The 144,179-nt window shown below is 35.6% G+C and overlaps 8 protein-coding genes, 2 long non-coding RNA genes, 1 other non-coding gene and 1 pseudogene across 14 annotated transcripts; 6 read left to right on the plus strand and 6 right to left on the minus strand.

The window, feature by feature from the left end:
• Window positions 1–15,326: 15,326 nt before the first annotated feature.
• Window positions 15,327–17,642, plus strand: LOC145580296 (magnesium-chelatase subunit ChlI, chloroplastic-like). The gene is made up of 3 exons (XM_081637721.1): window positions 15,327–15,541; window positions 15,646–15,770; window positions 16,387–17,642. Exons 1-3 carry the CDS (start codon window positions 15,439–15,441, stop codon window positions 17,434–17,436), a joined length of 1,278 nt encoding a protein of 425 aa, XP_081493847.1. The 5' UTR covers window positions 15,327–15,438; the 3' UTR covers window positions 17,437–17,642.
• A 2,020-nt stretch (window positions 17,643–19,662) lies between these two features.
• Window positions 19,663–21,117, plus strand: LOC145579347 (protein PELOTA 1 pseudogene; annotated as a pseudogene).
• Window positions 21,118–28,456: 7,339 nt separating this feature from the next.
• Window positions 28,457–31,315, plus strand: LOC145580297 (uncharacterized). Its single transcript, XR_014099372.1, has 3 exons — window positions 28,457–28,911; window positions 30,264–30,365; window positions 30,455–31,315. It is a non-coding gene; the product is annotated as an uncharacterized LOC145580297 (long non-coding RNA).
• A 9,019-nt stretch (window positions 31,316–40,334) lies between these two features.
• LOC145579348 (nudix hydrolase 15, mitochondrial-like) lies at window positions 40,335–45,617 on the plus strand. 2 transcript variants are annotated; one of them, XR_014099135.1, is made up of 5 exons: window positions 40,335–40,994; window positions 41,635–41,777; window positions 43,570–43,689; window positions 43,783–44,301; window positions 44,812–45,617. XR_014099135.1 is itself a non-coding variant. In XM_081636582.1 (4 exons), the coding sequence occupies exons 1-4, from the start codon at window positions 40,556–40,558 to the stop codon at window positions 44,005–44,007; spliced, it is 927 nt and encodes a 308-aa protein (XP_081492708.1). In that variant the 5' UTR covers window positions 40,335–40,555; the 3' UTR covers window positions 44,008–44,484. The 2 variants fall into 2 exon arrangements, 1 of the variants encoding a protein (XP_081492708.1); XM_081636582.1 differs by lacking the exon at window positions 44,812–45,617 and having other exon boundaries at window positions 43,783–44,484.
• A 261-nt stretch (window positions 45,618–45,878) lies between these two features.
• LOC145579349 (nudix hydrolase 11-like) lies at window positions 45,879–47,529 on the plus strand. Of its 2 annotated transcripts, XM_081636584.1 has the most exons (4): window positions 45,879–46,235; window positions 46,489–46,631; window positions 46,870–47,007; window positions 47,103–47,529. In XM_081636584.1, exons 1-4 carry the CDS (start codon window positions 45,992–45,994, stop codon window positions 47,313–47,315), a joined length of 738 nt encoding a protein of 245 aa, XP_081492710.1. In that variant the 5' UTR covers window positions 45,879–45,991; the 3' UTR covers window positions 47,316–47,529. The 2 variants fall into 2 exon arrangements, with proteins under 2 accessions (XP_081492710.1, XP_081492709.1); XM_081636583.1 differs by lacking the exon at window positions 46,870–47,007.
• A 2,710-nt stretch (window positions 47,530–50,239) lies between these two features.
• On the minus strand, window positions 50,240–54,496 carry LOC145579350 (protein IQ-DOMAIN 9-like). The gene is made up of 6 exons (XM_081636586.1): window positions 54,327–54,496; window positions 52,482–52,593; window positions 51,720–51,854; window positions 51,402–51,629; window positions 51,014–51,127; window positions 50,240–50,895 (listed from the first exon to the last, which is right to left on the minus strand). The coding sequence occupies exons 2-6, from the start codon at window positions 52,554–52,556 to the stop codon at window positions 50,533–50,535; spliced, it is 915 nt and encodes a 304-aa protein (XP_081492712.1). The 5' UTR covers window positions 52,557–52,593; window positions 54,327–54,496; the 3' UTR covers window positions 50,240–50,532.
• A 5,088-nt stretch (window positions 54,497–59,584) lies between these two features.
• Window positions 59,585–59,658, minus strand: TRNAI-UAU (transfer RNA isoleucine (anticodon UAU)). The gene has a single exon. It is a non-coding gene; the product is annotated as a tRNA-Ile (tRNA).
• A 2,619-nt stretch (window positions 59,659–62,277) lies between these two features.
• LOC145579351 (uncharacterized) lies at window positions 62,278–64,592 on the minus strand. The gene is made up of 3 exons (XR_014099136.1): window positions 64,181–64,592; window positions 62,903–62,949; window positions 62,278–62,553 (listed from the first exon to the last, which is right to left on the minus strand). It is a non-coding gene; the product is annotated as an uncharacterized LOC145579351 (long non-coding RNA).
• A 932-nt stretch (window positions 64,593–65,524) lies between these two features.
• LOC145579352 (uncharacterized) lies at window positions 65,525–71,404 on the minus strand. 2 transcript variants are annotated; one of them, XM_081636587.1, is made up of 7 exons: window positions 71,177–71,404; window positions 70,551–70,757; window positions 70,387–70,426; window positions 70,204–70,284; window positions 67,593–67,779; window positions 66,250–66,517; window positions 65,525–65,907 (listed from the first exon to the last, which is right to left on the minus strand). In XM_081636587.1, exons 2-7 carry the CDS (start codon window positions 70,623–70,625, stop codon window positions 65,701–65,703), a joined length of 858 nt encoding a protein of 285 aa, XP_081492713.1. In that variant the 5' UTR covers window positions 70,626–70,757; window positions 71,177–71,404; the 3' UTR covers window positions 65,525–65,700. The 2 variants fall into 2 exon arrangements, with proteins under 2 accessions (XP_081492713.1, XP_081492714.1); XM_081636588.1 differs by having other exon boundaries at window positions 70,551–70,760.
• Window positions 71,405–75,650: 4,246 nt separating this feature from the next.
• Window positions 75,651–120,280, minus strand: LOC145580298 (putative pre-mRNA-splicing factor ATP-dependent RNA helicase DEAH9). Its single transcript, XM_081637722.1, has 22 exons — window positions 119,972–120,280; window positions 119,803–119,877; window positions 118,815–118,904; window positions 118,595–118,674; window positions 117,104–117,173; window positions 116,921–117,006; window positions 113,390–113,459; window positions 113,202–113,297; window positions 110,991–111,096; window positions 109,082–109,128; window positions 108,905–108,988; window positions 108,775–108,828; window positions 108,444–108,544; window positions 107,077–107,167; window positions 82,700–82,864; window positions 80,935–81,024; window positions 79,891–79,962; window positions 79,219–79,317; window positions 78,610–78,696; window positions 77,119–77,172; window positions 76,920–76,999; window positions 75,651–75,994 (listed from the first exon to the last, which is right to left on the minus strand). Exons 1-22 carry the CDS (start codon window positions 120,221–120,223, stop codon window positions 75,838–75,840), a joined length of 2,106 nt encoding a protein of 701 aa, XP_081493848.1. The 5' UTR covers window positions 120,224–120,280; the 3' UTR covers window positions 75,651–75,837.
• A 4,439-nt stretch (window positions 120,281–124,719) lies between these two features.
• Window positions 124,720–127,505, plus strand: LOC145579353 (coniferyl alcohol acyltransferase-like). Its single transcript, XM_081636589.1, has 2 exons — window positions 124,720–125,214; window positions 126,366–127,505. Exons 1-2 carry the CDS (start codon window positions 124,756–124,758, stop codon window positions 127,311–127,313), a joined length of 1,407 nt encoding a protein of 468 aa, XP_081492715.1. The 5' UTR covers window positions 124,720–124,755; the 3' UTR covers window positions 127,314–127,505.
• Window positions 127,506–130,437: 2,932 nt separating this feature from the next.
• LOC145579354 (uncharacterized) lies at window positions 130,438–134,024 on the minus strand. Its single transcript, XM_081636590.1, has 3 exons — window positions 132,436–134,024; window positions 130,908–131,935; window positions 130,438–130,815 (listed from the first exon to the last, which is right to left on the minus strand). The coding sequence occupies exons 1-2, from the start codon at window positions 133,721–133,723 to the stop codon at window positions 130,926–130,928; spliced, it is 2,298 nt and encodes a 765-aa protein (XP_081492716.1). The 5' UTR covers window positions 133,724–134,024; the 3' UTR covers window positions 130,438–130,815; window positions 130,908–130,925.
• Between the last annotated feature and the right edge of the window lie 10,155 nt (window positions 134,025–144,179).

Genomic DNA, 144,179 nt, shown 5'->3' on the forward strand with positions numbered 1-144,179 from the left:
AAATATTTGGGATTGTCGACTATAATTGGGAGGTCAAAGAAAATAATTTTTACTTTTTTGAAAGAGCGAATCTGGAAAAAACTCCAAGGGTGGAAGGAGAGGCTCCTATCAAGGCCAGGGAAAGAGATTCTCATTAAAGCGGTGGCACAAGCAATACCCACCTATATGATGAGCATTTTTAAAATTCCCGATGGTTTAATTGACGAAATTCACTCGTTATTGGCAAAATTCTTGTGGGGCTCAAATGGCGCGGAGAGGAAAATGCATTGGCATAAGTGGGAGGACCTTTGTATCTGAAATCAAAAGGAGGACCGGGGTTTCATGATTTGAGGGTGTTTAATCAAGCAATGTTGGCAAAACAAGGGTGGAGATTGATGACTGATCATGGCTCTTTGTTGCATCAGAATCTGAAAGTGAGATATTTCAAGAATGTTGAGTTCTTGGAGACAAAAATGGGGTATAATCCAAGCTATAGCTGGCGTAACTTATGGGGGGCCAAGAGTTTACTTCTCAAAGGCTTGAAGTGGAGAGTGGGGAATGGTACCCGCATTAAAGTTTGGGATGATTCCTGGCTTCCGGGTAGAGGAGCTCATTTTGTTCCTACTCCTCTTGCTAATAGTGATCCTGATCTCAGAGTATGTGATATTATTGACAATACAAGGCAATGCTGGAATGATGCTTTGCTTGGTACAACTTTTTCTGCTGCTGACAGACTCACTATATTAGAGCTACCTTTTCCTCTCTCTGGGCAATGTGATTGTAGACACCCAAAAATGTCTCCCCAAAACCAAACCCGATGATAAACAACCTTTCACCGCCATTATTGGTCAGGTTGAGTATTTAACCTTTGTAATGCTTAAATCCATATTCATTCCCAATACATTTCATAAACCAATCCAATTCCTAGCTCATTTCCCTAAACCATAACTTACTTTCCACTTTTCGTGTTCACATCACAAAACCGAGAGAAACTGATTTTGTGGCCTTACAATTTTGATCCAATTATTATTTTTTTAGATAGTCCTTGAAATAACCCTTCCAACAGTATATCATAAGCCCAATTCCGATTTAAAACGAAGAAGATATGAGCAAAATACTAAACTCGGCCCAAAACCGACACCCTTTCACTAAAACGGCCATATCTTAAAATATAAAAATGATTTTGACATGATTCTAATTGGATTGGAAATTATACTTGATACTCTTTTCAATGATATATTATATGCCTTATTCCGAGTTACGGATCAAAAGTTATCATAGTTTTAAAAACAAGTAAAAAACTGGAATTACCGCGCAACAACTAAATTGCCGCGTCACGGCAGTTGCTGACGTGTCACGGTACCTGGTACCGTGACACGATATTCTGAACCGTGTTGCGGTACACATATCGTGACACGGTGCTTTCCCGTTGACAGGCTAAAGTCGTATCACCTAATCAAAAGTAATTACCTAAGTCCTCCAACTAAAGTAGATAGGGAAGTAGGGTCGAATCCACAGGAAAACTGGTGTTTCTATTCCTAATTAATTATTATAATCCAAATTATTAAAGTAACCAATATTTGATGTGATTATAAACTATACTACGAAGATTATGAGTAAAGAGAATAATTAAGGAAGAAATCAATAATAATAAAGCCTAGGGCATAGGTTCACTAATAAACAATATTCCAGGGTAAAACACAATAATCAATCATCAATGCATTAATTAATCAGATCATAAAGGGCTTTCGCTACGTGTTACAATCACATAATTAATTTACCGGTATTAAATCTCATCTCTCGAATCTCGACCTAACCATTTATAAATTAATCTGCCTATTGAAACTAAGCCTAAACATCAATTCTCATCTCTCGAATCTCGAATCAATATTGCTAAACTCATACAATTAAACCTGGCCAAATCTAATTGCATAGCATATAAACAATCAATAGGAAATCAATTAAGCATTAATGATCAACAATCATAAAATTACCCTTTCATATTATTTATTAGATCCCCGAAAACCCTAGAAGGAAAACTACTCAGACATAATTAAAATTAAGCAAAACATAATAATTAAACAAGACATGAAAGAAAAATAGAATGAATAAAATACTGAGATTAATTAAGAGAGAAATCGTACCAAGTTGGCGGAATTACAATAGAGTTGAGGAACAAGAAAGAGAATAAAAGTCTAGAGAGAGAAAGTTGAGTAGAGAGAAGGAAGAGAATAAAAACTAGAGTAAGAGAATTATGAAGAAGTCTCCAATTTTGTCTCCTAAAATTGCATTAATACTAAGCAAGAAGATTTCCGCTAAAACAAAAGTAAAACGGAAAACTAAACTCCCTAAAGAAAACACGCGCCCGGTCGGGCAGTGGCTCGCCCGACCGGGCCCGCCTTTTCCTCTTCAAATGTCTTCTCGCGCCCGGCCGGGCAGTGGCTCGCCCGACCGGGCCCGCCTCCCTTGCCTTAGATATCTTCTCGCGCCCGGTCGGGCGCGTGATCCGGGCGCGGGTCCCTTCAAGGTATTGCTCCGCCCCGCCCGGCCGGGCGCGCCTTCGGGCGGAGCTCTAGTGGTCCGGGCGAGGCTTCTTGGGCCTCGAGGCTCTTCCTTGGGCTCACCAACTTGGCCCAAACGCCTCATATCTCCAAAACTGAGCCCTTAGTCACCGATTTGCTACCTCCAATCGGTCTTGGGCTATCGAACGTGGTCGCGGTCTTTCAATACTTGTAGATGCTCCTCGAAAAACCCGGGAAAATGCTCCAAGTACGCAAATTCCTACAAAACTCAAGCAAAACTACCAAAGCACTGGAAAACACAAATTAGTAATAAAAGTGGCTCGTAGGAGCCAAAAACACTACTAATTACGACCAAGGGACGGGGATAAATATATATATAAAATGTCACATCAAACTCCCCCAAGCCAAACCTTTGCTTGTCCCTAAGCAAAGAGCTCCTCAATGAACAATAAAACATGCCTCACCCCAATATAAAAATCAAGCACAAACGATTCAAGGCAAATCAAGTGAGCATGCTTCAAAACCAACCAATCCTATCCATCTAATCGCCCTTCCTCCCCAACAATTGTCAAATAGAGCAAACCACAAGAGCATATAGAATTCAAGACTAGTGCTCACACACTCAACTCTCATTTATGTGGCAAGTAAAAGATGTACTCGATCGCTCTCCATCCCAACCCCTTTAATGTGAACAGTGCCCTCCCAAACTCACAACACTCGTGTGTTTGAAAAGACATACACTCAACCTATTAGTCGACTCGGAATATGTCAAATCATAACTTGCATTGATAAACAACACTTTCACATTTACACAACTCTATGCACAAGGTCGGAAGGTCTTTAAAGCTTGTAATGTAAGGCTAGGGTGAAGGGTAAGATAAATTTGGGAATATGTGAGAGAAAAGCCTTGCTAAAAGGGAGCCATATCCTAATAAACCCATGACCAAATATAATGATCATACACATCTCCAACAAAACTAACTCCAACACAAATCCACCAAATATACTCCAATCATAAAAACCAAACTCAATACTTACAAAATTCACTCATAAAAATATGATAATATAAACTAGAGCGAATAAACAAAATCAAACTCAAATATTTACAATGATACTCAATTTTTTCTCTTTCTTTTCTTTTGATCAACCTTCACTTAGATAATTTGAACATCAAGCACTTTTTTTTCTTTTTGCTCTTTTTTTTTTCATTTTTTTTTCTCCCTTTTTTTTCATTAGAAGTTCACTTCCTTTTTTTTTTACTTTTTTTCCTTTCTTGAACTTCTTTTTTTTTCTTTTTCCTTTTCATCACACTTTTATTTTTCAAATATATACACAATAAAACTCATCAAAATAAAAATATGATCAAGAACAAATAACTTCTTAAACCCACCCAAATTGTGCAAATAATGTGCACACTACAAACTCCCTCACCTCACTCACTAATAGCTCCCCCAAGCCAAGCTTGGGACTAGTAACCAATGGGGCAAACATGGCTTGTAATGTGGCTAAAAACAATAAAAAGTCAAGGCAACAACATGGGTAGCAAGAAGGGAACAAATGTATCTAAATAAATCTGAAGGCTACCTAAAAGAACAAATGCCTTCGTCCTCCACATGTGCATAATAATGAGTTATGAAACACTACTCATCGTTGCAAATCAATACTCAAATTCATTGACATACCAGGAACTAAACACACATTCCTAACCAAATCAACTAGTCAAGCACTATATTCACAAGTAGTTGGACAAAATTGACGCATGTTTAGGAATCCAAGTAACTAAACTTCAAATCATGATCAACTAATCCACAACGCTCAAAATCAAATACCAAGAATCAAAACAATTTTTCTCAAGTATGGGGCACAGGGAAGCATGATTTACAGTTCATTGGTTCGTATTTTTTTATTTTTTTATTTTTTATTTTTTCAATTTTTTTGTATTTTTCATATAAGGAAAGCAATAAACTAATCTAAAAAGCAATAAATCTAAACTAACAAAACACACCAAAAATAAACAAAAATAAAGAAAAAGGAAGAAGAAAAAATATATACCAAATCCAAAAATCTCCCCCAAGCCAAGATCGGACAATGTCCTCATTGGCTCGAAAGTAGCCCAGCTGGCTACTCATCCTCATCTTGGTCCATCCGAGAGGACCCACCTGCTCCACCACTGGAACCTGCACCATCTGCACCAAAAGAGCTACCACCGAAATAGTTAGCATGAAAAGTCCCCCCCGGCGGTCCCCCAAAAGGAATGTCCTGGCCGTACCCATGGAACGAGGAATAGTCTGTGTAAATACCATGGGCAGTGGGATCCCTATCGTATCCCTGAGGTGGGGGCTGGAACCAGTCTGGGTAAACAGCATCGTCGGGAATGTTTCCCCGACGAGCATAATCATCATAAATGGGGTAGAGTCCCCTACCCTGGTTCCTCTCTAGGTAGCCTAGCCTCTGGTCGACAGAACCAATCATCTGTCTGAACTCGGTCTGGGTCTGCTCTATGCGACCTATGGCCTGGCCAATACTCTGCAAGTCCCAAACTTGGTCAGAGTCACCGTGAGGGACGGAATGGGACTGTCGGGGTGGTGATGGTGGCTGTGGAATGGGTGCATAGGTTAGTTTGGGCCCGGTCGGGCGCCAATACCGCCCAGTCGGGCGATCAATTCTTCTCCAAAATTTCTTCTCGCGCCCGGTCGGGCGCTCCTTCGCCCGGTCGGGCGATTATTAAACAAATTCTAAGCCAACTCTCGCGCCCGGTCGGGCGCCAATACCGCCCGGTCGGGCCCGAGAGTAAGGTTTGACGATTCTACTTTCTTCAAATTTGGCTAACTCTTTTCTTGTAAACTGTACCAAAAACTCATAAAACTCATTAAATTCCCTCCTCTCTCCTCTCATAAGAAAAAGAAGAAAAATAAAAATAAAAACAAGTAAAATACGGGTTGCCTCCCGCAAAGCGCTGGTTTATCTAGGTCCCGCACGACCTACTTACCATAGTTTTCTCAAGGTGAACTGGAACTAGTTAGGTGTAGTAGTTCAACTGCACCAATTGTAGCCCCTTCGTGATATATCTTAAGCCTCTGACCATTTACCTTGAACTCATTACCATGCTCGTCAAACAACTCTACAGAACCGAACTTGTTGGCCCTTTTCACTGTGAAAGGACCCGACCACCTTGACTTCAACTTTCCTGGGAAAAGTTTAAGCCTAGAGTTGAATAACAACACCTTGTCACCCTCTTTGAATTCTCTCGGAAAGATCATCTTGTCGTGCCATCTCCTAGTCTTCTCCTTGTAGACTCGCGCACTATCATAGGCCATCAACCTAAACTCATCAAGCTGGTTAAGTTGTAGAAGCCTCTTTTCTCCCGCTAGCTTAGCGTCCAAATTGAGCTCTTTAATAGCCCAATATGCCTTGTACTCTAACTCCACCGGAAGATGACATGCTTTACCATACACAAGTCTATAGGGAGTGGTACCTATAGGGGTCTTAAATGCGGTTCTATATGCCCAAAGGGTGTCATCCAACTTATCGCTCCAATCTTTCCTAGATTTTGCTACCACCTTCTCTAAGATGACCTTAATCTCGCGATTAGACACTTCGACTTGGCCACTAGTTTGGGGATGGTAGGCTAGCCCTGTCCTATGGTAAACACCATACTTCTTTAGGAGGGTATCTAACTTCCGCTCATGAAAGTGGGATCCTCCGTCACTGATTATGGCTCTAGGCACTCCAAATCTAGGAAAAATAGTTTTCTTGAAAAGCCTATGGACCACCTTGGCATCATTGGTAGGAGTGGCAATGGCTTCTACCCACTTGGATACATAATCTACGGCGACTAGTATATAACGGTTCCCTCTAGAGGAAGGGAACGGTCCCATGTAATCAACACCCCAAACATCAAAAATTTCTACTTCCAAAATCCCAGTTTGAGGCATCTCGTGCCGCCGCGAAATGTTGCCGGTCCTCTGGCAAGAGTCACAAGCCTACACAAAAATGTTAGCATCCTTGAACATGGTGGGCCAATAGAATCCTGACTCGTTTATCTTGGCCACTGTTTTAGAGGGACCATGATGTCCTCCATAAGGTGAAGTGTGGCTGCTAGTGAGAATACCATGTACCTCCCATTCTGGGACACACCTGCGAAATAATCCATCTGCACACTCACGAAACAAAAAGGGATCATCCCAAAAATAATGTTTGACATCATACAGGAATTTCTTTTTTTGTTGGTAGGACAAGTCAAGAGGTAGAGTACCACCCACTAAATAATTTGCAAAATCGGCGTACCAGGGGTGTTGCTCTACAACTGCATACAGGTTGTCATCAGGGAATGAATCATCTATGGGGAGAAAATCCTTACCCTCATCATACCTGATTCGTGACAAGTGATCTGCCACAACGTTCTCTGCACCCTTTTTATCCCTTATTTCAATGTTGAAGTCCTGGAGCAAGAGAACCCACCGGAGTAGCCTAGGCTTTGATTCAGCTTTGGCTATCAAGTACTTTAAAGCTGCATGGTCAGTAAAAACAATAACTTTAGAACCAACTAGATATGATCTAAATTTTTCTAAAGCATAAATGACAGCTAAAAACTCCTTCTCCGTAGTGGCATAGTTGACTTGAGCCTCATCCAAAGTTTTACTAGCATAGTAGATAGCATGTAAAACTTTGTCCTTCCTCTGTCCAAGCACGACTCCTAGAGCAAAATCGCTTGCATCACACATGATCTCGAAAGGAAGATTCCAATCGGGAGCACATATGATGGGTGCCGATATCAAAGCCTGCTTAATCCTGTTGAAAGACTCAAGACACTCATCAGTAAATATAAAAGGGGCATCCTTAAGTAAAAGCTGAGTCAGTGGTTTGGCAATTTTAGAAAAATCTTTGATAAAACGGCGATAAAACCCCGCATGACCCAAGAAACTCCTAACTCCCTTAACATTAACTGGGGGAGGTAATTGCTCAATCACTGAAATTTTAGCTTTATCTACCTGTATGCCCTTATCAGATACAATATGACCTAGGACTACTCCCTCCGTCACCATAAAGTGACACTTCTCCCAATTTAAGACCAAGTTGCATTCTTCACATCTTTTAAGGATTTTAGCTAAATTTATTATACATAAATCAAATGAAGAACCATAGACACTAAAATCATCCATAAAGACTTCCATGATAGACTCTATGAAATCAGAAAAAATGTTCATCATGCAACGTTGAAAAGTAGCAGGTGCATTACACAAACCAAAAGGCATTCTACGATATGCAAAAGTGCCATAAGGGCATGTAAATGTTGTCTTTTCCTGATCTTCAGGGTGGATCGGAATTTGGAAAAATCCTGAATACCCATCCAGATAGCAAAAGAACTTATGGTTAGCTAACCTCTCAAGCATTTGATCAATAAAGGGGAGAGGGAAATGGTCCTTTTTAGTGGCGACATTTAATCTACGATAATCAATGCACATACGCCACCTTGTAACAGTTCTAGTGGGAATTAATTCATTTTTATCATTTTTAATAACGGTCATCCCACCCTTCTTAGGAACCACTTGTACAGGACTTACCCATTTGGAGTCAGAAATAGGATAGATAATACCTGCATCAAGTAATTTCATAACCTCTTTCTTGACCACCTCTTGCATATTGGGATTCAACCTCCTCTAGGGTTGAATGCAGGGCTTGTAGTTGTCCTCTAGGTGTATCCTGTGCATACAAAAATCTGGGCTTATACCCTTGAGATCATCAATACTGTACCCTATTGCCCTTTTGTGGGTTCGGAGAACCTCTAGAAGTTGGGAAGTTTGTGGGTCATCAAGTGCAGTACTAATGATCACAGGGTGCATTTCCTGCTTATCAAGAAAAACATATTTTAAATGAGAAGGGAGAGGTTTTAGTTCAGGTTTCTTTACCTCTGCAGGTTTCGATTCCTGAACTAATTTTACTACCTTCTTATTTTCTTTGTCATCAAGTTCTTCCATGGCAAGTGCTTTCTCAATAATATCCACCTCCTTGCTCCAGATACTCGCATCATCTGCAGACAAATTACCACAAAGTATTTCTTCCAAGGGATCCCTTGCAAGAATCTGTGTCAAGCTATCATCACAAATATCATCCATTATATCAATAACATCAATCAAACAACAGTTTTCCTCAAGCATAGGACCTTTTAAAACCTTCCCTAAATTAAAAGTAATATTATCATCACCAACAGATAGGGTTAGTTTACCATTTTTAACATCTATAATGGCTCCTGCAGTATGGAGAAAAGGCCTACCTAATATAATGGGTATTTGTGTGTCCTCAGCCATGTCCAATACAACAAAATCAACAGGGATGAAAAATTTACCAACTCTAACAGGGACGTCCTCTAAAATACCTAGGGGATATTTAACAAAACGGTCTGCCATTTGCAAAGTGATATTTGTAATTTTTAAATCACCCATATTTAATTTAGCACAAACAGACGATGGCATTACACTGACAGAAGCACCCAAATCACATAATGCTTTATCTATGAAGACATTACCAATATGACAAGGGATAGAAAAACTACCAGGATCCTTTAATTTAGGAGGAGATTTATTTTGTAACAATGGACTACACTCCTCAGTAAAAGCTACAGTTTCTACCTCATTAAAGGCCCTCTTCCTAGTCAAAATATCTTTCATAAATTTAGCATATGCAGGAACCTGTGTAATAAGTTCAGTAAAAGGAACCGTTACCTGCAAATTTTTAACAACCTCCAGAAACTTACCAAACTGCTTGTCCAACTTAGTCTTTAGTTGGCGATTAGGGAATGGTAATTTGATAACTGGTGGTGCTTCCTACTCTTCCCCTGGGGTACATCCTTCCCTGGGGTTGTACCCTGCAATGAATCATCAAAAATATTAGCATCAGGAATTTTACCCTGCAGACCTGCAGGGGAAATTGGTACAACGGAATCAGGATTAGCAATATTAGATAATTCAGGTTCATCCTCCTTGGGCATCTGGGGCCCATCGTAGTGTGAACCACTCCTTAGGGTGATTGCATTTGCATGATCCATAGGTTGAATTCCCTGCGCTGGCAGAGCTCCCTGCTGACGAGATTGAAGGGTAGAGGACAATTGTGCTATTTGGGTGTCCATGACTTTATTATGGGCTATAATAGAGTCAATCTGTTGGTCTCTACTCTCCATATGTTTTTGCATGTTAGTCAGCATTGCCCTAATTTCTGATAAAGCAAGGTCAGAAGATGTAGTAGGGGGCTGTGATGGGGGTTTCTGATTAGCATGAGGATGGTAATATTTCTGCTGTGGAGGGGGTGCTTTTTGTGGTTGTTGTGGAGGTGGAGGATTTTGAACATGGGTGCTACGGTAAGATAGGTAGGGATGGTTCCGGTAGCCAGGATTGTAGGAATTGGAGTATGGGTTATTTTGCTTGTAAGTTTGGAAAGCATTAACTTGCTCCATTGAACTCCTGCAATCTTGTTCAAAATGACCTACACTTCCACAATTTTCACAGAAAGCATCATTAGCATTATTAGAAACAGCAGAAACATTAGCAACAGAATTAGGATTGTTAGTAGTAAGATTATCTAGTTTCTGACAAATAGAAGTAAGCTGGGCTTGCAATAAAGTGACTGAATCAACATGATGCTTGCCCTTGTTAGCAAAACCTCTAGCATTCCCATATTGGGAATTATGGATTGCCATATCTTCAATAACCTGACCTGCATCATCAACATTTAAATTCATAAATCTACCGCTAGTTGCGGAATCTAAAATTGTCCTAGATGCATTTCCTAAACCATTGTAAAAAGCTTGAATCAACTGCCACTTCGCCAAATTGTGGTGGGGACACTCCCTCTGCAGATCCTTGAATCTTTCCCAAGCTTCATATAATGCTTCATCTGCCTCTTGGGCAAAATTCTGGATAGCGCTTCTCAATAAAGTTGTTTTCTCTGCAGGGTAATATTTATTATAAAAATTCAACGCAAGAGTCTCCCAGTTAGTAATACCAAGTGCAGCTCTATTCAAACTATTAAACCATAATTTAGCTTTTCCACATAAAGAAAAGGGAAAAAGAATCTCCCTGATTTGATCCTGCGTTACCCCATTTTGCCTAATAGTATTGCAGTATTGACAGAAATCTGCAATGTGAAGATTAGGATCTTCACCCCTTGCTCCACTGAATTGCTTTCTTTCTATCATCGTTATGAACTGGGGCTTGATCTCGAACTGGACTCCCTCGAGGTCGGGCGTAGGAGAAAGATGTGGAAAATCCGTCAGCGATGGTTGCGAATAATCGCTAAGCTTGCGAGGTGGAGGTGGTGGTGGTGTACCCATCTCTAGTTCTGAATCAGAAGAATGCTCTGAATCACTAGAAGTAGGTAATGGATTTCTAGGAATATTATTACTCCCAGAGTCTGCTGAGATCTGCCTGTAGAAATTCTTCTGTCTATGAAACGAGCGTTCGATCTCAGGATCGAATGGAATGTAACCTGATCTGGAACACCTGGGCATAAACAAAGAACTAAAAAGACAGATATTAGAACTACCTCAAAGAACTAATGTCCTTTGAGGCAAAAGGGAAAAATAATCTAAACTACAAAAACAATTAGAAATAAAAATAAAACCGTTTCCCCGGCAACGGCGCCAAATTTTGACAGGCTAAAGTCGTATCACCTAATCAAAAGTAATTACCTAAGTCCTCTAACTAAAGTAGATAGGGAAGTAGGGTCGAATCCACAGGGAAACTGGTCTTTCTATTCCTAATTAATTATTATAATCCAAATTATTAAAGTAACCAATATTTGTTGTGATTATAAACTATACTACGAAGATTATGAGTAAAGAGAATAATTAAGGAAGAAATCAATAATAATAAAGCCTAGGGCATAGGTTCACTAATAAACAATATTCCAGGGTAAAACACAATAATCAATCATCAATGCATTAATTAATCAGATCATAAAGGGCTTTCGCTACGTATTACAATCACATAATTAATTTACCGGTATTAAATCTCATCTCTCGAATCTCGACCTAACCATTTATAAATTAATCTGCCTATTGAAACTAAGCCTAAACATCAATTCTCATCTCTCGAATCTCGAATCAATATTGCTAAACTCATACAATTAAACCTGGCCAAATCTAATTGCATAGCATATAAACAATCAATAGGAAATCAATTAAGCATTAATGATCAACAATCATAAAATTACCCTTTCATATTATTTATTAGATCCCCGAAAACCCTAGAAGGAAAACTACTCAGACATAATTAAAATTAAGCAAAACATAATAATTAAACAAGACATGAAAGAAAAATAGAATGAATAAAATACTGAGATTAATTAAGAGAGAAATCGTACCAAGTTGGCGGAATTACAATAGAGTTGAGGAACAAGAAAGAGAATAAAAGTCTAGAGAGAGAAAGTTGAGTAGAGAGAAGGAAGAGAATAAAAACTAGAGTAAGAGAATTATGAAGAAGTCTCCAATTTTGTCTCCTAAAATTGCATTAATACTAAGCAAGAAGATTTCCGCTAAAACAAAAGTAAAACGGAAAACTAAACTCCCTAAAGAAAACACGCGCCCGGTCGGGCAGTGGCTCGCCCGACCGGGCCCGCCTTTTCCTCTTCAAATGTCTTCTCGCGCCCGGCCGGGCAGTGGCTCGCCCGACCGGGCCCGCCTCCCTTGCCTTAGATATCTTCTCGCGCCCGGTCGGGCGCGTGATCCGGGCGCGGGTCCCTTCAAGGTATTGCTCCGCCCCGCCCGGCCGGGCGCGCCTTCGGGCGGAGCTCTATTGGTCCGGGCGAGGCTTCTTGGGCCTCGAGGCTCTTCCTTGGGCTCACCAACTTGGCCCAAACGCCTCATATCTCCAAAACTAAGCCCTTAGTCACCGATTTGCTACCTCCAATCGGTCTTGGGCTATCGAACGTGGTCGCGGTCTTTCAATACTTGTAGATGCTCCTCGAAAAACCCGGTAAAATGCTCCAAGTACGCAAATTCCTACAAAACTCAAGCAAAACTACCAAAGCACTGGAAAACACAAATTAGTAATAAAAGTGGCTCGTAGGAGCCAAAAACACTACTAATTACGACCAAGGGACGGGGATATATATAAAATGAACACATCACCCGTGTCTATTCCATGTTTTTCTCATGCGTTTATGAACTTGGACGCATTTTTAGGCAAATTGTACACCGCAACACGGTGGGCTATACCTTGCCACGGTGGACTAGTGCCGTGTCACGGTACACATACCGTGACACGGTTCTTTCACGTGTCTTCTCCGTGTTTTCTTTACGGAATGGACGTTTTTTGGGCCGAATTGTGCATCGCGACACGGCGCTCTGTGCCGCGCCACGGTGGATAATGTCGTGACACGGTTCCTCGTACCGTTTCATGGTGCCCAACACCGTGTCACGGTGCCCAATTAGATTTTTTTCTGCAGCTCTTATCTATTCTAGGGTTCCGTGCATCCCTCTGCTCGTCTCCTCTATAAATACAAACCTGATTTCTGCAGTTTCGGGGCACCAAAAATCATTTTCTCTCTCCTTACACCAAAAACCTTCTATCTTCTCTCTCTTGCTTAAACCTTATTTCTAGCCTCCCTATTCCTCCACCATACATCCCTTAAGCACTCTAAGGAGTCTATACTTGACCCGAGGTTCCGTCCCTTAAATCAAGGCGTGAAAGGTAGAATTAACTGAGGGTTTGGACCAAATCAACTCTACTTTTTATTTAATTTAATTGTTTCAATTTTATTCATATTTTTATTGAAGTTATTAACAGTTTATTCATGATGTAGCAATTCAAGAAAACACGAAAAGTGAGTAATTAATCATTAAATTACTTATTTTTATTTTAATATTGCTAGTATCATGATTAGGTTTATTATTATTTGATTTGACTAACAATTTATTGTTGAATTGCTTCCAATATTAATGTTGGTTCTATTATATTTTATTATCACTATATTGCATGTTTAAAAGGAATACATAATTGAAAATCACGCCTAATAAGATAATTTGGACAACCGATTTAGGTTCCTTTTTAATCTTGTTGTTTAATTAAGTGATCACAAATATTTTAGAATTATATGTTGCATTAATATTCAACCCCAATTTAGTCTAATGTTAGTTTGGAGCAAATTGAATATTTTGTTTGTATGCCTTTGAGATCGCAAGAATCACTTTTTATAATAAGAATCGAGTAGAGGCCAATACGGGTGAATGTGACTCCATGACTCACTTCGTACCATCATCCCCGATCCTCCTTTCGTGGTTCCGAACCATATGGAGTTAGTAATATCGTGGATTATGAATGGGATGTAACTTTCATGGGTCAATCGTTGTTGTCTATTGTTGTCCCTTATCGTGGTTGCCTTTTATGATCCGTGAACGGTTTACAAGTTCCTTAAAAACTTGTTGGCGGCTCCCTACTTTCCTTGTCCCTAATCGTATATGTCAATTCCCACTTCCTATGAGTGCCAAATATATTCACAACATGCTTAACGTAGGCGCACTTCAAACAACGCCTACAGTGATACACGGTTTTGGTGGTCTACGAAGGATGGGATTTATTATGTAAAATGTGGGTATTGGCTTGGTCGAATGGGGAATCTTAGAACTTGGGATTTATTTCATGGGGATGACTCAACTTCTATGTGGAAGCTGATCTGGAATGTTGGTGGGCCGCACAAGATTTGTCACTTCTTATTGGCGAGCTTGCAAAGGGAGCTTGGCTGTTATGGCAGAACTTCACAGACGCCACTTAAGAGACACCAAGCAATGTCCTTTTTGTGAGGGAGAGGATGAGTCTATTATGCATACCCTATTCAGATGCAAATATGCTAGAGCAATCTGGAATCACAGTGATATGAAGGATCTACTTGTTGTTGCCCCATCTCTTTCTTTTGCTGACAGATTGTGCTGGATATCAGGTAAAATAAATAAGGATCGTCTTCGAGTCTTTGCTTCTCTTTGTTGGGAGCTTGACACTGTAGGAATTCGCATTTATTCAACAACGAGACTAATATTGATGCTGTGTGAGTGGGAATTGGGTTTGTAAAATTGTCCTATGATTATGAGGTGTATAATGCTAAGGTGGGAGGTGCAAGAAGTAGTGTTAATTCCTCTCTGAATGCATCCTGGACTCCCCCTCCTTTTGGCAAAATTAAGGTGAATGTTGATGCTCACATTATGAGTGATTGCGGAAGTTTGGGGTTGTTTTCAGAGGATCTAATGGACAATTAATTGCGGCTGCTGTGAAACATATGGAAGTGAGATGGAATTCGGAGATGGCAGAGGCTGGTGCCGCACGATTTGGGGTGGAATTAGCTCGCAGATTGGGGTTTCAGGAGGTTTTGTTGGAGTGCGATTCATTGTCAGTGGTTCGTGCGATTCAGACAAAACAGCAGGGGCATGCTCCCATCTTCCTCCTGTACGAGGATATCTTTAAGGAAAATGGTGCTTTTATTTCTTTCCAATTTAAGCATATTAAAAGAGCTGGTAACTCGATTGCTCATTATGTTGCTAGATGGGCAACGGATGTAAACTCGGAACGTATTTGTACTAACTCTTTCCCCAAAACCTTCAAACTTTGGCAGAAATTGATCTTTATTAATTGATTGCTCCGTTGGTTTCAAAAAAAAAAAAAAAAAAAAAAAAAAAAAAAAATCTATCTCCTCAACCAATCGAGTAACTCTTTACCGATCGAGTAAATCAATTATGAAAATCGGCCCATAACATATGATTAGTTTTTAACCCCTTACATGATGAAAATAAGAAAGAGGCCAAAAGCAAAAGCTATCTCCTTATCTGGCCTTATCCTATGCTAAACCCAGCCAATGACCAGTCACTTCCCAATTTTCATTTCATGATTTTCGTGGTTTAGCCTTCAACACCCACACACTCTACTCCTCCACTCCAGTCTTCCTTCCCACTGCCATGGCTGGATTGCTTGGATCTTCTTCAACTGCACTCTTTGCTTCTCGCCCTCTTTCTTCTTCCTCCCCTAAACTCTCTTCTTCCACCATTTCTTCTACCCCTGGTATTTTCTCTCTCCTAATATGAAGTTTTGTGTCTTAATTTTCTTGATTTGGTAAGAATTTAAATGGGGTTTCTTTGTTAATGCTGGAATCTTTGTTTTTGCAGTTGTTTCTGGGAAATTTAATTGGAGAAAATTTTATGGTGGAATTGGGATTCCTGTGAAAAAGAATAGGTCTCAGCTTCAATTTTCAGTTTCAAATGTTGCCACTGAAATTAATTCTACTGTGCAGGTTTGATTCTTTTGTTGCGCCATTACATGTGATTTCAATTTTCAATATTGGTGTTATTGAATGTGACTTTAGTGCTATGGAAAATTTGAAGGAATTAATCATTATTATTGGGTGTAAATTAGCTTGAAATTTTGATTTTTGTGGTTTATGGGAAACTAAAAATGTAGTTGAGACTTGAGAGATCCGACCCCAGGTCTTGGTTACCACCCCTAAATTTAAATTTGAATTTGATTGTTTGATTTTATATTATTGCATAAATATATTAGGGTATTGTTTTTCATAAGCTATATGAGTTATGTATTCAAGGTACTTCGTATTAAGTTGGGAATTTACGAAATAATCACGGGTCATTTGGTGATAATATATGTTAGTGTTGCACATTTCTGTTGGAAGTGTGATTGAATGCTTGGATCATGTTCATAGACCATAAATATTCCTTTAATGTTGAATTGAATGGGTTTTTGTTGAATTAATTGATAGAGAATTAGAGATTGTTGATGTTGGTTAATATATTTTGGATAGGCAGTTTGATTAATTATAAGCTAGAAATTGAAATTTCTTGTTTGTTGTGATAAGAAAATTTTCAGTCAAATTTCTATAATTGTTTATTATTTAGGCTCCAAGGGTTGCAACAGAAAGCCAAAGGCCAGTCTATCCGTTTGCGGCTATAGTTGGGCAAGATGAGATGAAACTCTGTCTTTTGTTAAATGTTATAGACCCTAAGATTGGTGGGGTGATGATCATGGGTGACAGGGGTACAGGTAAATCCACTACTGTTAGGTCGTTGGTGGATTTGCTCCCAGAAATTAAGGTTGTTTCTGGAGATCCGTTTAATTCTGACCCTGAAGATCCCGAGTTGATGGGTGTAGAAGTAAGAGAAAAGGCCATAAAAGGAGAAGAACTTGCTGTTATGTTGACTAAAATTAATATGGTTGATTTACCTCTAGGTGCTACCGAGGACAGGGTTTGTGGGACCATCGACATTGAGAAGGCTTTAACTGAGGGAATTAAAGCGTTTGAGCCCGGACTTCTTGCTAAGGCTAATAGAGGAATACTGTATGTTGACGAGGTTAATCTTTTGGATGACCACTTGGTGGATGTTCTGTTGGATTCTGCTGCTTCAGGGTGGAACACTGTGGAAAGAGAGGGAATTTCCATTTCTCATCCTGCTCGGTTTATCTTGATTGGTTCAGGAAATCCCGAGGAAGGAGAGCTTAGACCTCAATTACTCGATCGTTTTGGGATGCATGCTCAAGTTGGAACTGTAAGAGATGCTGAGCTTAGGGTTAAGATTGTTGAGGAGAGGGCCCGCTTCGATAAGAATCCTAAAGAGTTCCGAGAGTCTTACAAGGAAGATCAAGATAAGCTAACAGACCAGATTACATCTGCAAGAAGCAACCTCTCTGCTGTTCAAATTGATCATGATCTCCGTGTAAAAATCTCTAAAGTCTGTGCTGAATTGAATGTTGATGGTTTGAGAGGTGACATTGTGACAAATAGAGCAGCAAAGGCTTTGGCTTCTCTTAAGGGTAGAGATAAGGTGACTCCTGAGGATATCGCTACTGTTATTCCCAATTGCCTAAGACATCGGCTAAGGAAGGATCCTTTGGAGTCTATTGATTCTGGTTTACTTGTTATTGAGAAGTTCTATGAAGTATTTAGCTGAACAATGCATATCCTCTTTCTGCCATTATCCTATGTCCTTAAATTTTGTCTACGGCTAGTAAACTATGCTTCTTTCTTAGTGCATGCGATTTCTGACCTGAGTGAAATATCCAATACTGTAATATTGTTGATTGAAACACATTCGGAAATCTAGGATTCTAAGTTACTTTATGAATATACTTCGTATGAGAGATTCTAAGGGATCAATCTATTGTTCTGCCTTGTAAATGATTACTGTCATACTGCTTGAAGATAACTCATATCTTAATCTTTGCTTCTTGAATTGTTCCTTAAGTGCAAACTATCGTAGTGCATTGAAACATACTCATGCCAAGGAATTCAGAGAACTCATGCCTTAGTTTTAGGTGCTGTTCACTTTTTCTTTCTAGCAATGATCTTTCTTTCTTCTCTAAAACATTTCCTTTTTTTCTTCTCTTTCCATGCATATGCTGTATAAACCAGTGTTTTTCGGTTTTGATAATAAGAATTTTACTCTTGTTAATCTGTTCTATAATTCCATGAGCCAATCATTTAATTTGGAAATATGTTGCTAAGAAAATTCAGATTTAGGCCAAATTATTTAGGAATATGTATATGACCCAACCGCAGTAGCAAAGATCAATCCCAATGTCCTCGGATCCTCGCATAATCCAACCCTTCCTTTTTCTTACACTTCTAATTTCCTGTTATTAAAGCTGATCACATTCCAAAATTGAAAGATGAAGCTCAATCAGCCATGATGGTTGTTGTCTACCTAGTGAATGCAGTAGTTTTCAGAACTGGGGAAACATTTGGACAACTGATAAACATCTCAAACAACGGCCGATTGGGTGAGTTGCAAATACATTTACGGTATGAATACACTGTTGTTTTTCTCAATATGATGGTCTTTTTAATATGTTAGTCGTAAATTAATCAAACTTTTTTCGGGTTACCTTATCCTTTTGTCACTATTTCTAAAATTAGAGTAGATTACCAAAAAAAAAAAAAGTCAGCAATTGATTGAAATCCAAATGCTTCCAAAAATAATACTTCCTTATTTAAAGTGGTGTATTTGTTGGAACAATGTTGCAAATCATAATGGAAGTAGAGCCGTCAATTTAGGTATTCAAGTCGGGTTCGGGTCGGGTCAAATCAAGTTTCGGGTTGAATTAGGATCAGGTTATGTCGGGTCAATCTAGCCTCATATCAGGTTCAGGTTCCGGTCGGGTCAATTTCGGTTTAGATTATTCCGGGTTGTTTACCTTTTTGGGTATAGGTCGGGTTCGATTCGAGTCAAATTCAGATGGGGTTCAATTTTTTTGGGTTGTGTTGAGTCGGGTTTGGGCAGGTTAATAGATGGTACATTCGGGTTCGGGTTAGGGTTGGGTTAGATAATTATTTGGTCGGATAATTTTAAAGTTAGATCATTCTTGGTTTTAATTTGGTTCAAGTTCAATTCGAATAAATATCGATGTGGTGAAGCTGAACTTATATAATTACGCCTTTTATAATTTGATCAAACATTATCAAGATTTTAGTAAGCCTATATGCGAAGTAATAGAGAACAAAAGGTATATAACCTGAACAAATTGTACCAATATTTTGTTAAGGATTGAGGGTTTACAGAACTGTACCACCTGAACGAAAGGTGTGTAAAATTTTATTAAACATTTCATGACTCGGGTCAATAACAGGTTGTGTTGGGATAAAATCGTTTTTAGGCTCTAATCTGGTCGGGTACTAATTTGAGTTCGGATTGTTGTCGGGGTCGAATTAAATCGGTTGACGGTTACTATCAAATCAGGTGTAGGTCGGGTTTAGGTCATAAAGTATTGGATCAAATCGGTTGTCGGTTAATATCAGGTCGGGTTACAGGTCACTAGTTTCACCCCATTGTTCGGGTACAAATCAGGTTCAGATCATTGCCGGTTCAGGTCGGGTTCTTGGGTCGGGTCAGTTTTTGACAGCTCTAAATAGAAGTTAAATATTGAAAAGATAAGAATAATTTTTTTTTTTTTTTTATGAAGGCAAAAGATAAGCATAATTTAAGAGCGTATTAAGTAGAATTTCTATGTATATTTAGGATAATTTATATTAGATATCAACTATAATTAGGAAGGTTTTTTTTTTTTTTTTTTTCTGAAAATAAATTTGGAAAGTAAAATTTGTAAGGGTTATCTGCTTTCCTTGTGGTCCAAGATATTGTAGCCTACAAATACTTATGTTATGTTCAAAAGAACCCTGATTCGTCAACAAGTGTAAGAATTTTTTTTTCCTTCAAAATATCACGATGAAGATCGTCCATAAGGATCTGGTTCGTGGCGGCCCTGGCAGTGTAAAGATGATTCCGGAAGAAGCAGAAGATCTGTGGGTTGCATACAATTTGATTGCTGAAGGTGATCATGTTGTAGGCGTTACTGTTAGGAAAGTAATGCGAGAGACGGCTTCTAGAGGGATGGATGCGGAGCGAGTGAAACTCAGGTTAGAAATTAAAGTGGAGGCTGTGGAATATGATAAAGAAGGTTCTGCCTTACGAATTCGAGGCAAAACCACTTTGGAAAACGGGTATGTAAAGATAGGTGCGTTCCATACGATGGAACTCGAGCTGCAACGACCTTTTGTCCTGAGGAAGAATGATTGGGACTCCTTGGTGTTGGATATGCTTAACCAAGCAGTTGATCCTGCTGCGAAAGCTGATCTGGCTGTGGTGTTACTGCAGGAGGGACTGGCACATGTGCTTTTGGTTGGTAAAAGTGTGACCCTTACTTGTGCTCGAGTAGAGGCCTCGATTCCTCGTAAACATGGACCTGGTATTGCAGGATATGAATCTGCCTTGAATATGTTTTTTGAGAATGTTTTACAGGCTTTCTTGAAGCATGTTGATTTTAAGGTTGTACGATGTGCTGTTATTGCAAGCCCTGGATTCACTAAAGACCAGTTTTACCGTCATTTGTTGCTGGAAGCGGAAAGAAAACAGATGAGATCTATACTAGAGAACAAGTCACGCATAGTTCTCGTGCATACGACTTCAGGATACAAGCATAGCCTAAAGGAGGTTTTGGATGCACCAAACATAATGAATATGATCAAGGATACAAAAGCTGCCCAAGAGGTTTGCGCCCTAGAGGACTTTTTTAATATGCTATCAAATGATCCAGATCGTGCTTGCTATGGTCCTAAGCATGTAGAAGTTGCTCATGATCGGATGGCAATTCAAACACTTCTTATTACAGACGAGCAGTTCAAGAATGCTGACATTGCAACACGAAAAAAGTACATTAACTTGGTCGGTTCAATTAAAGACTCTGGAGGAAGTGTTCATATATTCTCGTCCATGCATGTCTCAGGGGAGCAATTGGCACAGCTGACTGGCATTGCCGCAATTCTTCGCTTCCCTCTCCCTGATCTTGATGATATTGAAATGTGAAAGATGTTGAACCATTCGAAAATCATCTATGCATTGTTAAACTTGTTGCTGAAAAACGTGTACTCTAGTTCTGTTACCGATCCCTTTGCTATCAAAGACCCAGTGTCTCTGTAGTTGTAACTATTGTCAAGTTGATTTAAGTTTCCAGAATATGATTCATTAATTCATGTATCATCCCTTTATTACTGATGATTTTGACTATTTGTGTTTGTACCCTTTATTTATTTATTTTTTTTTATTTATTTATTTTTTTTTTTGGACGAAAAGAATGTGTTGCAATGTTAAGTAATATATAAATCTGTTAAATTAAACTTAAACAAAAAGTTTATCAGAGCAGAAAAAAGAGCAGTATTCATAAATTTGATTGGCTTTTGGCTAAATGCATAACTCAGGTTGCAATATCCGTTTCAGTTAACTACTACAACTATTCATTAGAAAATAGACCACTGTTCAGAATCACTGAAGGTTGATGTGCAGTAGCCAGGAAGACAAAGATTGAGTTCCGGATCACTTATAGGTGTGTGAAACGACGAAGATGATTCGTTGTTTGGAGCTTGAAAAAATAATGGCTCAGAGTTTGATATAATTGGATGCTCACCATATTTTGAAGAAAATTTGGAGTTGAACATGACCATTCTTGGATTCTGGCCTTTTTTCTCCATCTGCTGAAAAGAAGGCAGACTGCTATGCTGCAGGCCTAGAGGGCTCGAGATAGTTGAATGAGCAAAGCATTGATCTTCTGAGCTGTTTTCCATTTGAATGCAAGGCAAGATCATGGAGCTGTCCATTGTACAATTGTACATTGATATGTTGTCGTACGAGTTGTGGAGATTAGGCGCTCCATAGTCTTCTCGGCTTGACATACTTTCTGGTAGAGAATCAACCTGGACACCGGAATCTTCTCTACCTGACATACTTTTGGTAAGATAATAATCACTCTGGTAAAAACTGTTTTGAGCACCTAAGTGAGTGAGATGCTTAGACTGTTGTCGGAAAGAGTTGTCAAATAGCTTATCAATTGAACCTTTTGCCTTACTGATGAGCCAATCAACTGCTTCAGTAGCACGATCATAGCCTAGTCGATCTTGGACATCATAGAATTGAATAGCAATATCTGCTGACAACCGAATCCTCCTATCTCTCGGACCTCTGGCTGTGTAGATTTTGTTGCTGCGACCCCTTCTTGCTGATGTTGTTCTCATTGTACGTTTATCTTGCATTTCAATAATTTTTCCTGCTGAATCATTAATGCAATGTAGATAATTAGCAGTTTAGCACTCTTCTATTCATAGAAAAGATGACTAATCACTCATCAGCTTCAATCTCATATACATACATTTATATGTTCCCGATTCTCTAAAATAAATGTTACTGGTACTTCACATAACTCTCCATCATTTCTATTTTACTGTTTTCTCAATCTAGCTTCTACCCTTAAAGCTTTTAAATATAGACGATACCTAGACTCTTCTACCATGCTGAAGTAGTACTCGAGTCAATGTGTGAATGCTTTAACAAAATACTCAGCATTCCTATTAATCTTAACCAAAACAAAATTTAGGAAAGAACTTGAACACAATTTTTTAGATATCTTGGCTTGTGTAGGCTGTGACAAGATATAATCAGTAGGGATAAGTGATATTTTTGTCGGAGAAAAATAAAACAAAAGAAAACGAAGAGAGTTGAAAAAAATAAATAAATAAATAAATAAATAAATCTCTTAGCGCATAATGGTTGAACTAAGGGGAACTTGTGGTTAGTTGACAAGACAGTTTCATCTAAAATATCTGACAGAAAACAGTTTAAGTCAACAGTATTAAAAGGCAAAGTTCAGTAACTAGTACCTTGTACCCTTCTTCTAGGAGTAGTCAATTTTTTAGCAATCTTCAATTTGAAGCATTGTTCATGTGACATGGGCTTGGCATATTGAAGATTTTAATTTACTGATGATAAACTTTATGTTGTGGAGGTTGATTGCCAGAATTCTTTTTTGGGTCTGACTGAAATGACAGTTCTGATTCTGATTAGTGATTACTGCATTCTATTATTTTTACTGTTAGTACTTTTTTCCCTCTTGTATTCCCTCAACAACTAAGGATGGGCATATGGGTAGTCAGAATATGACTCATTTTGGGCCAATTCAGTTCTTATCATATTTGAGTGTTGAGTCATTCAGCTCGGTTTTAGGCCAGGTGGGGTCTGTTTGAGTCGGGTCATATTTTCGTCAGTTTTCAATTTTTTTTTTTAATGTGGTAAATTAATCAATGTTATTCAGGTCAATTTTGGGTATAGCTAGGGTAGTTCATATAAGATAATCGAATGTGAGTCAATTTTGTCGGGTCCATCACCAACACACAACCAACAACAAGAAAAAAAAGGGGAAAAGTTCACTGCTATGCTTTAACTTTCAGTTATAAGCAGTGGAGCAAATTTGATGTCATTAAAGGGAGATTCCTAGGTACATATGAGAGTGACATCCACAATAGCACCATGTGAATGTCCTTTGTTGCTTGGCTTAGGACGAAGGGCGTTTGGTACAGCACGCTTGTCGGTTGCAGGGAATGAATAGAGGAGAAAGATGCACTTTCTACAGCTGGAAAACCATATTGCTGTACTTCCAATACTTAGGGGAATTGATAGTGTTGCCGGTGTTGCAGTGTATGAGTGCATGCCCTTCTTTTTATACAGACAATTTTTCGTCGCTCACTTTAATTTACTGTAGCAGATTATCAGGCCTGTTTCAATTTCAAATGTGTGCAACTGTGCATAATGTATGTCACAAAACTCACAAGGTTTACTAATTCATGTCATGCATATTGCACATACATACACTGATAGCAGCAACAGCAATGCTTATGTTTGACCGCGGTTGGGTCCAGAAGCATCGATCAAGCTAACAAGCTTCACTCGAGCCATCGGTCAGCAAGGTCTCGTACATGGTTATCAATAATTGTGGTATTGTAGGGAGGACCAAAGTTACAATTTTAGCTTGAATGATTAAGTTGTACGTTTTCTGTGGGGTTATGATCCTCCCGCATGTTACCTTCGTCCAATGTCCAATTACTAATGTTGCTGTTTGCTCTAGTTTTGTTTGCTTTTTAATGCATGATGATGACCAATTTCCAAGCTTCATCATCAGTCAATACCCTCTTTTCTTACTTGTAATTTAAAAGTGATTAAAGGTCCATCAGAAACTTCATTGCTATGCACACTTGCCACACAATATATGGAAAATTTGTTGGGAATTCCATGTGACAAAATTAAAAGCATATCTAATAATTCTGAGCCTATCAGACTCTGGCTAATACAGATTTAGGCCAATCACACTCTATAATTGATGTGTTATCAAATTTTAAATATTCTAAATTTCTAATTAAGGTGAAACAACTTCCTTACCGGCTAATCCAAATACTTTGTTATTAACTTTTGATATACAACTTGTTTTATATTACATGTTGCCTATTTTGGCTACTTGCATCTACTCATATTTAATTTGGCCCAATAATTGATGTTGCATGCCACAGAGAAGTAAACAAAGTGACTAGTATAGTAGTATACTAGCTTAAAGCCCGTGCCATGCACAATAAGTCTAATTTTTTTAAGAAAATTAATTATATCGAACAAATTAAATTTGATAAAGCATACAAATCAAATACTACCTCCGTTAACGGTTATTTGCAACATTTACTAAAAAAGGGTGCTAACTATTATTTACAACAAAATTATTTCTTTCCAAATGTAGTAACTTTTTTCTAATAAAATGACCAAAATACCCTCATTTAAAAATTATTAACCCATAATACTACACATAATTACAAATTATTATAACTCTAATCTAATGTAATTATCTAAACTTTTCCCCCAAATAACATCTGATTCATCCATCTCCCACCATCTCTCTCCTCCATTTTCATCTCTCTCCTCCATCATCTTCTTCCTTCTCATCTATCATCTCCTTCTTCATTTCTCATCCATCATTTCTACTTTCTCATCTCTCATTTGGTTTGTGGGTGGTTATTGGTGGTTTGTGGGGGTGGTTTGTCAGCGGGTTCGGTAGATCTGGAATTTTTTCGTGGGTGTTGGTGGTTTGTGTGTGTTGGTGGTTCGTTTGTGGGTGTTAGTGGTTCGTGGGTGGTTATTTCGTGGGTGTTGGTGGTTATTTTGTGGGGTGTTGGTGGTTCGTGGGTGGCTATTTCGTGGGTGTTATTGTTTTTCCGGTGGCTATTTCGCGAGTGGGTTTGGTTTTTGGGTGGTTTTCGTGGTTTAAAGGTGGATTTCGATGGTTTGTGGGTGGTTTCGGTGATTTGTGGGTGGCATGGGTGGTGGTTCGTGGGTTCTGGGTGGCATACGTGGTGGTTCTAGGTGGCTTGTGGTGGTGGTTCTCGGCAGCCATAGTTTAATTGTAATTGGTTTTTTTTTTAATTTTTTTTTTAATTTTTAATTTAATTAGTAGTTAAATACATGTCCGTAACTTTCAATAATCATGTTTAAGAAGTTTTGCCTAGGAGTCCGTGGATACCCCCTTTGTCGCAAATAACTGTTAACGGAAGTAGTATATAGAAATTATAGTGTCATAATAATCTATATTAATAGGCAAAGCAACAAATTATCTAAAAATTGATTTTTTTTTTGTCTGTCCGAACTCGAGAATTTTTCAAGCGGGGCTTGATCAGGTCTAGTGGCCATATTAGTGAATATTTAATTATAAATGCATTTTTAATAAACATAAAAAATTAATCAAACAACAAACTAAAATCTCCAAAAAAATTATTAGCAAAAGTGCAAACATACACAAAATTACAAATAATATGTCACCTTTATTTATATCTAAAAAATCATTTGTTAAACACAACATTTATTATATAGCTATATTATACTCTATAAATCAATTTGTGATAATATGTATGTATAGTAGTAGAATTTCGTAAACAAAATTGTAATTAAGTTGAATATATAGTTATATTGAATTGAAATTGAAAAAATATTAGCTAGAGGTATTTGAAAAAAAAAATTAAGTAATATTTTAAAGTAATTTCTTTAACATCTATTATATGAATCAATTTATTATAACTTTTTTGGCAAAATCTAATAATACTCCATTTAAAAGATAGTTAAAAAGGAGTTGAATTTTTTTTTTTTTTTTAAAGAAGTTGAAATAATTATTTAGGTAAATGTATATAGAATAATTATGGACACCAAATAAGAAGGAATATATATTTGTCATAAAGATAATATAAAAGATTCGGAATGATATTATTATAGAATCAAATATTAGCAAAAGAAAAAAAAAAGTCAAAAGAAGAAGGGAAGTTTAGGAGGGAAAAAACAGCACCAGGATGTGACATGTGTCACTCCCGGTGTCTGTTTTAGTATTAAGTAATTGATGATCTAATCTAACAAAGGCTGATCGTACGGTTGGTAATCTTACTTGGCTTGATGCTTTTCCTCACACTAAGGTACATCATCTTCCTCATGCTTATTCGGATCATTGCCCTATTTTTGTAGATGTTTGCAATGCTAAAGCCCTAGGTCCTTTCCCTCTTCGTTGCAAGGAAGTTCGGTTAGAGCACCCTAATTTTAAAGATTTTTTTCTTGCAAATTGGAAGGAACTGAATAATGCTTTACTTGATGGCATCGACAATTTTGGTGAAAATATTAATATTTGGAATCATAATGTTTTCGACAGTCTTAAATAGGAAAAAAAAAAAAGGATTTTGTCTTGTATTAATGGTATTCAAATTTCCCTTGCTAAAAATTATTCTAATTTCCTTATTAAGCTGGAGAAAAATCTGTTACGGGATTTAAATTCAATTTATAGAAAAGAAAGAATAATTTGGGCTCAAAAAGCCAGTATTAATTGGCGGAAATTTGAGGATCATAATATAAAATATTTTCATATTTTGGCAAAAATAAAAAAAAAAAAAAAATAAAAAATAAAAAAAAAAAGGAAAAATATTCGCTTTAAAAGATAATTCAGGGATTTGGATTTCTGATGAGAATAATCTGAAGGATATGGCCTCTGATTATTTTAGAGATTTATTTTCTTCAAAATTAGGGGATAACACTGATAATATCTCTTTTAATCCTTTTATTCGAATCTCTGATACTGATAAGTCTCGGATGTGCAAAAATCCTTCTTTTGATGAGATTAAGAGTGTTTATTTCGTATGGTTCCTATGAAGTGTCCTGGTCCGGATGGGATTAAAGCAAAAAAATTTCAACACTTTTGGGATAGTATTGGTATTTCTATCTTTGATTTTGTGAATAAATGCTTTAATGATAGTTGCATTCCTTCTGTCATTAATCGTTCTTTTATCTTCCTTATTCCAAAAATTGAAGCTCCTTCCCATATCTCTGAGTTTAGGCCAATTGGGCTTTGCAATACCATATATAACTTAATTACTAAGCTCATTTCGGATAAATTCAAGCCTTTTCTCAACAAGCTTATCAATCCTCTTCAATCTAGTTTCATTAGGGGGAGGGAAATTAAGGATAATGTGATTGTAATTAAGGAAGTTGCGCATTTGTTTAATAAGGCTAAAAAAGGGAAAAATATTGCTGCTTTGAAACTTGATCTGTCCAAGGCTTATGATAGCCTTGAATGGAATTTATTGAGGGAACCTTAACTGCTTTTAATTTCCCTTTTTTCCTTATCAAACTTATCATGTCCTGTATCACTACTCCTAAAATTTCTGTGCTTTGGAATGGTGAGATTACTAAAGAGTTTAAATCGTCTCGTGGAATTAGGCAGGGAGACCCTATGTCTTCTTAAATCTTTGTTTTATGCCTTGAAAGACTTTCCAGTATGATTGAGACTAGTGTTAATAAAAAATATTGGAAGTCGATTAAGATCTCTAGGTCTATTAGTATATCTCACATTTTTTATGTGGATGATGATGTCTTCTTGTTTGGTCATGCCTCTATTGATAATATTAAGGTGATGATGGATATTTTAAACAGGTTTGGGGGTATGTCTGGTCTTAGAATCAATCTTGCTAAATCTTCCATTATTTTCCCTTCCAAGATGAATCATTCGATTAGGAGCAGCATTAGTGATTGTTTTAATCTCAAGGCTTCTTCCTCTTTTGTTAAATACTTAGGGATTGTGATTAGTCCTAATAGGCTTAAAGGAGCTCATTATCTTTCCCTGCTTGATAAAATTATATATGAATAGAATGAGGGGTTGGCAATCAAAGCTGCTGAATCTTGCTGGCAGGAATACCTTGATTAAAGCTGTCCTAAATTCGTATCCTGTGTATCATATGCAGACACTAGTAGAAAAAATGTCATTTGTAACCCCCTATTTGTAACCAACAATACTTTTTTAGTTACAATTAGTATATTTGTAAATAACATTTAAAAAATCCGTTACAAATAATTAGTAATAATTTGTAAGACTCATGTAATCGCAACTGACTAAGATTTGTTGGTTACAAATAATTGTTATTGTAACTTACAATTAAATTGACTGTTACAACTACTATACTTATATTTTCTGTAAATATATATTTGTAACTGTTAACACATAGTCCGTTACAAATACTAATTTTATTTTATTTTTTTCAATAAAGTAATAAAAAAAAAAAGCTAGTCAACAGTAAAACCCTTGACTTCCTATTACCCCCAACCTTAGTCTAAAATATTTCCCCCAAAACAAAAAAACTCCCATGAGAAATTCCCACAAAACCCAGAAAAATTCCCAGAAAACTAGAAAAATTCCCCACAAAACCCACGAAAATTCCCCACATTCCCCACAAAACCCACGAAAATTCCCCAGAAAACCCACGAAAATTCCCCCAAAACAAAAAGCTCGCTGGAGTTGATCGAAGATGGCGACCTGCGAGGCTACGATGGGTTGAAGCCGCCGGAGTTTCGCCATCCACCTGCAACTTGAAGACCGCTGGAGTTCCGCCGGAGTTCAAGCAATTACCGACCACTACGCCTTCCACAATTACTGACCTACGCCGGAGTTCAAGCAGGTTCTTTCTCATCGGTGTTGTTCACCGTTGTTTCACCGTCAGGCCGCTGGTTTGACCGTCAGCCACCGTCAGGACGCTTCAACAGTAGGTATTTGTCGAGAATTTTTCGGGTTTTTTTTTACATGCAAATTGGGCTCTTTCACTTCTTCGGCTGTTGTACTCTAGAAATCCTGAGGCTATGCTTATTTTTTTTTGCAAGTTCTGATTATTATGTTTATGAATTTCTGAATTCCGAGGGCTATGCTTAAAATTCGAGAGTCTTGCTATGCTTGTATGATTTTGTGATGATGAGAGTTTGGGGGTAAATGCTAGAAATCAGATTGAAATCTGCTTTCAATTTTTTGTTTCAATTTTATTTGATTTGGGAGTTTGATTTTATTATATTGAATTTAAATTTATACTTATTTATATTGAATTCAAATTTCTGTTTCAGTTTTTTGTCTCAATTTTCTGTTTATATTGCATTTAAATACCTATTTCAATTTTGTGTCTCAATATTTTGTTGATAGTTTCTGTTTATATTGTATTTATCTATTGTATTTGAATTATATTTTGGGAGTCTCAATTATATTTTGGGTTAAGATCTTTGAGGTGTAGTTGTGTAATTTAATTTAATTTAATTTTATAGGGTTAATCTCTTGATTTAAGCAGCTACATTGCCTATGTCTATATATATATATGTTGTCTTCTGGAGTACTTTTCATTTTGGCTAGATTTCATGATTGAGAATCCCCCTGCTGTAATGCTGCATGTCTATATATGTTGTCTTCTGGAATTTCATTTTATGCTTAAGTCTAGAAAGATAAAGGTGTATATGAGTAGTTCATTATGCTACATTTCATGTTGTTTGTGCTCGTTTTTTAATTTTTTGTTTGAAACTGAGTTTTTTTTTGCACTAGTTTTTCAAATCTCATAAGTAGCCGCTGGCATGCCATTTCTATTTTATGGATTAGGGACTAGAAGGGTTGGCTTTTGATTTGAAAAATCTGCAATGAGTCATGGATCATTCTTTATTCTCTAGTTTTTAACTGATGTAAAGAATATTATTTGAGAGGTGTGTTAAATCCTGCAAAATATTGATATCGTCAGTCTTCTTATGTCTGAAGTAGAAATTTATCCTGCCATCATTTGGTTTTTGCATGGTTAAAGTCTTTCTTATACCTTAGTACATGACTACATTGCTGCCTTCTGCTCTTACAATATATTGCACCGAGGTACTGGTGTGCTGCTTTCTGCCTTCATGTAGACTAAGGTTCATGTAGAGTAAGGTTAATGTTTCATTGCTGCACTGAGGATCTCATATCTTCATAGAAGGAAAAATTTGTTATTTAAGCAAATGGAGGTACATAAGTGATATCCTTTACGTTATACAAGTTTACGTATGCATGCATTAGTATTTTAATGGGTATGTAATTGTGGACTATGATGTTTAAATTATAGTGTGCTCAACAAAAAGGAGGTACTGTGTGTGGATATTACGTCATGAGATACATGTATGAGGTTGTTGTTGATCACAGTGAGTGCGAGGGTAATTTAGAGGAGGTAAGTGACGTTTGATATGTTGTGTGAAATAATTGACATTACTTTGTTGAATGTATTTGAATTTTTAATATTTGATTGTATTTTCCCAGGTATATTCTGCAAGGAAAATGGCTTATGATGAAAAGGAATTGAATGAAACTCGAGAACAGTAGGCAAATTTCTTTAGAAGAAAATATTTGTTGAATGAACCTATTTAGTTTTATTTTCATCAAATGCATAACTAATTTGATTGCATATGTAGTTATGGTGAACTTGTTTGTTGATTAGTGAACGGATTTACTGTGTGTGACATGTAATTTGTTATGTTGATGACTTCATTTATTGGTGAATGGTAATGATGTTAGAGTAGTGTTGTGAATACAGGTTTTTATTAATCATCAATATCAACTTGAAGTTGGGATGTTCGTAAAACAAGGGAGATGCTATCCGTTTTCCTGTAGGAAAATGAGATTGTATATGTGTCTATGTACTCAAACCTGCAGGAACTATCTATGACATCTTCTCCGTATATAAATTATTTGGACGAAAAAAAAAAAATTATTCGTAACCAACATATTAATCGTTAGTTACAAATAGCCTGAAGTATTATCATAAATTGAACGTATAATTGTAACTGACAATAAATGTGGTAGTTACGAATAAACATATAATCGTAACGGACAATTAACATGATAGTTACAAATAATAGCTTAATTGTAACTAACATTTAAAAAGTTAGTCACAATTAACTGTCAAATTAGGCTATAAAATGGGGTATTTGTAACTAACATTTAGAGAGTCCGTTACAATTGCCTAACTTTTTGTAACTAACAGTGTTGGTTACAAAAGCCTAATAGTATTTGTAACCCCTGTATACGTAACGGACAAAGTTGGTTACGAAAAGCCCGTTTTTGTCAGTTACAAATGAAGTTTTTTCTACTAGTGAGACCAACATTCTACCTTGTTTAGTCATCAACAGTGTAGGAAATTTTTATGGTATAAAGTGGATAATATTCATTATTCTCCTAGAATAAGATGGGGGCATGTTACCAAATCGATGGAAATTGGTGATTTAGGTATTAGGAGGCTTAGGGAGTGGAATATTGCTTTTATGGCCAAGTTAGGTTGGACCTTGCTTAACAATCATGATAAATTGTAGGTTCGAATTTTCAATGATAAATATTTGCGAAATTCTGCTTTATTATTATCATCATCATCATCATCATCATCATCATCATCATGATCATGATCATGATCATCATCGTAATCCCAGTAATTCCCAATCTCCTATTTGGAGAGATATTTTAAAAGGTAGACATCTTCTAGCCTCGGGGTTAAGGATTGGTATTGGGGATGGGAAAACCACTTCGCTTTGGTTTCATCATTGGGTGGGGGATAGACCTATTTATCTTCATTTGAACAATGATGTTCCTAACTCTAAGGCTCATTGGTTTGTTTGTGATATTATTAGAAATGGTAGTTGGTTTCTTGATGGCATAAAGCATATTCTTCCTTCATTTATTGTTGAATTAATTCTGGCTACTCCTATCTCTATTTCTGTAAATATGGATGATTTCATAACTTGGACTCTGTCTAGTAATGGAGTTTTCAATATTAAATCTGCTTACCATTTTCTTATCAAGGATAAGTGCATTGTTTCCTCTTTTTGTGACTCTTGGAAGGGTATTCGGAATATCAAGGCTCCAGCAAAGTATAAGATGCTCCCTTGGAATTGCATGCATTCTATTCTCCCGGTTGCTAAAAAAAACTCTCTTTTCCTTCCTATTGTCACCCCTATGTGTGCTAGGTTTGATTTGTTTGAAGAATCTCATATTCACCTTTTTCGAGACTGTTTTTCTTCTCATATACTTTGGAATGATATATTTGCTAAAATTGACTATCCTTGTGGTTTCAATTTTAATAAGTTTATGAATCTTGATTGGATTGAATGGTTGAACTACAATATCAGCTTTGATGCTCATTGGAAAATGGTTTTTGTAATTGCTTTTTGGCATCTGTGGAGACATAGAAACATCACTGTCTTTGAAAAGAAAATGTTTCATGCTCATGCTATTTTTGCTAGATTTTTTAATGATTATCAAAGCACTAACATGCTTATGCATGACAAAGGAAACGGGGTTGCCCCTTCTTCTACTTCTGGTTCTGATCTGCTATTGATGAAGCTGTTGTGGCCATTGATCACCCTTTGGACTCTTCTATTGCTGGTTTCAGCTCTGCTTTTGCTGCTGAGTCCTAGTGTTAGAATCCAACCTCTTTGTTATGTATTCTTCTTTATTTTCCTTGTATTTTCCTTACGTAATGTCTCTTTAGTCTTTCTTTTTATTTTTCTAGACCCTAGGGAGAATTATTGTGTTACTGTCATTTCAACGTTCACTTGTAATTCTCTACTAATGCAATATAAAGCTCTTTAGGGAGCGAATGGTTATTCAATCAAAGCTCTCTACCCCGTTGTTATTGCTTTAAGACTTGTGTGTTGTTTAAGCCTTTATAGATATTGTGCTTGCCTTGTTTTAAAGCATCCCCCACCAAACCAAGAGACCCTAGAGACGTCCTCATTTTCGTCGGTTCCGCTTGTGCCCGCTTCGAAGTATCGGCCGTCACAAGCCCCGACTCCGCACTCGTTGTTCTCGTGTGCCCTCTTGAGACACCGTAGGTCCGTGTTGCTGTGTGCTCACGAACCTCCTTGCTTTAGGCTTGCGCCCTTGTCGCCAAAAGACGAGAGCGCGCCGCACGATCTGGTGTTGAATCACTCGGACCGTGACAGTTTGGTATCAGAGCCAGGTTGCCGTAGAGATGGCAGAAGAAGGAGAGATGCAGGAATACACATTCGAGGAAAGACTTGCTTGGCTTGAAGGCAAGTCCGAACAGTGGGCTATGCTTGAAGAAAGGCTGCCCAAACTCGAGGATATTGTAATAAAACAAGCCGACCAAATAGAGAGGCTTGCCGCTACTGTGGATGGGTTAACGGAGCAACTTAACTTCGTGCAAGGCGTCGCTGATGAAGCACAAGATAAATGTGCAACCTTAATGCGTGCCCAGAGAGGGCTCGGGGGAAGTGGAGGTGCCAAGATAAAACCTCCCAAGCCTCGGACCTTCAACGGCACGAGAGATTCAAAAGAAGTCGATAATTTCATTTTCGACATGGAGCAATACTTTCGAGTCTGTCAGTTGGAGAATGAGTTAAAAGTTGATACCGCCACTATGTACTTGGTGGATGATGCAAAGCTTTGGTGGCGCACCAAGTACGCCGACATCCAAGCTAAGAGGACGTCGGTGGATACTTGGGAGGATCTGAAGAAAGAGCTGATGGCCCAATTTTATCCCGAGAATACCGAGTTTGTTGCTCGCACCAAGCTCGCTGCTTTGCAGCATAAGGGTTCCATCCGGGAGTATGTCAAAGAGTTTTCAGCGTGCATGTTGGAGATCCACAATATGTCCGAGGAAGATCGCCTATTCAACTTTGTTCGTGGTCTTAAGGAATGGGCCCAAAGAGAAATTTGGCGCCAAAAGATTGATACTTTATCGGGAGCCATCGCTGCAGCCGAAAGGTTGATGGACTACTCCTCAGATAAAGGACAAGGTTTGAAGAAAGGGAATAGCGGGCCGACATCGAACCCTCCTAGGAACTCCGGACATGGCTCGCAAGTGAGCTCCAACAACTCGAACAATAGATACAATAGGAGTGGGGGAGAAGACTCTCGGAAGAGTGGAGCTCCTTCCTTCTCTAGTAGAGGAAGCACCCCTAGTTCATCTTCGGCAGCCAGGCCATTGACGTGTATCCTTTGCCGAGGACCGCACAAGTGGTTTGAATGTCGACATAAGGGAGAAATTGACAATCTCCAAAAGAAACTGTCCTCCATGTCCTTAGAAAATCCCGAGGGTGAAGAAGCCGATGAGGTAGAACCTAGTGAAGGAGAACATTCCAGGCTGGGGGCCATCCGCATGATGTGCGCTATGGGAAGAGAAGGCTCTGAGGGCCAACCCAAAAACTCTGGATTGATGTATGTGGATGCGTTGGTAAACGGAAAGGAAACTCGTGCCATGGTGGATACCGGTGCTACCCACAACTTCATTTCAGAAAAGGAGGCAAAAAGACTTGGGTTGAAGCTCCTACCAGAAGGGGGCAGTATGAAAGCGGTGAATTCAGTTGCCAAACCGATCCACGGCGTTGCCAAGAAAGTAACAATGAAGCTGGGAGATTGGAGCGGACAGGTGGACTTTACCGTTGCGCCAATGGACGACTTCAGCTTGGTGCTTGGCATGGACTTCTTACACTTTAGTAAGGCAGTCCCGATGCCGCATCTTAGATCTATTCTGGTGCCCGGGCAGCAACCATGTCTTCTCCGAACCTGCGATCCGGGAAAAGGGCCGAAAGGGCCCCTCCTTTCAGCAATGCAATTGGAAAAGGGGTTGAAGAGGAACGAGCCCACGTTCCTAGCAACACTTTCCACGAAGGAAGATGAAGCAAGTGGAGACTTTCCTCCTGCAGTTGCCGAGCTACTATCAGAGTTCCAGGATCTCCTCCCGAAAGACCTACCAAAAGTTCTCCCACCTAGAAGGACAGTGGACCATGAGATTGAGCTGATTCCAGGGGCGAAACCCCCAGCACGAAGCCCTTATCGCATGGCTCCCCCAGAATTGGCTGAACTCCGGAAACAATTGGAGGACTTGCTTGAGGCAGGCTTCATCCGCCCATCAAAGGCTCCTTATGGGGCTCCTGTGCTTTTTCAGAAGAAACAAGATGGAAGTCTTCGATTATGTATCGACTACCGAGCATTAAATAAGGTTACGGTGCGCAATCACTACCCTATCCCTTTGGTGGCGGATTTGTTCGATCAGTTAGGGGATGCAGTGTACTTTACAAAGCTAGACTTGAAGTCTGGCTATCACCAAGTTCGTATCGCCGAAGGAGATGAACCAAAAACTGCTTGTGTGACGAGATACGGGGCATACGAATGGCTAGTCATGCCCTTCGGCTTGACGAATGCACCCGCTACATTCTGTACTCTGATGAACCAAGTATTTCGAGAGTACTTAGACAAGTTTGTGGTTGTGTACCTCGATGACATCGTTGTCTACAGCAAGACTTTGGAGGAGCACCTCGAGCACCTAAGATTGGTCTTCGAGAAGCTGAGAGAACATCACCTTTTTGTGAAACGAGAAAAGTGTGCCTTTGCGCAGGAAGAAGTCGGATTTCTTGGACACTTTGTGGGGAAGGGTCGATTGAGGATGGACCCAAAGAAGATATGTGCTGTTCGCGATTGGCGAGATCCCAAGAACCCCTCTGAGCTGCGATCCTTTCTAGGACTGGCGAACTATTATAGAAGATTCATTAAGGGATACTCAGAGATCGCAAGTCCCCTCACCGACCTATTGAGGAAAGATTGTCGTTGGGAATGGTCAGGGCCCCAGAAGGAAGCTTTCCAGAAGTTGAAAGAAGCAATGGTGAAGGAGCCGGTCCTTGCCCTCCCAGACATCACCAAACCATTCGTGGTCGAGACGGATGCTTCGGATTTTGCTTTAGGAGGAGTGCTCCTCCAAGAAGGACATCCTATTGCATTCGAAAGTAGGAAGCTGAATAATGCGGAGAGAAGGTATGCGGCACAAGAAAAGGAGCTACTAGCCATTGTGCACTGCCTAAGAGGATGGAGGCACTACTTGTTGGGGTCAAAGTTTACCGTCCGCACAGACAACACCGCGGCGAGTCACTTTCTCACCCAACCCAAGCTGACAGGAAAACAAGCTCGGTGGCAGGAGGACCTAGCTGAGTTCGACGTGGAGTTCACCTATAGAACGGGATCCAGCAATAGAGTTGCCGATGCCCTGAGTAGGCGGGCCGATCTTTCTGCGATGTACAAGTTAGCGCCAATGACTGCAAGCAGCATTGCCACATCCGTTAGAGATCAAGTTCGTGCTTATCTCCCAGATGATCCGATGACAAAAACCATAACAAGGATGATTGAAGAAGGGAAGACTAGACGCTTTTGGTTGGAAGATGGCCTCATCTTCACCAAAGGTACAAAGCTGTTCATCCCCAAAGCAGGGGGATTGAGGAAAATGTTGTTGAAGGAATGCCATGATACGATGTGGGCGGGACATCCAGGCTGGCAGAGAACCCTCAGTCTACTAGCGATGGGGTACTACTGGCCAGGAATGAAGGAAGATGTGATGAGCTACACCAAAACCTGCCTTGTGTGCCAACAAGACAAGGTTGACAGACAGAAGCCCGGGGGCCTCCTTGAACCTCTTCCGGTACCAACTCGACCGTGGGAGAGTGTGTCGATGGACTTCATTAGTGGCCTCCCGAAGGTTGACCAGTTCTCTTCTATCATGGTGGTGATAGACAGGTTCTCAAAATACGCAACGTTTGTACCCTTGCAGAAGGCTTGTGGAGCAGAAGAAACGGCATCGCTCTTCTTTAAGCATATTGTGAAGTACTGGGGATTGCCAAAGAGCATAGTAAGCGACAGGGATACCAGATTCACGAGCATATTCTGGTCTGAGCTATTCCAAATGATGGGGTCTGACCTCAACATGTCGTCAAGCCACCACCCTCAATCTGATGGGCAGACAGAGAGATTCAATGGGCTTCTCGAGGAATACTTACGTCACTTTGTGAGCGCCAACCAGAAAGATTGGGTGAGACTTTTGGACGTCGCACAACTTTGCTTCAACGCTCAAAGGAGTTCTTCTTCCAACAAAAGCCCCTTTGAGTTGGTCATGGGTCAACAACCTCTCCTCCCGCACACAGTGGCTGACTGGGAGGGCGGTAGGAGTGCTCAGGCTCGAGATTTTACAAGAGAGTGGAAGCAAAACACCGACATTGCGAAAGCCTACCTAGAGCGAGCATCGCGCCGGATGAAGAAATGGGCTGATCAAAACAGAAGGCCAGTTGATTTTGCTATTGGGGACATGGTGATGGTGAAGGTCTTACCAGAACAGCTGAAGTTTCTCAGAGGGAGAGATCGTCGCCTCATTCGGAAATATGAAGGCCCCATCCGCATCACTAAACGGATTGGGAAGAACGCATACAAGGTAGAACCGCCTGCATGGATGAGGATTCACCCTGTCTTCCATGTTAGTCGTCTAAAACCCTACCATCCAGATCCCGATGACAGCAACCGCAACGTCAGCTACCGCGCCAACATCAGAACCAGGACAAGAGCCACCCCTACAACAGAAGACTGAAGCTGCTAAGATCTTAGTGTAGATTTTGTAAGTCGACGAGGACGTCGACGACTTAAGTGGGGGAGGATGTTAGAATCCAACCTCTTTGTTATGTATTCTTCTTTATTTTCCTTGTATTTTCCTTACGTAATGTCTCTTTAGTCTTTCTTTTTATTTTTCTAGACCCTAGGGAGAATTATTGTGTTACTGTCATTTCAACGTTCACTTGTAATTCTCTACTAATGCAATATAAAGCTCTTTAGGGAGCGAATGGTTATTCAATCAAAGCTCTCTACCCCGTTGTTATTGCTTTAAGACTTGTGTGTTGTTTAAGCCTTTATAGATATTGTGCTTGCCTTGTTTTAAAGCATCCCCCACCAAACCAAGAGACCCTAGAGACGTCCTCATTTTCGTCGGTTCCGCTTGTGCCCGCTTCGAAGTATCGGCCGTCACAAGCCCCGACTCCGCACTCGTTGTTCTCGTGTGCCCTCTTGAGACACCGTAGGTCCGTGTTGCTGTGTGCTCACGAACCTCCTTGCTTTAGGCTTGCGCCCTTGTCGCCAAAAGACGAGAGCGCGCCGCACGATCTGGTGTTGAATCACTCGGACCGTGACACCTAGGCTGCTTCTTTCCTCACTTTGAGGACTGGTTCTCCTCCCAAGTCTGTTGAGCAGAAATGGTTTCCTCCTCCCCCTAGATTCAAAAGAATTCATGTGGATGGTTCTTGGAGGAGGAGGAGGATAAACATTGCTGCTGGTGGGGGTGTTATCCGTAATGAAGATGGCTTCTGGTTTCTTGGTTTCTCTAGCAAATATATATAACGCTATCACTGCGCTTGCTGCTGAACTCTATGCTATCAGATATGCCCTTTCCATGGCTGAAACTTTTGTAGTAAAGAAGGTTGAACTTTTCACTGATGCTATATCCATAAAGGTTATGTTTGATACCATGAACTTCAATGCTGATCAGCTTGTTGCCACGATTAATGACATTGCTACAAGCATCAAAAAATTTGAAGGGTTTGAGCTATATCATATTCGTAGGGATCTCAACGTCATTGCTCACACTCTTGCTGAAGTTGGGAATGATATGGCTATTGGACATAGAAGTTACTTCACTCCTCTAGATTGTGTGAAGGTTCTATATGGCAAGGATTTGGCTGTCTCTATGGTTAATCTTTCCATCTTTTCTCCTCTAGTTAGATGTCTGATAAGTTATGTTGTTGGGTGGTGTAGTTTGTGTAATATGTTTAATTATCCCTTATTTTTCAGTTTGAACACTAGCCTTAGTTGCTGTGATCGGTGGTGTTTGATTACCTTCATCAGTTTTCTTTGTAATATCTTTGATGTAAGGATAATCTGTTAATCTATATATCTTCCTATTTTGTGTTGAAAAATAGTAGTATATGATCTGACAAGTATTTTTATCCATTAGGTCTAAAGGAGGTAAAGGTTAAAGGTAGAGATGATCAAAGTTAGCCCGATTTGAATTTAGACGGTTTTTGGGTTGCTTTTTCTAAATTTAGGTATGCACTCTTATACTACTATGTTTTTTTTTTTTTTTTTTTTTTTTTTTTTTTTTTTTTTTTTTCCTCTTCCTTTGGCAATATTATCCTCAACATAATATTTGGTAGAGATAAGAGACTAGAATAGTTGGCTATTTCTCAGATTTTCAAGTCTGGGGCCAGGGGTCGAATCTCACCAAGCACATTCTAAAATGGATTTTTCTTACATCCCCCTTTTAGGATGGACCTTCTCCTTACCTTAAAAAAAATACATAATATTTGGTAAACTTTGTATGTTTATGCAAAAAAAAAAAAAAAAAAAAAAAAAAAAAAAAAAAAAAAAAAAAAAAAACTTGTACTAAACTTAATCCTTTTTTACTGAACTTTTGGTTAACTAGACTCATTTTCTTTGCAATACTTTATTTTTGCATAATTTAACTCGTTACTCTCATTTTACTTAATTTGCCAAAGCTTATTTCTAATAAGTTGAGGAAATTAAATTAGTTAGACCATTTTTTATGTTATTTTTGCTAAATTAAAATTATTTTTTTTAATTTTATTATCATTATTTTTTTTAGTGCTTTGAGAGACACAAGGGTTATTGATTGTTTATTAAATTTTTTAAATTTTTACCATTTTAAACTTATTTTTACTGAAAACTCAGTATAATTGTTTTAAGGTGGAGAGAACAGAGCCTTAGTTCACATTATTTTCACTTATTTGTTTAGATAAGGGTTAATAAGATTATACTTCCTTCGTTTTTTAATAGTTGCAACATACTCTTTTTCACGCTATTTAAGAAAAGTGGGTCTCATTTGATTTAAAACAGTTAAAATGGAAGAGAGAGATTGTTGAGAGTATAATTTAGTGGACCATGAGATTATAATATGGGTAATAGTACAACTTTTGACATAAAATATTTTCCAATTATAGTGTATTGCAACTATTATGACATTTCGATTTTAGGGAAGTGTTGCAACTATAAAGAAACGGAGGAAGTAGAAGATATGTTCAATTAAAAATTGATAACAGCAACTCAAAATCAATTTACATTTAAACTAAGGCCTTGTTTGGTTCATATGGGGAAGTAACTTCCCATAGGAATTTACATTTTATGGGAAATTTTTTCTCATATTAGATCATTTTCCTAGAAATTAAGCTAAATTGTTTGGTTGACAATCTTGACACTATAGAAAATTGCATTTTCTGGAAAATTCAACTCACCAAGAAAGCGAATAATATACTTATATACATACATCGTTAACATAAGGTTCTCCTAGACTCCTAGTAGCATGACTAGCATCAAAAATTGGCATGATATTGTACATAGTAGACTAATCAAATTCAAGAAAATTAAACACAGAAAAATGAGAAAACTCAACAAATGTCAAAATTCAACCACTTGAATTTAAAGTCCCAAGCTTTCTTGCTAAAAAAAAAGAGTAGATAAACAAATCAATCAACCATCATTAAAATAAACCATAATCAATTTCTCCATGTTCATCTCTCAACCCAACTCATGCTATCATCAATTCTTCGAAAACTACCCTCACAATTCAACCTACACATACCAATACCATTTATACCATCACCCATTAAACAAAATCCATCATCAACTTTCTCTCTCTTAATGGATTCCCACTCCCCCATTTCATCTTCTCTAAGACTCTCCGCCTTAGCACAGCAGCTCCGCCTCTACAAACCCCCGTCACCAATCGATGACGACGATGCCGCGGACATCGAAGAAGTGAGTGGCAAGGTTGTAGCACAAGTTGGATTTGCTCAATCTACCAACCCAATTGGTCAGGATTTGGAGAAGGTCAGAGAATTTAAAGAGGATGATCAACAACCATTTAAGCCTAAAAGAGCTGCTGTTCTTGTTTGTCTTTTTGAAGGGGTTGATGGGGATCTTCGTGTTATTCTTACTAAACGATCTTCTCGCCTTTCTACTCACTCTGGTTTGTGATCACTTTTATTATGCTGATTGGTTTATGTAGTATCGGGTTTTTTTTGTTGTCGGTTTTCAAAATTATCAATGTTGTTAGGACTAGTTTTAACCTCGTTTATAACGTTTATCATGTTAATTATTATGTTTAAATTCTGGAAACTATAATTTGGTGCTAATGCTGAATGGGTCCTAAATATCTTATGTTATTGTAGGAGAATAGGAGGTTAATGGCCTGTTTTTTACTTGTATGTTCTATGGTTGTATTAGAGGTAGAAGTTTTGGAATTATGATTGTTATTTGTGTCAAATTTGTTTATTTGATTACTTGGTAAATAATTTTTTAGGTTGATTAATGTTCATAATGATATTTAATTGAGTGGTTCTTACATATGGACTGTTGAATGTAGCACAACATAGCAAGTTTGTTGTTTCTGTTTCAGGGAAAAGTTTAAAGCTTTGGGTGTTGAATTTTGAGTATGTGTATGTTGAACTTTGTAAATTAAGTATCTGTTTATTGTGGTGGTTGCAGGCTTGAATCATGTATTGATGAAAAAATGGAGTGTGATTAAAATTAGATTGTTGAATGTGTCATTGTTATTTTTGGTTATGAGGGGTTGAGATTTTAAGTGGGTTTATGGTCTTTGATCTCAGGGGAAGTGGCATTGCCTGGAGGAAAAGCTGAGGAGGGTGACAAGGATGATAGGGATACCGCAACGAGGGAGGCAAAGGAAGAAATTGGTTTAGATCCATCGCTGGTGAATGTTGTGACCACTCTCGAGCCTTTTTTGTCTAAGGTATACAATTTCATTTGCTGGTTTATAACTTAGTAGCAAATTAGCAAAACTTTATCATCAGTTCCAGCAGATAAAGGTATGCAGATCATATATGGAGTGTAGTTAGGCTCCTACTTTCTATCCAGAATCAGTTGCCATATTGCTGGTTCAAAATACCTTTTTAGGGTTGTTTTAAAAAATGCACTCAGTTTGTTCCCTAGAATCCTGCATGGAACCTAAACCTATGAATCAACCTACTAGATGATAGCTTTTCAATGGTGGAATGAACAGAGTACTAAAAAAAAGCTTTAGGTGTTCTCTTCATCTGAATTTCATGTCTTATCTTATTAGTCTTGAACTTTTTAACCCGTATATAATCTTATCTTATTGAGCCTTATTAGATCTTATTGGAACTTATTACCCTATAAACAAACAAATATAGCAACTTATTAAAGAATTCCATTGTAAAAGCAAGTTTCTTCTTGTCAACTAAAAACAAAGTATATGGGAGAAATATGCCCTATATCCAACGGCTTTAAGTGAACTTTTTCAAATAGCATGGAGGGGTATTGTCAACGAGAAGCTGATAACTACCCTCTTGATATGAAACTCAGTTCCTTCATGGTTCTTATACAAGATGCATGGATTTGGGATGTTATCAAATAAATCCTATTAAGAAACTTAAACAGTAAAACTTATGTACGGCCAATATTACAGTCTAAAGCATTGAACCTTTAAAGCCCAAATCCATGCCAATTGTAGAAATCAATCAAGTCATGAATGATCACCATTTTATTTTATTTCTATTCTAATTACATCCTCTAAATGACATCGTCTAGAGCAATAAATTCCTTTCTATAAATTGTATTGACCTATGAAGACTTATTGCAAGATTGATACCTACTGAAAAACCATGCTCTTCTTGCCTTCTAGGAGGTGTCCAAGGATGTATCTGTCTAAACTCTTAACTACCAGAGGATTACAGATTTTATCAAATCTACTTAAACGTCATTAAACCACTTGGACAGCAGTTAAGCATTTCCATTAGAGTATGTGCAGCACCCAAAAATCTTATCTAATTGACAAGCATGCCTCAAGACCCTCTATTTTACCTTTTTGGAGTTTCCTGGAGCAATACTTATCTGCATTGGTCAGGCTTTTTGGTTTAAAATGATGTTGATTTTTCAATTTGCTCTCCTGTTTGAACTTCAACCAAAACTTATTGGTAAATTGAAATTCATATCAACATTTTATATTAAGTTTTTTGTATGTTTTCTTATAAATTCGTAAAGTGAATTTGTTTTTTTTTTTTTAATAAACACATGGTTGCTGCTTCCCTTTGGCATAATCCAGTGGCATTGGCCTATTATGTTCAGCATTAGAAAATCACATCATTGCTGGATGATGGACTTTTCAGTTGGATCATTTGGGGAGTTGGTGTTTTGAGTTTTGTAGCCGATTTTACCTTCTGCTGTGTCTTGTATGCTACATGTCCTAGACAGTTTCTTGCAATTAATCACAATTACAGAAATTTATTTCTTCTTACCCAATACTGGTACCCTGACAGTATCCAGTTTTTCATTGTTTTGCTTTGTAGTTCTCATGCATTATATGCCTTAGCTTTTTAGGTTGGAAAGAATCCCAGAAGATACTAATAATTAGTTGGAAAGAATTAGATACTAAGAAATCATCAACTATAAAAGAAGCTTTAAGTGTTGACATAGAGCTGAGGAAGACGGTGTAATTTCTGAACCAGCTTAAGATTTGAAGCAATCTGACCTTTGTGACATCACCTTCATGTTTACGTCTGCAGCATCTCTTAAAGGTGGTACCAGTTATAGGGATACTGTCCAATAAAGATGCATTCAAGGCAGATCCAAATGCTGCTGAGGTAGAAACAGTATTTGATGCTCCCTTGGAAATGTTCATCAAGGTTCTGCTCTTTAGTTTCAGGTTTTCCTTCAACAAACTATATTTCTGCGTGCTTTCTTTCTTTTGACATAAACTTGTTGGAATCTTGATTCAGGATGATAATCGCAGAGCAGAGGAAAGAGAATGGATGGGATACAAATATTTGATTCATTTTTTTGATCATGAAACAGACAACAATAAGTATGTGATATGGGGCCTAACTGCTGCAATTTTGATTCGAGCTGCATCAGTTGTTTATCAAAGACCACCGCCATTTCTGGAGCAGAATCCCAAATTTAAGGTTCCTAGCTCCGCTGATAAAGACACTGTTATGCGTTGAATTGATTGAAAATAAATTTCAGCTACATCTACATCTCTTAGTTCTATCCATAGTAGAACACGGGAGTGTGCAATATGTATGTAGATGAATTTATAATAGCTGAATGCTGAAAGCAATAATATAATCCTAGTAGGTCTGTTTTGGATGTGTCATTTTTTTCTCTTAGTAATGCAATTGGTAAAATATACTTCTAGAAAATGGTGCCCAACCTGGCTGACTATTCTGTCAAAGGATTTTCGAGATTTTAGGGGTCAGCACGTCTATGACACTTGTGCATTCAAGAAAACTTTTCAGGTCAGTACGAATTCTATCTCTGAATCTATCAGACTTCAGTATCTTGAACTAATCTAGCAGTGTCTTGTTTCTAATTCACTTCTTAGGTGAGTAATATTCTAACATGACTGACATATCAAGGATTACGAAAATTGAAATACTACCTCCAATTTTTATTATTTGCAACTTTGGAATATTTTATATCTCACAAATAATACCCCAAAGTTGCAAATAATAAAAATCGGAGGTAGTAGAAGTTAGTTTGTACCGAGTATTTTGGTGTTGTAAGGGAAATGGATGGTTTTTCAAGTTGATTATTTTCCGAGTTACCTTTAGATGTCATTGAATAATTTACAGTAAGTTGTGCCTCCACTGGAACTTACTTCTCTTGCTTTCATCTCTGAAAGCATCAATCTTTTACCAAACAGAGCTATTTTCCCCTGCTGAGTTCATGATTTTTGCTAAATCTACATTTTACATAGTTTGTGGTGTTTTCTATGTAATGTTGCTGATTGGTATAATTGTTTCTAGTTCCAGAATAAAGGATGTGAAAGTGAGATGTAAATTAGCTGTGAAATAATTGATACTACGTAGTATTAGATTCAGGAAAAAGCCCTTGAAGATTTGGAAGCAAATAGTAGTCTCATACTCAGTGCTTGGATTCTGGCTGCTTTTGCCATATATGTAGACGAATTGTGGCTTGTTGTAGAAAAAGGTAGCAGGCGACTTGGGGACTCAACATGGTGTACAAGTAAAGTTGATCTCGCACACTACATCATGGAAGTCCCCCATTGCCTGCAAATGGCTACTGAACGGTGACTTCCAGACATTGTTAGTTTTAGCTTATGGATTGTTAGCGGCATTGATTTGTTGAATAGAGTTGATTGCTTCCTTTGCACAAGCTTCTAAGAGCAACATCAATTTTGCGCGATTATTAAAGGAGCAGTTATCCTTCAAGCTGATGGAGTAATAACCTGCTTAGTTAGAGGAGATCCTGAACCCTGTTATCCCTGCTTTGTAACAGAAATATCAGCTGATTTAAAAAACTGTTGAAGTGGAAGTAAAAATGATTTCGTGGGAAATTATTTTTCATATCAATTTCCTTGAAACTCCGTTGTTTATGCTTCTACTCTCTTTACTTTGCAATCAGTAATTCAGAATGATAACTGAAAGGAATTTGAGACCTAATGGATGGGAGAAATGTTTCTGGTCAAGTATTTTGATTACCCAAAGAGTCAGAAATCCTGTTATATACAAAAGATTGTTTACCAGGTGCGACGTTAAGAATTCTATTTATATACCGAAAATTCATTTTTCCACAGGCTCAAATTGACTGTTACTGATTTTTCAGAAAGAAATTAACAATATTTCTATAAAATTTTGTGACGGCTTTATATTGTATGTTGATGTTTGCCTGTCCTTACTAGGCATAGATTATTTTCTATTTCATATTTTCATGAAGAAAATTAGAAAAGAAAATCTTGAGAAGGTGGAAGAATAATGGGACTGTAAATTGCTAAGAAAATATATATTTGTAATTTTATTGGACAGCATTGTAATTTTTAATGAAGTGCAACAGATTTTAATGTGGCCAAGATTCTTATGTTGTGTATTCATCACCAACCGTACATAATAAAGAAAATTGGTTGGTGGGAGCCTAAAGTTGGTGAGTTGCCAAATCTGCCCTGCTAGTATTACAAGTGATTTGATAATGGATGTTAAAATTGAAGCCGGTGGATCGAAGACATTATCAGACTTGGCTCAACGGCTCCGCCTGCATCAGCCTTATTCGTCTGGAAATGGTATTGATGCTGCCAACGTCGTTAGTTATGACAGACCACCAAGACCGCAGACTGATAGAAGAGCTGCAGTTCTGATCTGCATATTTGAAGGAGACAATGGTGATCTGCGAGTCATTCTCACTCAGCGTTCCTCCACTCTCTCATCTCACTCCGGTAAGTGCGGTTAATTAGTCGCTCCTCTAGTCTTTCAAACTTCCCACAACAGATCAAACTATCAGTTTTCGAACACCACTTTATTTTTTGAAGTTATTCTTTTATTTTTGAAATAATTATAACTTTTTACCAGTTCTGTAGAAACGATCCCAATTGAGTGAAGCAACTTCTATACTTTTATATGCTTAAATATTTTGTGTTGTACCAAAAATGGCAGGCGTATGTTTTGATCATACATATTTTTTGAGTACAGGTGAAGTGGCACTTCCTGGTGGAAAGATGGAAGAAGGTGACAGAGATGAAGTTGCAACCGCATTGAGGGAGGCAAATGAGGAGATTGGTTTGGACCCTTCACTTGTTGAAGTTGTTTCCGTTCTTGAACCTTTCTCTATGAAGGTATCCTCCATTTTAACATGATCCTAGTTGTGCTATAGTTTATTACATGGACATCAATTTCTTTGTGCAAGTGGTCTATCGTTTATAATGCGGGTATAATGTTGTAAAAAACAAGCTGATACACATGGGAACGTGTGGCATGTGCGCAGTCCATGTGTTTGGCTGCTTTGGCATGTGTTTGGCTGCTTTGGCATGTGTTGAGTGACACTCAATTGCCACCCTGATTAACACCGGATAGCCTTCTTCTTATGAACAAAATGGCATGGTAGTAGTGCCAGTAATTGGCCTGCTGTTTGACAAAACTGCATTTCATCCCGCCCCTAATGTTGCTGAAGTTGAAGCAATATTTGATGCTCCCTTAGAAATGTTTCTCAAGGTTCAATTTCAATCCCATTCTTCAGTGCTGCTCTCTAGATAAATTTTCGATATTTCTTATGGAGTGTGGTGAACTATGTCCTCTGCTATAAACAGGATGAAAACCGAAGAGAAGTGGAGAGGGAATGGATGGGTTCAAAGTATCTCCTCCATTACTTTGATTATGAAGCCGAGGGCAGAAAGTACGTTATCTTTGCTTTGACTGCTGGCATCTTGATAGAGACTGCGTCAATGGTGTACCAGCAATCGTCTGCCTTTGTAGAGAAGAAGCCTAATTTCTGGAATAAACCTGAAAATGCCAGTACTTAATCCCATCCTAAATAACGTTTAGGCCACATTCAATTTGGGATCAAAATTTATCTTACTTCATAACTTTTTCTGGGGGTGCAAATGATCATGCAAAGTTTGAGAAACACCGAACAAATAATATAATTTTCATTTGCATTATGTATTTATGTTAGGCCAAATCAAAATCATCATTCACATGTATTGCTTTTGTTCTTTAAATATCATTGCATATTCAACTTTACTTTATTAAGGCTTGAACAAAGTTGTGCACATGAAGAGATAGCAAGTGTGAAACCAAACCGAAAACATGTATGAAACAAACTCAAAGTTAGATTAAACAACCAATGCAAAAACTGGACGAATTTTATGTGGTTTTAAGTTTTAACGCTTCTAGATCGACAATTGGGTTGGAACACAATTTTGATTGATGCATTGGGGAATTTCTTTTTTACAAATTGATATCAATGTTATAGTTGTGGATTTTTTGTACGGACAAAACTTAAGACATACCCTGATACCCAAATTGTCTTTTCTCTTGCACTATACATTTGTTGCTATCATAATAGAGGTGATCAAGTTGAGCCCGACCCGATTTTGGGCAGGGTTTTGGACAACTTTTTCCGGCCCGAATTGGGTCCGGCCCGGCCCGATTTTAAAATTTTTGGACAGACTTGGGACATCAATTTTATGCAATTTTAGTTGACTTTTAGGCCCAACCCGAAAAACCCGCATGACCCCGCCTAGTTTGGGCGAGTTTGGGCACTCATTTTCAGGCCTGAAGTTTGGCTTGGGCCGACCCGATAAATGGACATATTTTTACCTTGGCCCCGCCCGAATCCAGCCCGGCTTGCCCATTGATCACCTCTATAGTAATAAAATTTTGGACCCGCAACCTGTAGGGTACCCTATTAGTATGGGTTCCCTATGAGGTACATGAAACCGGAACCTATCATTTAAGCCCAAGTATAAAAGCCCTATATCAAAATTGAATCAAAGCTATCACCTACCTCTCTCCTTCCTCTTATTCATTTTTTATCTTACTCTTAATGGTTTAATTAATGGTATTAATTAAGTATTTGTAATTTTGTATTAAATATTCTAGACAGTCAAGTAACTATTAAGTTTACTTTGAAAGACATGGTACCCTGTTTCGGAACTGAAACCTGCAGGTTCCAGTTCCGGTTCCTATATTTAGGAACCTGTTGCAACAGGTTCCGGTTTCGGGTCCTGAGATTTTTACAGGGTACCCTGTTACGCTCACCCTAATAAGTATTATTAGGGGATTCTTATAATGGCAGGAGATCCATATCATTGAGATTATTGGCATTAGAGGTGTCAATTCGGATGATCAAATTGGATCTGATGAGGTTGGGTCGGGTTAGATCAATTTTTATAGTTGAGTCATACTAAATTATTATGTCCACTCGAGTCGAAATCTAAATAGAATATTTTTCGGCTTGGTTTCGAATGGAGTCAGGTCAAGTGTGCTTTTGACACCACTAATTGGCATCACACACCTAATTAACATGAACATATATGTATACGCACCAAATTGTAAAACCAATTGCTTGCAAACTACTTAAGGAGTACGGAGTACTACGTAATCTTTAACTACATGAAAATGACTATCCTTTATTACATGACTCAACAGTTAACACCAATGACTTGTACTTAACTTGAACATAATTGAAATTAGAAGCTTATGGATGATGAAATTAACTTTGATACAAAGTAATTTATAACATGGGTTGTGGTTGTGGTTGTGTTGCAAGAGTGAAGGACAACTTAGATAGTTATAACCTCTCTCCCAATTTCAAGGAATCTTTGAATCGATTCTCGTTATCGAGAAAGTTGTAATGCATAACAGTTATGCACAACTAATTTTACATAACAAATTTTTTCACCTTACAATATTACTATTGTTACTGTTCAGTAGTACTACTGACAGGTGTTCAATACTACTGAAAATGTTTAGTAATACTTTTTAACCTCTTGGTAGTACTTTTAATTTATTACTGCCTATGTTTTTTATTAGTTGACACGTTTTGATTTTAGCACTATTCACACACTTCCCTATGATCATGTTTTGTGATTTATATGTGAAGAAAAATATAGTTATGTGGAATGTTGTTAAATTCGTCATAGTCTATATTTTCAAAATATCAATTTTTTATAATTTTCGCTTATCGATTATTAAAGATATTAATGATATAATTTGTGCATTGGCAAACGTGTCAACTAAAAAGAAACGGATGAAGTATTATTTAAAAAATTGTAATTAATATATATTTGTTAGTGCATAACTCATTACCTATGTAAGAATATCTTTAGAATTGGATACTACTCGTATGTGTAAAACCTCATCAGAAATTGTATAACACCGTGAAAATCGTAGTACAAAGACAATGATATTAAAGGTGTTTCCGAAACATACTTGTCTGAGACATTTTATCAAAATTGGATTCCACAGATTTGGTGTATCAAGGGTCCCATTGTACTTTCAAGACAAATATTTACGCTCAATAAATATCTTTGTATACGAAAAGACGATGAAATAAATCAATTACACCACTATTCAAAATAATCATCAAACGTGCTTTCATGCCAATAATTGCCAATGAAACATTAAACCTCATCATTAAGCGCTTGCTAGTTGTAACGACACGCTTGTTACAATACAATAATATGATTAATATCAAGGGAGTTCAATGGGTTGAAAGATAAATTTATTTGATAGAATCTAACACCAATCTTTGATGCTATAACTTTGGTAAAATAGGACATGTTAACCTCGCTGTAAACAGCAGTTCGCTACCTAATTTTGTTAAACTAGTCTGAAATATACACACCTTTTGGATCGTAGTTCACAAGGGTATGAACATGAACTAGTAACATTGCTAGGAAAACAATGGGCAGTACCCGGTGTACAAGACTGAAGCAAGCAATCTCAGAAACGTCCTTCCATTACATCCCGAGTAATCTCTCCAAAAAAAATATCGTCTATTTACATTATAAATAGTATGATTCTCTTCAACATTTACAAATAGAAAGGACGCTGTAAGGAAAGAAAAAAGAATACAGACGACATATTCAGCCTCAGTAGGCAAAACATATTTTTCACACCACCCCTGTATATGCAACATTAAATATAGATTGGAAAGAGTGAAAATAGAGCGTTTTCGAATGAAAACCATAGAAAATTTTACACAAACAATTGATGACCTGTATATTTTTACATCTAAGACAATGATTCACGCTTTTTTTCTTGCACTTTGGGGTTTGATTCTTTCTTGGCTGTTTTTTCCGCCCCTGGGAAGGACACCCTTCGACCATTTCCAGTTGCTGCCTTACCATTAAGTACTGCAGATTTAGCAGGAAATGATTTTTTTGTAGTTGTAGTTGTAGTTGTAGTAGAGTTACTGCTTTTCCGAGCCTTGCTTGTAAGCTTATTTTGCCCCTTCTTAGGGCTGATGGACTGAGATGGCAATCTACTTTCCCATGGACGAGCAGCAATCCACCGTTCCTTCCAGCTCCAACCCCAATCAGCTTTACCTAGTTCAGAAGCATCAGGACCTTGATTTTGACTAGAGTTTGCCCTCCACTGCAATATACACAAAAAGAACTAATAAGCCCTTCTCCCCTAAAAGAAAAGGAAAATCCGGGGATAAAGGTATATGTAAAGATGTTGTCATGATGCTACATTGAGTAAGTATACATACTTGATGAGAGAATGCATAGGCCAAGGTTCGCTCCCGTTTCACAGCTGCTTCTTCTCTATAATGAATCCTAGCTAGAATCTCCTCCATGGTCTCAGCACCACCGTTCCATTCCACCTAGTAAAGAGACAATTTCATTCAACATTTGGTGAGCTTAAAGTTGTGTCTAAATTGAAATATTTACTCATGTCCCATTATTTGCTTCTGTTCTGGCTTTTATATCACAATCCCACGTTGTCTTTGCATGCTATCCACATTTGACACCTTTAAATTTTTTAACTAGTGTTGATTACATAATACGCAGTAATGTACAAGAAGCTATTTGAACAGAACTAGGAAGACGAGCATTACACATGACTTTATACTAAGTAATAAAGAACTGAAAACACACCTCCAAGTCATGTAACTTTGCCTCAAGCTTCATTTGGTTCTCTAGCTTTTTTTGTTTGATACGGCCTTCAATTACCATACACTGGCGACGATCTCTAATTTGAGTTTGTACCATACTCCATAAATGAAGATTATTCAACGTATTTGTCGATTGCTTCTTAACAGACTGGAACTGTGTTAATTTCTGAAATCGTATTACCCCTTTCATACGCCGTAATGCCTTCCTTGCCTGCAGTAGAATACAGTAAAGCATTCTTGATACAACCCTTATTTGTTATCCCTTGTGAAAGATGTTTTCTAGCTCAGTTAGAAAACATACCATATAGGCCCTGAAAGCAGTCTGTATCTTCGTTGCTGCATCATTTTCACTGAGTTTCACAAGAGTGCCATTAGTTTTACTGCTGACCCGACCACCATTAGCACTGTTTTTTGGCTTGACGGAAGCTGCAGATCCCTGTCAGACAGCAAGATGATTATTCATGTAAAGAATGATGAGTTCTAATAACAAGACAGGTATAACTGTATAATATGTTAATTTAAGATATCAACCAAACCCAACATCAGTAAGCTCAGAGCAAAGTGAGTAAAACCCTTCAATCGACCCACAACTTTGACACATTTCTAATTTCTTGGTAGGATAATTCAGGCTACAAGTCAATAAATTTTGTATAACAACATACTTGCTCTGGAATATCAAGTACAAAAATTTGTTGAATCTATGTAATATCAACTGCATAAGGAGGCTAAACCTTCACAGCTGATGATTGAAAACAACAGTAAATAGAGAAACAAAGAAATGAACTTCATAGTTCACACATATGTTTGTTATCTCATTTGTACATTAAAGCGATTATTATCTCATTTGCACATTAAAGCGAATGAGCAACAAGAGACTAGCTTAGAGATATTATATTATTATCCACAAATGTGTATTGCATGTGTAGAAAAGGAAGGTGTTACACTAATACAACTTTAGGAAAATTGTTTTGACAATGCCATCTAGTCAAGTAATCATATATAACTCATGCAATAGGTATCTTTCCATGTTTAAAAAGATGTAAGACAAGAATGACATGCTTACCTTTGACTGTTTTGCTTTGTCAAGCTTCACCTTCTTTCTAAAAATCTTTGTCTTGAACCAATCTCCAGATCCCATTATGAAATCAACAAACCTACTTCAATCTATCTTAGGCCTGAAAAACAGGATATAGAAATATTATCAATTACTGTAATCATAAAACTATTGTAAGATATTAACAGTAGGCTGTATTGCTCAAATTTTAATCAATACATTTTTTAGTCCAATTAAATTAGAATGTTCGTAAACTCCCTACCCACATCAATGTGTCAAACATCAAACACATACTTGAGATGGAATGAAGATTCGGATCATCATAAGAATACATCACTGAATTTACCAAGTTTCTAATATGCATGCACTTAAAATATTTATACTAGCATGAGTAGCATCAAATGCTCAAAGAGTCACAACAATAGCTCATACTACAGAGCACCACACCAACAATAAAGGATCCTTCATGTCTCAATATATCAGTACTTAATATCTAGCTCGCCTATACTTGAAGATCGAAGGACACACAAATAGAAGATGTAAGTGATGCATGGGAGAAGAGTCTCAAAGATGCCAGAAGCAACAAAGTTGACCAACAAAAGTTTGATTGCGATGAATTGTATAGTATAGCAATCACATATATAAATAAAGGGGAAGGAGCATGGAGCCATAGACTATCTAACAAGCCACTTGAAAGTGCAAAACAATCTTCTATGGTCTCCAAGGAGATACTAGCTTAACGTATTCGCTTTTACCTATGCTTTTTTTCCCTTAATTATGATGCACAAATATAGCATATTGTAAACATACTGCATCCTAAATCATAATCAAACACCATTACATGTATGATTCGAGCCCCAATACATGAATAATTCTTTTATTCAGAAAAATCCAGCACAAGATCTATCGAATCGGAATAGCTAATCAGTTGATTCTAATCCTAACTTACTCCTTCCAACTCTCAACAAGTAAACAAAGTTATTAGTCAATATCAGTTATCAACCACTCTTCCCATTGAAGGGGGACATAATAAAATTGTTTCCCAACAAGAACTGTTCCATTACATCTCAGCAACAGAATTTAGCTCATTAATTTAGACTAAAGGAACTATATTACCACATGAATATTTCCTATGTCAAATCTAATGAGATCATATTGTCATGAAAGGTACCGCAATTGGGAAGATAATTTTAGATTTGTAGAAACTTAAAAAAGGATAATACATTTTAAATATGATTTACCTTCAGGATGATGTATCATCAGTTTACAGTAAAACTTACATTAATCTCTAATGATAATTAATTAGTTAACATAAATCTCATATGCAATGAAAAAAACAAAATTAATCAAACCAAACTTTTAAGGCATATTGCACCACAAATCTAACGGAGTAATAAATAATTTTAAATTATACATAATTAATTACATTACATATATAATTAATTACTGCTAGTCTGCTACAAGGGGTTAACAACTTAAAACCCATCAGCTCTAATTTCTTGAGCATCAAAGTTAAATGGTTAATCACATCAAAAATTGAAGATACAAAACACTATAAATAATTACAAAAATTTCAAATAATTCTATACAAAAAATCAAATGGAACATAATCCATGGGAAAAAAAGAAAAAAAAAACCCAACTTTCTGCCATTAATTTGAGCAGCTAAATGAACCGAAAAGATGGCAAGGTTTTCCATAATTAAAAATACTCACTCAATAGGATGAAAAACAAGAATTGGGTACATACCCAGAAGAATACAGAGCATCAATTTAACCAAAAAATGAAGAACAAAACAAAATGAAATAATAAAATGGATGAAGATGTAAAATAGGAAAGGAATAGTAAAACATACCAAAGAAAAAAGGGAAAGTGTCCCAAATTTGGTAGGAAATCAAAGAAATGGAGATGACAAATGATCTTCTTCTTGAGGCTTTGTTGAGTTTTGAGTTTTAAGTAAAAGAGAAGCAAACCATACTCAAACCTTTTTTTTTTTTTTTTTTGAACCATACTCAAACCTTATTATACACTAGGAGAAGACAAAAGGGGAAGTTGGTGTTTTTTTTTTCGAAATTTTTATTATTTATTCTTTTTATATATATTTTTTTTTCTTATTTTATATGAGGGACAAAATTATTCCACATTTTCCATGGATACAAAATTACAAACGATAAAAAAAAAAAGTCTTTTTTGTTTATTAAAAATTATTAAATGCATGGTGTACGAGCGTTATCTCTTCTAGTAAGTAATTTCAAAATTAAGGTGGTTGACAAATGACAAATATGAAGTATTAAGGCCCTGTTTTTTTGCTCTGCCCTGCTATGCTCTGCTCTGTCCTGCTCTGGAATGTGTGAAAGTCATGCTCTAGTCTACTGAAATCTGCTCTTCTCTGCTCTATTGAAATCTGCTTTGCTCTGTTCTATTGAAATCTGCTCTGTTCTACTCCTTTTTAAAAGATAATGTTAAGGCTATTATTTTTTCTTTTAAATTTATTTGGTTATTTGACCTCACTCCTAAAACAAACTTTAAAACATTGAAAACTTTGACAATAAATTACCATTAATCCATAAAAAATAATATAGTCATGAGTAGTATTGATTTATTCGTCTTAATTTACAGAGTATATTTTATTGATATTACTTTCTTATAATTTTTATATGTACGGAAATAAAGATATAGACATTTTAAAACGCGTCTTGAAAATCGTGCACAATTAAATGGGCAAAAAAGATAGGAACAGAGGGAGTATTTTTTATTGTACATTTTAGTCCATTTGCTAGATAGTTACGAGTATAATAGTAGTAATGAGAATGAATTTAACTATGATTTGGTAAGTAATTTACATTTCTAATGTTTTATCCTCATCAAGTCATCAAACTGACACTTTTCTTCATAAAATGTCTATCAAAATGTCTATGAGCCTCCAATACTACGTACAAAATGATAATAATTAATAATGGATGAAAATGAAAAATTATGAAGAAAAATAGAATGATTTGTGGTGAGTTAGCTTCCCCATAAGATTATAATAAACATCAAACTGTCTTACAAATTTATATGCAAATTCATTCTCATTACAATAATTTATTACCACTTTTTTTATTTAAAGGAACAATTTCTTGACACATAATTATATATGAAATATAGAAAATAAAGAAGGCAAAACAAACAATAACTTTATCAAAATAATTTAAAATCCACAGTATAACATACACTTATCATGTTGTACCAAGTATGTACAAGTTATTGTAATAAAATTATCCCTAACTTTCTCTACCTTTTCTTTTAGGGTTAAACTTATCCATAAGAAAGATTAACCCTGAGTTTTAATACTCCACATGACATCATCATCTTAAATCTTTAGATAAAATTCTCTGTTTGATCTCATTTCTCTTGAGAAATCTTAACTAAGTCTCAAGTTGAGTTTTGAAAATTCAAGACCTAATTTAAGACTTGAGTGTGGGCCCTACTTTATTTTTTTTTATTATTACTAAGAGTAAAAAATAAAAAATATAATAATTTATAGTAAGAGAAGTCTTAAGCGAGTTTAGGGAAAAGATGTAAATCTGGTCGAGTTTTAACATAATTATAAATTAAAAAAAAAAAACCTAATAACTGATGTGGCAATGGATTATAGTCTTAAGACAATATTGCGCTAATCTTGCTCTTGAAGTGTTATTGCAACTTACAAATAACAATTTATGTACTCTGACAACTTTTGTATACATTATACAAAGTATGATCTATAATAGTAGACTATTAGTTATACCATAATTTTACATACTTTTATTTTACCTATATTTTATGTAAATAAACTACTTTATCCACTCATGATTTTATCCTCCATTGATGACTTTATTTTATTTAAAAGTATGATGGTAATGTAAGCAACAATGCACCAGCGGTGAGTGATCATTATTCGTTATAGTGATGAGTTAACAATAATTAGAGTACTATTTTATTAAAGTATTAGTTTATTTTCATATAACTAAATCAATGGTGGGTGAGGATTCATTGCTCGATTTCACAGCTATATATATATCTTAATTAAAAGTGGTTCTAACAAGCAATTATACTCATCAATCGATTAGAGGACAAAGCAACGTATATCTACCATTAATTTACTTAAATAGGAGTATATATGTTGTTACAACTTGGAAGACTTTTCATTTTATATAGATAACGATTTTGTTAGTTTTCTTTCAGAATTCGGAGAATCTCAAGATTTGAGTGTTACTATGTTACGTTTTGAATGCTTGAGAGAAAAAAAAAAAAAAAAAGAAATTATATTGCGCCTAGAGCCGTTAGGCACTAATTAAAGTAACAAATGTGCATGTTTTAATTTGGATCCATTGAGCGAAATGTTATGATATGTTAGAATAGATAAACCTTCCAATTTTCCAATTAATTTGAATGTTTTGTCTTTATATTTCTCTTTATAATTATCAAATGTGATTGAAGGCTCGAAATGAATTAGATGGATACGCTTAGGGGGCGTTTGGTATAAATTCCGTAAACGGAATGGAAAGTATTTATATAAGTATTGAATCGGAAAGGGTAATGATACACGTTACCTTTGATATATGTTTGATATCTTTATGGAATGGAAACAAATTGAGGAGTTTATGATTGAGGAGGGAAACACATTTTATTTCCACTAGTTGGATAAGGGTAACAATTTGGGGGATTTTGTTACCCTTTGAAAACGGTATTTGTTACTTGTAGCTCATACCAAACTAATAGAAATGGAAACAGTTATTTGTTTACGTTTCCTACATTACAAATTTTCATACCAAACACCCCCTTAAAGGATTGTACTTGCCTAGTACTTCCTCTATTCTATTAATATTGCAATAATGGACTTTTTGCACTAAATATTACTCTCATTTGACTATATAATATGTTAGAGGATCAACTCAACCAAAAGCTTAAGCTGATGGTTGAGGTCCAGGAATATGTTTTATACTTTATTACTCCCCCTCACATGAAAGGTTCTCTGGACTTGAAATGTGGATGCAACACAGGCCCACCCATACCTGGCGTGAATTAATTAATTCCACTTTGAAGGAGGGGTGGATGAGATTCGAACCCCGTGACCTCTATGTCACCTTGGCTCTGATACCATGTTAGAGGACCAACTCAACCAAAAGCTTAAGCTGATGGTTGAGGCCCCGGGAATATGTTTTATACTCTATCATAATATGATTTATACGTTAAGCAAAATATAGTCATGTGGGATCTTGTTGAATTCGTCTCACTAAATACTTTCACAATATCAACTTTTTATAATTTTTGCTCTTACACAATTATAAATATTTAATATATAAAATGTGTTTTGAGATGTGTAATTTCATCTTTATTGCAATATTAATACAACGGAGGAAGTATCTAAGGTTTCAATTGAAGGATTCATCATTATGTTTCTTTATTATTTAAGGTTTATACTTCGTATCAAAGTGGTTTTGTTTTATATCATTACCGATTCGAGTTGCTTATATTCACGAGTATTTTTAAATATCAACTTGGAATAATCGGATTTTTAGATTATCAAATTCAAAAAGTATTAGCTGATGCTAAGTGATTTTTGATAGTCAATTATGATTTAATTTGTTACATATTGATAATTAATAATATGTCTATCTAGACTTGGTAAATGGATCGTTCGAATCGGGTACGGGTCAGGTTAGTTTCAGGTCAGGTCAGGTCAGTTTGGGTCAATTAACATTCAAGTCGGATCATTTCAGGTATGATTCGGGTCAGGTATCAAGTCGAGTTCAGGTCGGGTCAAGCCATTTCAGGTCAGACCATTTTCGGGACAAGTCTATTCGGGTTATATTCGGATTGGATCAAAATCAGGTCAAGTCATGTTCGGGTTGTTCCATTTGTGGATCAAGCACAATCAATGATTTTATATTTTTTTTATTGTTATAATAAGAATTATCAATTCCATTTATGAGGTTGGCTACAGTTGAAAATGAACAATTTGAATTATTTTTGACACCAGACATTTTTAGTTTAATTATAAGTAATTTTAGTTCGGGATATTTTAGATATTGGGTCTGTTCGGGTCAATTTTGAGTATCGGGTTTATTCGGGTTAGACACTTTGGGCCAATTTCAGCTCGGGTCAACTTTGGGCCGGGTCATGGGTCAACTCCATTTTCGGATCGGGTATTAGTCGGGTCGGGTTAATTTCGGGTTTCACGTTAGTTTTAGGTCGATGTTTTTGGGTCAATTTCGGGTCATTTGGGTTAGGATTGCTAGGTCTATGTCTATCTAGTTAAAAGGTTTTACACAAGGTTGTCGTAAGTATCAGTTTATAAGTTCACTTAATAAACTTTTTCATTGAATAAGATTCCAATGCATAGTAATATACAATGATCGTGATTTTGCATGAATTGTTAGGAAATTAAATGATCTATTATTTTAGAGAGATCTCTTAAAAAAATCCAAACCTAATTACATGATTTGTTAGGAAAATAAATAAATGATAAAAGTATAATCAATTAATCACCCACAAACCAAAATAGATGGACCAATCTTAAGAAGCGAAAGCCCTCCACCAACTACGCAATTAATCAACTTCATTTGATTAATTTTGACAGACCATTATCAAATTGACACCAGACCAACCAAATGACAGGGGTTTTAGATAAAGATGCCATTCCATTCCATTTAATTATTATTTTTCGTTTATTATAAATTTGATAATTATTAATTATCAACGTGTTTAATAATTTTAACTAACAAAGTAACAAACTCATTTTTTTTTTTTTTGAAATGTTTGATACAGTCATCATATCTCATATGGAATATATCTGAGGTGTGAGACAAAAAAATATGGTGAAATTCTGACTATTTTTGGTTATACTTGTATTTTCTTGGGTTTTGTTGGCCGTTGATTCCGGGTCCGATGAAAAAGCTTGGGAATTACTTGAAATTTGGACCGTCTATTTTTTCAAAAAAATAAAATGAAACACTGGCATTCTCCTCGATTTGAACGACGTAGCGTTGAAAAGCATAAAAAGACAATTGTGGGCCCTACTACCTTTGACGGAAATTGAGAGTTTTGAAATGATTTATTTTAAAACAAAAATGAAATACATTTAAATTTTGGTCCCGGCGGGGCTCGAACCCGCGACCTTCGGCTCATAAGACCAACGCTCTAACCAACTGAGCTACGGGACCTATGTTAATAAATATTATCTTTTAATTTAATTATATTAAAATATTATGGTTTATTTATATTTTAATAATAAAATCGCGATATATTATCATACTACAATAACTACGCCACATTTGGACTTAAAAAAACTTTTCTGTAAAGCTCGAAATGTACCAAATATTTTGAATAAAGACTATCAGGTTCAATTTAAAAATGTTCTAAAATCTTGAAAGCAAGCACCATAATATTGAAATAAAATTGCTCCTTAGTACTCCATGTTTTAAGATGAGTTATAAAATCAAAAAAAGACGATACAAAAAAAAAAAAAAAAAAAAAAAAAAAAAAAAAAAATCTATATTACTCCCTGTCAACATTTTTAAACTCTTAGTTGATGATTTTTATTAATAATTAAATAAATAATTATTCCAATACCATAAACTCTTTTTCTTAAACTTGATTGTAACTTGTAAGTATCTCATTAGTTGACAGAATATATCTAATCCATAAGTATGTGAAATCAGTTAAAATTAGCAAAACTCGGTCTTGTGGTAAGATTGAGTCTTCAATTTTCATTAGAGGCACTTGAGGATAGGGCTTTGTCTCAACTCTCCCTCTAATTTAAAGTGTTTAGCCCACAAAATCGGTTAGGTTGACCAAAAAAATATATCATGGTTATAATTGTGAATTGATAATGTCTATAGGTAGACTAAAAACACATTATTAATAATTGCTATAAACAACAATAATACTTCTTCCGTTCCACAATGATACTCTTACTTTGATCAAATTTGTCTCACAAAAGGATTCTAAACATTATTGTGGAACAAAGGGAGTACCAAACTACATCATATCTACTATTGGACAAAAACCTAATTTAACAACAAATAGCTCTTCAAAAGTATTTCAACTTGTAACTGCCTAAGGCCCCGTTCTTTAGAGCTGCTCTGCTCTGCTTTGCTCTGCTGAAATCTGCTCTGCTTTGCTCTGCTGAAATTTGCTCTGCTCTGCTTCAATCTGCTCTGCCCTGCTCTGCTCTGCTCTGCTCTGCTTAAAATTAATACTTAATATTGAATTATTATAATAATAATGTATATTTAATAAAAATAATAATAAATAATTAATACTTAATGTAATAATAATTAATATTTAATAATAATAAATAAATAAATAATATTTATTAATAATACTTAATATTTATTAATAATAATACTTCCTCCGTTTTCTTTTACTTGCAACAAAGCCTTGTGGCACGTGTTTTGAGCTCTGGTTTATGTAATGTAAATGGACAAATTTTTTATTATAATTTTTACAAATGATACTTAACTCTATTCTAATTTTCGTGTAAAAATTATATTGATAAAATCGCTCGTTTACCCTCACTAATCATCTCCTAAAACTGCGTGCTTAAAAGGTGTGTTGCAAGTAAAAGAAAACGGAGGAAGTATATAATTAATATTTAATAATAATACAATTAATATTTAATAATAATAATAATAATATTAATAATAATATAATTAATATTTAATAATAATATAATTAATATTTAATAATATTAATATTATTAATAATAATAATTAATTTTTAATAATAAAATTTAATGATTATAATAATAGTAATAATAGTAGTAGTAGTAGTTGTAGTAGTAGTAGTAATAATAATAATAATAATAATAATAATAATAATAATAATAATAATAATAATAATATTTAATATTTAATAACAATAATAAAGCATTACAATTATTATTATAGTATTAGTAGTAGTAGTAGTAGTAGTAGTAATAATAATAATAATAATAATAATAATAATAATAATAATAATAATAATAATAATAATAGTAATAATAACAATATTAGTAATAATAATAATAATAATAATAATAATAATAATGAAATCTGCTCTGCTCTGCTCGGCTCTGCTTTGCTCTGCTTCAATTTGCTCTGCTCTGCTCTGTTTTGCTGAAATCTGCTCTGCTCTGCTCTGCTGAAATCTGCTCTGCTCTGCCCAGAAGCTCAAAAGAACACGGCCTAAGTATCGAATGTACCGCAATTTTCTAAGTGTCATTCAAAATAAGCTATTGATTGCGCAATTTGTGAATTTTTTTCGCCATAGTTAATATAGGACATGTATTAATTATATATAAGAGATTCAGGAAAAGTTAGAAAAAGGAGAAGGATGATAACGTAGATATGGAAGAACCGAAGAAGCATATAGAAAACATGCTTGTTAATTGTTAGCATTAATCATAAAAATTCAAAAGATAAGAGTTCGCTATGTAAAAAAAAAAAAAGTACGTATTATTTGGTGTAGTTGGTACGTAGATGTTTCACCTCGACTCCTACCTCTAATGGATTCTTTGGGCAGAGATTCCTAGATTTTATTCACTACTTCTGTAACCTTTAAAACAGAATGAGTTATAGCTTTTGGGATCAAACTAGTTAGTGACCCGGGCAATGCCCCGGGATTTTTTGTTTCTTTGTTGTTTGTAGATATTGTGATGTTTCGAGCTTATACTTTTTTTAAAAATATTACTCCATATTACACAAAGTTAGTTAATCAGTTGTTGTGTGACGATTTTATTTAATTCCACTATGTTGTCTTGCTAGAATTTTGTACCTATAATTTGCAAGTTTTTTCATTTATAAATAGCATATATATTGAAAATTAAATAGCAATAATAAAATCCCGTAAATGCATAAGTAATAGTTAGAGTAATTAACAATACCATACTTGATTGCTAATTTTTACATTCAGTAGGATATATTATTTATCAAGTAAATCATTTATACTCTATCTATGTCTCATTTTTTTCATTTTGTGATGCATCTTCGTTATTTGCTAGAAGTTGTTTTTCTTCTGTATCTTCTCCTTGCATAAGATTCTTTCCAGAGTTGAGAAGCTTCGTTTGTTCAGTTTTCCTGTACAAATTCAACTATCATGGCAATGAAATTATTTTTATAAAGTCCTTCTATAAAGTCCTCATAAACAACGCAGGTTGAGCTATTATGTAGTTGTCACTTATGAGCTAGAATTATAAAGTCCTTCTATAAAGTCCTCAGAAACTGATTTAATAATAATAAAATTGATGTAATCACATACATGAAAGGGTGGTAATTGAGCTAGAATTTCACTTGATCAAAAGTGACAATGAGAGATTAGCCAACTATACACAGTAAACATAGCTTTGTTCATAATACATAGACACCTAAAAGGAAATATATGCATTATATTTTTAAAAAATTGATTTGCATAGTAAGAAGAAAGTACCTTCGGCTATTGGAATGAAGTGTCACTGAAATTAGCCTCAAACAACTCTGCAAATTCCAACACTAAAAAATGAAATTAATGAAAATAACAGAACAAATGATGGTTTTGATCAAGTTTTTAAGTTAGGGTGGTTTTGGGATTAGTCTGAATAGGTTTTTCATTTGTATTATTAGTTTTACGGACTAAAAATGCATTGTTCGTGCCTAATAAATTGACAACCCCCCCCCCCCAAAAAAAGAAACTTTTAGGTGATTTTTTTAATCACTCCACGACAATAGGTACTATCACAAGTCAATAAAATGAGGATACTTTCAGAGCAAAATTTTAAACACTTTTAAACACTTTTGCTTGATCACTTGACCGAAAGAACTACAAACAAAATTTAATGAAATATGTAAACCTTTATAACGTTGTGACAACTTTGTAGCATAATATGGTTAGTTTTATAGTGAAAGGTTGAGTGGTAGTACTAATGTCACACATATTAATTCAGCCATTAATTCCACAAATTTAGCCAGAAAAAATTTAACTGTTAACTGTTATAACATGAGACAATTCAATAGTTTAGTCTTATTATTTTTTTTTCGGCAATTCTAATCTATATCTATACTTATATATTAAAAAACGTTCCTAAAACATAATATGTTCCACGTGTCACCTTTTTCAAGTTCGACATGTCAGCAATATGCGCCACATGTGATTATAAACATGATATGTCACTTTCACATGTATTTGGTTTACATCTAAAAAATGATTATAACAAGACTTGAACTCAAGACCAATAAGTCTTAAGTTAAGAGTCTTACCATTTTAGCCATTTATTAATTGTGTTTTTTTATCCAACAAAATTATAGTTAACTAAGATAAGTTAATTTGTGTCTTATTATACTATTTGTTTCCATTATGTAATTATTGAGTTTGACAACTAAAAATGTTTATAGCAAGACTTAAACTCAAAGCTAACAAGTCTTACTATCTAAATAGTCGAATTTGATTAGCAAATTAAACAAGTACAAACTAGCAACCAGAGGCATCGCTCGGGCCACTCACTAGTTACTCTTAAAATGATTGAATACTTTAGTGAGTCAAAAATTGATAATATTGTAGTCACAAATCTTCAGAACGATTACTTATTCAACTCATTTAAAATCATCTCAATTATTCTATTTAATAATATTGATTAAACAATCAAGGCAATTAAATGATTTTATTTCACAATCAAGACAATTAAAACCCAAATATCACTTAGGATACTTCTCAAAATCATAGATCGGTTACCTCTTTTTGAGGGGTTGTAAACCATCAAGTGAAACATTGACGGCGTCAGCAGCCGACGACCTATCCTCCACCATGATGGACATGGCCTTCCCGTCCTTTAGTATGCCTACCACCTTGTCCGAATTCATGGTTCGTGATAATTGTTGGAATTTTTTTGGGTAGAACCATGAAGATTCCATATTGTTTTGATACCAAAATCAAAGATTTGGGACTTTATTTGGGTTGTTTATGTTTCGTGAAGAACAATGACTATTCACTTTCAATGGATTGTTAGAGGAAGAAGACAACCTTTCTTTTTTATTTATTCTTTTACAATTTTATATTTTTTAAGAAAGAAATGCATAAATATTATATTGCTATTTGTCTGTGAAGTATTTTATTAGAAAGAAATAACGTGGTCATGTATTACAATGACTTGAATGCATTTGAGGGATTTTTTGTATTTTTTTTTTAAATATAGATATCAATTGCTATTTTAATAGGGTGCATAAATATTGTTTTTTTTTTTTTTTTTTTTTTTTTTTTTTTTTTTTTTTTGAGAAATAAATATTGTTATTTTAATAGGGTGAATAAGGTGAAAAGGTTTGATGATGTGGTAGTTTTGCTGACTTGGCTTAATTAGGGGGGAAAATTGACATGTGGCGAATTGTAAGTCCTTGCATTTGAGTTTTAATAATATTGATATTGATAAGCTCCTCTCCCAATTCCTAACCATTTAAAAAAGGCTTGGCAATCAACCATATCAATTACTTCAATGGTTGGTAACTTGGTATAGCTTGATTAATGCCTAAATTGTCAATAGTCATTGCATATCATGAATAAAATAATGAATCTTCTGTATAGGTATTAGGTACCATGTTTCCTTCATAATGGAAGTACAGTTATTGCTATATACTTATTTTCACTGGATGAGTACTTCTTGCTCTTTATTACAATTATGATACCAATTCTCCATTTCTGCGGAACTCTCTCTTAGGCTTTATTTGGTTGGGCGAAAAACACTTAAAAGTGATTTTCCCATCATCAAAGAGGAAATGGTAAGTTATGTAACTAGGAATTTTAATCCTTTCTTTGGTACTTTGATGGAAAATCAACAAAAACGAAGATTTTCTGCCTGGGGAGCGATGGGAGGGAAGGGAAGAGAAGAAGTGAAAGGTAAAGAAGCAATTCCATGTTTTATATTATTCGAAAAACAGTAAAACCACTTAGCAAAGTTGAAATTTGAATGCCATTAACCTTTTGAATTTTGATAAAACATCTGTAAATAAACGCTTGAAATCCAAGCTGCAGGCATATATTCGTAATACAGCCAACCGGATGAGCTAAACTGAAAAAAAGCGACCAAACTCAACATTATTCAAACATATATCACCAAAATTGAATGAATACAATAAGTTTGGACAATGTCTCTCCCTTTGTTAAATTGACAGCCAAATTTCAGGCTTAAATTTACCTTTGTGTTGCTATATAGCTACAATCATATTCATTGAAACATCTATCTAGTTGCTGTTTCTCCATAGTTAAACTGATACCGTGAATAGGTAGATCTTAAGAGCAATTGCCAAAGCTACTTGCAACAAAAATATTGCAACAACGATGAGGAACCACCTTTCACCAGCTGACTCGATGTGTGCCTTGAGATTAAGGGCAACAAAGCTTGCAGACATAAACCCGGCCACACCTGCAATCACCCATCTGAATATATCCAGGGGTACAACAGACAAACACTGCATCCAAAGGACACCATCAGTAATAAGATTAATTAAACAAATGAGTTCATAAACTAAGAAAAATTCTGGGCAAAGGGACCACTATTGTATATTAGATTCCTCTGATCCTATAAGAACAGGACAAATACAAAAACGGACCAGTTATTCAATTAGATTCTGATTTGCAGTAAATATATAAACAATATAGCCACTGATTATAGATAAGAAAGTTGCTAACTAGATGTTACTTCCATCATCAAGACAAAGCCGCTATTTATCGAGACAATTTGTTCATAATGAAGTTCAGTATCAAATTATATACACTAGTTTTCTCTCAGAGTAAATCAGAAGAGAGCTTACCAATGCAGGGACGAACACAAACAAGGAATAACCATACAAGCAGAGCAATTGGACGAAGCCAGATGGAGCAGAGAAATACTTCAGCACCAAATAAAGGCACAGAGGCACGACCATCACATAACCATAGAACAAACCGGCAGACCATGTCACAAGGCTTATGTCATAATTCCAGTCTTTGCTTTGTAGCTTGTTTGACACATAAGTAACAAATGTACCGATGGATGCGGCGATGAATATTAGAGTAGTGCATATCCAAAATGGACCATACCTGCCCAACATACAGCAAATAGAAACTGTCACCAGCTGCACGAGAGGGACTGAAATGATTCATCTGCCATATTCTCAAAAATAAAATACTTCCTCCGTTCTTTTATTATTGCACCACTAGCCTTTTTAGGAAGTTTCACAAATATTGCACCATTTCCTCTTTAGGAAAAAAAATTATTTGTGTTCACACTACAAATACCCAACATACCCTTGCTTTTTCACACTTACTTTTTAGTTTATCAATATGCCACATGGGCAATTTTGTATTTTTACCTTTCTCTCTCTTACTTTTTTCCACTACCAAAATATTTGTACCCAACCCCTATGGTGCAATAATAAAAAAACGGAGGAAGTACTAACAAGATTCAGCATGGATATGAAGCTAGAAAATATAGGCCCATAATTCACACTGTAAACTTCCACTTGATTTAACGCACATGTAGGAAAATCGAAACGTATAAACTAAACTCAATAGACAGCCTGCATTTAGAAATGACAATTTCTCCCTCCCTACCTCCCTCTCTCCCTACCTCTATTCACATTCTAAATCTTCCACTTGATGTAAAACATGCATAGGAAAATTAAAGCCTGTATTACCAATGTGACAACTAAATCCTGGCAATAGTAGTAACAACATGCAAATACTTCCAAAAGAAATTCCTCAGCTCACTTCATATTCCATACTCAGGCATCTTAATGAGAACTAGCACACCCAATCACCATGCAAGGAGGCAGCTTTCTTGCCACAGCACAGAAAGTGCAAGCAAAATAGTGCCAGGCATGAAAATTATTCATTATTTTTCCTTCCACGCAAGTCTTCCAAGACAAAATTTTATGCTCCCAAGTCCTACCAATTCCACGGCACATTCACACCACTAGATTAACTTTCTTGAATTTGACTGGAGGCCGGAATTTTGTTAAAGGGTATTATTACAAAGCTCCAAGTTTCCAAGAAAGAAAAACATTTTATCAACTCATTCAAGTGATACTGAAAACCACCACAAATACAAAGTTAAATATTATTCAACTTCCCAGAGTCATTGACATTATCATATAACAACAATAATCAAACTTACAAATCTGGGCTGTTGGAGATCAGTTCTGTGAAATTCCCTTTCCATGGAAATAGTGATTCTTTAATCCTCTCCAAGACATCAGAAGTATCAACATCAAAATATGGTTGATAAGCAGCAATACTGAATATCCCAAACCAACCACTTGATTGAGGCGCATCAGATCCACCACCTGGTTTGGAGAATGTGTCTGATAAGAATGATACAGAATTAGTAAGAGCAAGGATCTATTACAAAAAAGTTATAACATCTTGTAAGTTATGTAAATTAAAAAAAAAGCTGCATAAAACCTAATGCTCAAAAGGTATACAATTTCCACAAGGAAAGAAAAGGCAATGCAGAAGTTTGATGTGGAAAAAAAATTCAGACCTATGAATAAAAATCAAAGGCTAATTCAGAAAATTTGAGGTTGAAAAATAGGAGCAAAAAGTTAAGGCTCTTGCTTGCCTTGTATATCCATGGATAGGCCTGATAACCAGGAAGATGGATGGGACAAGACAGCTGAAAACTTAGAGATCAATTCGTCAAAGTGGCAAGTGACCATTGTTTTTCTTTCAGTTTCCTTATTTGTTTATTAACCTTTTTCAGATATTCTTTCTCTCCCTCATTTCCCACCATTTTAACCTTCACTCTCTATGAATGTATATGACATAAACTCCTACCATTCGAAAATTCATAGTAAAGTATATTCCATACATTTCTAATACTTTGTGCCCAAATATAAGAAAGTTCCTATATCCAAAAAATTAAAGGTCATGGTGACCTTGACACTTATTTCTGGTCTGGATGAAAATCTAGTAATGTAGTTTAAGCTTACTTTGGAAATTAACAAATTTTGCCTAAATTTACAGCGCTACTTGGCACTTATTTCTGGTCTATAGTAAATCTAATAATGTAGTATAGCTGTATAGGTGTACTTGGGACGATATTAATTATTGCCTGAATTTACAATGCTAAAATACTATTCCTACATTCAACTTTTAAGAACTTGAATAAGATTATTATCATGAGGTTTAGTTATTCAAGGATATGAGCACCAAATATACTTGTAAACGTGAATCAAGTTAGGAATTTTGCCAAAAGCCCATAATGTTTAGTGCTCTTAATTGTTTAGGTATTTGTACTCTTAGCTTTAGCCCATGATTTAACAGTCATTACATACAAAAGTTTACTAATGATATGGCAATCAAGAAGTTGGTCTTAAAACTTTTATATTCAGGGTATTCTTTTAATTGTTTTTAGTAAGTACTAATGAAATAAATAGGAAGATAATTTATAAGCCCTTTTGAAAAATCATCCATCTTGCACACATCCTTTCCCACCAAGGACCCTAAGCGCCAAGTTGCTTCTCATACTTTGTGAAAAATGTGTTCTACCTTGAAAGAAGGGAAAAAAAAGGGAATGAAGCAGTTAAGTCACCCCAGAACCAAATTCCAGTAGCATGGGGATGAGAGGGGGGGGGGGGGGGGGGGGGAGGGATCTATGTATGAGCCCCATCCATACGAATTAAAACTCTGATATTGGTGTAATAATATTATAAATGTAAGGTTTTCTACAATAGACCCTAGCTCATCTAAAAATTTGGTTGCATATAAGGTTGTGCAAGTTCATAGAAATCGGCAAAGGTTAAGATAAGAGAGAGAGAGCGCAAAAACAAACAGACTAGAATAGAGTGAGAAGAACAAAAGAGAACAAAGGGAGTAGTTCATTGAAAACCTTTCAATTAAAATTAATAAAACATAAAAGAAAGACCATGTGAAAAGTGAAGAAAAGTATTTTTATCGATGGCTGAAAAGGGAGTACAAGCATCATGAACAAGCTGTTTCACGAATGTAACATGAAATAAAATCTGCTTTGATACATATTATAGATAGAATCGTTGAGTAATATAAAGTTTATAGACCTTTGCCCCATGAAGTCAAACCTCTAAGAGGGTTTAAAGCAGCGCATAGGGATTTAAATATTAAAGAGAAGGGATTCATGAGATGATACAGTATAAACCTTCAAAAGATTTAACCTTGTAAATTACCATGAAATTCAAGACTTATATCCTAGGAAATGCTTTAAGAGTCGTAAAATCTGAGTTGACAGTAGTTGAAATCTCCCAAAAAACTATAGAAGCACAAATACAAAACCTCACTATGCACTCAACCAAAGTTAGATGTAATTACAACACAATGCAGTCAACAAAAAGATAGAATATTGGTTCCTGAGAGCTCAAAAGTAATTATTAATCTCAATGGAATTCCCTTAAATTCCCCCTAAGGATTGCAAATCAAAAAAGGTGAATGAATAACATGAAAGTGAAAATTTTTTTAGCCTAAAATAGCAAACTAGGTAGCAAATTGTGAACCCATACCCAATCTCATATTAATGAATAAGGTTACTAGGTTAGTACTGTAATTGGAGCCAAGAGGCAGAAGGTTTCGTCCTTGGGTTACTCAATTTGTTGGGACTTTTATTTGTGCAATATAAAGATGTATAATCCTTCCTTTTCAGGGGGGAAAATTTTCAAAAGAAATTCACATAAATTTCAAAACTTGAATTCTAAATGATGCGGCTGAAAAATAAACCTAAAGATCATAGAAATATCCATAAAAAGAGTTCAACACACCATCAGCATCCCGAGGAGGACGGGAACCACTGGCGATCTTTCCTGTCGCTTCTGATGGAGGAAATGTCTGAAGATTTGAATCTGATGTCAACCATAAGAATAATAAAAGACAGTTAACAATTTGGTAATAATTCGGACATCAGATTAAAATTTGCAAAAAGGAATGCAGGTGAAGAGCTTTACCAGCAAATTTAACCGACACATGACCAGAATCTCCAACTGCCTGAAAATAACAGGGAAGAGATAAAATCAACAACAAACTAAGAAGAATATGCGACACTGAAGAAATTCTAATATCAGGTCAAAAGTGAAGCAATTGATCACTGGAAAGGGAAAAGAAATTTAACTGGAACAGATCCGGAGACAGATCCTCCTCCAGAGACGTTTTGATTGTCAATGGTAGTGTAATTGCCGGACATCATATTTGCTTTCGTGATTTAAGAGCGGAAATTGAAGATAAATTTTGATAGAGCACTCTATCTATCGCGATCACACGTTCTTCAAGAACTCGGGATTCTCGGTTTCTCACAAGTCACAATCCTCCGAAATCAAGGCTACTGACAACAAGCAACTACTTAAGTAAATTTGTGTAACTCAGCGCTAATCAAAGTAAATTTTACAATAACAAGTTAACAACATATACTACGTTCGCCATGATTTCGTTGTCACATTACTGGTTCAAATTACACTATCAACATAATAATTAATCAATCGAATAAGTTTCTTCACTACATGGAGTAATTGCTTAGGTTTGAGCTTCAATTAATTGATTTGCATCAAATTTTGGCGTGAATTGCGTAAACAAAATTAGGTAATTCAAAATCTCAACAAACAAATCAGCTAAAATTCAAACATACATTTCAAAATGTCAACAAACACTACAGTTCCAATCAATTACAAGCATAATTCGCAATGCGAACACATTATGAAGAAATACTGATCATAAATTAGAAAAAATTGAAAGAGAACTTACAAGTTGGAAAATTGGAGGAGAGAGAATTGGCGGAGATTGAGATCTAGAGAGTGAGATTGAGAGAGAGCAGATCCAGAATTACGGTGCCGGAGAAATGGGGAATTGTTGAAGGAGGAGAGAGAAAATAGAGACAGATGGAAAAAAAGGGTGCGAAATTAGCCGAGTTCAGACGTCGGAGAGATTGGTGACGAGTAGGAACGAGATCTAGTCTAGAACCTAAAACGTGATATGAACTCTTAGGATGTCAAAGGTGGGTAAAGAGCAGTGGCGGATCCAGGATTTGTGAAATGGGGGTACGAAATGAATTTCGATAAAAAAAAAAATTTACAAAATAATGTAAATTGCAATAATTTTTTCTTAACTAAATTTTGAATTAATAAATCATAAATCATTTTACTTTGTATTACTAATGGCGTGTACAATACATCCCATCCTCCGACGATAGGTCTTATTATTGAGTTACTAAATATGCTTGGGAAAGGGAAAAAAAAAAAAAAGGAGATTATCTAAGAGACCTGTTATCTGGAACAACAGGTCTCTTAGATTGAAAAAATACTAATCTCCCGCTGCAGAAATTAAAATTATCACAAAGAGGCTAAGAGACCTGTTTTTTAAGTAGGCGGTCTCTTTGATGCTACACAAAAAGGCGGGCTTAATAACTAACTACATAACAGAACCTAAGAGACCACCTCTTTGATAAAGGCGGTCTCTTTTTGTAACAGTTTGTATTTTTTTTTTTTTTGGCAGAATGGGGGTACAACTGTAACTCTATGTACCCCCCTAGATCCGCCAGTGGTAAAGAGTCACATGACTCGGGTGATCTCGTTAATTTGGTAAGTGTCTAACGGGTATCTTCGTGTTGTCTTATTTCAGTTCGTCTTTAAATATTTTTTTTTATTTTTTATTTTTTGGTGTTTAGAAAGCTACAATGGTGGGGTGAGAATCGATTTCAGAATTTCCTGAAATTGAGAAGGAAGCTCTAAACACTTGAACTATCCCTCACTCTCAGGTCGTCACTAAATAATGGTTTTTGTGAAAAAGAAATCAAATATTAATTTATCTCCCTCTTTTTTCTAAAAAAAAAAAATCTAAAGAATCTAAATACATAAACATAACAATCGGCTTGTTGTAGTAACTGTGTAAATTAAATCCAAGCAATCAACATCAATCGTAATCCTGCAAAACTTGAGCTTGTCTTTCAAAGTAGTTAAGTAGGTAAAAAAAAACTTGTTAAGGATATCAAAAACCTATATCATAACATAAAATTAAAAAAGCCAAAAACTTTAAAGAAACAAAGATTGAGGTTATTCCCCAACAAATTTCGATGTAAGCCCGTTAAAAATCAAATGGAGGCTAGGGTTTAGAAGAGAGACGAAGGGAGGTTAGGGCTTGAAAAATTTTCAATATGATTTTATTTTGATTTAGATTTTTTTTTTCTTCTTCTTAAATTAATGTGAATGGAACTTAAGGAGTATTAGATTTGATTGGTTCAGATCAGTCTTACCTTTATATTATGTTTACACCTGATTGTACTTAATTAGCTATAACTAAATTGATATACTACCTCCGATTTTTTTTAGTTGCAACTTTGGGGTATTATTATTAGCCTTGAAAATTAATTTTTAAAAGGTGGAAAGAACACACTTAATATGACTCTATCAAATATCAATTACTCTTTACCTTGTTTACCATCTCTCTAAAAATTACTAAATATTTTATAAATACCCACCTACTTTATACATAGTTGATAAAGTGAAAAGTTAGATTTGAGACAAGCTCTATGAGACGGAGGGAATTTACAAGAATAAAAATGGAAATTTGGTTAAAATATAATTCAAATTCGTTCTATAATTGTTGATGAGAACTCGTAAGATCAAATATGGAATTTACATAACACAAACTATTGCGTCAGTTCGGATTGACCAAATGTTTCGTTAGTTGAGCGGGTTTTTGCTTTATATCAATAATCCCTTCCACCGATGCATTATTATTGGCGGTGGTATCGTTGACGACGAGAAACTCGTTGATTGTTGATGATATTTGTCCATGATTTATGCTTGAATTGGCTTGATAATTGCTTGAGATTCTCAGATATTTCGAAAAATGCCCAAAAAAATCGATTTGAAATTAATTGTCCTATGTGATTGTATGTTGAATTGTGAGCGTTCTGATAACAAATGGATGTATTTTGGTTGAGAAATGAGCATGTTAACTTATACCCATAAACTTAGTATGGGACCTTCAATGGTGGTTCGGCCATTGTTGACCTTCAATGGGAGGAAGATAATTATTGTATTTGTTTATTTTAAAAATAAAGATTACTAAATATAAAATATGTATAATTTTATTCATTCATTGTCTAGATGATGTCATCTAAAGGCCGGATGACATCATGTATTGTGTCTAAAATATTATCTATACGATGGATGATATCTCCTATATTGTTATTTTTTATATCCTCTATTATTTTTATGATACGAGTATGTTCTATAAGTTGGATGATATCCTCTATTGTTTTGATGATATCCTCTATTGTTTTTATTATATCTGCTATAAGTTGGATGATATCCTCTATTGGTTCTATGAAATAAGCTAAATGATATCATCTGTTGTGTATATAATATCATCTATAGATTACATGATATCCTCTATTGGTTACATGATATCATTTATAATTGTGTTTATGATATCCTCTATTACCTGGATGATATCCTCTATTGGCTGTATAATACTCCATCTGTTTTTTTTTAAATGCATCAATTCCCATTTTGGGGTGTTTTTTTTAAATGCACCATTTCTATCTTTAGTAACTTTAAACTATATTTTATTATTTCTCTCTTCTATAATACTCCACCTGAAATATTTTAGCATTTCTCTCTCTTTCATGGGCCCCATTTATATAATTATATAAATCAATCTCTCTCACATACTATTTATTTCATGACTTACATTGTACTTTTATCAAAATAAATTAATCACCCACTTGCCTCACTTGCACAATATTATATCAAAACAAATAACTTTCCTAAAACTCCGTGTAAATGCAAGTGATGCATTTTTAAAAAAAAATTGGAGGGAGTATCATTTTTTATTATGTCTATGATATCTTTTATTGTCTTGATGATATCTACTATTGGCTATATGATATCATTTATAATTGTGTCTATGATGATATCATCTAACAAACTGTAGTATCCTCTACAAAGATAAACTTCATATCATCTATCAAATACTACATATCCTATACCAAACAACAAATATTCTACAACAAAACTGTACGTATCCTCTATTAAATAACACATGTCCTCCAACAAATTGTACACATCCTCTATTAAATAATACATATCCTGATCAAATACTGCATATCATATATATATTTGACGCACGAATTGTTTGATACAGCTTGGCCGCAACCAATACCTTCTCTTTACATAATGACCAATTGACCATTGCTTATCATCTTTCCCCTCCCTTCTTTTTATAAAGTGATTAGTACTTCCTCCGTTTTTGTTCTTCCTACTTTGATCAATTTTTTCTCATAAAAAGATTTCGAGTAGGATGAACTTTTAGAAACAAAGAGAGTGATAATTTAATTTGTTTGAATAATCTTTAAGCCACTTTTTGATTTGTGTCACCTTTGCCATTTTATTTCTTCTCTCTTATTTTAATTTTCATTTTGTATACCTTTTAATCTACGGTCTCTCCTCTCTCAATTCAGCTTCTATCTCCCCCCATCTATTAGACGATCCAATGCATCCTATTCTCCATTATCAAATGGTTGTTCTTTTCATCACTCGGTTTGAGCCCATGACCTCATGTTATAATATCAATCCAATGAGACAACTTATAGCACTAAGGTAATTCAAAAACTAATAATATACTTACTAATTTTAATAATCTAATGCTCAGCTTATAGTTTTATGTACGATGATCTAAAGCAAAAAGGAATTGGAATATTGAGAACTATTGCTTTTAACGAAGTATTTTTCAATTAGGCAAAAAGATGTTGGCTATACTCATTTCCCCAGTTGGTTACTATAGCACTTTAAGTATAACGAATGATGCCAAAAGATAGTTGAGCATTCCACAATACACTAGTTAATAGGGCAATCTTATTACAGCAGATCAGGATTCAGCATTTTCTACCTTCTCTAATGACAAGATCTAAAACCGCCGTTGAATGAAAATATGATGCAAGTGCATTGCAGAATTCACTTGTAAACGTTGTAACACTGGTAATTTCTTTAAGTTACAATGCCTACCAGTACTTTTATTTTCAAAGATTAAATTAGTCTTAACCACTGAGCATGTACAAAAACTCAGTAACGGTTGGATAGCATCATGCCGGAAACCAATAAGAACAATTCAAGGGAAAAGAAGACATTAAGTGCAGATCTAAACTCTTCTTGTTTATGACAACATCACTATTTTCTGCTGAAGCAAAATAAGAAAAATTCATCATTGTACTTGGGACTTTTATCTTGAATTACCATTCCTCAACTGATAAGTAAGTTATCTCTGAATCATTGTTGGAGAAATTTTACAGAGGGCTTCAAACTAATGTAACAACACTTTTGCATCTGATACGTACAAAAAGAATATACAGTCCCTATGCATGCTAATCATGATGTTCAACCAGGTATAAGTTCTCTAGTATGCAGTTACCTAGGCAAAATAGCACTGGAACCAGGCCCTTGATACTGATAATAATGCGGGGCAACCTCTACAAGCCATGTAGGATCTATCGTCACAACATTGCGCATGTATCGACAATCAGTCGAGACGAGAGAATAGTATACAACCCACTTTGGGTTGACTCTGCAAGCAGACAGTATAAAGTTTTAGCACCTTTAAAAAAACAGTTTGTATGGACAGTTACAGCACCAAGAACTTAAGATAAAAAACAAGCATAGCAAACTTAAGATAAATCACTAGTTATAGCACCAAGAACTTTTGTGATCGACAGTTTTCAGCCTTGAGTTAGCAGCGTATGAGAAAATTAAAATAAATTGGACAGAGGATAGATGTCAGGAAGCACAGATGCCAGGCAATAGAAAAGATCAAAGAAAACGAACTTGGTCCTGATATCAGGGAACTACAGCAATAGGGATTTCCAAGAATATGAACAGACAAAGAGACCACCCCCCCCCCCCCCCCCCCCCCTCTTTTCTTAATTTTGGAACATAAGACGGGGGATATAGAGAGCCCCAGTAATGTCATATAAGTTGAGCACCCTGTAGTCCACAAAGATTACATGAGATGAGCTTTGGCTACCAAATGCCTAACACGTAAGCGGATACCAAAAATTTCTACGTGCCTTCCAAGTTTTCATCTCCCTCTGTACTGGATAAATTCTCTCCAACGTTGACATGGATAATTAGGAGTGGCAATGACTGCAATGTGAGTAGTGAACTTATCCATACACATTTCCCATTAGAAAATCACCAACCTCTTTTAAAATTCAGTCATAGAAGGGGCATACATGAAAATATTTACAGTAGAACATTATTGCCTTGAAAGTGAATGAGGATCTTCATTTCAGATTAATCATGGAATATATTTTGGGATGGAGATTATATTTTTACAAATTCCAAGACAGACTAAGGTCAAAATTCACAGCATCACAAAGTTTTACAGTCTTAAATCAAAGAACTTGCAATATCACATTACTTCAACATAGTAGTATAGCTTAACGATAAGAGCATGAACACAATAATAGGGGAAGAACAAGTTTTTCACCAACCTGAACAAAACAGATGAAGGGTGGATATAAACATCCTGAGAAGTACGGACAGTCTTGTATTTTCCTTCATGACTGTATGTCTGATAATAATATTAAAATAAGAATTTGTGAAAGACATAAATTAAAAATAATTTTCAGAAATTACAGAGCACAGTAAAAACTTTTCCAAAGGCTTTTCAAAAAATATTGTTACACTCACTTCCAAATGACAAGCATTAGCAAAAAATCCAGCAGTTATTGCCTTTCTTACAACCTGCAAGTTATATCAAGAGTTATGATCAGATTTCAAGCTACAGTATAGTGTGAATTACTAAAAGCCACATATAGCTTAAAAAAAGAAAAGGTGTTCCAAGTTAGAGGTTGCAAATATGAGGAAATGAGGATTGTCATAAAGGCTGTATGTTCATGTGACGAGCAGATGGCATTAAGAATCAAATTAAGCAGGAAAACCAACAGAGATAAAAAGGTGACAGCCACAAGGAGATAGTTTGCACATGCACGTGAATGTATTTGAGAAACCATCAAAAAAAGGTAAAGAAAGATACTAGCAGCTCAGGATTTTTGCCCAACACTTAGATCTCACAAAGTCTTGCTGTTTGAGCTGGATAAATTTTGTTAGTGTCAACCAATCATATTTTCTTCAAAAAGCAGTTTGCTCATAACATAGCAACTAAGGATCTATTTACTGAAACCAAACTTCATTCGAATAGTATGCCCCAACTTGATGTTGGGTTTGGCAGTTGAAAGGAGTGGTAAAGTGGCAGATGCGAACAAGTTAGAGCGAACTGAGGCTTAATACATGTGTGGTATGACGGTTTTCATGGCTAAATATGGAATCACAAAAGTATTTATGCTATAGGTTTAATTTGATGGGTATAGTAATAGTTCCCCTTACTTGAGGGTAGTAGATTCCATCCATCTGTTACCCTCCTCAATCTCCCTCCCATTCTCTCATTTGATTCAAATCCAATTCACAGTAATACCAAAAAATCCATTAAAAAGGTTAATATCATTACCCTACCCTTCTCTCATTCAATTTCATTATAGCCCATTTCCTCCAATCTTACCGAACGCACCCTACATAACTGCTCTACTTGATAGCGGGTATGGCTTAAAATGACCCCACTTGATGTATGCCTTGGCAATCAAAAGAAAGATAAAGGAAGTAGATGCAAATACAAATGAGGGAAGCTAGGCTAGTGAGCTGCTTTCCTATATGAAATTATGTAATAGGCATAGGCCAAATTTAATGTTCGCTAAAAAAGAAACAGAGGTAGATATGAAACCAGCTAAGGAAATGTTAGTTGGTAAATAGCTCTAATTGATGTACAATTGTACACATTGTTGAAAATAATGCTCAAAGTTAGTAAATTAGTGATCCTTAATTTTAGGAACATGATCAGTTTATGCATATTATTCATGGGTATAAGCTGCGGTGCTTATTTTTAGTAATCTAGTGTGTTTTATGTAGCCTATAAAAGGTCTTGATGTAGTCCATGCTCCATGATAGATAATAATACTAGTGCTTTACTGCATCTGAATTTACAAGTTTGAAGTGAAGCACTAACGTGTAATGATTACCATCACAAGTAAATCGAATTGAGTAACTAAAACTAAAAACTCCAGATGCCAGATAACTACAAACCATCAAGAGGTTTTGTTTTACAGGAAAAGAAGATATTATATCTACCTGTATATCTCTGTCACAAGATTTTAAGACTATACCCAGCCGCTGTGCCGTTCTTTTGAGTTGTTCTCTGGTCTCCAGAACTTTTTTCTGCCAAAGACAAAATTCCCCAGAAATAAGACAGTCATAACTCAATTTTTTAAAATATTAAATTACTTTTTAACATAAATCTAAACTTAAGGAGAGCTTTTAAAATAATTGTTCACACCAATGATAACTAACAGGAAAAAACAAACACAACAATAATGCACGATAAAAAGGCAAAGGAAAACAAGAGAGGACAAGGATGACATATGTCATTTATTATATTGTGGACCCATGTTATCATGATGCACTTTGTTGTCCCGAATGAACATAAAGTTCAAAGGTTACAAATATCTTTCATATGTTCAGGATTGCTGAATTATATGTGCATAATTATTGGATTTTATGAACTCTATGTTCATTATCTTTGAACTATATGTTCAACAGAAACCAAGCGGTGCCAGAACCAGGATATGATTTACATACATACTGAAGTAGTATTAATATAATCAATAATATAATATATAGCTCTGCTATGAAAATGACAAGGATCATAAAGGGCAATAAAGATAAATACAACATACTAACCATAGCATGATAGTTAATAAAGTTCTTGTGACACCATTTTGATGATTTGCCGGACTGCAGAAATCCTTTGTACACATTTAGGAAAGTCACATGGTCACCCTGCATAAGCATCATATTAAAAATTAACATGGCAACTGGAATTTTCTACATCTCAATCCTCGAATGTTTTCAAATGGGATGTTTAATGGTGGGTATGATTATACAGAAGAAACTATACCCGTCCAAAAAGTGAGACACTTGTTCAAGAAAATTTGAGTAATAGGCACTCGATCTTATAGGACCCTTTGAAATGGTGGGTAAAGTTTATTTTCTTAATCCACCTCATAAGAAGAGAGACCAAAGACCAATTCTATCCCAAATCAGTATGACTGACGTATTATTCACCACAAAGAGCGTTATTGCCAAGAAAAAGCAACATAATAAAATAATGAAAATTATACAAGGGGAGATAGAAGGAGAATGAAGGGTGTCTGCATGTACAGGTATAACAGAACTTTTCTGCCCTATTTTGTTAAATGGCAAGGGCTGGGATTGCGATTGTGGAAAGAAAGTAGTATCTATCATTTTACTAAGGCCTAAGCTATACACCAGAGTGAAGTATTCTGAAAATTGTAATTTGTATATACTAAGCTATGGACCAGAGTGAATTAGCCATAGGAATTCATAACACACCTCAGCAGCAGCAAATCGGAGCTTGGCTTCATCTAGCTGCTTCTGTGCTCCCCTTACAGAGATCCAGATTGACTGCACGTACTCTTAAATTTCAGTTAATCTTTCACAAAATAATATAAAAATTGATGCTATACTTTCAGCATCATACACTGACTTGTTCTTAAAGTTGTCATAAAACCATAAGAAAGAGTGTGTTATGTGATCTTTTAAGACTTAGAAATGCTGTCAAAAGCACATTCCTATAAAGTGTTCTTAATCTTACCATTGCTTTAAAAATCAAATTCGGTCAACATTCTTTTCAAAGCACTTTTGAAAACATGTAATGGCATGGAAATATCACTCTTTAGCAAGTGTAAGGTAAATCTAATCTGACATTCTAACCTTCCAAATCCAGGTATTGCAACTTGCAAGAACCTTGTAAAGTAGGCTTCAGATTACAGACCAATTTATATTACATAAATGTAATCCTTATACCCTAATCTTTCCACCCCATCATTCTCAAAAGGAAAATTTCACTCTATAGCAAGTGTAAGGTAATCTAAAAGGAGAATTATCCTATCCTTATACCCTAATCCTCCCACAAATTCAGTCATTTTTTTTTCAAAGCACTTTCGAAAACATGTAATGGCATGGAAATATCACTCTCTAGCAAGTGTAAGGTAATCTATAACTGTACATCTGACCTTCCAAATCCAAGCATTGCAACTTGCAAGAACCTTGTAACGTAGGCTTCAGATTACAGACCAGTTAATAATACACAAATGTAATCCCAATACCCTAATCCTCCCATGCATTGTCTATCCCCATCATTCTCAAAAGGGAAATATTTTCAAAAGATATACTTTAAACTGGCAAACAGACACTGTGCCTAGTCAAACATACTTATTTGTTCCCTTCAAGGATTAATTTCATGGCTATAATTCCATGTGCAGCAACAGCCAATCCAGAGAGAAAAAATAATAATCATACAACTACTTCATTATAAATAACATATAAATTGCATAACAAAAGAATTCTAAGGATAAGAAGGGGGAAGGATTAAACCTGTACAGAAAGAATCGATGCAATAGTAAGCATTTCCTCTGAACACCCTAGTTCATTAGACACAAGCAAAGCTTTTGAAAGCATGGGATCCTGTAATATAAAGGATTCAGAAAATCATGCACAAAGAGATCAGCTGATAAAAGATAGAGGAGCTAATCTAATTCATGGTTATTCAACATCAAAAGACAAGCATAGACAATTATGACTTGTCATCATGAGCTGCAGATAATGTAAAAGTGTACACAGGCGCAAAAGCCCAGACCTATAAAAGACATACGCTAGCTTGCAACTGCTCTTCTTACTAGCACTGAAACTCACTCGGCTGTCTAGCGCCCTGCCTCGTCGGCAAAGACCGTCTGGCGAAAACGCCGCAGGCGCGAAGCGCGGTAGGCCCGCGCCGAGGGACACACTATAATTTTAGTGTTGAAGCATACACTCTTCATACCTAACAAGGTTTCAAATATTCCTTTCTGAGATGTCCTAAATAGAAACACTTCATGTCAATTCCAACTGTACTGGTCCATTATCTCTCTCTATCACATTTTATATTGTCTCCATATTAGCACTTTCTCTTAATTATTCTCTCTCTATCACAACCAATTTACTATTTGCATTTTAACAAATATTGTTAATCTACATGCCAAACCAAAATGTGAAATAGTAAAATAACAAAAAGAAGTCACTTTTATCATTAAACCATGATAATGCAATAGTACAATAATAAAAAGGGGTGATGTTATCCAACATGTCCTTTTTCTTCCAACCCTTACAGAGAGTTCTTGGAGGAATGAGGACAAGAACGCAATCACATAAATCACAAAGTCCAACCACAAGTCCACAAGGCTTACTACACGAAAATAACTAAATGTAATTGTGAATCTTACTGTTAACAGAAAATCAGCACGCTGAGAACCATATTCACATAGGCTCCTGACCCATTAGGAAAATGAGCCTTCTATAGCCTTTTTCTTCTCATGGATCATCCATTGCACATGACTACAGAAAATGATGTCTGCTTCCTTATATGCAATATCATCTTATAGCTAGTCCGTAATTGGACTCCCCCAACATTTTTAAAGACTAAAGTCCTAATTACAGTAGGTCTGCAAGGCTTTGGAAAACCTAACAAACATGGAAATATTGCAGACTTCAGCATTCATTCACCTACCATTGTCCAACGTGTATCTAAATACCAAACTACACTTTATGTAAGGCGAATAATGGGAAACAGCTATAGCCAAAGTTACACGCAACAATATTAGCTAGAGTTACAAGAACCAATGCCCCCTGGGCAAAGCAACCTTATTCTTGTGATAACTAACAGGTACAAAAGTAGCAAGAACCATCATCTTGAAAACGCCAGCCACATATTTTCTCATCAAATTAATCCTTTTATTCTTCTCTATTTTTCCAAACAGGGCAATATCCTGTTGTCCGGGTTGTGTCAATCATCCAAATCCATTACTTCTATAATCACTTTCATTTGTACCTTATATTCAACATAATACAAAACAAAAAAGATTTTCCATCAAGCCTACGATGAATATGATACATCGTCAATGAATGCACAATTCCCTAATAATACTTCATTTACCAATCACTGCATTTTCCAGAAAACTTGGTCTTGTAGTTCCAATTTTATGATTTTTCTAGTGTAATAGTCACTTTGAAGCATATAAAAGTTGCGGACTATTATGATTGCTTTACTGATATCCTAATTGACAGGAACTGTCACAAAAATTATAAAGCCTTGGCATGAAAGTACCAGTGGAATTTCAGCAACTTGGAATCCAGTAGGTGAAGTGAGCTTGGCATCATCATCAAGCACACCTAGAGAGTACAATACTTCAAGAGCTCTAATCATAGCTTCTGGTGACGGTGATGCGGGCCACCCAAAATTCAAGATATTATCAATTCCTAGAGCCTTCAACTGCGCATATAGTGAAAACATAAATGCTAGTAAAAACATCGTGCATTAAAATGGATAAAAATAATAATGTATATAGCATAATAGTAAAGAAAAAAGCAATGTTATAAAAAAAACACAATTCATTCAGCAAAAAAATAATTGATACAGAAGTACAGAATATGGGGACCAGGAATCCACCATCAAGGGAAAACAAAAAAGAACAACTTGCCAAATGTCAAAAAGGGACATATTAGGATATTTACTGGTCATTTAATTGGTATTCCTCACTTTAAGATTCAAACCACCATTAGACGAATAGACATACTACTTGGTCAAGATAAGAAGGCAGCGAAGGAGGGACATAAGTCACATAACACTGCTCTTCTTCCAATTTTACTTGAAAGACTTAACGTTTGTGCTAGCTTGAATGTGATTAATGACAATCAACAATAATAAAGAATGAAAACAAGTAAGCAACAAAGACAAAAAAGAATTTACCGTGGGAAAGAGAAACCCACCACTGCACTATAAAGTAATCTTTTTTGAAGAACAATGTAGTTTACAAGCTTTCAAAGCACCGTTAAAGCTCCCACCCCAAATACACCCCTTCCCCCACTCAAAACCCAAGTATTAGGGCTTTTACATTTGAGGCCCTCTCGCTTTACATCTTACCCTTCATTTCAATCTCATTATTACTCTAATACAATGACTAAATATGAGTATATATAGTGTAAGGCATAATAAACATTCTTACAGTCGTAAATAAGCCACACCACTTAAATCGCAAGGCCGTAGAAAACAAGCAGGTAGGTTTGGGTGAACCCACCCTCGGTAAGGGCAAACCTAGCTTGGTTCAAGCCAACCACCAAGCAGGTTTGGGCAAACCTTTTTCTAGTGACTTAGAGTCACTTTTCCTTTTGAGTTCAGGTGAACCTCCCACATGTTCAAGCAAACTTTCAGGCACACAACTCTTCGTAAAATGGCCATAACTTCTTTTTTAGTCCAAATCGAGCTTATGATCAGTCGTTCGAAAGCTCTTTAAACAAGCTATCTTATGTTCATTTTATATAGTGATTCACCCTCGTTCCTTGGTCATATTTAGGAGTATTTTTGGCTCTTTAGAGCCACTTTTATTACTAATATGTACTTTCTAGTGTTCTCGTAGATTAAGTATTGTTTTATAGGAAATTGCAAATTTGGAGCTTTTTCCCGGACTTATAGTAGCCAATGCGAGTATTGGAGAAATATTACCGTTTTCCATAGCCCAAGACCGGTGGAGTTTGAAGATGAAAACAATGTTTAAGTCCCAAGAGCTTTGGGATATGGTGGAGCAAGGATACAAGGAACCGGCAGAGACACCGGCTGAACCAAGTCAAACACTCCGAGAAAGTCGAAAGAAGGGTGCGAAGGGCCTGTTTTTCATCCAATCAGCATTGAGTGATGAAGTTTTCCCGCGAATTTCCACCGCGTCAACCGCCAAGCAAGCGTGGGATATTGTTAAACAAGAGTTTTTTGGTGAAAAAAAGGTGATTGCTGTGAAACTACAAACTTTACATAGTAGTTTTGAGAATATGGTTATGCAAAGTAAAGAGTTTGTTCAAAATTTTTTATCAAGAGTGTCAGGGATGCATCTATGATCATTCTATCACTAATGAGACTATTGTGAGTAAAGTTTTAAGATGACTTAGCAAAGGAAAAAATTATAAGCATGTTGTTACTGCTATATTGGAATCTAAAGACTTGTCGACTTATACATTTGATGAGTTCTTTAATGACTCATGAAGAAAGACTTTATAAGAGTGATAATGAAGGAGAAGAAAAAGCATTTCAAGTTGAAGGGAAAATGTCAGATGGTCAGTATTATGATGGAGGTCGTGGTCGCGGTAGTCGAGATCGTGATGGAAGTGATCGTGGTCGTTCATCTATGAGTAGTGTTCAGTGCTACTATTACAAGAGGTACGGTCACAAAGAGGACCGATGTTGGGATAAACAAAGAGATGAGCAAGGAGAACAAAGCAACTATGCTCAAAAGGTCGAAGAAGAAGAGAGCAAGCTCTTTTAAAGTCGAGTCAAATGTGCAGTTACGAGTTGTGTTGAGATTAAAGTGTCGAGTTAAAGTTGTGAGTTCATTGTCATGTTCAAGTTGTGTTTGCATGATCGTGGTTGCTGTTGCTTAACTTGTATCTGGCAGTCCTAGTCCATAGTAAGGAGTAGTTTTTCATGCTCTTTGAAGCAAGGGGGTGTGTTGGTTGTACTGCTTCAAAGTAGTAGGTTATGCACGCATGAGAAGTTAGCTATTATTTAGGAAGTTGGGTCAATAGTTGGGTGGAGTACTTTTAGGAGTATTATGATAGTCAATCCGTTAAGTTAGAGAGTCATAGGAATTTATTAGTTAGTGGGTTTAATCATGGTATTATGTTTCCACTTTTTTAGCTTATTATTTGTTGTTTGTTAGCCTATATATATGGCTCTTGTATTTCGTGAGGAAAGTATGCACAAATAGTATTAAGTTCCTTATCTTATTTGCCTCATGTTTATCTAACACCGAAATACTCTTGAAACATTAGGATTATTTTAGCATGTTAGAAGGTTTATGAATGACATAGGAATGCGTAAATTTGTTGATATGCATTATCCCACCTATTGTGAATTAACTTGTGAATTTCTTTCCTCGTTGAATGTAGTTCAAACATACAATGGTCATGTTATGCATTTAGGTTGAACAATAGAAATATTAGTTTACCTTATGTGGAATTCGTGAAATTGTTTGGTCTTGATCCCCATCCCCTACTAAATGGCATGAGAACTATAAATCGGATTATATATATTATGCTTTGATGGGTATGCCTTGCCCGAACTCTCAAAACATGCAAGTTCGCAACCCTTTCACCACCCAGTCCCTAAACTCTTCCAAAGATTTTCGGGGACTTGCTTTCTAGCTCGTCATAAACCTCACAATACCCAAACTCACGAGCTAGCTATCCTAGGGCATTACGTTTATGGGTACGGGAAATTAAACATTGCTAAATAAATTATTTCTAGGGGTGTACGTTCGGTTTTTGGTTTGGATTTAGTCCAAATCTGATCCAACCCGAAATATAATCCGGTTTTCAGTTTTCCAATTCGATCCGATCTGAATTTCTCTCCCGATCCAATCCGAATTAAAATTCTGTTATTTGGATCCGATCCGAAAATCCAAATTATAAAATACTATTTTTTAGCGCTTAATGCGATTATAAAAATTTATTTTTAATGTAAATGCAAGTCTTCAAAATCATGATGAGAATAAATAGCTCAACGTCATTAATTAATTAATACAAAGTCTTTCTAATTAATTTTATGTAGTAGTAAGTATTTGAGCTAAACATTAAAGAACAAAGAAATCCATATTTATAAAAACTTAATTTTACAATTCGGTTTTCGGTTTGGATTGGATCCAATTAGGGACAATCCGATCCAATCCGAAAATCCGAATTTTCAAAAAATCTCAATTCGATCCGATTTAAAGTTTGGATCCGATCCGAATTGATAATTCGGTTTGGATTAAATTGAATTTCGGTTTTAATCCAAATTATGGACACCGCTTGTAGTGGCACTGCTAAAACCCCTCTTTGCTTCGGAGGCTTAATCACTAGGATAACACTTAAAAAGGCGGGGTTTGTCGAGTCTAGGTACGAGGGGTTGACCAATTGTCGGGGGGAGGGGGGGCTCTCATGAACTTAGCCTACTTTCAAAGCTTGGATTGGGTCAAGCCTAACCACCAACAGACTTTAGAGTGGCATGTGAGGGTGGAAACAACCCTAATACCCATCATTCCTCTTCCTAACCCCGAGCTAACCGCTTTTCCCTCGGGCAAGACTCTTACACTAATGACATTCTAGTTGCCATGTCCAGTAGGCCACGTGCACCACCAACAGACTTTAGAGTGGCATGTGAGGGTGGAAACAACCCTAATACCCATCATTCCTCTTCCTAACCCCGAGCTAACCGCTTTTCCCTCGGGCAAGACTCTTACACTAATGACATTCTAGTTGCCATGTCCAGTAGGCCACGTGCACAACCACAGCTGAGGTACCACTACCACCACCTCATGTGCCTCAACCACCCCCCTAAACCTGACCACGAAACTATTTAGGACCTTCAGGATATAGGTCGTCGCATAAAGCACACCAGGGAGACCTTAGGAAAGGATTGTAGGCTCCCTTGACCAAAAACTAGGGTATATTGAGAAGAACCAGGGTAAGGCCATTTTCCCCATGTATGATGACTATGCTCGTCGTGGTGCAATTCCCGACGACGCTATATACGCAGACTGGTACCAGCCACCACCCCAGGAATATGTGGATCCCACCTCCCATGGCATTTACACTACTATTCCTCATTTGTTGGCTATTGCCAAGACTTTCCTTTTGGGAGGTTTGGGGGGAATATTAACCCTAATTATTTTGGTGGTGCAGGTGGCAGTGGAGCGATGAATGAGGATGGTGATGATTAGCCATGCTGGGCTAATTCCCGAGTCAATGAGGACATTGTCTAATTTAGAATTAGGGAGATTTTTTGATATAGGTATCTTTCTTCTGTTCTTTCTTTTATTTTTGGTATGTTTCGTATAGTTTTATTGTTTTCTAGTTAGATTTATTGCTTTGAAAAAAAAATGCAAAAAAATAGGAAAAATAAAAAAATACGATACAATAAATGATAAATCATGCTTTCATGTGCCCAATATATGAAAATTATTTTGATTCTTGGTATATAATGATGAATATTGCGGATAGGTTAGCCATGATTTAATGTTTGATTGCTTGGATGTCTTAGCATGAGTCAATTTTGCCCAACTACTTGTGAATATAGTGCTTGACTAGTTGATTTGGTGAGTAATGTGTGTTAGTTCTCGGTATGTCAATAAATTGGTTTGCAAATTTGAGTAATGTTTGAATGGCTCATTATTATGCACATTGAGGAGGGCGAAGGCATTTGTTCTTTTAGGTGGCCTTCAGATGATTTTAGTTACATTCGTTCCCTTCTTGTTACCCATGGTTTTGCCTTGACTTTTTATTGTTTATTAACCACATTATAACCCGATTTTACCCCATTGATTACTAGTCCCAAGCTTGGCTTGGGGGAGCTATTAGTGAGTGAGGTGAGGGAGTTTGTGGTGTACTTGTCATTTGCACAATTTGGGTGGTGTTGAAAAGTTGTTTGTTCTTGATTTGGTTTATTTTGATGATTGTTGAAAGATTAATTCTCTTGAAAAAATAGAACAAGATGTTGAAAAAAATAAAGAAAAAAGTTCAAGAAAAAGAGTGAAAAAAAATAAGTGAACTTCACAAAAAAAAAAAAAAAAAAAAAAAAAAAAAAAAAAAAAAAAAGAGCAAAACATTACAAGCTTTAAAGACCTTTACCCTTAAGCATGGCTTTTCTCTCACATTTTCCTTAATACTTCCTACCCTTTACCCTAGCCTTACATTACAAGCTTTAAAGACCTTCCGACCTTTGTGCATAGAGTTGTGTGAATGTGAAATTAGTTGTTTATCAATGCAAGGAATGATTTGATATATTCCGAGTCGACTATTAGGTTGAGTGCATGTCTCTTTAAACACGCGAGTGTTATGAGTTTGGGAGGGCATTGTTCACATATAAAGGGGTTGGGATGGAGAGTGATCGAGTACAACTTTTACTCGCCACATAAATGAGAGTTGAGTGTGTGAGCACTAGTCTTGAATTCTATACGCTCTTGTGGTTTGCTCTATTTGACAATTGTTAGGAAGGATGAGTAGTCGGATGGATTTAATTGGTTGGCTTTGATGCATACTTGTTAGATTTGCCTTGAATTGGTTATACATTGCTGAAACTAATACTACCTCCGTTTCATAAAATCTGCAACAACTTCCCAAAACGGAAACTACACATTATGTGCAACAAACAAAAAATTTCCCATTTAAGTAAATTTTTTTTATGTAAAATTACCGGCATATCCTTACTAAATTTTATTTAACTTCATTAAATAACATATTAACTCTTTAACCCAAATTAATTTATCCATAATTAAAACCCTAACCCACATTCTCTCTCCTCCCTCACAACCACATCCACCACCAACATCACCATTTTTTCTCTCTCCTCCCTCTCAACCACCACCAACAGCACTTTTCTCTCTTCTCTCACAACCACGAAACCACCACCACCACTCAGATCAAGTCTTCGCTTCCTGTTATCCTCAACAGAAAACCCGAGCCGCCGCCGCCTCTGTTGCCCTTTTCAAAGTCGCCGTCGTTCACCCCTTTCACGTTACCCTGCGAGTTCGCCGCATCATTTACCCTTTTCAAAGTCGTCATCGTGCGATTTGGTTGGATTTGATGGTTGTGCGATTTGATCGCGATTTGGTGGTCGTGCGATTTGGTTGGTGGGTTCGTTGTTGGTGGTAAGTGGGGGTTTTGGTTCTTTGGTGGTGAGTTGGGGTTTTGATTTGTTGGTGGTTGGGTGGGTTTTTAGTGGTGGTGCGAGTTGATTGGTGGTGGTGAGTTGGGGCTTCGTTCGTTAGTGGTCTGGTGGTGGTGTTGGTGGTCAGGTGGTGGTGCGAGTTGGCTGAGTTTTGGGTGGTTGTGGTGGGAACACTTTCTCTCACATCCAATTAATCACATAACCCTTTGTTTACTAATCTTTGCTTAAGAAATTTTGCCTTGGGAATTGTGCAAGCCACTTTGTTGCAGATTTTATGAAACGGAGGTAGTACTAAAGGATAAAAATAATATAATTAGATAAACAAGAAGCAAATAAGATAAGGAACTTAATACTATTTGTGCATACTTTCCTCACGAAATACAAGAGCCATATATATTGGCTAACAAACAACAAATAATAAGCTAAAAAAGTGGAAACATAATACCATGATGAAACCCACTAACTACTAAATTCCTATGACTCTCTAACTTAACGGATTGACTATCATAATACTCCTAAAAGTACTCCACCCAACTATTGACCCAACTCCCTAAATAATAGCCAACTTCTCATGCGTGCATAACCCACTACTTTGAAGCTGTACAACCAACACACCCCCTTACTTCAAAGAGCATGAAAAACTACTCCTTACTATGGACTACGGACTGCCAGGTACAAGTTAAGCAACCACGATCATGCAAACACGACTTGAACACGACAATGAACTCACGACTTTAACTCGACACTTTAATCTCAACACAACTCGTAACCGCACATTTGACTCGACTTTAAAAGAGCTTGCTCTCTTCTTCTTCGACCTTTTGAACATAGTTGCTTTGTTCTCCTTGCTCATCTCTTTGTTTATCCCAACATCGGTCCTCTTTGTGACCGTACCTCTTGCAATAGTAGCACTGAACACTACTTATAGATGAACGACCACGACCACTTCCATCACGACCTCGACTACCGCTACCGCGACCGCGACTACTACTACCTTGACCACGATCTCCATCATAATACTAACCATTTGACATTTTCCCTTCAACTTGAAATGCTTTTTCTTCTCCTTCATCATCACTCTTATCGAGTCTTTCTTCATGAATCATTAAAGAACTCATCAAATGTATAAATTGACAAGTCTTTAGATTCCAATATAGCGGTAACAACATGCTTATAATTTTTTTCTTTGCTAAGTCATCTTAAAACTTTACTCACAATAGTCTCATTAGTGATAGAATGACCATAGATGCATCCCTGACACTCTTGATAAAAAATTTTAAACAAACTCTTTACTTTGCATAGCCATACTCTCAAAAAAACTATGTAAAGTTTGTACTTTGACAGCAATCACCTATTTGTCACCAAAAAACTCTTGTTTAAGAATGTCCCACGCTTGCTTGGCGGTTGACGCAACGGAAATTCGCGGGAAACTACATCATTCAATGCTGATTGGATGAAAAACAGGGCTTTCGCATCCTTCTTTCGACTTTCTCGGAGTACTTGACTTGGTTCACCCGGTGCCTTTAACAATGTTCCACCATATCCCAAAGCTCTTGGGACTTAACCATTGTTTTCATCTTCTAACTCCACAAATGATAATTTTCACCCTTAAATATTGGAATTAAGGGCTGCGACGATGAATATATACCATTAACTGACATAGTTACACTCACTGTGGTTTGTACTCAAACGACTTACAACAATTTTTTCCTCCTCTCACGATTCACGACCTTTTTTTAATAAGGCCTATGATTGAACCATGTTAAAACTAATACTAAAGGATAAAAATAATAAAATTAGATAAACATGAAGCAAATAAGATAAAGAACTTAATACTAATTCTGCATACTTACCTCACGAAATACAAGAGCCATATATATAGACTAACAAACAACAAATAATAAGCTAAAAAAGTGGAAACATAATAAAATGATTAAACCCACTAACTACTAAATTCCTATGACTCTCTAACTTAACGGATTGACTATCATAATACTCCTAAAAGTACTCCACCCAACTATTGACCCAACTCCCTAAATAATAGCTAACTTCTCATGCGTGCATAACCCACTACTTTGAAGCAGTGCAACCAACTCACCCCCTTGCTTCAAAGAGCATGAAAAACTACTCCTTACTATGGACTATGGACTACGGACTACAGACTACGGATACAAGTTAAGCAACACCAACCACGATCATGCAAACACGACTTGAACACGACAATGAACTCACGACTTTAACTCGACACTTTAATCTCAACACAACTCGTAACCGCACATTTGACTCGACTTAAAAAGAGCACGCCCGTCCGGGTGATGGCTCGCCCTAAGGGGCCAGGCGAGGCAGATGAAAGAAGGCAGCCCTTCGCCTTGTCTCGCGCTCGACCAGACGCGAGCAAAGATCCCCTTATCAAAAAGGCAGCCTGACCGGGCGCGTGTTTCGGAGAGGTTTCGACGATTTTTTACTCTGTTTTTAATTTGGATTTTTTGAGCTTATGTATAAATACGTTTTGTTAAGCTAGATACGATTACCTCTTTTCATTAGTTAATTTCTTAAGTTTAGTTTTAAGCTTTGGATTATTTTCCTTGTTCTTTCTTTACACTTTTGGTTTATGCAATTCATTAATACCGTTTACTTTGGTAACAATTTCTTCTTTTTTTATGTCTTGTTTATTTGCTTTGCTTAGTCTACATTTAGTTATGTGTGAGTAGTTTTATTTCTAGGGTTTGTGGGGATCCATAAATAATATGAGGTAATTTATTATTGTTGATTGTCAATGATTGATTCTATTGATTGATTTTATCTATGCAATTAGATTAGGCCTAGTTTAATTGTATGAGTTATGCAATATTGATTCGAGATTCGAAATATGAGAATTGATGTTTAGGTTTAGTTTCAATAGGCATGTTAATTTAGAAATGGTTATGTGAGGATTCGAGAGATGCGATTTAATACGGGTAGATTAATTCTGTGATTGTAATACATAGCGAAAGTCCTTTATGATCTAATTAATTGATGCATGATGATTGATTATTATGTTTTACCCTTGAATTTTATTTATTTGTGAACCTATGCCCTAAGCTTTTATTTATTGATTTCTCCCTATTTTAGTTCTCCTTAGTTTAATTCAATTACTTAATAATTTAAATTATTTTAATTAATTATGATAGAAAGACTTGTTTCCCTGTGGACTCAACCCTACTTCCGTATCTGCTTGGCTAGAGGACTTAGGTAATTCTTTTGATTAGGAAATACGACTTTATCCTGTCACTATAATCATCTCAAAACCATTTCTAGATTTTGACATATCGATCATAAGAAGTCAAGGCTTTGCCATCCATCATTGCATAGTACCAAGCAATCAACCCATAGCTTATACTCCAAAGCTATGCAGCCTTACGCCTTGAACCGTTCTCCACACCTTTTAAACCCAACTTACTTTCATGTCCATTAATAACACAATAATATACTCGTTTTATGTGCCATATTTGTATGATATTTGTTGTGCTTTCCTCTTAAATTCAATTAATTGTCATTTTATTATACATTTCGATATTGTTACGTAGGAATAAGTTCAAGTTGGAGATGTTATTATGTGACAAAGAGAGAGAAATGCCTTCAAAGGGAGCTCCAGCCTACTCCGCAACCTAGTTGCGACTTGTACCACTTCTCCAAGGCCTACCTCACCCATGGAATTTAAAAACGGTCATTCCGTTCTATAACGGCCGCTTTATAACGAGTTTGGGACTTACCGTTCCACGAAAAGCCGTTATACAACGGCGCATTGAAAATCACACACAACTCGTCGCGACGGCCGTTACGTAACGATAGAACGGCGTTATATAACTGTTCAATAATTGTAGCGGTCATTAAATGTAGAAAATCGATCCATATTCAGCCTAATTTCCAGATTTAAGGTTCGAAAATAAAACCCTAAATCTATTGATTAACAACTAGACTAGCCATAAAAGGAAGAAATATTGGGGCTTTAACTCGTGGGAATGAGGCGAGGTGAAAGCTGTATGCACTTCGGCCAAATTTCTTTCTCGACGATGACTATTTGCAGTTGCAGGTCTTATTTTCTCTCTCCTCTCTGATGCGGCTGGCTTCCTTGTTTTGTCTATTCTACCTTTTTTCTTTTCCTATCACGTGGCCTTCCCTCAATTCTTTCTTTCTTTTTCTTGTAGCTTTTATTTTTAAGTTTTATTCATGGTTTAAAGTGTTAGCCTTTCCTTTCCGTTTGGACTTTGGAGTACTATACATTATACTATGCTGACTATAGCTCTTATTTTATTTGAGCGTAACAAAAAATAAAGCTCAAATAATGTTAAAATAGTTTATAAAAACCATAACTCATATATTGGGCGATATTTAAAGTAGTTTTGGCAATAATATTGTATAAAAAAAAATGAATTTTTATTTTAAAAAAAATGAATTTAAAAGCTCAAAAAATGACTCATGTAAAGTTTTTGTAAAAATCACGCCGCGAAATCCGCGATCCATTCTATTTGACCAATACAAGTCGCTTCCGCGACAACGCGTGAGTTACCGCAAACACGACCTCGACCTCAATTTTTTTCCCCGCCTGCGTCTCACGACCTTGTACCGTAACCTAGTTGCGGCCTATGTTACTCGGAGTCTCGAACTCTTCATTTCACCTCACGTACCCGTGCCGGATCCTCGGTCATGGGTACGACACCCGAACACTTCACTTTTAATTCAAAATCATATAATTTTTTCACAAAATAGTCGAGTCCAACGCTTGGACACGTACCCGAACATGCTTGGACACTTCACTTTAAGAGACAAATTAGCTCTATTTTGGGATTTTAGGAGTCCTAATCTTAAGTAAAGACGACTACTATTTTCTAGCATATAAAAAAGTTTAAGATAATCTTTATTTATCAGTTGCACACATTATTTTAGTGAGTTTGGCATTACGTTCTTCTACATTATTTTCCAGGGTTCTGCTTTCAAGATTCAAGATTTCATAATTGTTCGAGATAGTGGAAGTATAATAGGTATAAGCATCGGAAATGTAGGAGATTATAAATATATGTATATATGAAATAAGCAGAGTTGCGAAACCTACTTTATCTAATAAAATAATAGATACTGATTTAGAGAATTAAAAATATTATATTGTATTGTTATTCATTCTTATTGTTTTAAATGAAAAATTATTACAACCTTTATAAATTGTCACACACTAAAATAAGAGAGGTGATAAATTAATATTAATGTACGCCTTACAAGAAATAACCTTTTACTAATTTATTTTGAGATTCCCCTTTAATTTCTCTTCTATTGCAAATTAATCTCACAAATTCCCCCCTTAATTTGCAATGTTTAATATTGTCTTGAATTTCTCAAACTTTTCTAAAGTTATTGTTTTAGTAAGCATATATGCCGGCTGATCAACAATATTGATAAACTCAAGCTTTATTTCTCCTTCACCGACTAAGTCACGTATAAAATGATGTCGAATCTCAATGTGTTTGCTTCTAGCATGGAACACCGGATTCTTTGTCATTGCAATTGCCGACATATTGTCATAAAATATTGTTGTTGGACTTTCTTGAATAATATTCAAATCTCTTAAAATTCTTCTTAACCAAACTGCTTCAGTAGCTGACATATAGTTTGTTGTTTCCTTAAAATCCATGAAATGATTTTGGTACCTAAACAGAATACGTAAGCTGATGTACTCTTACGATCATCTACAGAACCAATATCTGTAAATCCAATCAAATTATCATTTTCTTCACTTCTGTATCTTATGCCTATTTTCTTAGTGCCTTGAAGATAACGTAATATCCTTTTTGCGGCAGCAACATGTAGTTTGTTAGGATTATTCATAAATCTTAACACCGTATTCACTGCTTCAGCTATGCCAAGTCTTGTATAAGTTAAGTATAGTAAAGAACCTACCAAACTTCTGTATACATTAGCATCGACCTTATTAGCTCCACCATCTTGACTTAATTTCTCATTCAATGCTATAGGAGTATTCACAGGTTTGCAATTTTACATATGAAATTTCTTTCGGAGATCCATGGTACATTTTTCTTGATTAAAGAAAATTTCTCCTTTGGTTTGCGTTACTTGAATTCCAAGAAAGTATTTCATGAGTTCTAAGTTTGTCATTTCAAATTTTTGCATCATAGACTCTTTGAACTCATTAATGAGTTTCATATCATTTCCGATGCACATAAGATCAACATAAAGACAAACAATGAGAAAATGCCCATCATTGTTTTCTTTAATGCAGAGTGATGGTTCACTTGGACTCTTTTTGAATCTGTTATGCATAAAATATTTGTCATTTCTGCTATTCCAAGCTCTTGGCGCTTGCATAAGCCTATATAGCGCTTTATGCAAACGATAAACTTTATCTTCTTGCCCTTGAATTTCATAACCATTTGGTTGCTCCACATACACTTCTTCTTCTAACACACCATTCCAAAATGCAGATTCCACATCAAGTTAATACACAAATAATTCTTTCTGCAATGGCTAACATTATCCTAATAGTTTCAATACGAGCTATTGGAGCAAATGTCTCATTGAAATCAACTCCAAGCTTTTAAGCATATCCTTTTGACAACAAGCCTTGCTTTGTGTTTTAGAATATTTCCGTCTTGGTCTAGTTTTGTTTTATAAACCCATTTTAGACCAATAACATCTTTACCTTCAAGGTAATCAACAAGCTCCCATGTCTTGTTTTTCTCAATCATAGCAATTTCTCCATCCATTGCTTTTATCCAGACATCATCATTTGATGCTTCTTTATAGCTAGAAGGCTCACTTGCAAATAAAGCGAATGTTTCCATGTCATTTGCTTTAGATAAATAGCACTCATAACCATCCAAATAAGAGGGCCTTTTTCTAATTCTTCCTGGTTAATTTAAGACCAGGGAAGATGAGGTTTCTTGTGTTTGTGTATTTGGTACAACATTAGGAGATCTCTGCGGGCGGTATATTGCATCATTTATTAGTGTGGAGTTGGGCCACGAGAAGTTATAGCTTCTTCTTCCACATGAAAATGAATTATTTCATCATCCCGTTTCCATTTTGTCGGTTCTTCAAATTCAAATATAACGTGTCTCTGGAGACTATTAGCTTCTTAGCTTGTGGGACTAAGAGACGATAGCCTTTTGATTCATCATTGTATCCCACAAAAACATACTTTCTCCCTTTGGGATCAAACTTTTCTTTACCTTAATCTTTATTCAATGCATATGTTGTACATCCAAAAACTTTTAAGTGACAAACAACCGGTTTTCTACCATTCCAAGCTTCATAAGGAGTCTTGTTACGAACTGCTTTAATTGGTGAACGGTTAAGTATGTAAATAGCTGTATTTACAGCTTTAGCCCATAATGATTTAGGAAGAGCCTTTTCTTCCATCATGCTTCTTGCCATTTCTATAATTGTACGTTTCTTTCTCTGTGCCCACCCACCATTATGCTGAGGTGTTCTTGCTTGAGACTGTCAATTGTCTTTTTATTCCTTCATTTCTACAATACTCCATAAAAGGGTTATATATAAATTCACCCCCTCTATCGGTTCTCAAAGTCTTTATCATAAATCCATTTTATCTATCGACTAATGCTTTAAATTGGAGAAATACATTGAAAGCATTTGACTTTTGATCGATACAATATATCCACATCTTAAGGGTATAATCATCGACAAATAATAAAAAATACCTCTTATTATGTAGAGAAGGATTTCTTGTAGGGCCAAATATATCTGCATGTACTAATTCAAAAAGAGCTTTGGCTCTTGATGAAGTCTTTGGGAATGGAAGACGATACATTTTTCCATATATACATCCTTCACAAACTTGAATATTTCTATCAATGTGTGGTAGTCCTACAACATGTCTTTTTATTTCAATAATTGTAATCCTTTTTGGTTCAAGTGTCCATATCGTAAGTGCCATTGATAAGATTCATCCATAACATTTTCTTGCAAAGCTAGCTTGTTTTGTGGCATATGAAGTGGGAAAATTTTATTATCAACCATTTGTACTTTTGCCAACATAGTACCAGATTTTTTGTCCGTAACAATGCAGTTTCCATTGTTGAAATTTGCTAAATATTCTCGTAGAACAAGTTGCCCAACACTTAGGAGATTATGTGTCAAATTAGGCACATATACAACATCATGTATGTATTTTGTGTCATTTGATTTGCTATTAACAACAGTGACTTCTCTTCCTTCGACATTTGCCTTTTTTCCATCACCTAATGTGACTTGATTTGCTACACCCATATCTAACTTGATGAACATGCCCTTATTTCCTATCATGTGGTTGCTACAACCACTATCTAGAAACCATAAAATGTCAGACTTACTTTGTGCATCCACGCACGTAAGAAATAATTGTTCACCTTCAGCGTGGTGAAATTCGCTTCATTTGAATTATTTCCAATTTGATACCAAAAATCTTTTTGAGAATGATTTGAATTACGACATCTCTTACATCTAAAATAACATTTAGATGATTGATGGTTAGACTTACCACAAATACGAGAAGAATTATTTGACCTTTGTTGATAATTTTGATATTGTCCACGACCTCTTCCTATACTTTGTCCTAGGCCACGGCTAAAATTTGGTGTACCACAACCTCTACCATATTGGTATCCTCTTTGGTTTCCCCCTCTTTCCTCTGACTCTCCTTGGTATTCTTTGTTTGATATGTTAAGTTGGGATTGAAATGCTTGATCTACTAGTTGATCGGGATTTGCATTTCTTTTCAATTTTTGCTCATGTGATTCCAAATATCCCATCAACTCATGCATTGTGAGAGTTAATAAGTCCTTAGACTCCTCTATTATAAATGTTGCAGAATTATATTTTTCGGTCATACTTCTCAATACTTTTTGAACAACTCTTTTTTCTTCTAATGTATCACCGAGACTTCTTATTTGATTAACTATAAACTTGGATATTTTCTGTCTTTTACATTTCCAGATTATCAAAATCTCTCCATAGATTTTGTAATCTAACAGCAACAACTTTTTCATTTCCTAGAAATCCTTTTTTTAATGTATCCCAAGCTTCTTTGATTTTTTCAATCCATATAAGCGGGGAAATATAGTGTTACTCACGGCTGCATGAATATATCGTAATGCAAGTGCATCTTTTTTCTTATTTTCCTTGTGTAGTTTCTATTGTCCTTCATTAGGATTTTCTGGAGGGTCTTCATAGCCTCCTTCCATGAGCTACCATAAATCTTGGGATATAAAGAATGTATGCATTTACTATTGTTCTCCGTTAACGATAGGAAGATTTGGTTAGGAATAAGAGAAAAATGGTGTTGATGTACTCAAAGCCATGATATAATTATTTCATACCAAATTTGTTGGAGACAGCAAAAGTATAATGGGTATAAGGATCGGAAATGTAGGAGATATATAAATATATGTATATATGAAATAAGAAGAGCTGCAGCACCTACTTTATTTAATAAAATAATAGATATTGATTTAAAGAATTAAAAATATTATATTGTATTGTTATTCATTCTTATTGTTTTAAATGAAAAATTATTACAACTTTTATAGATTGTCACAAACTAAAATAAGAGAGGTGATAAATTAATATTAATGTATGCCTTACAAGAAATAACCTTTTACTAATTTATTTTGAGATTCCCCTTTAATTTCTCTTCTATTGCAAATTAATCTCACAATAATTAATTCCAAGTATTGATTTCTTCTCTCAATTCTCTTGTTTTATTATTGTTAATTATGTTTTCTTTATTAAATATCATTCTTGATTTCATGACTATATGTGAGTAGTTTCCTTATTGGTGCAACTCCATATAGACTTGTGTATGGGAAGGCATGCCACTTACCCATCGAGCAAAAGAACACCGAGGTTTCTGGCTATTAAGAGTTTAAATTTCGATGCTCTAAGGAACGGGTGAAAAGAGATTGTTACAATTAAATGAGTTAGATGAGCTCCATCTTCAAGCTTATGAAAGTTCGAAGCTATACAAGGAAAAGAGTAAAAGGTGGCATGAAAAGGGTCTTATGAGAAGAGAATTTAAGAAGATAAAGTCATTTTATTTAACTTAAGATTGAAACTATTTTTCTGTAAGCTACGTTCTAGATAGTCGGGTCTATTCATGTAAGGTCTACCCTTATGGCACTATTGAACTATGGAATAAAAATGAGAGTACTTTTAAGGTGAATGGCCAAAAAGTTAAGCACTACCGAGTAGGTGACCTAATTAATGAAAGAGTGGACATTACATTCTCGACACCATCACAAGACAATTAAGCAAAAAGGAGGTTGAGCTTAAGACCTTATAAACAAACGCTTTTTGGGAGGCAACCCAAATATTTCTAACTCCTTTTCTTTTAATTTAGTTTATTACACGAGTAATTAGACCTTAGTTGTAGGACTTTATTTCACTTTCTACTAGATTTTGTTACTTTTCCTTTATTTGTCTTTTACTACTAATTTTTGTGGGTTAGGTGATTATTATTAATGATTAGCATTTAACTAACTTTTTACCACTAACATTCTTCTGTGCAAGTCCAAGCAATTTAGTGAGTGAGAATCTACTAATTCCTTTTAAGTGGGTTTGTAACCATTGATGCCCATTGCTCAATATATATTCACACCCAATTGGAGCACAATTTGATGATGAAAAGAGGCGAGACAGATTAGTCCGCGACCTGGTCGCAGCCTCGTCGCGGTGTATCCTGCCTAACGCATTAAGTTGCAACAACAGTTTAGTTTGCAACCTGGTCGCGGGGGAGATCAAAATACCACAGCTTGGCCGCGGAGTACACTGTTTCAAACCCCAGTATATTTCCCTCGTACAAAAAAAAAAAAAGAAAAAAAAATACGATTTAAGTAATGATTTTCAAAATGACACTAAGACAACTATAAACTACCCAAGCCATATATATACAATGAATAATACCCTCTCCCACACTAAAAATTTGCAATGTCCACATAGCAAAAGTAAAGCACAAAAACAAGGAGAGAAGATACTCACAAACCCTCATTGAGGGGGAAGAGGAGAGTGTGGAAACCATTGAGACTGCAACCAAATATCAAAATTTGTGAAGGTCTTCGATATGGAAGCCAAATGATCCTTGATTTCTTTTTGTTCAACTTTGATTTCATAACAGACTTTTGCAATTTTGTAAGTGCTTGTTCAATCAATATCGGAGAAACTCTAACACCTTCGAGGGGAGATGATGAAGCAAGTGGCTTAGGAGCAATGGTGTTTGAACAGGTGGCCGAATGCCATGAAATGACCAATTATCTTTAACACGCAAAGTCATCATCTCACGAGGGGTAATTCTTCCTCGTCATCATTCCCCAAACACCAAAGAGTCGTGCCTTCTCTCTTATGTATCCAACCCATAGAGGAACAAGCAGCAATATCAATGAAATCAAATTCCTCAACTAGGCTATCTTGCACAAAATTCTCTTTATGATCTAAGTATAAAGCAATCGATGTTATGAGACCTCCCACGACAATGGCACTTGTAGGCTGTAGTGGTTTGCTCGTTAACGATTGATTTCATTTGTCGAATAAGGAATGCGCCCGCATCAATAGGTTTAGCATAAAGCATATGTTCATTTTGAACCTTGCTATTATCTCCACGACCAAAGATGACCCTATGGACATATCGAAGGGCGGGGTGGTGAATCAAGGCACCCAAACTCGCACTTGATTCATATTTGTTCTTGTCAATCAACGTCACCCATAATCCATCAACCTTCCAAAACTTTGAGGATTAACTTTGAGATTAATCTAGGACCGCTAGTAGGCAAATTAAGAACCTCATTGAGCTTAACTAGAGTCCATGTATGCTCTACATTGTATAGACGGAAAGTGATCACATCATGACATCCGGGTTCAACAATCGCCTTCAAGGAGCTCAAAAACTCAAGTGTGATTCTCTTGTAAATGGGATATTTCTTAGTAAGAAAGTCACCCAACCAACGTTTGAAAAAAAGCCAACGAACATCATCTTTTATACGTAAAGCGTTAAGTGCATCGAGGTCACAATAACGAATTGCAACAACTCCACGTTTAAATAACTTCTCATACTTCTCCTTATATTGTGCATCACCATTAAAATCAATGTCATAATATTCAATGACTAGCTCTAACTTCTTGGCTTTTGTGGCTGAGGAGTTCCCTTTTTTACAATGAGAGACGGAAGATTTGCTTTTAGAAGGAGGATTTTTCTTCATGGTGATCGATTTAGCCTTGGAAGTAGACTTTGTAGACACATTCTTTTGAGAGACTTTGTTAACACTCGGTGTGCGCGCCATGAGAGAGTTATAAAAGTAGGATTAAATCACTATCAAGCACCACAATTATAACTTGTACCACAATCTACACCCAAAATCAGTAAAGTAAATCGTTTATCGATCACAATAGCAAAACATCACCCTCACCAAAAGTTCATGAAATTAGACACTCAAACGCAACACTACCCAAGCAAAATTTCAAATTAATTTACAACAATTTTGACGATCAACCCTATTCAAGAAACCAAAGAACCTTGCGAGCAAATAACCTCGATCGTAATCAATCCTAACGAACACAAAATCCCAAGAAAACAAATTAGCACGTATATTCGAAAATCAATGTCGACGAGACTTTAAACTTCAAAGCATAGGGTGGAAATTGAAGAACATTAAGAAGACGGTGGATGGCTTTGGAGTCGAACGGCACCAATAAAGAGGGTATGGATCGTTGTCACTCTTCAAGAGCGCTAGACTGTAAGTTCTTGATTTCCTTCTCTTTTATCGTTTTTTAAATATGTAAAGTATACATGGACTCTGACTAAGCTTAATGAGGTTCTCAATTTACCTACTGGCGGTCCTAGATTAACCTCTAAGTTTGTTTTGGAAGGCTGATGGATCATGGGGGAAGTTGACTAACAAGAACAAATAAGACTCAAGTGCAAGTACGGGTGCTTTGATTCACCACTCTGCCCTTCGATATGTCCATAGGGTGCTCGCCAACACCATCTTTGTTTGTGAAGATACTAACAAGGTTAAAAATGATGAGTTTTATATGCTCGAACATATGCACCTATTGATGCAGGCGCATTCGCGCATTCCTTATTCGACAAATGAAATCAATCCCCAACATGTAAACCACTAAGAGTGTCATTGTTGTGGGTGGTCTCATAACACCGATTGCTTTATACTTGGGTCATAAAGAGAATATTGTGCAAGATAGCCTAGTTGAGGAATCTGATTCCATTCCATTGATATTGTTGTTTGTTCATCTATGGGTTAGATACACAAGAGAGAAGGAACCACTATTTGGCGCTTGGAGAATGATTATGAGGAAGAATTACCTTATCCTGAGATGATGACTTTGCGTGTTAAAGATAATTAGTAATTTCATGGCTTTCGACCACATATTCAAACACCATTGATCCCAGTGCCCCCTGCTTCATCATCTCCCCTCGAAGGTGCTAGAGTTTCTCCAATGTTGATTGAATAAGCACTTACAAAATTGCAAAAGTCCGTTGATGAAAAGTTGAGCAAAAGGAAATCAAGGATTATTTGGCTTCCATATCGAAGACCTTTACTGATTTTTGTGTTTGGTTGCAGTCTCAAGGGTTACCACACCCTCCTCCTCTTCCCCCTCAATGAGGGTTTGTGAGTATCTTCTCTCCTTACTTGCCTTTGTATTTTACCTTTGCTATGTGGACATTGCAAATTTTTAAGTGTTGGAGAGGGTATTATTCATTGTATATATAAGGCTTTGGTAGTTTATAATTGTCTTATTGCCATCTTGAATTTTTATTTGAATATGTAAAACAAGTGATTTAAAAATTAAAAAAATAAAAATAAAATAAAAATAAAAATAAAATAAAATAAAAACCATTTTCCACTCTTTTTCTAGATTGAATGGCATTGGCTCGAGTAATTCGATAAATAGCATAAATCCTTTTGATGACAATTGTTTGTGGTAAGATGATTTCGCTTTTCTCTCGTGCGATAAGTACCTATTAGAGGGCCACTAACCTCATAAGACTCAATTCGAATACCCTCCTTCTCGAGACTGCATTTTAGAATCTTGAGATCGATTACCCAAAAGTTTGGGAAATATGATTGAGGCATATTTTTGTTAATTATTTAGAGCTTTCATAGTCATCTCTAGGAATTTTTGTTTCTATTTCTACATTTTTCCCTTAATAGCCCCTTTGAGCCTTATTTCTTTCTCGAATACCCTTGTGTTACAAGATTATGGTTTCATAATGCATTTTTTGGATAAGAAGCCTATTTTGCCAAGGGATGTTGATTTATATGATGAGCTATTTGAAGGAAAGTGTTATAATAATAAAAAATAAATAAAAAGAGAAAAAGTGAATAAAGATGTGATATGAAGAAAATACAAAAAAATTAAAAAATAAAAAATAAAATAAAATAAAAAGATGATGAGAAATAAAGAAAGGTGAATGTAAATGTTGAATTAATGGAGTTGATAAGGAAGAGTTATGCGTTCATTGTTTGGAGTGTGATGTTTGATCTCAATAATTTCATGGTTGCTGTTTCTTTATTCCATGCATATTACATTCAAGGATTTTATGCTTGAGTTTTATAGGATTGATTTTAATCACCATATTACCAAATTTACATCTCTCTCACCTTATCACCCCAGCCTACCCTTTAAAAATTCTCTTGATTTTCCTTGCAATTTAACGGTAGAGGGCAAGTCTCGACGAAGGTCATCAAATCGAAGTAAGGTATGAATGTGGTTGAGCATCCTTGGGGAGGGTTCAAACTTGAGGAAAGGAAGCAGTAAGATTTGCTGGTTGAAGGGTGCTACAATTTATCGTTTCATCCATACCGTTGATTTGTGATACATAAGTTGAGTTTTGAAACAAAATGATTTTGGTTTCAAAGTTCTTGATTCGGCTTTGTAGGTATGCCTTCTGAAAACCTTCACGAGACCATACTCGTCCTTTGGGATAGCCTAGGGGTTTAAAGGGCTTGTTGCACATGTTAAGTTCAATCGTGATTCCTACAACAGTGAGTATTAGGATTTATTGTTTATTAGGTTAGTTTTGTTTTGTTATGTTTCCATGAGGACGAGTAAAGGTTAAGTGTGGGGGAATTTGATAATACAATAATGTACTCGTTTTATATGCCATATTTATATGATATTTGTCGTGCTTTCCTCCTACATTTAACTATTTAAGTGTCATTTTATTATATTTCGATATTGCTCTCCTCGGGTTCTTTTTCTTTGTTTTGTAGGAATAAGTTGTTATTCAAGTTGAGCCACGAATCGGAGATGTTATTGTGAGACAGAGAAAAAAATGTCTTCAAAGGCAGCCTACTCCGCAACCTAGTTGCGGGCCTTGCGGCTTGTACCACTTCTCCGCGGCCTACCAGCGACCAACACGTCGAGGAGGAACAAGAGAAGACAAGGCAGCCTAGTCTGCGGCCTACCCGCGACTTGCGACCTTGTATCACAGCCTAGTTGCGGCCTCTTGATTAAGTGACGAATTAGCTCTATTTTTGGGATTTTAGGAGTCTTAATCTTAATTAAAGACGACTACTATATTTCCTAGTGTTAAATAGGTTTTAGATAGTCTTTAATTTATCACTTATACACATTATTTTAGAGAGTTTGGTACTACGTTCTTCTACATTATTTTCTAGGGTTTTGCTTTCAAGATTCAAGATTTTCATAATTAATTCCAAGTATTGATTTCTTCTCTCAATTCTCTTATTTTATTATTGTTAATTATGTTTTCTTTATTGAATATCATTCTTGATTTCATGACTATGTGTGAGTAGTTTCCTTGTTCCAAGATCTAGCGGAACCCGAATATGATTAATGCATGATTTAATTTTTTTAATTCTCTAATGATAATTGCAATTGATATGCTTAATTAATTGTGCTCATGTCAATACTAGATTAGGGATAATTAGTGGTGTTATTAATCCATTGTTTTAATCGCAACGGGAGTTAAGTTTTGACAGGTTTGAATAAATCAATTAAGGGTTTAAAGTTCATCACGAGAGTAGTTGAATGGATGATTAAGAAGTTAAAGTAATGTGCTCATAGTCTTTAATTTACATGATTCCACGGAAGTAAACTTGATTGTATTTAGGGAAGCCATTGAAACTAGGAACAGACCATTGGTACAATTTAGGGATTACTTTTCCTCGTTAATCAATTGAATTATATGTTAGAGGTAGAATGACTATTGCGTTAATTGTATTTGTTGATACTTGATCTTGGATGTTTTTAGCATTTGATTTATTATACTACCTCCGTTAACAGTTATTTGCAACAAAAGGGGTATGCGCGGACTCCTAAGCAAAAGTTTTTAAGTGTGATTATTGAAAAATAAGGGCATATGCTTAAGCCCTTGACTATTAATCCTACTAACAAAAAAAAAAAACAATTACACAAAAACCCAGTACTATCAAACCCAAAACCACCAAAAAGCACCGGAACCACCAATGCCATCGAAACCCAGACACAAAACCACAACCAAAACCATCGGGATTCAACTACAAACCTAGGCAAACCACCCATGAACCATTGAATCCCTTTGACAAACCACCAAAACCACCCTTACCAAAACCCTTTAACGAACCACCAAAACCACCCCCACCGAAACCCTTCGACGAACCACCAAAACCACCCCCACGAACCACCAAAATCAACGAAGAACCACCGAAACCCACGATCCACCCCCCACAAACCACTAAAATCAATGAAGACCCACCGAAATCCACGAGCAACGAAGAACCATTGAAACCCACCAAAATCACCCATACAAGAACCACCGAAACCCACGAACCACCAAAATCAACCAAGACCACCAAAACCCACGATCCACCCCCACAAACCTGCAAACCCATCCTTAAACCACCAAATGCAACCACAAATACAAGCGAACCATTGACGAAAACCAGATTTGGATTTTGATGAGAGATGAAGAAGATGAAGGAGGAGAGAGAAAGATAATGGGAAGATGAATTGAAATTAATCTGATTATTAGGATGGGAAGGCTTAGATATTAATTTAGATTAGGGTTAAAATGATTTGTAATTATGTATAGTTTTATGTGTTAATAATTTTCAAATGAGGGTATTTTGGTCATTTTGACAGAAAAAAGTTACTAAAATAGGAAAGAAATAAGCTTGTTGCAAATAATAGTTAACACCCTTTTTTGGTAAATGTTGCAAATAACTGTTAACGGAGGTAGTATTACTTAGATTTAATCGTTTTAATCGGTTCTTTAGTTATTAATTCTCATTATTATTTTGATTACTTGCTTAGTATTTATTTGAGTCTGTGTAATTAGTCAAATCTTAGTCTCTTGGGATTCGGTCCTTACTTGCCTATCTACATAGTAGTGGTCTTGTTAGGTTATTTTTGTTAGGTACGCGACACGCCTATCATCCACTATTGAAATGGACTGATTGAGAGCATTTGACCTCCCAACTCCAACATTGTGGATTATGATCTGATGCAAGGGGACTGTCATGGGAATTTTATTACATAACTAACTAATAAATTTCGAGACATTACGGTCATTTTTTTCTTTTAAGAACCACAACAGTGGAGCGATGATTTTAATTAAGGCAGGAAAGTACATCATTTAAGAGTTCTAAGCTTCTAGCATTTATTAACATCCTTACTATAGAAACTACATTTCATTTTATCTAGCAGGACAAGCAAAAATAGGACCTCAAAAAATTCCAGCATCTTAGCAGCAAAAGTTTTTTACAAAACATTAAAAGACGATGACTTGCCTGTATAATGCAGGAGACAAGGTTTGATCTCTGCATCTCAGGAATCCCCTCAGCTGGCATTTCATTAACATAATAATCCTCGGTATATAACCTGAGTTGAAGAAGAGAAAAGGGATAATACTATTGTAAGATTTTTGGTCTCTGTTAAGCATCAGCATAGCTTAGTGAATGGTTATCAAAAAAATCTAGTGTTTGATGCCTTCAGTAGTAAGTAGTTAAAACTATAGAGCAATTTAACAATTTGCAATGACATTCAAATGATATATCACTACTTTTTCTTTCTATCATGAAAACAAATATTCCCCTTTGTTAAATGAGCTCCTAACATACTCCTTCTACCTTTTTATGATGTACTTACTTTCCATTTTAAGGTATTTTTATTTGACGTAGCCACTTCTATGCTATTCTATCAAACAAATTTAACCATCTGACCCCTACCCTCTTTTACCTAATTCGCCTTTTTCTTACACTAACCCACCTTATTACACTATAGTTAATCTTACTTTATCCACCGTTTTTCTTACATCCACTCAACTCTTCTTGAAACAAGAGTCTACAACAGGCGTACATCAAAAGAAAACGGAGGGAGTATTATCTATCCCTATACTGCAGAAAGATTCAGTCGCTGAATTGGACCAATTTAGTCCCAAACATGCTCCAGAAAAATCAACTCTTGATTCCTCTAAGACTGCATCTTTTTATTTATATGGATTATCAAACACATGCGGATTGAATTGAGAGCCAGTTTTGGCTTTGGACAATGTGGTTGATGCAAAGGATTTGGCCTTCAGATAGAGGCAGATTTTGCTGGGAGAGTGGGCTGGTTACTCGATTGATATACAAGAATTCAGCATTTAGAAGTAGGTTGGCTAATAATGAGTTTTTTTTTTTTTTTTTTTTTTTTTTTTTTTTTTTTTTTTTAAAGATATAGCTATTGAAAACAAATCTATTGCAATTAAATTTTTCCCAAATTTTTAAGTTTAGTCCATCACTTTTACCTACTCACTTTCATTACAATATTCCCGAAATTGAAAGTAGTTAGCTTTTTCTGAAGATGACGACTATAAATTTATCAAGAAATAAGCACCACGCAGAAAATCATACTATGTGGTTTTAACAATATAAACTTAGAAAGGTTAAATGATTCTGATTCAGAATGCATTCCCCATTGCGAGCAAGGAAGAAGAAATGAAGTAACTCGAGGAAACCAAAATGTGAAGTCATTAAGCAAACAATTATGCAGGGGAGCTGAATCTCCCAATAGAAAGCAGCAGTCACGGTAAATAACTAAATCATGTATGATAGAGATTTTACATGTTGATAAAGTCAGGAGAAAGAAATAAGTATAAATAAAGAAGAGAAAGTACCTGTAACATTTCCCTGGTCTCACTCTTCCAGCCCTACCTGTCCTTTGTCTTGCAGAAGCCTTTGATATGGGTGCCACCACCAAATTCTCAATATCTGAGAGCTATATCACATAAAACCACCTTAGACAAAATAGCAAAAGAAAACTAAGCTAAAAGAACAAAATAACCAACTTTAACTTCCTTTAATACGATAGCCGATAATGGATACCCAAACATCACAAGAGAAATATTCATCGAAGAAAGTAAGCAAGCACTCAATTCTCATACTTGGCAAACAAAGCACTCCATAATAAAGAGTGGAACTTAGGAAGAAGATAAGATTGAAAAGTACCGGATCATAAAAACGCTGTTTTGAGAAGCCACTATCAACAACATAGACTATGCCCTGCAAGATACATGTTTTAGGTAAGGCATAACAAAGAAGCAGCAATTTCTCATATTACATTGATACACACTATTACCTCCAAAGTCAATGATGTCTCTGCAATATTTGTCGATATTATAACCTTCCTTTTCCCTCTAGGAGTAGGAGAAAAGATCAAGTCCTACAAGGTAGCCCATAATATCAGATGCATGTCAGAATAAACACAGCATTGAGACAGGATTAGGCATCATAAACCAGAGCCTACAGTTCTTACCTGCTCTGCACGTGAAAGTCCGGAGTATAAAGGCAAAGCGAGCAATTCTAGCAAAGCACAATATAAAAATCAAATAAGTGATTTACATTTCCACTAACAGAGTAGAAGTAAAAATACTCTGAAACAGAAACCAACACCAACAAAGTTACATAGGCCCTTAATAACACAGCAACTCTAGCATAATGTCTAGCACAAAACATGCATACATCTTAATTTACAAGCTACAATAGGAAAGGTACTCAGTCCTTTGAGCTACAATGTCAACCTAAGTCCTACTCCTATAGTCCCACCTCATACCATACCATTAGCCCAGCACTTCTATGAGGCTCCAGCCAGGGAGCAAAGGGGCCAGGTTAAAGCAAGCATATAAAGATTATACACTAACTGCAAACTTTTTGTACACTCCAGCAATTGCAAAGAGATTATTTCCATTAGTCTACCCATAATGCATGAGATTTTTAAACTTCACACTAAGTAAATAGTAAAAAATGGCTTGCAAATTTAATCTTCTTCAGAACATTCTTGTGAGTAAGCACAGCAGAGCCCTCTGATTTCTCAATTCAAGTTTTTTTTTTTTTGGACATAATCCTTTCAGATTTTTACTAGTGGGATAACTCCTCTACAGACCCATAACATTTCGTTGATAAAAGGTAAATATAAAAAAGAGATAGTGGGATTTGGTTGATTAAGAGCAAATAGAGGAAGAAGTTAGAGGAGTTTGATCATAGAAATCTGAATAGAAAACTAGATAAATTTGAATTGAGACTTCCATTTAGGGACAAAAGTTTTAAGTGAAATGGGAAGTTTATAGGGATGGAGTTTATACTCAACTAAATAGGGACAAAATTTAAATATCTAAATGTCCGAGGTTGATCCACAATTCCACAAAAGAACCATATGCAAGCATGTAAACTTGTAAAGTAAAGTATCATGCCCTGGGATCCAAAACTTGAGAATTGGCGGTTTTTGAACTTTTGTAAACCATGGTTTCCCATTCAAGACCACAATCATGTCCCTCTTAGATTATTCCAACATCATTCAGGTAGAGCTTTGGGCTCACCACATTTTACCACTCGTCCACCCAATGACTCACATTTTTTCTCTAGCTCCTAACAAAAAATCTTGGATCCCAAAAGAGCTCCATGCTTCACACAAGAAATAAACTCTAACAATCACACCACCCTCTCCAAAAAATATATAGAGTGATGCTATTATGTCAAAAAAAAAAATTCTTGTGCTCCAGTTTCCTGCTATGGCAACTTGATAAATTGTTGTGCCTAACATAACTGGGCCCTTGGCTCCTTGCATCAGAATCCACTTCAGTTTTACAAAATACTGTTTTCAGAATTCACACACATTTTGTGGGTACTACTTGGAGAGACATAGCACATACTCAGTGGCAATATAGTGAAATTGCTCATCCATCACTCATCTAGCTTCAAACTTTCAACATTGTTAATTATTTTTATTCTGGTGCATTTTCCAGCAAATATAAAAAATACCAGCAACAGCCACTCTCTGCCAGAGTGCCTGCCACAGATCAGCAGATATTAAAATCACCATGTTCAATAACTACAATACTTCCTCCTTCCCATATCATCTGTCGACTTACCTAACACTTCTTATTTCAATACTAAGTCTCAGTGTTAAATACCAATGTAATAATTACCAACTTCATAATATATATGCAGAACCTCAAAAGTCACTTGCAATGGAGGGAGTAATGCTCAAGGTTGAAAAATAGTGAAGATTTGTCAGAGAATTGAAATTACCAGCAATATAGCATCTTCCAAGAATAGGCAGAACTAATTGTATGATGTCAAGGAAAGCACACTCTTTCCAACAAACTAGTATATGGAATATGGAAAACTAACTTCCTAAGAACTTAGGAAGTATGTTAATGACCTACCTCCTGAGCTTCTATCAGAACTCTGAGCTTCTTCGTTAAGCAGCTGAACAGCTGCATCAATATCATCTTGACCCGTAAGGAATACAAGGATATCACCCACTGTTTGCTATAAAACAGAAGTAAAAGCATACAGAAAGTGAGACATAAAAGTTACTGGAAAATCAAGCAAGTTGAGAGGAAGTCCATTCACAATATAAAAGAGTCAAATGCCCAATCTAAATTACTAAATATACTTTCCTTGATTTAGTAAAGGAAAATATATTAAGTAATGTAGAAGGTGGAAAAGTAAAAACAATCCTTGTTAAAATGAAAATCATAATAAAAATGAAAGAAACCATAATGTAAAAATTAAAAATCAAATTTCAACAAAATCTACTCCTTAAATATTATTTGAATTCTACCTCAAAAAAATCAAGTTTTGGGTTTAACTACCTTAAAGATTATTTGAATTCTACCACCTTAAATATAATCTATTTTGATAATACCACCACTTAACTAATTCATGGAGGAAGACTGTAAAGTCTTGGCAAAGTCAACAATAAAATTTGTTAAGGTGGTAAATTACAAAAAAAATACTTAAGTTGGTTAAACCCAAAAACGGGAATTTTCAAGATGGTAAAAGTCAAAAAATTCCTTTTAATAATGTTAATATTATTAAGGTTTCATATTAATAATTTAGAATGGAAACAAACAAATTTTGTTGAAACGGATCAATTTTCACAAAAGTAAGTTGTAAAATTTCACTCACACAACTAAGTCTCCTCCAATTGTTATCAAAAACCACTACATTACACAAATTAGATACTTGAAACATTAATTATACAAGTATGTTCCATGTTATAAGAATTGCACTTCACCTACTTCACTACACAAATATGTACCTGCAACGTTAAGTTACAACTATTAAAGTAATGATCAGTTTGTTCATATTATTGAAGTAAAAACTGGTACTCATTATTAAAGTTAATCAGCTAATAGCACAAATAAATTTACTTGGAAAAATTATAATTTTATTTCAAACAATTTCAGACAAAATACGTTAATTTCAGACAATTTCAGATTATATCAAACAATTGTTAGATAACTTTAGACCAAATCAATCAATAACTATATACTAAAAGACACACCGGCAATGACACGTGTCAATTTTTGGTATGTCGTTAGTATTTCTCTTATAAAAATTATGGAAATTTTATTAAGTTATTTTGAAAAACTATTGTTTTTGTCAACAATATATATGAGCAATAATATTTACCTTTCTTATGTTGATATGCAATTAACTACAGAGTAATAAGGAATTAAATAAGCATTTGTAAAACAATGTAATTTTGACGGAAAATTTTTTAAGAATATAATCTTGATTGGATTATTGGATATACATTCACCCATTTACAAAATTTCCAATTTATATTTTTCTATATAGAAATCACTATACTTATGAGAAATTTATCAAAATTATAAAGTAATTCAATACATCAATGGATTGCACTCTTTTTATACATTTTTTTTATTAAATATTCCAACAAAATTTAGCGCATTAAACAGTCCAACATAATATGCTCTTTTTTCATTTTATTAAACCGTAGAAAAAATATTAGTGACTCTTAATTAAAAATAACATTACATCAAGAATAATTAATCTATTATAAAAACATATAGAGTAATTAAAATAGACGTGCATGGCACGGGAACTAACCTAGTAAGTTTAGATAAAGTTCAGTCAAGACAAAATCAAATGAAGCAAACGGAGCTTTAATCAACAAAACCCTAATTTCACTCACTGCATAATACAAAATATTAAACTATACCCACTAACTTCTTTTTTTATTCACCTTTAAACAACAAGGCCCCAATACAATTTCTCTCCTAACCTCATAGGTACTTGTGCCCAAGAGAAAAGGAAACTTAGTATGGGGACAGAAGGATTATTAAGTTAGAGTAGTTTAATGGCAGACAACAATATTTCTCTATCTTCATTTTTAGTAGACAATTGTATAACATCTTACATTTCCGTAAATTGTTGATATTTAGTGTAAAATTACTGTAATAATGTGATGACTAACACTAGGAAATTTCTTTCACCAACTAGTCATTGAGCTAAATTTTAAGCAAGACATTTTATCGGACAGCTAGCACGTACACTGCTACACATATCACTCACTGACATAAAGATTTAATAGCTTCTTAACATGCTATAAAGCTCACTTCTACCTGTTTGTGTATCAACATAACAGTTGATACAGCAGCTCGTAGATAGTCTGCAACCGGCTCCTGAACATAATTGATTTCAACAGTAAAGCCTCTTCCCTGCAGTTTATTGTGCATGTCTTCAATATATCTTAAGATAAATAAAGTAGCAATATTTGACCAGCACAGGATCCCAAACCAGCTTAATGTACCTCAACTGAGATAATGGCAGGTTCTGTCTTTGGCCCAAGTTTGTCACCAGCTCCTCCTCGATGCTTCTTACTAGATTAACAATGGGTATAAAGGTAAGCATGCATTAATTTGACTAATAGACTAGTTATTCTCAGCATTATAATGGTAAAATTCATCTATTCAACTACAATATGCCAGTTTCAATGGTTAATGAATAAGATAAACAAATAGACTAAACCAGTACTAAATCTTCTAATTTGAATTCCAGTCTATACTGAACTTAACTTCACTTGTTTTCCAAGAGCTGTGTCAAACAGACCCTTAGTTTATTATATTTCTGTCTTTCCATGAATATTAGAATTCAAAACTCATTGTTTTGTTTTTCTTTTGAGGCAAAGCCAAACTGGAGTTCCTTTAATATTTAACTTCCTTTCGTTCCATTGGTAGACATCCTAAAATTGTCTCCTTTAAATGATTAATCCAACAACTTCATATGAGTTTTTAAATCTAAGAAGGAATAATTCCTTGATTTAATTCTCCTAGATTACTTATTTGAGGTTGATGTTTTTGTTTTTATATTTATTTTTTTGGAAAAATTGAAAAGAATAATCCCACCTTTGGCACATCTTCTCAAAATAATCTCACCTTTACGTATTCCAGAAATAATCCCACCTGTATACCCCATATTATCAAAATGAGCCTTTTACCTGTTAGTGAAATTGGTAACCGGTTTTGCAGTATTTTGCCACGTGTTTTCTTCTAATTGGTTTTTTTTAAAAAAAATAATAAAAATTAAAAAAATTAAAAAAAAAAAAAAAAAAAAAAAACCCTTCTTCTTCCTTGCCCTACCGCCCTGCCGCAGCCACCCCTCCCTTGTCAGATCAACTTCCCGCTGAAACAGCCAAAAGCCGGCCAACCAGACCCAACCGCAGCCTCCCTCCTTGATTCCCTCCCATTTAATTCACCACCACCACATCCAGCCACCCACACACTGGAGAGAAAAAAAAAAAAAAAAAAAAAAAAAAAAAAAAACCCCAAACATTAACTTCCCTTCCCCGTCACTCACTCCCCACCTGAATCATTCACCCAAATCCACAACAACAAAAGCGCAGCCAGCTAGCTACCGGACTGCCATTACCGCAAACCAACACCTCCAGCAGCACCGCTTTTGTCGCGTACAACATCAAAAACCAGTCAACAACAGCCGCACCATACTTTCGGTTCGCCAATTTAGCCCAATTTCAGATTAATTGAAGCCCCAATTCAGCCCAATTTCAAATTCATTGAAGCCCCAATTCTGCCATTGAAGGAGTGACGAAGGTAGGAGGTTTAATGAGCTTTAAAGGAGGAGGAGAAAGAGAGAGGATTTTGAGCGGTGGCTAAGCTCGCACGATGGGGTCAGCGTTTAGTGGTGATTGAGCTTGCAATTGATGCGCATTGGTAAGAGAAGGCAGGGGGGAATTGGAGTTCTGTGTTGAGGTTGAGTATGGGGGCTGCAGAAGGTAAAGATTAGTTGTGGCTTGTGAGTTGTGGTTGTTGTTATGGACGGTGGAGCAGGGGTGGTGTTTGCGTGGGAGTTGGTGTGTGGTGGTGGTGTGGGAGTTGTTTGCGTGGGATGGAGGGGGTGAGGTGAGAGGAGAGGGATTAAAGAAAAAAAATAAAAATAAAAAAATTTAACCTGTTTTACAGGTTAAAGGAAAAAAGGACCATTTTAAGAATATGAGAAACAAAGGTGGGATTATTTCTGGAATACGCAAAGGTGGGATTATTTTGAAAAGATGTGCCAAAGGTGGGATTTTTCTTTTCAATTTTTCCTTTTTTTTTTTTAAAAAAAAAAAAAAAAAAAAAAAAAAAAAAAAAAAAAACATCCCCCATATGCTTTTCCCCAAATACTAGCCTCCGAAGCACGAACACGCCATTTTGGTGAGGAATCTGTTTTCACACGTGTCGGACACGAACACGCGTGGGACACGGGGAGATACGTCTCGGACACGCGAAAATCCGTGTCCGAATATTTTATTATTTTTTGGACACTTGGACACGGACCGTGTCATGTGGTGACGCAGCCCGTTTTGCTTTGGACACGCCACCTAAGTGCCACCTCAGCTCTTTAAAAAAAATCAAAACCCCTCTTTTACTGTATTACGTTAGGGGTTTCATTCACAATTCGCAAATCGCAAGTTCACTTCACACAGTTCGTCGCCGCTACCCCTCACTGTCAACCGCCGCCGGCGATAAACCCAGTCAACCACCGCCGGCGATACACACGATCAACCACCACCGGCAGACGGCAGCTCATCTACTCGAGTTTGCTGTTGCGGGGCTACGTTAGACCTCCTTCCCTTCACCATCTTCTTTTTAATCTTCTACTTTGGTGGACCAAATTCCAGGTTTTTATAAATTTACTTTACTTTATAATATATAATTAGTCTATTTTGTTTATATTTATGATTAATTGCTGCTGAAAACTGCTTTATTGGATGTACATAAATTTTTCCCTAATTTCATTTTTAATAATTGAGTGTATAAATTGGAGATGAGCATGATAACCTAGGAGATGTTGGTGTACTAGAGATGGTCGAGCTCTTACTTGATGAACCCGTGATGGAAAGTATGATATTTGATGATATACTTAATGATGGTGAAGAATGAAGAGAATGAAGACCATTAGTACCTTTGCCTGTATTATCTATGGTTTGTAGTACTTTTATTTGGTTTCTTAGTATATTAAAGTAAGTATTTTTATTTGTGGTATGCAACGATGCTCGGATGCTAGTGACACTTTGTTTACTAGTTTTCAACAAAATGGTATGTTTTGATGTCAACTACTTAGTGTTTCATTGAATAGGTTGTCAAATTCTCTTTTTTTTGATATATTATATGCTTTATAATTTGCCGTACCCATATCCCCTATTTTAGGCCTGCCGTTTTTCCGTGTCCGTTTCGTACCCGTATCCGTGTCCGTGTCCGTACCCGAATCCATGCATCCTAGATACTAGCATAAGTTCACTAGTAGGATCTAGTCTCTTTTAAAAAACCTTCATACACAATAAAGTTTGAATACTAGCTAAAACCATGAGTCATGCCATGAACCACCACAACCTATGTGTCCAGGTGTCGAATAAAATCATTTTATAAAATTTGTACATAATTTTGTCCAAGGGTCATACCAACATCATGAGTATCTGACACAAGTAATAGGTGAAATGAAGAGTCGAAGTAATGTTTGTTATGATGTGTGTAAAAGGTGCACCTGGGCACTAGGGTTCCAAGGACTTTTTTTGTCTAGGCAAGGCAATTTCAATATGGCACACTGAGGAGCAAAAAATGTTGTTGAAGATCCCCAAAGCCTCATTGGCTCAATGCACCTTGAGCCTTTTTATACATACATTGGTTACAATCATGCCAATATGCCATAACAAAACGCCTGTTATTTTGTTGATCAAAATAGCACAAAATTGCATACTATTGATGAAATGAATACAATAGGCTTTCTTTTACTCCTTGAAACAGAATAAATAAGGTAATAAAGAGAGAATTGGATATATTACCTAACTCTGAAGAAAGAAGCTATGGATTTTGCTTCAATAGTGGCAGATGATATTATCAAACGCAGTTCAGGCCTACGCCTTTGAATCTGAAATTTGGTTACAAGGCCAACATGTTAAGCACAAGAAAACATTGTCGGCATGGCAACATTTCAATGTCAATATAAACTGCAATTTAAGAAATACCTTTTTCAAGAGACCGAGTACAACATCAGTTGAAATAGACCTTTCATGTGCTTCATCTACCATGACAACACTGAGAAGCCAAGAAGCAAAAAATGGAAAGATTCAAAAATTATTCTCAACAAAAGTTCACAAAAAGCATGAAAGATATTCATGTTTAGATAGGAAGCTAAACCCAAAGAAGACATCAAAGTTGACTTTTGAACAAATTGGTTGGTTAATAGAATAAACAAATAAGATAATAAATACAAGGTCCATACAAGAAACTAAAGGTCTACAAACACTAAACGGTGTTGTACATCTGCCAATAAGCTACCAATTTTTAATAAAGATACTTGAGTTCTACTGAGTAGTGAGTACAGACTATGGAGGTGTTTATGCTGGCAAGTTCAAATGTTAGATAGTTTCTAAAAAAACTGTTTCAATACAGGTCTTTGCTTTCAATCTAGAACACATTTTTAGACCCTTCCCTAGCCAACGTACAATGAGAGAGATCAATATAGCATCAATGAAGCATAAAAACAGTACCATACAAAATATTATGTAGTTTTACAAGAAAACAACAAACAGCTCCAACTAATCAACCTAAGGGCATGCCTAGATTGCCAGTAAAGGGGAATAAAAAAAGGTTGTAAAAACCTGATATTTATGTTTGCCTATATTGGAATTATATTTAAGTAAGATATTCACCTGAAAATGGTGTAACTATTACCCAGGCTTCCCCCCAAAAACTATCCCCTTCTCCCCATTTTTTCTCCCAAATTTCAATATGGTGTAACTATTACCCATGACTTCCACCTCTCTCTCCCCATTTTCTCTCTCCTCTTTCTCCTATTTCATTCCACCACCAACTCCAACACTTCCTTCCACCACCATTTAATTTCAAATTCTGATGAGCCTACTGCAGACATCAACAAGTTGGGCTAAATTCAAGTCTGTAGTGGTCGACATTGCCCATAAATTTCAGACCAAAAACCATCACAGTCAAATTCAACAACCAAGGAATTGACTTTTGCCTACCTGAGAAGGTTTATCGCAGATGATACATCAGTAATTAATTAAATTAAAATTTAATGGTGGCTTACAATGTGGGGGCAGGGTTTATGAGGTGGTTGGTGTAGTGGTCCATTCAAGTTGGTGTTATCAATAGTGTTGCTCTGTTGGTTCAAGCTTGTCTTTCTAGGAAGGCTTGAAGAGAGAAGATATATATAAATAAAGTTTTCATCTTTACTCAGGAATTGATGCCAAACTTTGAAAGCTAAAAATATACATCCTATAAATTTTGCTTCATCAGATTTTAATCTCTTAATTAGTTAGGCTGAATTCTATGTAATTACCAGTACAATCTACAGCTGACTGTAATGTATACAAAACAGTCAGAGTTTAATACATAATTCCAATGAATAGAACTTGCTAATCTGTTCACCTTTCCTTTTCCCATTTTTTTTTTATTGCATAAATTCAGATATGTTACAGAATTGTTTAATTAAATACCTGTACTTGGACAGAAGAGGATCATCCATCATTTCCCTCAGCAACACTCCATCAGTAAGAAACTTAATTCTGGTAACACCCTGTGCTGGCAAAACAATATCATTCCACATTGATAACATATAAGTAAAACACACTGCACAAATTGCATATAATGCAAGTCGAAAAATATGCACATAAACGAGAGTAAGGAATAGGAATTGGCCAGTGAAAGGGTCTTTACCGGAGTTGTTACATCTTCAAATCTGATTACATATCCAACCTCCTCGCCAAGTTTACCACCCATTTCTTCAGCAACCCTTGAAGCAACTGACTGAAATTTCATTCGTCAAAATGGAGGAGCATTAAAGAGTTCAGTGTATATGATACAATTAGCAGAAATTCCAGAAAACCAAGAAACTATCGGTCTAGCTAACATTCCTAATATATGCATGCCAGAGTTCCCCCCTCCAAATTTATTGTAGCACAAAAATGAGAGTGATACACTCTTTTGAACACAACTTTGAAGCATGCATATCTATATTTTATTTCTGAAAAAATAAAAAGATATAGCATATCAAGACACCAAACTATGGTATTATCAAAAAAGAAGAAAAAAAAAATGACACCAAACTACCAAAGTATGAAAAATGCCTTGCATATGCTAGAGCTCACCATCATAAACACTGCACTGCAAATTGAAAGCAAAAGGCACCTTTGAAGCACATGTTTTAAAATCACAGTACATAGTCCAAAGACCAAATCGAAGATTAGATTACGAAGCTCAATAGCTACTGTAAGCATAGGCAACTATACTTCTAAATTACAGGAAAACACAAAAATGCCGCCGGACTCTCAACTTACAAACCAGGCTCTCTTTTCTCTCCCTTCAAATTGATATATTAACCTAAAATAAATTCTGAATTAGGTTTATTAAGCAGGCAAAAAAAAAATATTACTTCTTCCAAATTCGTAATAGCCTACATAAAAAAATGTAACCTAGTTAAATTAGACTCGTTGAATACATACATTTTCTTAATAATTCAACCTAACAAACCAAATTATATGCTATTTAACACATAAGGAGTACATTAAATCAACAAGCAATCATCAATAACACCACATTATCAATATTCGCAATCGAAATCATCAACTGGAGAACTTATTACTGTAACATACAAAGAAGCACGAAACAGAAGTACAAAACATTAGAAAAATTAAGAGCACAATACCTGAACAGCGAGACGGCGAGGCTGAGTGCAAGCAATAACATGACCAGAATCAGCCCATCCTCCTTCATTCAAATACTAGAAATTCCAACAAAAACAAACAAAATTCATCAAAATTAATAAACAATCGAAACAAAAAAATTGAGCATTAAATTGAAGAAAATGAGAAAACCTGAGGAATTTGAGTAGTTTTTCCGCTGCCGGCTTCTCCGACAACGATGGTAGTAGCATGATTTTCAACTAGAAAGAGAATGGCGTCTCTGCGCTTATGCACCGGCAGGCGCTGGCGCTGCTGCTGGATGTTGTTGGCGTATCCGAAGCTGGAAGATGAAGATGAAGAGGAAGAGTGGAAGAAGAGAACGCCGCCATCTTCGTCTTCTACCAGTCGAGGTTTCTCGGTTCCAGGCTTCCAGAACTTCGCCATTGTTTTGCGCTTTAGAGTTTTACAGTTTTGGTTGTATGCTGGACTGCTGGAGTAACAAAAGAGGCCGCCCCATTTTGATCAAGATGACAGTTTGTTTTTAAAAGGGTTAAAATTTTATTATTAGAAGTAACAATTTAAGAGTAAAATCGCTAATTTAAAATAGTGGATTATATCGATGAATGGTGAAAAAAAATTACATTTAGTTACAACTTTGTCTTTTGCGAAATAAATTTCAAGTTGAGAACTTGAAATTTCTTGTAATATAACTGTACAAATATAAAGATTTGTCTTGGGTTGAGTTGGGTGGGTCGATCAAAGGGAAAATACGAGTTTATCAAGATGTTTATCTAAGGGTAATATTCGTCTTTTTAAGCTATAAGTTAGGGGGTAAAATTGTAATTCGTGGGTCTCCTTCCATTCTTTCTCCCCCATCAGTTCTCTATCCTCCATCGCAAAAACCTTAAATGTAGAAATCAACAGCTTCACGATCGAGCACCTTCAATTGAGGAGGAAGATCCTAACCCTCTGGGTAGGGGTGCTCGCGGTGCGGTTTAGATCCCAAACCGCATCAAACCGCAAAATTGTGGTTTGCACTTTTTTCAAACCGCACCGCAAATGCGGTTGGATGCGGTGGAATTTGCGGTTAAGCCACATTTTTTAAAAAAAATTATAAATAACTTTTTAAAAATAGACTTATAATTTTATTTTTAATTATTAATACTACCTTCGATTTTTTTTAGTTGCAACTTTGGGGTATTATTTGTGAGATATAAAATATTCCAAAGTTGCAACTAAAAAAAATCGGAGGTAGTATATAATTTAATTATTAAACTCTTTTTTTAACTTTTAATTAGCTAATAGTAAAAAATTACATCATACTTTTAAGCTATTTTATATACTTTTTGATAGAAATAGTAAAAAATTGGTTTAACGGTTTGCGGTTTGACGGCCTAAACTGCAAACCGCATCAAAGTGTGGTTTGCGGTGCGGTTTGATCTAAAATGTTTTGGAAACCGCAACAAACCACAAAAGTGCAGTTTGGTCAATTTAGGAAACCAAACCGCAAAATATTGCGGTTTGATGCGGTCTAGGCTGCACTCTGAACAGCCCTACATCTGGGATTAACCATGTCCTTATTTCTCCATTTTTCTTAAGGTTTTCTATTTAAGTCAATAGCTCCTCCACCAAAAATGGTGGTGAGTTGGTGATGGGGCATTGTATGAGGTGTTGGTGAAGAACTCGTCGTTATTGTTGAGAAAGAAAGAAGAGGTCTGAAGAAGAACGAAGTAATATTAAAACAATAAAACACTTAGTGGGATGCGTTAGCTTTTGCTCTTCAACTCCACTCTCTAAGTCCAAAAGGGGCTTGTTAAGAAGTTTGCTTTCAAATTTTACAATAACTTTTTGAGACTAAGGCCCTGTTTAGTTCACCTTATTTTTAATTATTTCAGAAAAATTAAGTTCAGATCAGATCAGTTCAGAAAAAATAAGTTCAATTTAGATCATCGTTTTATTTACAGTTTTTTATCGTTAAATATCTTTAATTTCGTAATGAAAAAATTATGAAAATCACATATTAATAAAATACACATTATTATGAATCTAACAAGACCCCACTTGATATTTTTTTCCTATAGATTATCGTATATTTGAGGTCAAAGTTTGGTCAAATTTGACATTCAGATCAGACCAAACCAGACCAGATCAAATCAAATCAGATAAGCAAAAATAAGGTGAACCAAACAAGGCCTAAGTTTCTTATCAATATATTCATAACAACATGTCTTAGATACTTCAAGAGGTTTAGTGGAACAAATCACAAAAGGCCCATCTCTCATATAATAATTGAATAAGTCAATATAGAGGTTTTAAGATCAAGAGATTTACGAAAGTTGAAGCCCATCATGTACTGATAAAATTTTTTTTGTCTATATTGTAAATCATAAAAATTTTAATTGTATTAATTTGTATGGTTGTACCAAGGAGGTTAGCATGATTCTCTTTATAAAGGGAGTCATTGTTTGTGGGGCAAAGGTAAAGAATACATGTTTAAAGAGCGACACTGGGGCGGGGCGGTGCCCCTAGGATCACCACACATTAATAGATCCAAACATTTAGGATCCTAAAATTAGGTATGTATTAGATTGCCTGCTTTATGGAAGAAATGTTGTTGACTTAGACTCTGTTCACTTCACCTTATGTTTGTTGAATTGAAATTGTTTTTACTACACATAAATTATTTTGCTAAACTTAAATTATTTTTTGTAAACTTAAATTATTTTTGGCGAACTTAAATTATTTAACTAAACTGAAATTAACTTTACTAATTAAAACTTATTTTTACCGAATCTCTATTATATTTATTCTTTAAAATTATTGATTTTTACTGAGTAAAAATAATTTTTACTAAATTAAACTTATATTTATAGAACTAAAAATTATTTTTATGAAATTGAACTTATATTATAGAACTAAAATTATTAATTTTACTGAATATTATTCTTTTAAGGTGAAAAGAAAATGCCTTAAAGGTAAAATAAAAATTGAGTAACTTTTAGCTTATAGCCTTTGGTTTTCAATAAAGGATATTGGTCTTGAAATATATTAGGTTGCTTGTTTTACAAAAGAATGTTGTTGGATTTGGTCTTGTTCACTTCACCTTATTTAGATTGAACTGAAATTTAAATAATTTTTACTAAACTAAAATTAATGAATTGAATTTTTTTTACTGATTAAAATATATTTTTACTGATTCTCTATTATATTTCTTCTTTAAAACTACAAACTTTTATTGATTAAAATTTCTTTTTATTGAACATCACTTATTTTTACCAAACACCAAATACATTATTTTGAAGCTATTATTGATTTCCTAAAAAAAAAAATAAAAAAATAAAAAACCTATTATTGATAGTACTGGTGAGTTCTCTACCATTGACCACTGTTGATTTTTAACGACAGAACAAAGAACTTCACATGTTGCTTGACAACCAATTTTGCAAAAAGCCACAAATCACATGTTGCTTTCACAGCCCTACAAAATTAGTCACTATGTTGCTAGGCAGGGCCGCAAAGGCCAACAATGCTTCCTGACAAGAGGTGTACAAGAGCAAGTTTAGCCTCAAATCTTAAAAATTGGATGTGACATCATTTTTGGTGGTCTCCATTGAAAATGACATTATTAAAATCTTATTAAGACTCACTAAAACTTGTCCAAATTTATCTCTTTAGCCACAAGACTCAAATATATGACATATATATATTTTTTAAATCTCTTTATATGTAGAAGAGTGTAAAAAAAAAAAAAAAAAGGATAATAAATATAGAATTGAGGTGGGTTCCAATCATCTCAAGTCTTAAGTTGAGTCTTGGAATTTCAAGACTCAAGTTGAAACTTGCTTGAGATTTAAGAAGAAAAATGGAAAAGGTGTTAAACATTAGTATTAAGACTCAAAATAATAATGTCATTCTAAATGTTAAAAACTTAGGGCTAAACTTGCTCTTGGTACCATTATTAATTACAAGGTACTATAAGACAATGCGAGGTACTCATATTTTGCCACGTGCCTCAAAGTTAGATAGCGAGGAATACGCAAACACCAAACAAGGAAGTCTTGCCCAATAATTGCTTAAGCGACCTCTATCCATACTCTATGGGTGATGGAATTCCTTAAACAACATATTAACAACTGGACTAAATTATTTAGTCACTACGAGTACATTTTTTTTTTAGGACACTACAAGCTCATTCTTTTATTTAATTAATTTGTAAACTTGAATAGTCAAACCAATTTTCAGGTTGGGTAGTTTTGGGCCCGAGTCATGGTTGACAACCTTTTGGCCACTAATCACAATTTCGATTATAGTAGCCTAGGTGCCTAGCTAGCAGGTTAACTGATCGGACATGTGAACTATGTTTTCACTATTTTAACTTCTAGCAAAATTTACCATCATGATCTTTTAGGTAGATATGAAAAAACGTTAAATTTAACTAATATATTGTAAAATGGGTTTAGGTTTAATATACTGCTCAAATTTTTAGAATAAAAGTTTAAGATTGAGCGCAATTGCTTTAAATTTTAACTTACTAAAGTTCTAATAAACCCCAATTAAGCAAGACATATATATATAAATAAATCCATTTTTCTTTGCTCTAAGATTATGAGAGCCTATTATATGCAAGAATTAATTACTTCCTATGTTTCTTCATGTTCTTCTTGTTTTTATTATACATATTTTGCTAATGTATTATTTTTATATCATTAAATCTCACTTGCATAATATTTTATTTCATTCAACTCACTTTTCTAAAACTGTAAGTCGGTCAAGCACTTAAAAACTTTAAAGAGAGTAGGTTTAATTATAGACCACTATGTCACGTTCTCAATTGAATCAAAAGTGTATGTCTTTGTCCTTCAACGTTTGCTAACCACAAGATACATACCTTGACCATATCACTTATGTACCACAGGTTGGTTTAATTACATGATATTTAAGGGGATGTATACTAACAAAAAATTGTGTCCTCCAAAATGAGTTGTAGCTTATTAGTGTACGAAAGGGAGAAAACCCAAGAAGAATTCCAAGTGAGGGTTAAAAGAAAGGAGAAAGTAGTACCAATACACCATATAATCGAGCATAGGCTACCACTCTCAAATTTAGACTTGTTATTGCCTCCTGAAGACGTGGGTGTGTTCTTTTGCTATAAATGTCCGAATTATGGTAGCCGATTTTCGTCTTTCGGACAATTGGTTAGCACCCTCGAAACGGCCTTGGCTCAAGCTTTGGTTCATTTCTCTGTGTTTTCTAGTGAAGTTGTACATAATTCTAGGGGTGAAGTTGAGTTAATGTGCAGTAACCAAGGAGTTGAGTTCACTGAGGCCTATGCTGATGTTGAACTTTATGATCTAAACCTTTATAATCCGGATGAAAGTGTTGAAGGCAAGTTATTGCCCAAGAACAATAAGCAACGTAATGTGTTCTCCGTACAGGTAACACCAACAACTAAATTCAAGTTTAAATATAATGGATTGACTCCTATCCGATCCGTACTATCTTGTATATTTTTAATCATTATTTTCCTCAAATTTTTTAGTTTTGAATTAATGATTATATATAACACATGTACTAAGAATTTCTAACAATATTTATTTTCCCAACGAACTCTAATCTATTTACAAACCTACTTTATATATTGTTGAGCCCATAAGAAAACCCACATGTGAGTGGTGTGTTGTCCCACATTAGTTGACTTTATAAGTGAGAGTTTGTATTGGGATGTGCATCCCACATTGAAGAAATAAGAAAGTTGTGTTACTTTATAAGGCTAAGGGCTACTCCCCTTATTGCCATATGATTTTGAGGTAGAACCTCCTTGGTCTTATAAAGTGGACAATTATAACGGATGTGACGACCCAGACCCATTTATCTTATATTCTGCACATAATCTAGCGTGCCACTTAGAAAACGGAGGGAGTAATGCCTAATTGTATTTTGGTCATCACTCCCTAGTATACTGAGAAAATAATAATACGGAGTATTATTAAGTGAGTAGAAGAAAAATAGAGGTAGTATATTCTTGTGTGTGTGTGATATTTTTAACCTTAAAAAACTGAGTTTTGCATTTATTTTTGTATTTTACCACCTGAATATTTTTTTACTTTAATTGTTCCACCTCTTAACAGATTTAAGGATGGAGGTTGTTCAAAAGGTTAAGTTGGTTAAAAAAACATGTTATTTGATCAATTTAAGATCGATATCAATTTTGTAACTGCCACCTTTTTTAAAATTTTTTTCGCCACCAATTAATGGATTCAAGGACGAAACCTATTATTTGGTGGCAAAAGGAAATCTAAAAAGTTTTTTATTTTATTTTTATTTTTTTAAGGTGATAATTTGGTAAAATACTAAAAAAAAAAGGTGAATCAAATCCAAAATCGGTTTTTTTTTTTTTTTTTTTTTTTTTTTTTTTTTTTTTTTTTTTTTTTAAGGTTAAAAGTCAATAAATCTTACTAGCAATTTTTTTTTTTTTTTTTTTTTTGAAAAAAAAAAGTAAGTTCACACGTAATTGTAGATTACATATGCAATATCAAAAAATAGCAATTGACAAAATTTCCTTGCTTGCCACAAATTAACCATGCAGGCTACGGAGCTGAAATGTGGAGGAATAGTAATTGGTTGCACATTTGATGATCGTGTAGCTGATGCTTACTCAATTAACATGTTCTTAGTATCTTGGGCTGAGATAGCCAACTCAAAGCCAATCTCAATGGTGCCCTCTTTTACAAGATCATTCCTCAATGCACGATGTCCTTGTTCGTATGGTCCCTCATTGAATGAAATGTACGTACCTATTTCGTCCTTAACTCCTAGGAAAAATGAACTATTATCGAGCGTACATGAACCACTTGTTAGCCGTATATACCATGTCAATGCTAGGGAAATCGATTATATTCAATCTCAAGCAGAAGGGACTAAACTCGAATCCTTTAGTGCATTCTTGTGGAAGTTAATATCAAAACATGCTAGCATAATGGAAGGAAGTTCCAAGATGTGTAAATTGGGCATTGTAGTGGATGGTAGAACAAGACTAGGTAATAAGGGAAGTTGTAACAAACAAAATAGATTAATTAGTAGTTATTTTGGAAATGTGCTCTCAATTCCCTTTAGTGAGAAGAGGATGTGTGATTTAAATTCTAAACCATTAGATTGGGTGGCTCAAGAAGTCCACAAAATTGTGGAGAAGGCGGTGAACAACATGCATTTTCCAGACTTGATCGATTGGGTAGAAGTCCATCGTCCTGAACCATGTCTAGCGAAGATCTATAGCAGTGGGACGGATGATGGACCGGCATTTGTAATGTCATCTGGTCAGCAATTTCCTATATCAAAGGTCGATTTTGGTTGGGGTAAGCCAATGTTCGGATCATATCATTTTCCATGGGATGGTAATGCAGGGTATGTTATGCCAATGGTTAGTAGCACCGGAAATGGTGATTGGATTGTTTACATGCACCTTATAGAAGGACAACTGAAATTCATTGAAAAGGAAGCAAGTCATGTATTTAATCATTTCAAACTTTCAAGGTGATGAGTTTTTACCTAGGATACTGATCTTGGGCACTCACTACTTCATAAGGACCACAATTTTACTAAGCAACATATAGATGATGTTATTGTCTTATATTTGTACAATTTACCACTAAATAACTTTCTCTTTTATTTTAATCCTAAATAAAGTCCCGGACAAAATAATATTCTTTTTGTCCTTATTGTTTCAAAACTAACCTATCGCTTTTCAAAAAGTTGTGTTGAATTTGTAGGTATTATTATCACTTAACATGTGAGGTAGAAAATATTATTAATGAGAGATTATAGGGACCAAGTTAAATGAAAAAGGAATGAGGACAAACTCAAAGGTACAACCTAACAAAACAAAATAAAAAATAAAAAAACAAATTTTTAAGAGACAAAAGTAGTAATGGATAAATAAGTACTAAATGTATTTCCATAATTGTGCATTTGTGAGGGGATACTTTTTGTAGTTTGGTTTTTACAAACAAACTAGATCTTTCCTTGAGGACCTCGACATTACTCCCGGAGATTATATAGTTCAACATATTAAAGTTATCAACATGATAACAAAATCAATAAGATTATCTAATATAGAGTTTTCCCCTTTTTTTACACCAAACATTAATAAGTGGAAATCCATCCCTCTGATGATTGTTCTGTTGTAGTGTTGTTAAAGACATAAAACTATAAAAAAAAAAGGTCAAATTGAAGTACAAAGTGTAAAATCTATAGTAGCTAGATTACTAGAAGAGTAAACATACATTAGGGTATTAATTAATTTTTCTCATAAACTACACCTAAGTAAATGATTCATCCAAGGGACCAAGGCAAATATTTGGCAATCTAATTGCGCAACAAATTGGGTTGCATAAGTAGGTCCTACTTAAATTAAAAGTTGATTTAACTCGAACCTAAAAAACTTGATGATAATTTCTTGAAATGAATTTATACAAATCCAAAATGAGTTGGTCCAAACCCAACAAACTTAACAAAAATAAAATAAACATAGATGATCGAAACAAACCCAAATCAAGCATTTGTTAACTAGACAAAAAAAGCGGTATGCCTAGATATAACTAAACCCAATACAAACTAACACTACGAATATTAAACCATCCCAAACCTAAAAGGCCGTCATTGACCTAGTCGGAATCAGAATTGTTCGAGCTATATCTAATATAATGAGTAATGACATAACTTGAACCGAACATTCCAATTGACAAATTTATAATACAAGTTATGTGTTAAGGTTTGTATTAAACCCCATAAAAGACACTTTAGGACATGTCCGCTAACACGGTGGAGATTCCCTTATCCTTCCCTTCAACTTTCAAATTGCCTACCCCGCTAACACGGACTGAGAGGACATGTCACCTGTGAGAGGTTTCGGCCTGATAGGGCCCTTCTCTTAACCAACCCAAAAAAAAAAAAAAAACATGACAATTCTATAATTCCTACATCCTACATGAGGGTCATGAGCCAAGTAGTTTCAAAGGCAAAGCAAAATCAATTTAGAGAAATTGTTCCGTTACCAGCAACAAAAGCAAAACTTCGCAATCTCAGTCCCGACAAACGTTCTTTGCAGTGTTGTGCAGTCCATCGTTCTTCCTCAACGGTTAGCCATCAGCACCAACGGTGTCTTCTTTGCTATTTCTATTTAATTACACATTTTACTCTAAATTTTAAAGGTTAGAATTGCATTCATTACAGTCTGGATTAGATTTACATAATTGTTTAAGGTCATTTGAAAGCATCTTCGAAAAGTTAGAACATACTCCGTAATTTTTTTTTGGTAAATTAAAAGACAACTAGACTAGACCTCAACCCTCACTGTTTAAATGGTCCAATATTTGCGGGCGCGACACTTGTGAAGTTGTGAGTAAAATTACATTACCCGTAGCTTATTTGGCGATGGAATGAACCTTAACTCGTGGACAGGATGCCAATGAAAAGGGAGAAGGAGACATGACGAATTCTATAATGTACTGTATGAGAAAATTGTTAGCATTTTTTGATCAATTTTGCTTCTTTCTGTTTCACTTGCATTTGCTTGGACGTTCTTTAGACAGGATGTTTGATACAACGAAGCCCATGCTAAGGTCGCCAACAATTACTCTAATCGTTAATGATAATAATAATTGTCCATATGTATTTTTAAACCTCATGTTAAAATATAAATATTGCACCAACATAAGATCCAAAAGTACCGATAGGCGATAGCCTGGTTGGTTTTAGACCTCATATGTTGGTACCAGCATGTGATTTAAAAGTTGGCATTCAGACAGCCTCGAATTGGTACTGCATAAGATGTTTTTTCCATCAGGGTTTTATACTTTTGTGGATACTGTAATTGTTTGGATATGGGGAATTGGCTAAGCAGATCAACACCTCTATCTTGTTCCCGAGTCTTAAATTGCTTTATATATACGGAGTATCTGTTTTGCTCATTTGGAAAGTTTTTATTGAGCGAACTGATAGTATGAGCGAAAATTCACTCTTGGGTACACTTAGAAGTAGGTGCACCCAACGACAACTAAGAATTTGTAAATCGCAACACTTCTATATTGTACCCAGGTATACCTAGTAGCACCCCAAGAATCTTTAACTCATTTAATTTTGTCAAACCAAAAAAAAAAAAAAAAAAAAAATGGAATTAATGTTTAGTTCGATTCTTCTTCTCTCAATGATCAAGTGGTTTAGGATATAGTGATTTGGAAACATTTTTTGAGAAGTTTGAGTTACTCTTGAATGAATCTTCTGTTGGTCAATGTCACAATGTGCAGTTGGAATTGAATATAAACAAAGTGGCTTAAGGTTGTAGACTTGTATTTGCATTAGACTAGTTAAAGGTGGCTTTAAGGACGGACACTGAATAATAGTTATCCATAAATACCTTAATGGCTTAATAGGATGAAATGTAACCTTTTACTCTGTACGATGTTAGGACACATTTAAAAGTATTTAAACCTCTATTGACTAAGCACTATAAAAATCTTACTGCATATCTCCAAACTTATGATGTATCAACTGAAATTAGGTTGGATCTGAATTGGGGTAGCGTTACTTTGATGAAGGTATTGAGGATTTCGATTTTCTAGTAGTGCTGTTAAAGTATGGTTACAAGTTACAATGAAACAGAATGAACCAAAAGTTGTGTGACTGAAGCACATAATTTAAACCACCAGAGTACCATACAACTAAATCATAAGATGTGAAGCAAACGGCACACTACTACAGAACAAGCCTAGAAAACAGAAGCAAGAACATCTATCAGTCTGTCACACAAATTCACTACAACTTAAGTTATCAATAGCTAACTTAAATTTGCTACTGCATCCTACTCAGATATACTGTTCGGTACACAAAAGTTTGTACTTGGAGTTCTGATTGTCTATTTGCATACATCTGAGCTGCAGTTCATTTTCAGTACATTTATTAGCTGCATAGTTGCTTGTAACCTGCATTTACTTACCATTTTTATGCATTGTGAAAGAACTGCTAAGGTGCACATTTTCTTGCTGGATGGAAAAACAAATGTATCATAATCTAACTGGGGAAATAATTTAAGAACCAAGCTGTGGAGTGATTAAAGTAGGTGGTTTAAGATTACCTTTATAAAGAAAATATATTATCTGCAAGCTTGAATGGGTCTTGCATTGGGGAAGCCTGATGTATTTCTCCTCATATGTGACTCAAACGTTGGTATTGGCAGAACTGATTCAAAAGCTTCGACTAGTAATGCCACCTTCCTTTTTCGAGCAGGAGCAAGTTGATTGACTGTTTTCTGAAGTGCATAGTCGAGCATCCACTCGTCTGCATTTCTTCTCTCATCCATCTCCTGGTGCCTGAGATCTACCTTCTCTGCTTCCGGTTCAGGTTCAATTGTAAGAAAGTTCGGTCCTCTAGGGTTAAATTCTTTCTCTTCCTCAATGTCCTCATCTGCTTTCCTGCATCTCAAAAATTTCTTTAATTTGCAGCAGCTATCCAGGAGCTCTAAGTTGCTATCAGCTTCTCTTCTGTTGGAAATGCTTTTTCTGGCTTCTTGCATATTGTTTCTGATGGCAGGTGATGCATCTGCTGCTTCTTCTGTCTTGTGATCTTGTGCTTCCGATTCTTTGACTTTAACATCAGTATTCTCATCTGAGCGAAGCTCTACGTTGTTTGAATATTTCTCTTCTTCCTCGGAATTTGCTGATCTTTTACTGGCGCAATTGTCAGCTTCAGTCCTTTTCCATTCTGCAAAATATTTCTCTGGAAAGACATTTCCGTTATCAGTAATGCTATGGATTGCATCAGCTTCATTCCCTGAATCACTCTGATCAGTTTCAGAATCTTCATAGACAAAGTCAGCAACATCTTCTTCTCTGATATCTCCTACTGTGTAGTTTCCTTCATTTGATTCATCAGCATCTGTTTCAACTTCAAACTCATAAGATTCAAGCTCTTCATTTTGAGCCTCAGTAAATTCCTCAATAAGGTCAAAGAAAGATTTGCCCTGTTCGTTCATGGACTCATCTTCTAGCTTTGCAGCACGGACGGTTGCTTCATCACCTAGGTGAGACTCTTCAGTAATTTCATTCTTTGGTTCAAAATTCATATCATCTATGACCATATTTAGCTCTTTTACGTGCTTATCATCTGCACCAGATGTCACAGTCAGGTTACAATTACATATGATGTCCAACAACATTTTGTAAAATTGATCTAATCAGTACTTAACACTATCTGAGGTGGGGCTTGAATGTGACTCGATGTCTACATAATTGTCCAAATTTATTTATGTATGATCATTGGAACAGATTTTGACCATAATTCTATCTAGTCGTAGACTAGTAGTGTATCGTAATATTGATCTAATCAGTGAAACACTGTATGCAGTAGGGCTCGGTTGTAATACGATGTCTCATAATTTGTCCAAATTAATATATTTATGATCTATGGGAATGTACTTTTATCCATAGTTTTTACTTTTGATATATCAGTGAAATCATAATAAAAATTATCTTATATAAAACTCTAGATTTATGATCCTTAAGTCCCATTTTTATAGAGTATCATTAATAATGATCAAACGTAGCTTAACTGTGATCTAGGAACTAAACACTGAACATATGTTTTTATTAGTGCGAAGAAAGTACCTGTCTGGGTAGACTCGTTATCTGGCAAAGAGTCTGTATCACTGAAATTCAGGCACTCCACAATTTCATCATGAAAACATGGTGTGTATGCATCAGCTAGGAACTCCAAATAATCGCTTGCACCATTGTTTAACTCAAACTCTGGTTCATCTTGAACTTTACTGTATTCTGTCTGAACATAATCCTCATATTTGTCATGGGTGGCAGGACTTTGCCCCTCTTCCCATTCCATATCCGAGTTCTCGCCAAAGAACTCACTAGGAGAGCTCTGGCTCTCAAATGATGTTTGTGTCTGAAGAGGAGTTGGTGGAAAATCTACGTCTTCAAGACTGAAATTTATGCCTGATAAATTAGTGTCTTCAGTTTGATCAAGATCATCCTGTAAGTCAATCTCAGAGCATGGCCCATCAGACATGCTTTCAGAGACCTCCTTATCTGGGACATAGACTTCGATGAAGAAATCTTCTTTACGGTCCCCTTCTTCTATAGCCTTGTTATTCTCAGTCGCCTTAGATTTACGAGGGGAAAAAACTTCTGGTCTAACTTTCAGGGTCTTCAGCAGCCGCCGCCTTGAAGCCAAGAAGCGCTTCAAGGGAGGTGCAGAGACATGGTGATGGCCATTAAGGGAACAATAGGTATAAGGGCAGACCTTAAACACCGAGTTGCCTTCGGCTTCAGTTGCCCCGGGTTTGAGTTTAAGGTAATGGGGAAACTTAGAATCTTTTAAGGTTGATGAGCAAGTAGCTCTTTGCACATCAAGATCATCATTCTGACATAAAACAACCTTTTTACAGGCTCCTGATCTCGTGTGTTTAAAGCTAGGTGACTTTGTTAAGGCCCTCATTTTTTTCAAACTAGATAACTTGTTTAATGTTTTTGCTACTTTATGAAGCTTAGAAATGCTAGCATTGCTACTTTCCTTAGCTGTTTTTCTCTCTTTTCTTGCCTCAGAACTGCTTGTACTCTTCATATAATTCGGGGACATGTAAGGAGACTTACATGGTAAAGGCTTCTTGGGGCTCGGAGTCTTCACCGGTGTCACAAATTGAGGTGGCTTTCCTAGCTGCCGAGCCACTTCATGGATTTCCGGTGTCGTGTGATGACTAATATCGACGTTGGACCTTTTAACAGACCGCGATTTCTTCATCTTCACGGCCTTCAAATCGGCTCCTTTGCTCTTGCCATCATGGTTTTGGATGGAGGGCTTTATGATGGTTTGCTTCTTATCTGTTTTGAGGGTACTAGCTTGAATTCCAAGCTTATTGTTTATCACCTTTCTTTGCACCATCTTTCAAAGGTATAAAATTTTGGGAGAAGAAACTAAAGTTCTGTAGTTTCTTGCATATTAAACAAGCAAGAAATGCTGTCTAAATTGGAAGTTTTTTGGCTAAGAATGTTTAGTTGTATTTCAGTGGGTGGGCATTTTGTCATATTTCAACTGCTATGTGATAATATTAGGTGTCAGTTTTGAATAAGGAGCGTGATACAAATCTGTACTGTACTATTGCCAAATTTTTATTTATTTACAATAATTTTATTATTACTTGCATTATTTTTGTAGGCCGCTTTTATGTTAGTGCTCTTTTCTTCTTTTTGGTTGTATTTAAATTCTAATATTGGGACATACCTTTGCTTTTTTCTAGTGTTTTCAGAAATATGATGTGAAAGTGGGAGGTAGATAAAAATGATGGTTCCTTCATTTTCATTCCAAAAAAAAAAAAAAAAAAGGGGTGATGGTTCTCATGGTAGTGGTGGCTTTTGACTTATTACCTGTTTTTCATGACAATTTTCTATTAAAATTTTAATTTATTTTATCATAAAAGAGTAAAATCATTGATTTTTGGGTCAAATATGTGTCTGGTTATTAAGATTTAAATTTGAGAATTTTTTGGGAATAGGTTGGCTCTTATGGATGATTCTATGGTTGTCGTTTGAAAAATGCCAACTATAATTTTTTTTTTTTTTTTTTTTTTTTTTTTTTTTTTTTTTTTTTAAGAAAACTATAATTTTTAAATATGAACAATTATGATTTATTGATTTTCGAATTATTTTTAAATGTTAATGTTAATTAAAAATCAATTTAATTATTTCTTAATAAGAAATTTTAATTTTTTTAATTTTATTGATAATTAAAACCGATTTTCATAAATTATTTTGAAAAAAAATTGAATGCTAGAATAATTAATTTAAAAAAAAAAAATTTAAAAATGAATCCCTTAAAAAAGAAAAATGAATTTTAGTTAATTTTAGCATTTTAATATAAATCAAAAAACATTAAATCACCGTCTTCCAATTTTAAAAGTTATTGTAGTCATTTTTACTATACAATTTTCATATTTATTTATGTACTTGGGTGGCTAACATGCACGATGCGCTCGCCATAGCTAGTCATGTTTAGAGATCCTTTTAAGTGGTGGACAGTACAATATTAGTGAGAGAAAAATATGTAAATAAATATTTTTAGAAGGTGTTTGGTATGAATAATGAAAATGAAGTGGAAACGAAACAAATAAGAGGGAGGAAATGAATCATTTAACACTTATATTTTCATTTGTTTGGTCTAATCATGGAAATGAATCATTTAAACATGTCTCCTTTTATTTTTGTTTATGGACAGTAAGGGTAATTATTACCTCAGGTTTTAGAGAGGTAACAGATAGGTAAAACCATTACCTTTAGGTAATGGTAATTGTTATCCAAGCCTTTCAACCAAACTCTTAGTAGCAGTAATGCTTCAATTGAATCCATTTCCAACCCAAAAAACACTTTTCCCAAACATGCTCTTAAGAAGTATCAATGTCCGTACATTGTTCTTAAGATTTAGGAAAAAAAAAAATTAACATTAATGAGGACAAATAAGTAAATAATTATTTTAGAGGGTATAATTGTGCAAACACTATTCATTGGAGTTAATTTTAGACAATTAATAATATTGGATTTTCATAGTTGAGATTTGCTTATCGCACACATAATTATAGCTGGTGTTAAACATGGGCATCGTGCCGTGCCGGGCCGTGCTTGGGCGTGCCTGGGTGGGGCTTGTGCCGTACCGGCTACGCGACGGGCCGTGCCGTGCTAGATTTTGGCACACCCCAGCCCACGTGCCTGGCGGGCCGTGCCGTGCCAGGCAGCGGGCCAACCCGTAATTTTTTTTTTTAAATATATATCATATATGTATTTTTTTTAAAAAAATTGATATATATATATATATATTTTTTTTTGAACCAACTTAAGTTTATATAAATAATGTTATTAATTTATGTTTATGTTAATGTTAATATTTTTTTTTTGAACAACTTTAATTTAATTAAGTTTATATAAATAATTTATGTTTAAATTTATATAAATAATTTTATTAATTTAGAAAAAAAGCAACAATGCATATAATTAAAAAAAAATTACAAGTGCTATAAGTCGATAACACAAAAAATTGATGAATAACTTATTTTATTATATGCCAGTAGTCGGTACGATAAATCGATAATACAAAAAATTAATGATAATTAAAAATCGTACAATAATTGGTGAATAACTTCATTTTATTATACGGAATACGAGGTTCGATAATACAAAAATTGTACAATAGTACGTAATGTAAATATGTAATAATGTAATTATTATTCTTCATCTTCGTTTTCGTCTTGTTCAAGTTCATCGGCCAATTGAATTGATTGAGAACTAGTAGAACCCGACGTTCCTTTCATCGTCGTCGTTTTGTGCATAAGTACGATCTTGGGAACGAGTTTCGGCATCCAACCAATCCTTGAAGCAAACATACATTTCAAGTGTTTCGGGTTTTAGTCTTGTTCTTCTATCATCTAAAACCCGTCCCGACGCACTAAAAGCCCTTTCGGAGGCAACGGAGGAGACTTGGATAGCAAAAATATCACGAGCCATTGCCACGAAAATTGGATGTTTTATGCTTTGTGATTTCCACCAATCAAGGATTTCGAGGCCGAACTTCTTTTCATCGTCCATCCCTTTCATGAAGTCGTAACTTAAGTACACTTGCAACTCTGAAATATCGTTTTGTGTTCTCCTAGATGATGATTCCGTACCTGAAAACTTAGACATCATGTTAGCAGCTTGTGCAAATAAACCTTTGGCCCTTTTACTTATGTTTTTGGATGTTTGAGAAGGGGCAAATCGAGACACGGTTCCATATTCAGATTCATAAACTCTATATAAAGAGAAAAAATCATTACTCACCTTAGTTTTAAAAGTTTCAACATCATCTTCAAAAGCTGTGTTAGTAAAATAAATATCAATTAATAAAAAAGTGCCATCATACTTTTGTCTAGTATCTAAAATAGAAGCAAAAATATAAATCATAGGAATAGTAGTGTAATATTTACGCCATTTTTCCTCCATAGAAGGAAGAAATCCATCATAATCGTGTTGTGATCGGGGTTCGGTAAAAACTTGTGCAAGTAAACATGCATTGCTAAGAAAAAAATAGGAACAAGGATTATATACGGAAGAAAAACAATGTGTCATAATATATAATAATTGTAAAAACTGCATATATTTTTCACAATTAGCCCAATCATCTTCGAGTAAAGCAAATTGTGGAAATTTTTTATTATAAAAAAGTGTTAAATGAACCTTGTACTTGATTGCCCTACTCAACATTTCATAGGTGGAGTTCCACCTAGTTGGACAATCCGGTGCTATTTTTATAGCCTTTATCCTTTGTTTCCTGCAAAAACCTTTCCATTCTTGATATCTCAAGTTAGAGCTATTAATAGACATATATAATAACATTTCTAATTTTGTGATAAAATGGATCAATTATATTGCTTGTGTTCCATCCTTCACACACAAGTTAAGAACCTGACAAATGCATCTAATATGAAGTGCATCTCCATCTAATAATACATCGGTCAATTGGGGTTTAACCAAATTTGCACTAAATGTCATAGAAGTTGCATTATCAAAAGTCATAGACATGATTTTATCCCTAAGACTATATGCATCAATAGCTTGCATTAAATGATGAGAAATGTTAAGACCGGTATGAGGGTATTCAAGTATTTTAAAAAGAATGATGCGTTTTTGTAACAACCAATAATTATCCAACCAATGACAAGTAACACATAAATAGTGAAGTCCGTAACCACTATCCCATGCATCGACAGTTAAAGAAACTCTACTAGGAAGATTACTCAATTCATTTTCTAATTTCAATTTGTACTCTTGAAAATTCTTCATGGCAGCAGAATGAGCGGTTTTTCAAGAGATTTTTTTGTGTTGGGGTTGGAGTGCTCGGTTAATGTAATTGTTAAAGGCATCATTTCGGCGAAAAGAAAAGGTTGTTCGGCATGGACTATCATTCTCCCAAGTTCATCACTATCTCTCTTAACTATAAGTGTAGCCTTGTGGATGGAAATGAGAAACTTTGGGTTGGGTTGGGTCACTAGATGGTCCACCACATCTTTTTGCATATCTACTAAGGTGTCCCGTCCTTCCCTTGATTTCGGCCGAGAAAATTTTCCTACAAGTCCGACACTTGGCTTTGGTTCCATCTTTACTTAATTGATAATGTACCCAAACATTACTCTTTCGGTTGGTTTGGGCAAATTCCCCTTCGGTACACCACTCGTCTAATGGGTTTGGAATTTAGGTGTTTGGCACTTGGGTGGATTGTTCACCCGACCCGGAGGCTTGTGTTTGGCTACCTTGGCTAGTAGGAATAAAAAATTCATGTTGTGATCCCTATAAATGAGGTGAGAATTGGTTTTGTTGAAATCCCGAACTAGACATAGTCCAAGGAGCCATATCATCCATTTGTTCGAACCTTCCCGTGGTTTGGGGATGAAAGAAAGGGGTGGAAGTGTTTGGAAAGGGCATGTTATTAGGGGAGGTAAAGGGCATGTTAGGGGAGGAAAAGGGTAAGTTGGGGGGGGGGGGGCATTGAAGTGTTTGGGTTTGGTGATTCCCTACGTTTTGACTTGGCTTTCCTAGAGGAGGAGGAAGCGTTCGGGTTTGATACCATGATTTATATTTAATAATAATAACAATGAGTGAATAACAATAATAATAACAACAACAATAATAACAACAATAATAATACAAATAATAATAACAATAACAATAATAATAACAACAATAATAATACAAAGACTTACCGATGTGTGTTGTGTTACCGCTTGGGTGTTCCTTTATTCTCTGTCTCGTCGCCGTGCTCTGCTTGTTCAAGGGTTTTTTCTGGGGATATATTCGGTGATCACGCGGTGTCGTGTGCTGGTATTGTGGGAATTAAATATCGACATAATATTGTTCGGGATACCCTTGTTGATATTTGCTATCGGTCAGGGATTATAGCCAGAAAGGAGGTGGACATTGGGTTATCTAGAGGGAATGACGGGGCCCTCAGACCTGCAGATGTGTTACTTTATTCCTGGGATCGTGGTCGCGATGTCTGTGTTGACTTGACAGGGTCTTCTCCTTTGACACAGTCTGGGCTATCTGGCTTTGTTCCTGGACGGGTAGTGACTGATGCGGCCAATCGGAAGCGGGTCAAGTACGAATCCAGTTGTCGAACAATTGGATATGGCTTCCTTCCTTTCTCTTTCTCTTCTATTGGGGAGTTAGAAAAGGAGGCTGTTGCATTGCTGAAGCGGATCCAGAAGTTTTCGAAGACTCAAGACATTGGGGCTCGTGCTGCAGCTCATATCTTCACTAGGATAGGATTTGCTATAGCTAGAGGAGTGGGGGCCCAGATTGTATCTCGGCTTCCCACTAATTTTTTGTAGGTTGTATGACTTTGTCTATTTTTGAGATATAGTAATAATAATAATAATAATAATAATAATACAAATAATAATAATACAAATAATAATAACAATAACAATAATAATAACAACAATAATAATACAAATATTAATAACAAATTAACAATAACAATAATAATAACAACAACAATAATAACAATAACAATAAGAATAGTAAGTAGTTTTTATATAAATTAAGTTTTTAAAAATAATTATAATAATAGTAATAACAATAACAATAGTAGATTACTTGGGTTAGTGAGATCCCAAGTAGGAGAGGTTAGGAACGACGTTGTCCAAAGCCCAAGTCCCGCCTTAGACATAGCTCACTAACAATCCAAATTATCCGATCTACAATAAAAATAGAAAGTAGTTGTTATATAAATTAAGCTCCAAGAAAACAATAACAACAACAACAACAACAACAACAACAACAACAACAACAACAACAATAATAATAATAATAATAATTATAACAACAACAACAACAATAATAACAATAATAATAATAATAATAATAATAATAATAATAATAATAATAACAATAACAAATTAAAATAAAGTTGAGTTAGATCTTACAATGACGCTTCGATTGCTTTCCACTAAATAATTTCCCGAACTAATAATTTTTTTTGTAATTAATTTTTATAATAAAGAGAATTAGAGAATTTAATTTTTTTTTTTTTGAGTAGTAGACTAGTAGAATTTATAAGAGAGTAGGAATTTTTTTTTTCTGTGCACAAAATAGAGTAGGAATTAGAGAGAATAAGAGAATTAGAGAGGAGAGATGAGTTGATGAATTGTAAAAAATGTGGAGGAAAAATGAAGTATTTATAGGGAGTTTTGGGTGGGAAAAGGGCCAAAAACTAGCCGTTTTTGGCTGTTGGAAAACGGCTAGTTATTAACTGCTATATGGCACGGGTCGTGCCTGGCGGGCCGCGTGCCGTGCCGTGCCACGTGCCGGGCCCATGCCGACCCACGTGCCGCCCGCCGTGCCCTACCAGATTTCAAATTTTTTTTCACGGCACGACCCACAAGTGGGCCGCCGTGCCATGCTAGAATCGTGCCGGGCCTGTGCCGCCCGCGTGCCGGCACGGCCCATGCCCATCTTTAGCTGGTGTGCATATACGTTATGCACATAAATATTGATACATCCCTCTCAATCTCATATCAAGTCTTTCCTAATAAAAAGAATTAAGGAAAGTTAAAATGTGATACCAATTAGTCATTTAACTGTTAATTTAATTATATTATTACTTATTAGTTAGAACTTAGACTTATTGGTGTTTGAATTTTGTACTTGATGAGTAGCAAAGAACAAGGTGTTAATCTTGATAGTGGAGATGACCATTAGAGAAGGAATAACAATCATAGAAACAATTGATAAGGGAAGTGCTAGTGTTTGTGCTACACCATCTTTCACCTCTTGAGCGTACTTAACGGATGCCAAAGCCAGTGTTGTCAAAGGAAGTGAAAAAGACCACCATGCTATACTAAACTTTCTTAGTGATTTCTTAAATAGTGTTGGCCTACATACCTGCAACATTCGCAAACACATACAGGTCAAAAAAATCAACTACAAACACATCTACATATACTTTGATGTACGGATCATACAGTGTGTAACATGGAGTCAAATCCTCAATTTCCATGCAACATTTATCCGTTTCGTAGAAATTGTAAAGTTTTATGATAAAATTTGATCAAATGAAGGGGTTTTTTTTTTTCAAAAATAAAAAAATAAAAAAATAAAAAAATAAAATCACGGAGTAATATATACTAAATAAAAGAAAATTTTGACAATTACCACCTACTATTCTTTCGATTTTAGCAATTACCACCTACTATTATTTCTTTTGGAAAATTACCATCAACTCTTTTCTTAAACACCAAAAGTTCCCACCTATTTGGGCTCTCAACCACCTTATGACATCATGTGGGCCCCACATAATACCTTCCCTCCCTTTTTCCCTCCCATTTCCTATTTCTCACTCGATACTTCACTCCATTGTCTCCCTTCTCTCTCCTTCACCATTAATGTCAATTAATCCAACCTCACCCACCTAATTTTTTCAGAAAATTAAATCTGTTGCGTCACTTCTCCTCTCTGTCTCCTAATTGCTGGTCAAAAAAGTTGCAAAATTTTCCAAAATTGTACCTCATTCCAGGCAGTAGGAGAGTATAGCTGGGTAAAAAACGACATTGTTAAAAGGGGGACCAAGGCAAGGAGGATTTTATTTGTTGGAATTAGCAAAATGGAGTAAAAAAAGCAAGGTAATTTGAGTTTAGACGCTGACATTGTGAAACCCTAGAAAACGTAACACTGTAATTGCATGCTAATTTATGTAATGTGGTATTATATTCATGAATTAGTTGTAAAGTAGGGTTTTTTATTGTTTAATTAGTGGATATAATTAAAAATTCAAAGCAGCATGTTTTGATTTTCAGTATTGATTAGTTTTCCATTAAAATACTAGTTTCAAATGTCATGCATGTTGTTATATTTGTTGTTTACTGTGATTGGTGTGTGTGTTGTTGACCAAGTAATTGATTGAATATTGTTTGCTTTTTTTATTGCATTGGATGCTGTAGTATGGAGGAGGAGAGTATTTATCCCAAGTTTGTTGATTTAAGGATTAGATTAGGAGGTGAATTTGTTACTAAGGTGCATAAAAGCAGGAAGGCTGTTGAGTATCAAGGTGGTTGGACATATTTGACTACACAAGTTAGTGTGAGAGACATGAGGGTTTCAACTCTTAGATATGCTGTTGCCACTGGGTTCAGGGATGCTGGAATGGATGTTCCCCAAAAGTTTAAGGTATGGTATAGGATGAAGGGTAGAACACTAGGTAGAGGGAGGAAAGAGTTCAAGGAAGATTTGGACATTGACAAATTCCTAGACACAGTAGATAAGATGGGAATATTGGAGATGTATTGTACAATAAAGCCAATTTTGGAACCCACACCACAATCTATGCCTTTGACTTTGCCAACATATAGGAAAAAATTACCAACACTCAGCATTAATGAACCTGGGCCCAACCATCAAGGCCTAATTGCAGCACAATCTCAGCCCACCTTAGCTTCTGCACAACCAACTTCCAAGCCCAAAGCTCAAAAATTAAAACCAATCAGAAAACCTAGTGGGCTTCAGGAGGCTGTGTTGATATCTGAAAGAGAATTCAATGAGCGCGTTAAAAGTCTGAAAGAGAGTAGACCTATTCCTAGGGTGAAGCATGTTGCACAAAAGGGAAAGGGTCAGAAAGTCAGAACGGCAAAGAAACATGATAAGGTTAGGGCAAAGAGACATGATAAGGTGAAGGCGAAGAGGAGGCTATTTGAAAAGGATAACAAAGACTCTGGTTCATCTAGTTCTGAGGCAAGTGATTTAGATGTTGACTGGAATCCCGGGGAAGAAGAGTGTGATTTGAATGTTGATGATTTTTTTGCAAGCAAGGGAGGGGATGGAATGCTGAAGGAGGTAAAGTGCAGTTTAGTGGGTTGAGAAGAGATGGGGTTCCAAATCAAAGCAGAGCTGAAGTGAGATAAGAAGAAGATGCTGATTTTGAAGAGCTAAGGAGTTTACATGGTTCAGATTCTGAAGAGGAACCATATACAACATTTAATGCTCTCATTGATTTCAGCAAACCAATTAAATTGAAGGTGGGGTTGAGGTTTACTTCAAGTACTGTTGTCAGGCAAGCACTTAGACAACATGCCATAGAAAATAGGTATGACTTCTATTTCTTGCACTATGATAAGTCTAGGATTACAACTTATTGCAAGTACAAATGTGGTTGTCCATGGAATCCAAAGAAATGTAAAAAACCAATGTGTAGCTGTGAAAATCAGTGCCCTTTTAGAGTGTATGTTAGATTCTTACCTAGGGAAACTCACTGGGTAACTAGATCTATGAGGTTAGACCACAACTGTGTAAGAACTACTACAAATAGCAAGATGAATGCAGAGTACTTAGGAGATAAGTACCTAGAGCATTGGAAAGCTGATCCAAATTGGAAATTAAAAGCTTTCAGGCAGAGGGTTTTGATTGAAACTGGAATTAAAATTACCTACTAGACTGCATGGTTGGCTAGAGCTAGGGAAAAGCTTAAGATTTATGGTTCTACATCTGAAGAATATAAGAGGGTTTGGGATTATGGGAAAACAATCACCAAATACAATAAGGGCAGCAGGGTTGGGGTAGCAGTTGATGGTTTGGATGGCCTAGAGCCATCTATATTCTGCAGAATGTATATGACACTTAATGGACTACTAGAGGGGTGGGTTCACAAATGGTTGTAGGCCAATCATAGGTGTTGATGGTTGTCATTTGAAGGGTGCATACCCAGGACAAATTCTAGTTGCTGTTGGGAAAGATGGGAACAATAACATGTTCCCATTTGCTTGGGCAACTATAGAAGTGGAAAACACTGAGAATTGGGTTTAGTTCTTGCAAATGTTAATGAAAGATTTGTTTGGTGAGGAAGGTGAAGGATGGACCTTCATGTCAGACAAACAGAAGGTATTGCTTCCTATCCACCTCTCTTTTTTGCTTAAATTTTCTTTCTATGTGTAACAGTAGTTTTATATTGCCTTTTGTCTGTCATTCACTAGGGATTACTTGAAGCATTCAACCAAGTAGTGCCTAAAGCAGAAACAAGATACTGTGTGAGGCATATTTGGGCAAACTTTAAGCTTCAGTTCACTGGGACCCTTTTCAAAGACCTGTTCTGGCAAGCAGCAAGGGCAACAACTCTGGTACATGATTTTTCTGTTGTTGAATGGTTCTGTTTCTAATGTTAAAGCATTCATGTTGTGAATTATTATGCTTACTAGCTTTTGTTAATGAGGGTTGGTCATGAAATTGCCATGGAGAGCATAAAATTTCTGAGTGAAGATGCATATGAATACCTTGTCAACATCCCCACAAGACATTGGTGTAGGCATGCATTCTTAACCCATTGCAAGTCA

Source organism: Chenopodium album, chromosome 14 (genome assembly GCF_948465745.1).
Source record: "Chenopodium album chromosome 14, dcCheAlbu1.1, whole genome shotgun sequence".
In the NCBI taxonomy this organism is placed as follows: domain Eukaryota; kingdom Viridiplantae; phylum Streptophyta; class Magnoliopsida; order Caryophyllales; family Amaranthaceae; genus Chenopodium; species Chenopodium album.

Bases quoted from the DNA above. Each gene is read 5' to 3' on its own strand.
- LOC145580296 (XM_081637721.1), top strand. From the start codon at position 15,439: ATGGCTGGATTGCTTGGATCTTCTTCAACTGCACTCTTTGCTTCTCGC. The intron at 15,542-15,645 runs GTATTTTCTCTC...TTGTTTTTGCAG, and splicing joins CACCATTTCTTCTACCCCTG to TTGTTTCTGGGAAATTTAAT. The intron at 15,771-16,386 runs GTTTGATTCTTT...TTTATTATTTAG, and splicing joins AAATTAATTCTACTGTGCAG to GCTCCAAGGGTTGCAACAGA.
- LOC145579348 (XM_081636582.1), top strand. From the start codon at position 40,556: ATGCTATCATCAATTCTTCGAAAACTACCCTCACAATTCAACCTACAC. The intron at 40,995-41,634 runs GTTTGTGATCAC...CTTTGATCTCAG, and splicing joins TCGCCTTTCTACTCACTCTG to GGGAAGTGGCATTGCCTGGA. The intron at 43,690-43,782 runs GTTCTGCTCTTT...ATCTTGATTCAG, and splicing joins CCTTGGAAATGTTCATCAAG to GATGATAATCGCAGAGCAGA.
- LOC145579349 (XM_081636584.1), top strand. From the start codon at position 45,992: ATGGATGTTAAAATTGAAGCCGGTGGATCGAAGACATTATCAGACTTG. The intron at 46,632-46,869 runs GTATCCTCCATT...AACACCGGATAG, and splicing joins TTGAACCTTTCTCTATGAAG to CCTTCTTCTTATGAACAAAA. The intron at 47,008-47,102 runs GTTCAATTTCAA...TGCTATAAACAG, and splicing joins CCTTAGAAATGTTTCTCAAG to GATGAAAACCGAAGAGAAGT.
- LOC145579350 (XM_081636586.1), bottom strand. From the start codon at position 52,556: ATGGGATCTGGAGATTGGTTCAAGACAAAGATTTTTAGAAAGAAGGTG. The intron at 51,630-51,719 runs GTATGTTTTCTA...ATTCTACTGCAG, and splicing joins CTGCTTTCAGGGCCTATATG to GCAAGGAAGGCATTACGGCG. The intron at 50,896-51,013 runs GTATGTATACTT...TGTATATTGCAG, and splicing joins CCTATGCATTCTCTCATCAA to TGGAGGGCAAACTCTAGTCA.
- LOC145579352 (XM_081636587.1), bottom strand. From the start codon at position 70,625: ATGATGTCCGGCAATTACACTACCATTGACAATCAAAACGTCTCTGGA. The intron at 67,780-70,203 runs GTGTGTTGAACT...CATTCTTATCAG, and splicing joins TCCTCCTCGGGATGCTGATG to ACACATTCTCCAAACCAGGT. The intron at 66,518-67,592 runs GTAAGTTTGATT...TATGTTGGGCAG, and splicing joins ATCTCCAACAGCCCAGATTT to GTATGGTCCATTTTGGATAT.
- LOC145580298 (XM_081637722.1), bottom strand. From the start codon at position 120,223: ATGGCGAAGTTCTGGAAGCCTGGAACCGAGAAACCTCGACTGGTAGAA. The intron at 118,905-119,802 runs GTATTGTGCTCT...ATGAAATTTCAG, and splicing joins CTCGCCGTCTCGCTGTTCAG to TCAGTTGCTTCAAGGGTTGC. The intron at 108,545-108,774 runs GTACTTTTCAAT...TATGTGATATAG, and splicing joins AACAGCGTTTTTATGATCCG to CTCTCAGATATTGAGAATTT.
- LOC145579353 (XM_081636589.1), top strand. From the start codon at position 124,756: ATGAGTTGTAGCTTATTAGTGTACGAAAGGGAGAAAACCCAAGAAGAA. The intron at 125,215-126,365 runs GTAACACCAACA...TTAACCATGCAG, and splicing joins GTAATGTGTTCTCCGTACAG to GCTACGGAGCTGAAATGTGG.
- LOC145579354 (XM_081636590.1), bottom strand. From the start codon at position 133,723: ATGGTGCAAAGAAAGGTGATAAACAATAAGCTTGGAATTCAAGCTAGT. The intron at 131,936-132,435 runs GTACTTTCTTCG...CATCTGGTGCAG, and splicing joins TAACGAGTCTACCCAGACAG to ATGATAAGCACGTAAAAGAG.